General features: G+C 43.8%; 2 protein-coding genes and 1 pseudogene across 4 annotated transcripts in view; 2 read left to right on the forward strand and 1 right to left on the reverse strand.

Moving 5' to 3' along the window:
• ADARB2 (adenosine deaminase, RNA specific B2 (inactive)) overlaps positions 1-9,572 on the forward strand; it is a 168,593-nt gene extending 159,021 nt beyond the window's left edge. The window contains exons 9-10 of the mRNA XM_023753600.1: positions 7,257-7,435; positions 9,396-9,572. Of these exons, the coding sequence (XP_023609368.1) occupies positions 7,257-7,435; positions 9,396-9,572 (356 nt within the window). The remainder of the gene's footprint in view (positions 1-7,256; positions 7,436-9,395) is intronic.
• A 23,668-nt stretch (positions 9,573-33,240) lies between these two features.
• On the reverse strand, positions 33,241-106,832 carry WDR37 (WD repeat domain 37). Of its 3 annotated transcripts, none has more exons than XM_006088436.3 (14): positions 106,075-106,832; positions 89,108-89,285; positions 84,212-84,308; positions 77,584-77,679; positions 77,209-77,273; positions 72,012-72,147; positions 70,639-70,710; positions 69,046-69,090; positions 67,171-67,247; positions 59,464-59,698; positions 57,955-58,096; positions 40,206-40,340; positions 39,689-39,803; positions 33,241-36,247 (listed from the first exon to the last, which is right to left on the reverse strand). In XM_006088436.3, the coding sequence occupies exons 2-14, from the start codon at positions 89,243-89,245 to the stop codon at positions 36,116-36,118; spliced, it is 1,485 nt and encodes a 494-aa protein (XP_006088498.1). In that variant the 5' UTR covers positions 89,246-89,285; positions 106,075-106,832; the 3' UTR covers positions 33,241-36,115. The 3 variants fall into 3 exon arrangements, with proteins under 3 accessions (XP_006088498.1, XP_006088499.1, XP_023609358.1); XM_006088437.3 differs by having other exon boundaries at positions 105,502-106,832; XM_023753590.1 differs by lacking the exons at positions 84,212-84,308; positions 106,075-106,832.
• On the forward strand, positions 81,490-82,341 carry LOC102424597 (annotated as a pseudogene).
• Positions 106,833-115,214: the final 8,382 nt, after the last annotated feature.

The following is a 115,214-nucleotide window of genomic DNA, read 5'->3' on the forward strand; positions in this document are numbered from 1 at the left end:
GAGCCAAGTCCTGGAGGATGAGAGAAGGAGCGTTGTGGAGGGACACAAAGGAAGAGGGGTGGAGCGCAGAACTGAAGGGCGTTCTCGGGGCTCAGGAAGCAGGTGGGCTGCAGCTGCGCTTAGAGGAGTCGTCAGCCAGTCTGCACCCTACAGGAGCAGGCCACTGCGGGGCTCACAGGGCAGCTTAAAATCATCTCTATTCTATATATATATAGAACAGTGGTTCCCAAACTTATTTGGCCTACCGCCCCCTTTCCAGAAAAAATATTACTCAGCCCCTGGAAATTAATTTTTTTAAATTTTAATAGCAGTTACTCATCGCCCCCAAATGCACCTGTGGCCATCACCGCCCCCCTGGATCGCTGCAGAGCCCACCGATATAGAATATCTGATATAGAATCACTGATATAGAATATCAATATATTTCTATTGATCTCAGAGAGGAAGGGAGAGGGAAGAGAGAGATAGAAACACCAACGATGAGAGAAAATCACTGATCTGATGCCTCCTGCACGCCCCACACTGGGGATCGAACCCACAATCCAGGCATATGCCCTGACCGGAATTGAACCCGGGACCCTTCAGTCCACACGCAGGCTGACGCTCTATCCACTGAGCCAAACCAGTTAGGGCAAATCATCTCTATTCTTGAATTTAGATTAAGATGGTTCTACTAAGAGTTAGAGCAAAATAACCCCACAGAAAATTTTCAAACACAGCAAAAACAAGCAGGCCTGGGAGGGGCTAAGACCACCTTAACAAAACCCAGCAGACAGCAGAGGATGATGGACACAGACTCACACCTCCGAGAGTGGGGTTCATGGACACAGACTTTCGTAGAACCATACCCAGCAGGGTAAAAGGGGTTTAATAAACAAGATGGAAAACGTAGGGGGAGAGATGGAAGCCAGGAAAAAAAGAACCAAATGGGAATTGCAGAAATAAAGAAAATAAAACAATGTGTGTAACAGAGGGAGGGTTTAATTGCAAATTAAGCACAGCTGAGGAGGAAATTAGTAAACTGGAACATCATTCTGAAGAAGACACAGAATGCAGCACAGAGACCGAGAGAGGATGTGGCTGTCAGGGCTCTCCAGAGAACAGAACCAATGGGAGGTGCTCATTTTCCTACTAGAAAGGAGATGTATTCTAAGGGATTGGCTCCAATGATCGTGAGGGCTGGCAAGTCTGAAATCTGCAGGGCAAGCTGTACGTCTAGAAATTCCAGCTGGAGTTGACGTTTCAGTCAATGCAGAGGTAGTCTGTAGGCAGGATTCCTTCCTCTTCAGGGGACCTCAGGCTTGGCTTCTAGGGCCATCGCCTGCTTAGCTGAGGCCCACCTGCATAATGCGGGGGGGTGGGGCGGGGGGTGTTCTGCTTGACTCAGCCCACTGCTCTCAATGCCAGCCCCAGCTAACACACTCTCACAGCAAGGCCAGGTTGTGTTTGGCCAAGGATCTGAGCAACTTAGCCCAGCCAAGTTGACAGTAGAATTAACCATCCCAGAGGGAAAATACGAAAAGAAATAAGAGTAAGAGATGGAGTGAGAACATATAATCTACATGTAACAAGAGTTCTAGGAGAGAGAGAGAAAAATGGAGTGGGAGTGATATTTAAAGACAAAATAACAACTAAGGACTTTGCAGGACAGATGGAAAGCATCCAGCTACAGATCTAAGAAGCACATTATATCCCAAGAAGAATTTTGTTTAAATCCTCCCTCAGCAATAAAATTACTTTTAAAAAAGAAAATCTAAAAAGCAGTCAGAAAATGAAAGACAGACCAACTTCAAAGAAGCTAAATAAGACTGAGAGTTGATTCTTGAAAGACAAAAAAAAAAGGAAGGAAGGAAGGAAGGAAGGAAGGAAGGAAGGAAGGAAGGAAGGAAGGAAGGAAGAAAGAAAGAAAGAAAGAAAGAAAGAAAGAAAGAAAGAAAGAAAGAAAGAAAGAAAATGATACCTGTAAAAACTGATAGAAAACTAATCTCAACCTAAAAATCTAGACCCAGTAAAAGACTCCCTTAAAGACAAAGGTGAGAACATTCCAGGCAGACAGGCACAGCACTGATTCAGCTCTAGCAAAGCTCTCACCAAAGGAGACACTAAATGCGTTATTTGGACATAAGAGAAATGATCCCACGTGGATAATGCAGCATAGACAGAGATGAAAATCACCCACATTTTTATGAAATTTCATAAAACTTGGCTTATTACTACATTTTGGATACTCTAGTCATGAAAAATATATAATTTGAGGCAAAATCAATCATATTCTGCCAAAGTCCCTTTATCCATATCTTTTGAAATAATGATAATCATTACAGAAACCAAGAACCATGTCATTATGAAGTTATAAATGATATATTCAAATTTCCCCCCACCATGGAGGAAAGGTCCCATTTTTCAGAGCTCCCGTGAGCCCGTGTTCCTTACACTATGAGGAATACAAACCACTGACATGTATGCCCACAGATAAGGTCACGTTCCTATTGACTCTGGGAAGTCCCTGACAGTCCGTGTGGCAACTCTCATTAGAGCAGACGCCCCAGCCTCCCGCGTGGGCGACTTAGCTGCTACTCTCTCCAGAACCTTCTCAGGTATATGTGTGCTGTGTGTGCTGTGTGTGTATGTGTGTGCATGGTGTGTGCATGTGTATGCATGGTGTGTTTGTGTGTGCATGTACTTGTATGTGTGCTTGTGTGTGGTATGTGCATGTGAGATGTGTGGTGTATGTGGTGTGTATGTGTGGTGTGTGTGAATGTGTGTATGTGTGACATGTGTGTGTGCGTGTGGTGTGAGAGGTATGTGCATTGTATGTGATGTGTGAGTGTGCATGCATGTGTATGTGTGCATGTGTGTCCATGAGCTCCCACAGGTGTCTGGTCATATATAAAGCTCAAGTGGCCCCTTCTATCCGGCACTTTTGTGATTCTGTGCACGCCTGGAAGCGGCTTCATTCATTTCACAAATTAAACATAGTGCTGCCCTGTAATACAGACTTGCCTCACTTCGTGTAAAAATTATAGCCCTGAGTGTCTTGTGCAAATTTAATTTGGGGAAAGTGAATTACATTTTAAATATAGTAGGTCCACTAGCTATTTAAAGAATTCCATAATGTCTCTCTCTTACACACTGCTTTTAAAAAGGTATATAGGATTTTCTCAAGGTAAAGCATCTAATAGCTACATGAGCAGTGATAGGATTCATTTGCACGGCTGAGCGTGGATTCACGCTCATCGCTCTAACACACTGGTGGGAGCAGGAGCAGGCTTGGTGGCCGTGGTGGTAAGTGAGGTCGTGGGGGTGGTAGTCACAGTAGTTAGTGGTTAATTGACTAACCAGAGGCCACACTGCTAGTAAGTCACAGAAGAGTTCTCTGAACATGAACCATTTCCAGAGTCCACCCTATTGACACAGTCATGTGCACTGAAGTGAAGCGTCAGACCATCTTCATGAATTAGTCCACCTCACAGGGTATTTGTGTCGAAGGCTGATGGAGACCTGACCATCCTCCTACAGATATGCTTTAGCATGAAATGCTTCTCTATAATGTTCACGCATGTGGGTAGCCCACGCGTGTACGTACAAATGAGCAGCGGTCTGCATGTCTCTGAGTCTGCATCAGGTATCACAGATTCTTATCAGCATCGTCTCCATGAGCGGTTGCTCTGATAGAGACACTGTGTCAGGGGTAGTCTTCATTTCCAGGACCCTAAGAAATGGCTAAAGGAAAGACTGGTTGTCTGTCCTTCACCAGGTTACACCACCTTTAGGGACACCTCTATTCTCTCACTCTTTTGTGAGCTTCTCACCAGGTTTCCAAACCGAAGTACTAGCTGACTGAGGCCAACCCCATGTGCCCGGCTGGGGCTCTACATCCCTCCATTCTCACCAGCCATTCGTCCCCAAGAGGAGCCTCACTGAGCTCCCCACCACAGTCCCAACTGAGAGCAGCAGAGCCCTCTCACCACCACACCCAGCCCTCTTGCAGAAGTGGTACCAAAGGGCCGGATTGCTCCTTCCCCAGAAAAGTTCTCACTCGGTTCAGAGACCAGTTCCAAAGTCAGAATTAGCGCTGGTGATAGGCTGAATAATGGCCACCCAACCTATCTGGAAAGAGGGTCTTTGCAAATGGGACGAAGTTAAAGATTTTGAGGTGAGATTATCCTGGGTTATGTCAGTGGGTCCTACATGCCATCACAAGTGTCCTTATAAGAGAGAGGCTAAGGGAGATAGAGAGAGAGAGAGAGAGAGAGAGAGAGAGAGTCAAAGAGAGACCGAGAAAGAGAGAGTGGTGCTGGAGAGGGTTTGGATGATAAAGAACTCTCCTGTTGTCACAATGATGGCAAGACCACCTCTGGCTACACATGGTCTAGCCACTCGGGCTTCCCTAAGAAAGAGAACGCATCATTTAGATTGACACGGACCTTCTGAGATCATTATGTTTCCTGTGTGTTGGCCCATTTGCACGTTAGAGTCAGCTGAGTCTGGCACACCGAGTCAGTCTCCTCGGGTGTAGTCAGCGATAGTCACTCATGACAGGGACATCAGAAAAGTGCCCCCGGCAGGAATATTTAGCAAGCGTTCAAGGTGCTGTCTATACAGGGTTGAGTGGGGAGAGTAGGAAGGGAGGGAGGAAGCACTGCCATTCTGCTTTTGAATTTCTCCTTGCAAGCAAAAGACAAGAAAGGAGAGATCATCCTTAAACCAGAAACTCAAAGTGTAAGACAGACAATAACATCTCCAAAGAGGAATCCGCTGAAGAACAGACAAATGAAACAAAACGCTTCCTGTGAAGGCCCTCTGGCCCCGGTTTGCGGGTAGTCACTCCACTCCCTGAGCACGTCCAGGTGAGCAGGTCTCCCGCTACAGCGACACTGGGAACATCCCTGTGGTCTCACGGGAACAGTTCTGATGTACAATGTGGAGATCATTCAACAAACCAAAGTTGACCTTCATCCCTTCAAATGAAAACAACAATAACCACAGCACTGGACACTGTTACAAGTTCTCCTATGTGGCCCATTTGCCCTTCAACAAGAAGTTATCTTTGTTGGTGAAGACCCAGAGAAAATTAGGAGCAAAGTCGGGACTAGAACTAAGTTTCTGGATTCCTACAACCCCACATTTCCCCCCTCTGGTCATGGAGACTTCTGTAGAGAAGGAAGAGGAGGAGATTGAGGAGGTGGAGGAGGAGGAGAAGGAAGAGAAAAAGGAGGAAGTGGAGGAGGAGAGTGGGGAGGCAGTGCGGGTCCTGGAGGGGCCGTGCCTGGGGGCATGCATGCAGCTCTGGAACAGTGCTGACCACCTTGTAGCTGGTCACCCCTGACCTCAGCCGCTGCCTTCTGCTGCCCTGTAGAATGGCCTCTGCAGCCAACATGCCAGATTGTCCCCCTTCCCAGCTCCCTGCATGGGTAGCTGCCACAGAGAACCACTTCAAGGGAAAGAAAGAAGTTGACATGGATGGAATTAGCCTGGATGCCCAGCACAGCCCACCTGTGACCAGGAGAATGTCACTGGGTGATTTTGGTCTGTGCAGGCAGCAGATGGCAAACTCCAATAGCGCCTGGGCAGAGGGTGGGCATTGATTTACCCAAGAAGCCCCTGGACAGTGGGGGCAGTGGGAGGGCCCTGGAGTCCATAGCTTTGCCTTTGGCAGCTGCACAGAAGGCCCTGCACATGCACTGGCTGTCTCTGGATGCAAAGGTTGCTTCCCCATGGGGTGCCTGCTGTAGGCCCCCTAAGGGCCACCAGACCTTGCTCCCCAACACCATGGCAGTATAGGGCCTGTCCCAACACTGTGGCAACTCTGCCATGACCCTGAGCTGTCGCCTGGTGGCTTAAGTGCAATGCGCTAAAGCAGCAGGCTCTGCCCCACAGGCACCCACTCTCCAAGGACACATGCCCCATTGGGGAGAGGACGCTGGGTGGGGAGAGGGGGGCGAGCAGCACCAGAATTGAGCATGTTTCAGAATCCTCAGGGCATTGCAGGGGAGGCTGACGAGGTGCCATTAGGGCTCATGTGGGTCCAGGCATCTCACTGCCAGCATCTCTGAATGGGCGTGGGGAGCCTGTGGAGCGGATGGGACGGAGGCTGAGCTGAGGTTAGACGCTACCAAGTGTGGCAACCAAGTGTGGTAAAAGGAATGTGTCAACCCAATTAGAAATCAGTGTGCAATCTGACCAGGGGGGTTGTAAGAAGGACTTCCTGCCAATTCCAGAGGCTTTCTGGACAGGACCAGCCTCAGCGTGTGGGACTCGCGCAGTCACACGGGGACCACGATCAGAAGGACCGCAGTTGCTTTTACGCTCTCGTCGTCCTGGAACACGGGCCCATGTTTTCCTGCGCACTGGGTCTCCCAGATGCTGGCGCTGGCACTGTCTCTGGGTGATACACTGATGGACAAGGCTGCACTCTTAGGGCATTTGGTCTTCATTAGCTTCTCTCTCTCCTGACCCAACTGGGACCCGCTGGGCCCACCTGGTACTGAGCAGTATAGGGCCTGTACCAGGTCCCAATGAACCCACGTGCTCAGGCAACGTCCGCTTGGCTCCATGGTTCATTAATCCATCAACAAGTCTTCATAGGCAGGAGGAAATGGGCAGAGCTGCTTTATTACTAGGCTGCCTTGCAATAATAATCTCTTAAAAGTAAAAAGTGAGCCCTAGCTGGTTTGGCTCAGTGGTTGCCGGCTCAATCCCCAGTAAGGGGCATGAAGAAGGCAGCCAATCAATAATTCTCTCTCATCATAGATGTTTCTATCTTTCTCTCCCACTCCCTTCCTCTCTGAAATCAATAAAAATATTTTTAAATATATTTTATTGATTTTTTTTTTTTTTTTACTGAGAGGAAGGGAGAGGGATAGAAACATCGATGAGAGAGAAACATCGATTCAGCTGCCTCCTGCACACCCCCTACTGGGGATGTGCCCGCAACCAAAGTACGTACCCTTGACCGGAATCGAACCTGGGACCCTTCAGTCCGCAGGCCGACGCTCTATCCACTGAGCCAAACCGGTTAGGGCTCAATAAAAATATTTTTAAGTAAAAAGTGAAAAATTAGTTCCAGCAATAACTGTCTCTGCGAGGCCTCCATTAGGGTCAAGCTGAAGGGAAGCCATAACCTGGCCAAGGGTTAAAGGTGAGAACAGTGCACACAGCTGCGCCATCCTGGGCAGACGTCTCCCACGGCCGGTCTGGCCCTGGCAGCGTAGGGTTGGAGCATTCATGCCGCTCCTTCCACTCTCTCCCGACAGGCGTGAGCAGCGCCGAGGCTCGCCAGCCCGGGAAGTCTTCCCACTTCAGTGTGAACTGGGTCGTGGGCAGCGCGGACGTGGAGGTCCTGGACGCCACCACGGGGAGGCGGAGCTGCGGGGGCTCCTCCCGGCTCTGCAAGCACGTGCTCTCTGCCCGGTGGGCGCGGCTGTACGGAAAGGTGGGTAACACAGCCCAGCCCAGGGCTCCCACCTGGACACAGGCCAGGGGCCCGAAGAATGCCATGGGGCCTGCAGCCAGTGGGACGCGTGGGACGCGTGGCATAAGAACTGGCCCCAGGTCTGCCTCCTTTTCCCCGACTCGCCACAGACTTCCGCCAGGCCGGGCCAGGCCAGCGGCTTGAGAAGTCAGGTGGAAAAGGGGCTTGTTCGGGACCCCTGGGGTGGCCAGCACAGGGCAACATAGAAAAGTCCATAGAAGGCTTTTCAGTTTCGATATAAGGAAACTGGCGCTCAGGAAAGGGGGGCGATTTGCCCAAATGATGCCGGTAGTGAGGGCCAGAGAGGGGTTGCCTCTCCTCGCCAACCCTGGAGGCTGTGCATTGCTACGGCACCAAATCTGGGCTTGCTTTCTCCTCTGTGAATCGGGTAATGATGACATTTCTGGGTTCTAAATTGTGATATGCATTTCCATGTGCTTCCAAAGCATAGCAGATTGTAACCAAAAAAAAAAAGAAAAGAAAAGAAACACATTAAAACTGCTGTGCTGGTCGTCCCACTTTCTTACCCGGGGAAAATGAGAGCTGTGGCTGACTTAGCCAGCAGAAGAACAGGACAGACCTGCTGAGGCTTCACATAAACACTGTGTCCACTCAGGACCCTGAAACTGCACATCTCAGCTCCTAGCCTGGCAGTGACCCTGGCGGCACGTGGGCCCTGGGAACCTGGCCTGCTCTGACCCTGCAGCCTGCCTCCTTTCCCGCCTGCTCTAGGCACTTTGCACGTGTCCCTTCTACCCCCTGGTGGGGACTGGAAGGTAGGAGCAGGCCGTCGGTGCTGTCTTGCTGCCTCTTCTCCTGCCCTGGCTCCAGGTGACGGTGGCAGCAAGTGGGTGGGCTGGTCTCTACTCACCGAGCACCCTGCAGGGGGATTGGGAGACTTTGATCTCTTGCCCTCCCTGCGCACCCTGACCTCCCCGCTGGGTGGGTAGTCGGGCTCCGCTTGGTCCCACCCTGTGCGGGCTGCACGGCTGTGCCTGTCATGGCTCAGGAGAGGGAACATCCCGGTCTCATCGTCCTCCTGCCGGTTAGACTATAACTCAAAACCTCCTGGCCCTGCCTCCACCCTACTGCTTTAGTTCCCACAGTCATCCCCGCACCACCATCCCCACCCCAGTCTGAGCCCTGATCCTCCTCCAAGGAGAAAAACTACACACAGCGCGTGTGGCTGATAGCAGGCAAGTTACCTGTTCATTTTATTCCTTGATCATTCACACTCTGAGGGAAGCAGTTTCCCTAATTGTGGGGTTTTCCATGGAATTCTAGACTTTCCTCATAATTCTAATAGTTATTTTTAGAATTAATAATTAACTGTAACTAATACAGGGAATGTTTTTTGGAATTTTATGTGATATTTTACTTTATCAGTGGGTCAATTTAGGGAGAATGGGTATTCTGTTTTTAACAGCTTTCTTGAGGTATATCTGACAGAAACATTGCATACAGGGTGGGGCAAGAGTAGGTTTATGGTTGTGAGTACGTGAAACACAGTTTGTTCTTGCATTATTATTTATTATTGTATTCTTTCCATACAAACAACTGTAAACCTACTTTTGCCCCATCCTGTATATTTAAGGTGTACAATTTGATATTGTGATGTAGATGCTAGTATATGTGAAATGACCACCACAATGGAGCTGGCACATGTATCAGCTCCACACCCTTACTATTTGTGAGTGTATGTGTGTGTGTACAGGCAGTGAGAAAACTTCATCTCAGATCATCCCTCTCACAAATTTCAAGTATATTGAAACAGATTGTAACCAAAAAAATTTAAAAATAAAAACAGAAGATGGAACCAGGAGCTAACGTTTGCTTGTCACGCTCATGCGGCTGTGCCGTTCGCCTTGGGGCTCCGCCTCCGCTCTCGGCTCACTTGTCCTTTCTCACTCCTGTCCCACAGCTGAGCACGCGGATACCGAGCCACGGAGACACGCCGTCCATGTACTGTGAGGCCAAGCTGGGGGCGCGCACCTACCAGTCAGTTAAGCAGCAGCTGTTCAAAGCGTTTCAAAAGGCAGGCCTGGGCACCTGGGTGCGGAAGCCGCCTGAGCAGGACCAGTTCCTACTCACCCTCTGAGCGGCTGCCCCGGGCTCGCGGACAGAGTGAGATGCCTGAGGAGGCCGGGCGGGCGTGAGGAGCAACGAGCCTGTGCTGACCGGGTCTGTGCGTCCCTTGTCCTTTGGTGTGCCAGAAACACGCGAGCGTGCCATGTTCGGATGAGCAACTAGACTTGAAGTGCTGCTTCTCGATGGCTGCTCCCAGGCTGCTGGAACCACGCCTGCCCGCCACACCTACAGGCACGAGTGTGGTGGCTCCCTCTTCTCGGTGTGCCAGAGGGGACATGACTACTCAGGCTGCAGGGTCTGAGTTGCAGCCTCGAAAGGTGGCACCGGGGCATTGCCAGTTAGAAATGAACCTCAGGCACCGTTCATTCCCTGTTCCCCTCCCCGACGCGCCGCTCGAGCGTTGCACTTGGTTCTCACTAGCACAAGGTTATAGACACTTCGAGATAAGCCACAAGTGAAGAGAAAAGCCATGGGCTCCTCCCCAAAGAAGCCAGTAAGAAGTCCTCTCGTTGTCATCATTCGTTTAGTGTTTTACTCTGTCTCCTTTCGAAAAGCATTTGGGATGCATGATCTTAGCTCCTAAAACAGGGCCAGAGAAATGAGACCCCTGCTGCAGAGCAGAGGCACTAGATGTGACAACACTGTCCCTGAACGTCCCAGGCCCCGACTGTCCCAGGCGGTCCCGGCCCGTTGTGCCCTTCACTGCCCGGCATCGCTGGCAGATAATGAGGCTTGAGCTGTATAAGGGCAGCTACCACCTCACAGCCTCCCGCCAGGTAATGAGGAAACCCCATCCTAGACCAAATTCTGACTTGGGAACTAAATTGTTCTTAGAAAGCAAGCACCAGAAGCTTCCAAACAACCTTGACTCTGAGCTTGAGCACCCACCAGCTCTCGGTTCCTTTAGGTTCCCCCTCAACATCTTGCATGACAGAAAGAACTCATTGAAAGCAGCTGTACAAATGCAGGAGGCAGGATCCTGTCCCCTCCAGAGCGGGCATCAGATGGCAGAGTCCTCCTGCACACGCTGGACGAGGCTAGGGCACCGTCCTGAGAGTGAGAGGCAGGACCGTACCCCTGGTCGTGCAAAGCGAGGTGTCCCCCCCCCTAGTGTACTGTAGTCAGTCCGTACACCTTGACCTGTTACTGTGATCACTTGAGAGCTTATTTCTAACACTCTTCATGCTAGTTGACAGGTCTCTAGTTGCTCCAGTTACAAGCCCCATATCTGAACTCATTGTGCTAAGTAGGAAAGCTTAGTAGTAGCCACAGCTATGGTATCTGGGCTGCCCATCAGGATCCCAGCTGCACCCCTAGGGGAACACCTTGAGAACACAGGCTCCCATTTAACCCAGGAAACACGAGCATAACATCAGACTCTATATATTCTGGTACAAATTACAGATATCATACCAGTGAGTCAAAAATGAAACAAATCGAATTGTAGGTAGTTGTTAAACGATAATAAGTAGAGACATTAGTCTGGAAATAGAAGCTTTTCCTGGGATTTCATATAACATCAAATTTATCCCTCGTGTTTTTTGGAAAGGAAAAGGGCACTGCAGTAGACGACTTCTTCAAGATAAAGTTTCAAAAGATATGAAAATGTTTTGCAAATATGGCTCACATTAGTCATTCATAAAAATTTAAATCTTAAGTTAGTACAAAAGCCGTGATAAAACGGCCAGTTTATATTATTAGTTTCTGATAATCTGATGTGTCATTAGGATGGGGGTTAAAAAACCAAAAGCCTTGAGAGCTGATTGATGATTTAGACTCTCAGCCGCAATATCTGGAGCCCCTCCGACAGCAGCAGGCGTGGGCGATCCCGGCTGGCGTCTGTGGCCTGAACCTGAGCTGCCAGCATCCTCACCTGCTGCCTGGAGAAGGGTGCATCCGCTTTACACCAACTGCTCCAAATAGCACTCCCTCTCCCGTGAGGAGCGAGGACGGGCGGCGGCAGTCCTAATGCCGGCGGGACCGCCTGCAAATCGCACAGTGGGCCATTCGCATGGTCCATCCCAGGCCCCTGGATGGCATTCTCCTGCCCCACAAAGACCATGCCCACAGCTCCTGAACTGCACCAGTTTGGTCACAAGTCATTTTGCCTAAGGCTCCGGCTCTCTGGAAACAGCCCAAACTTGACTAAACTAGAAACATCTTCTTCCGGAGAAAGCCACCCACAAATGCCGCTACACCCATTAGCACCACCATGCAGAGTCGTCTGCTGGGTCCGCAGGGACGCTTCGGAGGCAGAGATGAGGCTCTGCAGAGGTTTACAGAGAGAAGGTTCCAGTGTAGCGGAAAGTCTGTCCAATAGCCTGACACACTGCCGCAGAGGCGCCTGTCGGTGAGTGGGAAGTGAAGGAGCCCAGGGAGGAGGAGACACTAGCAGGCTGTGGGCACAGAAGGGGCAGCCAAGGGAGGCGCACTGAGCTGCCCGGAAGCACCTGCCAAGAGCCCGGGCTCAGGGTGCTGCCCGGGAGGCACCTGGTGCAGCTGGAGGGGCGGTCGTCAGCCCAGAGACAGAAGGTCTTGCAGGGGAGCCGAGGATTCCACTCTCTCTCTTTGAAGTTCCAAAGGACATCCCAGCACTGTGTTAGGCCAGGTCTCCCCTGCATTTACTAAATAGAAAATCTGAGGAATCCGAGTCCTGAGAGGAGCCCACATCCACCTGACCACCTGAGGTTTCCGTAAGGAGGACGAAACAGGAGCAGGTGGCGTGTAACGTTTAGTCACCCTGAAAATGTGACAAGCAAAACAGGGAAGATGGACAGACATAAAGTCAGGGTCTCCCCAGGTTACCTTGACCGCCCCCACCACCCATCTGAATTTGCCTCAGCATTACCATCCTGCATCACCGGTGACTCCGTCCCTTGCTCACAACCTTCCCACGTTCTGTATGTATCGCTCTTTAGCGCTGATACTGAACTCCAAGTGCAAGCCACAGCCCCACCACCCTTATCTGCCTCCAGAGCGCGTGTTGCTCTCCTGCTGGGGAGATAAACCCTGGGAGCTCCCCTGCCTGGCTCTCAGCCAAAGGGCTCGCCGGGGAGAAGGCCACAGGTCGCATGGGCTCGGCCTGCCCCGCTCCAGGGCAGTGTCACCGCAACCTGTGACAGCACGTTATGGGATTTAGGATTTCTTTGGTTTTGGTTTTTGCCAAGGAAAGGATTTGTGGGTCTGTAACTATGATTTGTTTTTATTCCCTATGGTTCTCTTTTAGGATTTCTTTGGTTTTGGTTTTTGCCAAGGAAAGGATTTGTGGGTCTGTAGCTATGATTTGTTTTTATTCCCCGTGGTTCTCTTTGAGTCTGTATATAGTTTTCTTGCCACCACTGGTTTTGTCTTGCTCCTCAGACACATCCAGTTGTGTTACTTGTCAAGCAAGCACAGCTCATGGTTTTCCTACATAATTTCCTTTTCAGAAGAAGCTGTTCTTATCAATAAAGTTAAATGTGTGTTTTTTCCTTTAGTTTACTGTTTACCACACCTGGAGAGCCATAAATAGTAAATACATGGTATAGCAATGCCCAGAGTAGAAGAGATAGAGTATTTTGATGAAATCCTATTTTTAGATCATAAATTTTAAAATGTGTCTATATATCTTGTTTAAAGAATTTAAAAAGACATTTAAAACGTAGACATTTTTAATTTGGGGAAACTTCTACACCCATTTTTTTTAAAAGCCATTCTAATGACATCGTCTGTGCAGTTGGCCCAAAATACAATAAATTTCACTTTCTAGTAGAGACCAATGGGAGTTCGGGGCCGTCTCTCTGTGCCCCAGCACTGACTGCTAACTCAGCAAACCAGGTGGACCTGTGCTAGCTTCTCCACTGCCCTCCTGAGCAGAGTTCGCAGAGCCAGTCACTCTACCCAGGATCAGGACAGGCCACACCGCTCACGTTCCCAGCTCTGAGTTCATGTGGAGTTCGGGGTAGAGTGGGAAATTAGAAGCTGTGTTTCAGGAAGGGCTGTAACACCATCAGGCAGCATTTAGCTGGGACAAGACCCCTCTGCGGTCTTGCTGGCAGTTTATGCTCAGGCACAGTGATGAGACATGTGGGGTGCCCTAGGGACAGGGCAGAGCGGGGGACTGACAGCCTACAGAGCAAGGGACCACTTGCCGCTGTCCGTGGTTCTGACCTGGTTGCTGCCTGGAGCACTGCGTGTCTGGGGCCACTGGGATACTGTTGGCTCCTGTCAGATGCTCCCACAAATTCCAAATTGGGTGAAGGAGAGCAGACCGAAGGAGAGCAAGGATGCCGGCTGCAGAGTGATGGCACTGGAAAACAAATGCAGCACCCGCGATTCTGGGAATCCGAACAGATAGTTGACCATCATCCCCCCTGTGCACTTTTCCTCTCACCAATGCTGCTTCTCTGATTTCCTTTCTCATATTTCCTCTCCCTCCCCTTTCTGTTCCCTTTCTTATTGCCTGTCCTTCCCTATCCAAACACCTCTGACTCCTGAGATTCAAGTCTCAGGCAGATGTCTGCCTTGAGCTCCACTCAGCTGATATATGAATCAGCTGGGTGCCCAGGACGAGGCAGGAGCCCCATGTGACTTCTTGTCCAGAGGGATTTATGAGAGTTCTTTTCTGGGCTCCTGGACCATGTCCACTCGGTCTGACCTTCCACCAAAGGGGACACTGATGGCCACATCCCTAGAATTTTAGACCAGAGGACACCACTCCTGCAGGGAACTGCAGACAGTATCGAACCCTGGAGAAAGAAATACCTTACTTCCCAACTCAGCATTTCAAAGTCAAGTTGGAGGGACCCAATATCCTCTAAGATACAGATAAAAGACCTGGGTTCTAGGGCCTCTTTTCACACAGGCACTAGATTTCTATCACTCTGCAGTGTGTGCATCAGTAAAAACAGAAGAAAAACACTAACCCAGCAGTGCCCAGTGAACTTTCTGCTAATTTTCAGCATTTTTTAAGCAAAATGAACTTAATGAATAGTATTCTTAAGAGAAGGTTTGTACATAAAAAGCATGACTGAATGGCAATATTGTACCAATGGATGTACATTTGTAATATTTGTAAAAAAAAATCCAAAATCTTAAAATATGAATTTAGATATGTTAATTTTCCTCTAAGTTCTGTACATTGCACTTCAGTGATATCTGATAAGTGAATGTTTCTGTTAAGTGAATAAAAATATCAAGTAAAATAGTGTGCTTCCGTAGGTTGTTGAGCCTTTTTCATCCATCAGCATTCGGGGAAACTCTGTAGAATACACTGTGTAGGTTTAGAATCCATGAAGGGTCCACCCATTCCAAAGAAATGGCACACTCCACCCTAAAACCCTTTTCTTTTCATAATGATTGTGTCTGTTAGTGGATCCTGCCTGATGTTACCCTTATAGATTTTATGTAAATGAACTACAAAAAATATCACAGGGCTGGGAATAAAAGACCCGCCAAGCCCTGACTCAACTTCTATTAATTGCATAAAATGCAACAAATCTCTCAGCAGGTGACTTGGCCCCCAATTTCTTCACTGTTAAGTGTGGGGAACAGCCAGCCCGCTGCATCACGGGTGCATAGAGGAATGGGCGGTGTTGGGATGTTCCCAGGCTTTGAGATGTTGAAGAGAACATTGAGATGTTCTGAGTCTTCCGCCCAAACGTGCCCTCACACAGAAAGCACAGGTGTGGCTTGGTGGCTTCCTGTAGGAGACAAGGCCAGATGGGCATCGGGCCATAAGAAACACCTAAAACCTCACTCAGAGTCCTCAGCTCCACTCTACAGCATGATGCAGGGAACTTCCCAACAACACGTTTGGTCCCTTTCCTGGATCGGCTGAGGGACTTTGAAATTTCACCGATCCCAGGAGCAGAGTGAAGTCACAGACACACTGCGCACAGGGCTGATGCTCCCAGTCAGGTTTCTTGTTGCGAGCACTCCTCTGGCACGTCACGGCTCCTGCAATTCCCCTCACAGGCCTCTCGGGCCGGGGTGGAGGTTCTTACATTTTGTTCAGTCTGCACTGGTTTGCCATTAACCACAGTGACACTCAGCTCAGGTGTGAACATGAATCTCGGGGTGGGCGCACGCTGGAGTGTAGGGAGATCTTAAAATCAACGCCCCGGGGACATTCTGACACGTCCTGTCACCCTCAGGTCTGGTGGGGAGCCCTGGGCAGCATCTCCTGTTTCAAGCCATACAGTAAGTCACCCCAGATGGAGAGGACACTTAAGGCCACAGTCACTGGTAGGGAACAGAGGGGATCTGAAAGCATAAATAAGGTTCAAGACAAAACCCAGGCATCTGAGTGCCGCGCCTCAGGAGTCAGGGGTGGGATCACCGAGCCCGAGAATTGGGTCGTCGGGTGGTAGCATTGCTTATGGCAGGAGAGTGAAAGCTCCCAGACATCTCTTCACTGTCCTCAGAAGGGACTCTGGCCAGCACCCAGACCCGCTCTCACTCAGAGGCCCCCCTCCTACGAGAGAAGACCCCTCATTCCTGGAAATGAGCAGTCTGGTTCCTGGTCACCTCCTTGAGCTTAATGCGCCTGCATATTCACCCAGATCATTCTTCATGCCCGTCGAGTCCCCGCCTGCCCTTGCTGGGAGCACGGCGGCCTCATTTCTTGTGGCATTTTTCTTGCTTGTTGGGAATTTTTTGGGTGAAACATGAAGTGTATGATATATTGGCTCAGTAAAAGGTTTCGGTGAAGTGCACATTTCCCAAGGAGAGTAACAAGAGTCTACTCCGACTCTTGAAGCTGGGAAGGCGAGTGTGAAGCATGAAGGACACCCGGCCAGGCCAGCGCAGTGATGCACGGCGCCGGGCCCACTCCGCAGCTGTTCAGTCGGGTTGCCTGGACGGCAGAAATGCACTCTGTCTGCCAAGTGAGTTTCACAAACCAGCGCCCTTACAGAGCCAGCCTTCTGGAAAAGTCTATCAACAAAGACGGAGAGTGGACAGGCCCCAGGGTAACAGCGATGGACTCGATGACCTGCTCCAAAGTGGTCACAACCGTGCCCTCGCCTTTCAGAATTACAAGTTACTGGGCTAAGCCTGGGACTGAGCTCACAAAGAAGGTCAGTACTTAACGTAGGTCCCCCAGCCGCTCAGAGCTCGAGCTCCCTACAGGGTGTTCTGAACAGCCTCTCTCCCAACCCTGGGAAACAACGTCCCTGAGCAGTTCAGAGCCTGGGAGGGGATGCTTCTGGAGTCAGGGAACCCGACGCTTCGTCCGCTCTGTGTCGGTGAGTGCTGAGGCCCAAGCAAACCGCAGCCCTGAGCATAAAATGGCTAATAGTTACCCCAGAGCAAAGAGCAATGCAGACACAGTGAACTCTCTCAAACCAAAGGGTGCTGTGCAAACATCAGTGGCTTTTCTTCATAGACGTTGAGTGCACAGGGCAGGTGGCCCCAGTGAGCTTCTGGCAAACCAGGTCCACTCGGAGATTTCAGTAGCAAGAGCAACACAGCTCTCCAGGGTTGCAAACTACTGGAGAATGGAAGAAGGAATTGGATCCATGGGGGGGGGGGGGTAACTTGTCACAGAGACAAGAATGAGGGGATGCCACTTTCATAGAGCCCGAGAGAAATGAAAACATCAGGAAGATGATCAAGCATGTAAATATATTATATGTATACACAATACATAAAACAGTCTGAATGCTTCTGTCCCCAAAATTCGTGGTGAAACTTAACCCCCAAGGTATGGTGTTAGGAGGTGGGCCTTTGGGAGCTGATGAGGTCAGGAGGGTGGCGCCCCCTGATGGGATTAGTGCCCTTATAAAGAGCGCCAGGGAACTCCCTCGCCCTCCACCATGTAAGGACCCGGCAAGAAGACGCCTTCTGTGAACCAGAAAGAGGCTCTCAGCAGGCACTGAATCTGCCAGTGCCTTGATCTTGAACTTCCAGCCTGCAGACTGTGAGAAATGAATGTCTGCTGCTTACGCCTCCATCTGTGATGTTTATTATGCAGCCCAAACAGACTGAGACAGAAAACAAGGGGAAGTAGGACTCAGAAAAGACCTGACGACCAGAAGTCTGTGGGCTTTGAGGAAGAAATTTCGTGACCAGTCCGGGGTGGACGTGGCACAGTGAAGTGAGTGGGGCAGGGATAGGGCAGGAGGAAGGCAAATGCCGGTGGGGGTGTGGGAGAAAGGGAGGGAAATAGAGGTGTTCGTAGGAGAGCCCCGCAGGGTGCTCAGCACAGGGGAAGTCGGAGGGTAGATCCTACAAGGACCAGGACCACCAAGGGGCCTCCTGGAACTGGCCTGGCACACAAGGATGGGCAGAGGCCGCTGTGTTCCACAGCCTTCAGAAGAGGCCACCAGTATATGGGCCCCACCGGGACAGCAATCCGGGGCTGCTTTTCAAAAAAACTAGTGTGTCCCCAGTGGCTAGTGTATGGTAGGTGTTCCATAAAGATTTGCTAACAAACGAATGAGTCAGCATTTCTCTGGGTAAGGAGGGAAGGAAGAGGGACCAGGACTGAGGAAGAGAAAGCACTGAGCACTTTACATCCAGTTACACGGTGAGGAGAGAGTCGGAGACCCCGCAGCACACAGCGTGTCCTCACCTGCAGGACTCCCCACACCTGCACACCATCTCCCTTCTCTCTCACACACACACATTTGACAGGTGCACAAAATACAAAGGCAGTGCTCTGGAGCCTCCTCCTTAGAAAACCGCCCGCTCGCCCCTGTTCTACTTGAGGAACCATCATCCTGCTCAGCAAATGTCACTTCCACTTTGCTTCCCCCTCAATTAGGCTAAGTGAGTAACTGTCCCTGCGCCCAGAGCCCTGCCATCTGCCGGCACTGCCCTGGATGCGAGTGACACCTCCGCAGGAGTCACCGGGTCTCTCAGGCCTGAGATCGCGACCATCAGTTCCCATTTGTGTGAAACACCTTTACGGCCTCACTGGGAGGCTCACACAGGCTCCAGGACACACGGCTAATGGTGGGCCCTGGAGAGAGCCGCACAAACACAGGCACAGGCGCAGGCGCAGGCTGTGGGCCTCACACACTGGGGTGGGGAAATGAGGGGGTAGAACAAGGACCTACAGGTCAAACCTTGGGGGTGGGGGTGTCACACTGGGGCTTGGGCCACTGTCAGCGTAGGATAACTGGCTCCTTTCCCAGCAGCTCTGGCTGCAGTCCGGACGCAGCACTTCCCTGCTCTGCACATAGTCTTTGACAAAAGAGGCTTCATTACTCTCCATTTTGGTTACCTGAAATGGCTCATTTAAGAATAAATGGTAATGTACTCTCCAATATCAAAGGAGGTCAGCCAGAGAGCCCAGGAGGGTCTGGAGGCAGAGGGGTGTGGGGCCGTCCTGGAGGTGGGGAGGATAATCCTGCTCACAGGATAGGCCCCTCCTCACCTCCCCAAGTGTGTTAAACATGGAGACACGTGTCATTTCTTAGAATGCCAAGTGCAGACCCCAAGGAGAACAGAACCCGAGTGTCACAGGCTTCATGCCTGATTCTGGAATCCTGCCGACGGCTTCACACACTCGATGTGCAGTGAACACTCCTGTGTGTGCTCTCAGGCTGTGCAGACTCACACAGAGTGACCTCCCCAGTGTTTGTAGAGCTAGTTTTCAGTGAGTCAAGGCAATTTTCCCACAGAGATCTACGTTCACTAGCTCTGAGTCACCTTATGCCACTGAACCCCAACTCTTCATCTTTTAGTAACAGAATAATACCTAAATTGAAGAATTATTATGAGGAGTCAACGAGATAACATGTGTAAAAAAATGGGTGTTCAAAATTGGTGCAGCCAATTTAAAATTGGAAACAGTATGGAAGTTCCTCAAAAAAATAAAAATAGCCGAAACCGGTTTGGCTCAGTGGATAGAGCGTCGGCCTGCGGACTGAAAGGTCCCAGGTTCGATTCCGGTCAAGGGCATGTACCTGGGTTGTGGGCACATCCCCAGTAGGAGATGTGCAGGAGGCAGCTGAATCGATGTTTCTCTCTCATCGATGTTTCTATCCCTCTCCCTTCCTCTCAGTAAAAAAAAAAAAAAATCAATAAAATATATTTAAAAAAATAAAATAAAATAAAATAAAATAAAATAAAATAAAAATAGAACGACCATATAACCCAGTGATTCCACTTTGGGGTATTTATCCAAAGAAATCCAAGACACTCAAATAGATATATGCATCCCTTTGTTCGTTGCAGCATTATTTACAACTAGAGGCCCAGTGCACAAAGTTCATGCATGGGGATAAGGTGCCTGGCCTGCACCCTCTCGCAATCCGGAACCCCTTGGGGGATGTCTGACTGAGGGATTGGGCCTAAAGTGGCAGTGGGACATCCCTCTCACAATCCAGGACCACTGGCTCCTAACCACTCACCTGCCTGCCTGGTGCCCCTAACTGCTCTCCTGCCTGCCTGATCACTTCTAACCACTCGCCTGCCTACCTGATCACTCCTAACTGTTTACCTCCTGCCTGATCAACCCTAACTATTATGCCTGCCTGCATGATCGCCCCTGACAGCCTCTGCCTCAGCTCCTGCTGACCTGGCTTCATCCAGAAGGACATCCGAAATGACATCCGGACTGTCGTTTGGCTGTCTGATCTAATCAGCATATTACGCTTTTATTATTATAGATAGCCAAGATCCAGAAGCAGCCTAAGTGTCCATCAGTAGATAGATAAAGAAGAGGTGGTACAATGGAATATTACTCAGCCATAAAAAAGAATGAAATCTTGTCATTTTCTACAGCCTGGATGGACCTAGGGGATATTATGCTAAGTGAAATAATTCAGACAGAGAAAGACAAATATTGTATGATTTCACATATTTGTGGTATCTAAAAAACAAAATAAAGGAACAAACAAAACAGAAACAAACTCATAGATACAGAAAACAAACTGTTGGTCACCCGATGGCAATGGGGAGGGGGGGCGGGTAAAAAAGAGGAAGGGATAAATATGTACAAATTGGCAGTTAAAAAACAGTCATCGGAATGTAAGGTACAGCATAGGGAATATAGTCAGAAATATTGTAATAACTATGTGTGGTGGCAGATGGGTACTAGACTTATTGGGGAGATCACTTCATAAGGTATATAGATATCTAATCACTATGTGCTGTTTGCCTGAAACTAATGCAAAATTATGTTGAATGTCAATTGTAATTAAAAAAGAAAAGTAGGGGCTCAATAAAAGGTAATAATGATAATGGTTGTTATTAGCGTCAAGATTTGTCTCATTTTACTACCCAACTAGGAAATCACACTTTTCCCACCATTCCTGGGATTCAGCTGGTCACCGAGAGGGAGATTCAAAGTGACTTCTCTTCTCAAATTCCTTAATAAACAGTATTTACTGAGCCTTGCTATGAGCAGTCACCATGCTCAGGCCGAGATCATAAAAATGTGCCATGATCTCTGGTCCCAAGGAGTTGACAGATTCATTGATGAAACAGGACATAAGAACATAAAGAAATTAAATAGTGAAGACAACAGGAAGAGTTGTCATAAGATAGAACATAATTAGTAGCTAGATGATAGAGTTTTCAACTTAAAGCAAGGGACAGTAGATAATGACCAGGCAAACTCCATGTCTGAGGGAGGGACTGCCAGCAATGAATGGCTGATGGTATTTGAGTCAGCTGGGAGGAAGGTAAGGGCACCTGGTGGGGGCAGGTGCAAGGTCAGAGGCCAGGATCATAGTGAGCAGGGTCCATAAATAAGAAGGATAGAAGGTAAGACCACAGGCCTTTTTATCGAAAGAAAAAGGGAAATGTAAGTTGTCTCGCCTCAAAGAAAGCTATCTGAAATTCTGGATTTATAAATATTTGTAATCTTAGCTAATAAATGTCATCTTAGGGGAACTCTTTAAAGGCAGCCACTGCATGAACTGTCCAGAGATTTGGAGAAAAAATCATAGGAACTCCAGCCCGGCTAGTGTGGCTCAGTGGTTGAGCATTGACCTATGAACCAGGAGATCACGCTTCAATTCCCCGTCAGGGCACATGCCCAGGTTGCAGGCTCCATCCCCAATGTGGGGCGTGCAGGAGGCAGCCGATCAATGATTCTCTCTCATCATTGATGTTTCTATCTCTCTCTCCCTCTCCCTTCCTCTCTAAAATTAATGAGAAAAAAAATTTTTAAATCCTAGGACCTCCTTAAAGAATTCACATCTGATATAGTCACTCAACTTCCTTGATTGGGTTGGAGAACCTACAACTGGATGAAGCAAAAGGTCTGGATGTGGTTATACTTTGGGGAAGATTCCAGCAGATGGACCCTATCACCCATGGACTTCACTGCGGTTGGCAAATCTGAGGTGGAGCTTGTGGTTGGGTTGTGGAGTTGAAGAACAGCCTGTCAACTACACGAGCTGCAGGGAAGCTATCTAGTCGACCTTCGCTGCATCCCACAGCAGTATCAGCAGGACCCAACTGGGTATGTGGTTCTAAGACCAGGGAAAGGTGCTTAATGGTAGTGTGAAGCTCTGGCCCATGGCTCAGATGGTGGGAGAGTCAGCACGTGCACCGAAAGGTCCTTATTCAATTCTTGATCAGGGCACATACTGGGTTGTGGGTTCAATCCCCAGTCAGGATGCATACAAGAGACAACTGATAGATGTTTCTCATATAGTTGATGTTTTTCTCTCTCTTTATAAAAAATCAGTAAAACATATCCTCAGATGAGAATTTTTTTAACATTGGAAAATTGTTGGCAAGTAGGAAAGTACTGAGAAGTAGAGAGAGAGAGCGCGTCTCCGTGTCTGACAGCTTCAAGGAAGGACTCTGTGAAGAGAAAGAGAAAGAGCCAAACAGGCTGAAGGAAGGTGACACTGAGACATCGGAGGTGGGGAACCCCCCAGCTGACACACAAGTAACAGGATGTGTACTCAGAGAGGAACTCATCAAAGAGTGAGGGGCATGACTGCTGACCTTCTGCCTCTGAGAGGGGGGTTATGAACAAAGGGCTGTTAGACACCCTGGCCATGGATGTCCCTGCCACAAGCACAGAACTCTCACCTGGATCCCACAACCCAGGGAGACCAGAAAGCTACACAGGTGGACAGAGACTCACAGTTCCCAGAGTTAGGGACTGTGACAGTGGTCAGTACACCAGCTCCCGAGCTGGGCTGGGTGGCCTAGCATCCCTCCACCTCTTACATTCCAGGACGAGACCATGGGAAAGCACTGGCTCTTTGTGTCTTGGTTTCCTCATCGGTATCCTGTGGATATCCATGGCACTGGACAGTTGTGAGGACTAAATGACATCATCTGATCAAGGGCCCCTTCATGAGGAGACCTTCTGAGCAATGCAGCCGTGGGGTGATTCCGTTGTGCAAACATCACAGAGTGTACTCACACAAAACTAGACGGCACGGCCCGCGGCTGTAATGGTATGTGCTATACTTTTATACGACTGGCAGCATCGTAGGTTTGTTTCCACCAGCATCACCACAAACATGTGTGCAAGGCATGGTGCTATGACATGTTGACAGCTCTGACATCAGTAAGTGACATCATAGCTCCATTAAAACCTATGGGGTCACCGTCACATTTGCTGCCCATCGTTGAGCAAAATGCTGTTGTGCAGCACATGACTGGACACAAAGCCTGAAACATAAATACTGGACGTGCATTGGTCGCTGCTGATGGTGGGAGGGGCTAGTGAAACAGAAACCGCATCACTGGGCGGCCTGCTGATCGACCTCCATTATCAGGCAGTGGGAGGAAAACCCTGCATGTGTCCAGGTTTATATGACTCACCTCGCTGTAGAGACATTATCCTGGGACCCAAATCTAGGAGCATCACTAGAGGACTGAGGACAGCAGAAACCTTAGTAAGTCGGAGTCCTGCATGAGAAGGTGGAGCAGGAGCTAATGAAGGCTCTGGCTGCCATAAAATTCTGGTGGTGCTGCGGGAACAAATCCCTTCCCCAGCAGTCGTCCTGCATTTGTTGAGTGAGCGAGTGAGCAGAGCCAGTTCCAGCAGCTCAGTGCTCAGTGCTCTTCTTCCTCTTGGTAAGATGCGCAGGACTTCCCTCCCCATTGTCATCAAAGAGCTTTCATTGCGCACTGGAGGAGTGCTGTGCTAAAGAACAAGTGCAGTTCCTATCAGCCTGGACACTGACATTAGACCATCAAGGCTGCCTGGCCTGTAGCTTCAAAAAAAATACAGGCTTTCTCGTGACTCAAGGCAGTTAAATCCAACATAAGCACCAAGAATGCTCAATGAACACCTTCTGGGCATCGCTGGAGATTTAAGAGACAAAACAGATAATAGCACAGGGAAGAAACTCAATACATGTTTTATAGAAAACCCCACATCTCCCTTTGAGGAAGTTCAAACTAGGGAAACGAAATAGCCACTCTATTCCCTCCTCTTCCCAATTCTAGGTCTACAACTTGTCCAACTTTTCCTAAATTAAATCCCCCAAACTCAAGAAATTAGCCAGCACCATGCTTCAAATCCTGGCACAGGAAGGGCGAGGCACAAGATTGTGCAGCCATCACCCATGTCTAATCCAGGACATCTACCCTCCCCCACCCCCACCACCCCTGGATAGAAACGCTGTCCCTCCAGCAATCACTCCCTACTGCCAGCTCTCCCAGATCCTGGAACCACAAATCTGGTTTCCATCTCTACAGATTTGCCTGTTCTGGCCATTGCATATGGAAACCTCCAGCTGGTGGCCTTTGTGTCTGGTTATGTTCCCGTAGCAGGATGTTTTCAAGGTGGTTTCTGAGTCATATCCCACTGTGCGGATATGAGCACACTTCGCTCTCCATTCGTCAGCTGACGGACATTCATGTTGTTCTCACTTTGTGACATCAGGGGCGATGCAGCTTTGAGTGATCACATACAAGTACAAGGTGTGGACAAGCAGAGCCAACTCTTCCTGGGGGTGAAAATTCACCACGAGAGGCCCCTCCCAGGAAGCTCATTTTTCACACTCGACCAACACAAGCAGGATTTTTCACAGGTCATGTGTTCTTTTAAAATTCCTCATGCAGCCCTAGCTGGTTTTGCTCAGTGGATAGAGTGTTGGCCTGTGAACTGAAGGGTCCCAGGTTCGATTCCAGTCAGGGGCACATGCCCGGGTTGCAGGCTCGATCTCCAGTGGGGGGCGTGCAGGAGGCAGCGGATCAGTGATTCTCTCATCGTTGATGTTTCTATCTCTCTCTCCCTTTCCCTTCCTCTCTGAAAGCAATTTAAAAAATTAAAATACAATTCCTCATGCAATGTCCTAAACTTTAGGACCTAAAGCAAAACATGGGCACCTGGTGGAACTTGGGAGAAGTTTCACTGAACGTTTCTGAGGCACCTGCTTCCTGCGAGACCCTGTACCGGGTGCTGTGGGGATAGAGACGAGGTCATCTGTGCCAGGCCAGCTCCCGCTCCAGTGGAAACCAGTGGCGAGTCCTCCACTCCAGGCCTGCAGAACAGGCTCTGTCATGAGCAGTTCTTCATACAGAAAGAAGCAAAGGCAGCTAAGGGCTGTCACCCAGAGGAAAAATCAGATGAGCTGGGGCAGGCGTCCCAGAGAACTGGTGCAGGGTTTGCTCCTGCTATAAAACACCTATGCGAGACCTAAGACTTCACAGAATACCCAAGACCTTCACCTTGCGAGATGTGAGGATGCCTACAATTCAATAGTCTTTCTTTTAATATCAACCTTATAAAAAATCCAATTCCTACATGTTCTTTAGTCTCTTAGTGGACTTTCCCGGCCCCCACTTCTTCATTCTAGTGGTCATACCCTAGTAATATAAAGTCCTAATTATTAAAGATCTAAATGGTTTTTAATTTCTAGTAATCCTCTGAATTCATCTGGCATGTTTTATGCATTGCTTATTTTTGGATTAACCTGTCTCTAATCCTATGGCTGTTTTTATTGGGATTACCTTTAAATTTATGGAATAACTTTAGGATTGATGTCTTTGTGGTGTTGAGTCTTCCTTGCCAAAAACACGGAGTACCTTTCCATATATCCCATATACCCCTCCCAAAAACGTCCACATCTTATTCCCAGGTCCTGTGAATATGTGACATTCCACTCAAAGCAGAATTCATGCTGAAGATGAAGTTGTGGGCGCTGACCATCAGACTTCAAGCAGGGAGCTTAATCTGAGTGTTCTCACCACAAAAAGAAGGGTAACTGCAGGAGGGGATGGAACCTTAGGGTGGTAATCACTTCCGGTGTGTACGAACATCAGATCACCAAGTTGTATGCCTTAAATATGTACCATTTTTAGTTATCAGGTGCACCCAAATAAACTAGGGTAAATAAATTTTTTTAAAAAACAAAAGAAAGGGTATGGGGTAGAGTCATTTGCAGTTGCAGCAGATGGAGCCACAGAGGCTCACATGTGCATGCATTATATGTGTATGTATGTGTATCCATCATGTGTGTGCATGCTTCCATAACATGTGTCTACTTATGTACATGTGTATGCTTGTCATGTGTGCATGAACCTCATTTGTGCATGTGCATGCCTGCACATATGTCTCTATCACATGTGTTCATGCCTGTGTCTCCATCATGTGTGTGCATATTCCTCCATTGTGTGTCTATACATGTGCTCATGCGTGCTTCTATCATGTATGTATGCATGTATATATGTGCATGTCTCCATTGTGATGTGTGCCTGAGCTGTGTGCATGTGTGCTTCCAGGCATGTGCATGTGTCCCTACACATGTGCACATGTGTGCCTCTATCACTTGTGCATGTGCATGTCTAGTTCCATCATATGTGCCTGCCTCCATCATGTGTGCCTGTATGTGTGCATGTGTGTCCCCATCATATGTACAACTATGTACGCCCCATCATGTGTACAGGTTCATGATTTGCATGCATGTGCATTGCTTATATCACATGTGCATCCCCACTCATGTGTGTGCCTCCATCATGTGTACATGTGTGCATGCCCCATCATGTGTAGAGGTTCATACTTGTATATATGTGTGCATTGCTTATATCACATGTGCATACCCATTCATGTGCGTGTGTGCTTCCATCACAAGTGTGCATGCCTCCTTCATGTGTGCAGATGTGCAAGTGTGTGCCTTACATGTGCATACACATGCCTATGCATGTGTGCCTCCATCGCATTGTGTATAGGCCTGCATATGTGTGTACATGCCTCCGTCATGCATTGCATGTGTGTCCATGCATGTGTGTGCATGTGATGGAGGAGGGCACAGGTACCTGTGGTAGATCAGAAAGGGAGAAGCACCGGAAGGAGCTTGAGGACAAAGATGACAACCCTGAGGTGGCCCTGGCAGACTGTGCTGGAAGCTCGACGCCCAGCCTGTCCACTGTGCAGACCAGCTAAATGTCCCTCCTGTCAGTCAGGATCATGGTTTCCAAGTGGCAGAGATTGTGAGAGATATTCCTCTTCCCTTATCTCTCTCCCTTCCACCAAGAGACTGCAGAGCCACTCACTCGAACAACAGCTGAGCTTCGGGGCCAGGCAGCAGCTTGCAGAGGGACTAATGTGCAGATTAAAACCGGACACTGCTGAGTGAGGCGCCTTCCACCCCAGATGTCCAAAAACACTGATAACTGCTATAGCCACCCTCCCGCTGCGCTTCAGCTGCCTCGTGGCGGTCTGCACCGGGGCTTCTCGTGTGGTCAGGAGGGGACAATGACAGCCGCTCTCAGTCCAGGCAGAAATGGGTCTCAAACACGGCACAGGAATTCAGTGCTTCCACATTTAAATTGACTTAGGAGATGGTACTGACTGGTTAGGAGCTAAAAGGTGTGGGTTGCTGTTTTCGTGTATTAACAATAGTTTTCCAAGATTTAGAGGAGTTTACTGCGATATGAAATAGCTCCTGATGCAGTAAGCAGAGGACCACCGCAGTCGGGTCCTTCGGGTTAGGATGGAGGGGAAGGAGCCTCAGGGGGAAGTTGCCAGCGAGTGCATGCTCTAAGGGGCGTGGGCGTGAGGTCTTAGGGTGGGGAGTGGGAGGCGAGGAAGGAGGAGGTGGGGGTGCAATGCAAGCAATCCTTGACATGAGCACGGGGGATGCAGGAGCTGGGGGACACTTCGTCAAGTCCATGTTCACACACTCACCCAGCATCTCCCGAGGGCTGCCATGAGTTAGGCCTCATGTTATGGTTCCTGATAAATCTTACCATCTGTATGACGGTAAAAAAACTAGCCAATGTTACAACAGTACAATGTTACCAATATTATGATAGTGGTTTGGAGGGTGTATCAGTATTATTACCACAGATTCCTCAGATATTAAATGGCAACAAGGGGGAATAATATGAACAACTTTATGCCAATAAGTTCAACAGTTCAGATGAGAAGAACACATTCCTGAGACACATAAACCAACAAGGCTTACTCAAGTATAAATTTAACTTACAGTTTAAAATGCTGTTTCCCCCCAAACACAGACTGTGAGAATAAAAATTCTTATTCTGATATGTGGCCGCTGCTCAGCACAATTTTTGGACTGTCTCCTGGATTTGAAATTATCTTCAGTCCCAGTTTATGAGCAACATAAGAAAACTACTTTTACTGTTTTATGATCGCACCTGGTAAACGAATCCTTATTACATTTCCCACTTTCAAGCTGGAATTTCCCAAACATATTTGAAAACAACCCAATTTAGACACAGTGCAACACTGCTGGTTTGCAATTTCCTCAGTGACTATGTTTTTCAAGAACATTATCCTGGAACAAAATTGGCTTTCATTTCCTCCTATGGACTGTACACACCAACTGAAAATCAGACATTTTAGAATAATACTACTACCTGTTTTTAAGTGGGAAAAGCACTAATATTTGAAGTGAATAAAGTATGGTTATGTACTAAGCTTGAAACTAATGTGGTTAAAAATATTACTGTAAATCTCCCATTTTGTTATCAGCATTCACTTTATCCAACTTTGGAATAATACACATTTTTCTCTTTAGAATTGTTTTTATTACTCTTTTAATGATATTAGATGCATTAAAGGAATATTTGTAAAGATAAAAGTATGAACACTGGAGCAGAGATCTGTGTACTCATCATCTAAATTAAGAATCAAATCAGATATTGCCAATTCTGGGCTCATACGGATCCTGCCCTCTGCCTCCCACCCACACTCCTCTCCTGGCCCAGAGAATGCCATGCTGAATTTTGGGTTTTCATCCCCATGTCCCCATGTACGTGAACATAATCAGACATATGTGGCTGGGCTTGTGTGTACTTTGTAAAAACGGTTTCACACTGCATACTCCAGGCTCATGTCTTCATTCACCACTGTGCTCCTAAGGTCAACACTGGCAAGCTGTGTGTCTCATCCATGTTTACTGGTACGTAATGTTCCACTGTGCAGACGGACCACTGTTTATTTGCCAGTCCCCATCGACGTGCTCAGGTTGTGTCCAGGTTGGCAGCACAACCTTGCCTGTGTCTCCCAGTGCACATGTGCCAAGGTTCCTCAGGACAGCCTCGCTCAGGCTGGACAGCAGATCACACGCAGGAACTTGTCTGCAGCGCAGATTTTGCATCCTACTGAAATGTTCTGGGTTGGCAGCTATGGAGACGGACCCAGGAACCTTCATTTTAAGACTTGCAAGGTCTCTGGATACCACACTTTAATAAACCATGTTCTTAACTGTATCCCTAGTTTTTGCTGGAACGGGAAGCATGCACACATCCAGATTTATATACAGTACTTTCCAATTTCCTGTAGTTTATATACAAACCAGTAAGTGCATATAAAATATTCCAACAATTTATGTGCTTGACAGAGCTTTTATCAAGCTAACATTTCTGAGATGGTACTTTGTTTTGGTCTTAATTTTCATTTTTTAAATTTCTATATGTATTTATTGGCTATTTAGCTTTCTCTTTTGTGACATACTTATGTCTGTCCCATTCTCCTGGAAACATGTAGACTTTTGTTTATTATCCTGAATATTCATCTTTTGTAGATTATATATGCTACAACTATAATTTGTGATTTATCATTTTACTCTAAGGTGTCCTATAATCTTTTACTTTTAATATGCTTAAATGTGTCAATCTTTTCTAATATGGCTAATGCATTTTTAGATAGTTACTTAATAAAGTCAAAGTCACAAGAATATTATTTTTTTTTAAATATTGTTTTTCCTTTAACATATAATGTGAAATTTTCTTTTGGTGTGAGGTAGGGATCCAAGTTCCTTGTTTTCCCCCAGCCCCTCAATATGGATAACCAGTACCATTAGAACCATTATTAAAATAGGCCACTTTCTTCCAGTGATCTGTGATTACATAAGCGGAAATATTTCAAGTTTACACATTTGCAAGAATCAATTTGGCATTCTATTCCACTGGTCAGTTCTTCCATTTCCTGTGCCAATATCACACTTTATGGGCCACAGCTCTGCCAGGTCTAAGGTAAATCTACTGTTCTCCTTTCTTCCTCCTCCTTTCTCTACTTGGGCATCTCATTAACCATGGCCTTTTCTCTTTCTAATACATTTAAGAATCAGATTGTCAAACCACTAGGGTGAGCTGGATTGGAATTGCACTGAATCTACTTGCCAACATGGGAGAGCTGACATTTTTACAATATTGACTCTTCCTATTAATGCACACGATAGTCTCTCATTTTGTCTTTTTCAATGTCTTTGCAACACTTTATGTTACTAATATTCCTATGGATCATTTCAAGCCTCTTTTCTCTTTGTCAGTTGTTCCCCCACAGGTACCCATGTTTTTGTCGTTAGCATAAAATGTGACCTTTTCAGATACTGAGTGATACATTTCAATGGTTCTAAAATTTAAAAACTGGGATACACCAAAAGTCACTTCCACCCCAGTTCTTACTTACATTTCACAACCGCCCTTACAATACCACTTTTATCATTTTTTCTTTCCAATGTATTTTTCTTCTTTGTAGTGACCTTTGATATTTTGCGATATATATATATATATATATATATATATATATATGATAAAGACTAAAATGAATCATTATTTCACAGAAATTTAAGCCAGTAACTCCAAGCACGTACAAGTAAAGAGAACTTTGACCTATCCAGAACCAAAGTATCAGACACACACACACACACACACACACACACACACACACGCCAATACATACACCCAAAGGACCAGGACATAACCAAAACTTGAACACCAGAACCCTTTCTTCAGAAGCCCTGTTGTCCAGGAAAATCTGGTGTTGATGCCCCTTAACATAAATGGCCAAGTTCCAGGGTCCTCCAATTAAAACTTCCCCACCAGCACTTCTGCATATGTGTTCCCACTCAACCCTTAAAAACCTTCATCCTAACCCAGTGTGGCTCAGGGGTTGAGTGCAGTCCTATGAACCATGTCACGGTTCAATTCCCAGTCAGGGCACATGCCTAGGGTTGCAGGCTTAATCCCCAGTAGGGGGCATGCAGGAGGAAGTCAATCAATGATTCTCATCATTGATGTTTCTCTCTCTCTCCTTCTCCCTTCCTCTCTGAAATCAATAAAAATATAAAGAAAAGAAACCCTCAACCAATTTAACAAGCAAGATGGATTTGAGAGGCACAATTAGTCTCCCATCTTGTTTGGTGCCTTCTCAGGCAAGAAACTTTTCCTTACCCCCAAAAATAAAATAAAATAAACCACTAACTCCAATCAGACACTATTTTATATGGCTGTCTGCTGGGGATGTTTGTCTGTTTTGAAACCATTCCTTCGTGACTTGTTCTCCCTACATTATCTCAAAAAACTCCGTCAGAAAAGGCGATCTAGTGAAAACTGTTTATCCCCACATTGTCTGCATTTCACACATTCTTCAGAGGCAGTTTGCTGAGCACACAATTCTAGTTATTTTCTCTTAGCACATTTGTATTATTTTCACTCAGGTGAAGCTATTGAAGACTGAGTTTCTCAGTTCTAGTTCCAAAAATTTCAGGGGAGATCTTGAAGGCCCAGTTTGGATTGGACGGAGCATAAAATAACCACTCATTCAGAACCTGTGAAGATGAAGGGCAGACGTGGCACCCAGAATGTGAGAGGAAGTGTTTGTGTCATGGTGGTGACAAAATGCCCAGCAGTCAGAAGTAAACAAATTTAGCTGAGGTAACTGAAACCCAATGTTTCTAAATAGTGATTAAAATTTCCTAACACATCCCATTACCATTTTCTTTAGGGAAAACTCCTTCTCAGACATTCTAGGTTGTGCTCGAATCATCCTTTGGGTAACTAAGGAACGCCCGAGGTCAAAGCTGTACGCTCCCGGTAACAGCATTTTCTGTCACACACATAAATTGTGGAATAAACAGCCCTGCCTTCGGGCAAGACCTGCCTGGTCTCCTTCCAAGTCAGACCTCAAGGCCATGCTCTTCCTCCACCGCACTGTGACCATGTCTTCTACCTGCACGGCTCCTGGTGACCCCTCAGTCTGTCCCAAGTCAGTGAGCGCACGACGTGGAGCAAACCACTCTCCCCAAAGCTGCTTGCAGGACTCAGGGTCCGTCCCTCCCCCCACCTCACCTGGTGTCCTCCCTTGGTTCTGTGTGCGACTTCCCTTGCTCCTTGGTCACCCTTCAGTTCCTGACCCCCTCACCAACCTTCAGGCTCAAGATTAAACCTCAGCTCTTTGGAGATATCTGGACCAAACTATCTAAAGCAGCTCCCTTTGTTGCTCTCTACCCGAGCCCACAAATCACAAATGGACATCACTTGTCAATCACACAGACTTTTAAGATCCAAAGATACGCTTAGTCTTTTATTTTTTACCAAAAGCTACTTAAAGATATTTCATTAGAATTAATTTTAAATTACACAACACTTTTATCTGACTTCTGATTTCATTTGTAACTTCTTCCTTCCATAATATGGACTATATATGTTGTACATAATAACTGAGGTGTTCTCAATTTTTGGAATAATTTAATTTCTAATTTATTAAGAGAAAACAAAACTTATGAATAGTAGAGGAGACACACATCTTGGTGGCATTTTGATGACATCATAGTAATACAAGTCTTGCCTTCTTGATTCTTTATACTAATATGTGAAGTTTTAAATGTAACTGAAGATGTAATTTCACCAATAATCACGTTTTTGAAGAGTAACGTAGAGGGTTAAGCAAGCAGTGGAGAGTTTCTGAATGTACACTCAATGCCTGTGCAACGAGCCTTCACACCTGAAAAAGGGGCCGCTGGCAGGCAGGACACACCAGGGAGTGTGTTAACACCTCCTGAGGTTCCTGTGGCCAGCACAAGGCTTCACTCACGTGGGTCAGAACAGAAGGGAGGACCGGCAGCCGCCACAGATCCTGACTTGCACTCTCCTGCAGAAAATGCGGTCGACTTTCTAAAGCTGCAATTTTTAAAACTTTCGAACAAGCTTACCTGTCTGTCACAAGAACCAGACAAGCATCTTATGAGATGCTGAGGAACTTTGAGAAATACCTGTATTAGGTCCAATTGTTAATGCCCTTCAGAAAAATTTGAGATGGAAATAAAGGAATGGAAAAGCATAATTATGTATCGCTTAATATTAGCCTCTAACAAACAGATAAAAAATATAACACAATTGCTCCTTTACGTCTAGAATTTATATTTTCAAATGTGCAATCCTATAATTAGAAATTTGTTCAATTTCTACATCGTTGTGATATCCAGTAGCTATTAACAAAATTGCACCAAAATAAAACATAAAAAAGGTAAAATAATAAAAAGAGACTCCTAATAACAAAACTTTTACAATAGTAATTATGGAACATGGATTTTTAATGAATTTCATTTTGCAATGAAGACACTGAACACTTAAAAACAATTACATCAATACAATAAAAACACTTGCTTCTACACAACACTTACAAATGTGTACTTTCTCCAAAGAAACTTGTTTTTCACAGATTTAAGCAACAAATAATTTTACAAAGGATTCTTCTGATGGCAAAATATGTACAGAATCTTTGACTCTACAGAAACCAATGTGCAGTGGTTGAAAAGGAGTGTTGCTTTGTCCAATGCATCTTGTACAAAATTCTCTATCAATGCATATTTTTCAGTAACCACATTCTCTTTGCATTATTAAATGAAATTCTGGACATCATATAGGAGAAAACAATTCCCATTTCAAAACACTATTTCAGATGAGATTACTTGTGGCTGATGACATGACAATTTCAGCCACACAAACATTCATACACTCACACATATTCAAGGATACACATGCACACACTATCACTAATCTCCTTCATGACTCCTGAAATCACCAGCACTATGACCAGAGCAGCTGGAGGGATGCCCTCAGAGGACACACAGCAGCTAGCAGAAGCGTGTCCTGCTCCTGGGAACAGCCCCAGCTCCCTGAGGCCTTTTGCACTCAAGGAGACAAGGGAGGCTGGCCCCTCCACTTAGCAACGTGAGCAGCTGTCGGCCATGAAGGGCATTGGTCTGCACAGAATTAAATGGCCATCACAACATATATTTTAAAACTTCAAAAATTTTTTAATCTTTTTATTGATTTTTTTCAGAGAGCGAGGAAGGGAGAGGGATAGAGAGATGGAAACATCAATGAGAAACATTGCTTGGCTACCTCCTGCACCCACCCCCTTACTGGGGATCGAGCCAGCAACCAAGGGCATATGCCCTGACCAGGAATTGAACCAGGAACTTCTTGTTTCATGGGTTGACACCAGGCATGCTAAAAGTTTCAAATTTTTTAATCTGGAAGAGATCTGGTTCTTAAGTTTGATTTACCTATTTGTATACATTTTTCAATGTTCCCAATGGTGATTCTAAGACAGCCAGACATTCAAATTAAAACACAAGAGGAACCCAAGAGTGTGGTTACACAACTTATCATTAAGAACTCACTGTGCTCATGTCTTTGGAGGTGAGGTGCGGTAGAGAAGGTGTGACCATCGGCCATCTCAGCACGAGACCACTCAGGAGAGCAGTGCCTGAACCTGGTGCTCAGACCCATAGTGACCAGCTGACTTGGTTCTCAAACTGTGTGCTTAGAGCAAATGTCACACTTTAAAAATACAACCAATTCTTTAGCTTTAAAAATAAAGTCGCTCTAAAGCATTGCTTGTCTGTCCTTTCTTAGCAACCTCAACTCTACTATTATTACTGGCTTTTCCTGGTCTCTCTCCCTTCCAGGCTCTGTAAATCAAATTACCAATGACTCAGGACTGAAGTTTCAAAAATTAGCTACTGTAGGACCGAGCCCAGGCGCTCCAACCCCGGGCAGCCTGCAGCAAACAGTGCCCAGCTGTGTCACTACAAAATAGGAGACACAGGAATGGGTCGTTTTCAACGTTACCCTCTTGTATCTCTCCAAGGGGCCAGTTTCCGACATATTCGAAGGATTAAAAATATGAGGAGCAGTACACTGAGATGTCTTCTTTATCAAAACTGTAACTCAACAATAACACGAACTCACAAACATCAAACACAGTAACTGCTAAGAAGGCAAGGGTGACAGGCCCACTCCAGCAGTGGGAGGGTTGGCACTGAGAGGTGTCCTGGGGGCTGAGACAGGAGCATCTTGTCACCTGTGAACTATGGCTGCGGCTGCCACCCTGGTAGCTAGCTAATGCAAGTGCCTTTCCATTACATTTGCTGATTGTCTTTCTTGCCTTCTGAACTGAACTCAGTATTCCAGCTAAAAGCCTAAGTGCTTAGTTAGCTAGGCACAGTAAGACTCCCAAGTTTTCCAAACATTTATTTTTGAGGTAGTACTCATTTATTTGCATTGTTGGCTCTCAAACACCACCAAAGAAGTGAACCATGTAGAAATATGCAAACCAAAGGTGTAGAAAATAAATAAGGTTTTGTCTTCAGGTAGCACAGCCTTCTTAAAAAGGTCAAGTCACATTCAATGGATAAGTTATTTGAAACTTCTAAAAATTGTTTATAACCACAGCTATAAACTAAAGTGCTTTAAATTTTGCTTACGATCTGAAATTGGTGATTAGAATCATCATATTTTAGAATTTGCTAATATGAGACCTCAGGGTATTGAAATGATTTTCTATAAAAAGAACAAACTTTTTCTTAAAAAAAAAAAAAAAGAATGAATCCTGCAAACTCAACATTTGATGCTATTTTTTTAACTTCTAAGATCCAGGTTAATTTCACAGAACTGTAAGAGGATGAAGAGCTGAAGCTGAATTACAGCAACAGCACGTGCTACAACTTCACATGGAAGTAAACATAAAATTTTTTGCCAATCCCGCCATTCATTAGCCAACGCAAACACAGCTCTGCAGTCTCCCAGGACAAGGTAGATATGTAGGATTATTCCAGAAATGCCACAGACTTACACTCACAGTAAGTACACAGGTTCACATTGAACTCACACAAGTGTGATGCCCTCCTGTCATATGTCAAATGCCACGTGCTAAGGGAGCGGCTTTGTTCCCACTGACCAGAGGATGCCAGCACAGACAAGACGGAATAAAAACATAACCACAGTTCTGTACATCATGCAAGCTGGGTACAATGGGAAAAGGACATATACAAATCACCCTTCTCAGGGTCCAGCTCTCACAAAAATGGCTGATCGGTATGAGAAAAGCCTGCTCCAGTCACAGGTCCATGGCAAACTATGAAACTAAGGAATGCCGGCACCTTATTTTTCCTGTAACAATGCAGGGATGTTGATGTTCCAGCCTATGGCTTGCCTGTCAAACCCGCAGGTGAACAGATTGCAGGTGGGGTGGTCCTCGCTCCACGCCGAGCAGCACACCATTCTTCTGTGGCCCTATTACCAAGCACACAAACCAGAATTAGTGTATTATTCCTCAAACATAAGGGCTATAAAACCTCAACCAAATTAACAACTACACCACTCAAAGCAACCAAATTGAGAGAGAAAAAATTAACGCTCAGGATTAATCAGAGTGAGACAAAAATACTGAGTTGGCAGCAGGTTCTCAGGGATGGGCTGGTGGAAAGGCCGTGATGAATGAATGAGGTCAGACACAACATGAATCTAGTGAGACACACCAAAAGCACTCATGATTCTTTAAGAAAATGAGTAAGATTACAGTCTGAAAGAAAAAATAATCAATTTTTAAAATTTTAATGAATGAATCTAGGTAAATTTGGGAATAAACTCAATAAAATTCACCCAAAGACCTCAAATGTCATTTTAACAAATAATTGGTTCAGATGTTCAAGCAGTTAAAAAACACATTCGGTGTCAAATGAAAAAAAGGAAAAATGAATAGCCTTTCAAGTAGATTCCTAATATCTTTAGAAATTCCGGTTCAATACCACAATGTTGGGAAAAATTATTGCAAAACGTACAAAGTTTACAGTGTGATGTTTGGTATATACAGGCAGAGATGCAAGCAATGCCTTAGGACACAGTCATTGTTACAGTAATACTTGGCTGGTGCTATATCATACAAGAAGGATTAGAAACAGCTAACAGAAATTTAGTAAAAGAAACCCTCAAAAAAATGGCACAACAGCTCCCTCTGGAAAACATTCGCATTTGAATACTGCTGGTTTTAGAGAGAATCAGGCCACAAAGGGAAAGCACTGCAAGAAAGGAGCCCCAGAATGAAGGGTTAAGGGCGCTCTCCTACATCTCTTTGTTAGGAACTTGAGAAGAGAGAATGCATAAGCATCCACTAGCTGGCAGTAAAAATCAAGCCTCTAGAAAGAACTAGTTCAAGATGATAAACTCAAGACACTCACTGGACCAACACTGAGATCACATCCTACTACCTAGTGAGGGAAAGGACCAGGCGGCACCTGCAAATGTGGGTCCAATCCAGGATCTCAGTCCTGCCTGAGCTGGGAGCCCGCACTAGGTGAGTCACCCTTTCATCTCATGTACATCCCCCGCCAGAGTGCACACAGACATGACCCAAAAAAGGCTCAGGGCACATGCAGACTTTGAAACCACTCTGTGCCCTCCTAGTCACAGAGCCACGCTAAAACTTCTCCGCTCCTGCAGCACAGATCCTGTGCGCCGTCTGTAGATCACCTTTCACTGCACACTGCACCACCCCCTCCCTGAGCTCCTGATCACAGTCCACACTCTGGGAAATGGCACTTACACTTTCCCCAAAGTAAAACAATTCCATATCCTAAGCCCCTGACCCTCTAGTGACCAAGTTGAACTGAGTTTTGTTGTCTCCTTATAAAGCTGTCAGCTGAAAGAAGCTGGGACAACATGAACTGGGGATTTCTAGCTGTGGTTCTGTGAGACTGAAGTGAAAAGTATACTGATTCATCTGAAATGTTACAGGTTCAGAATGAAATGAAATGTTATTCATTAACCTTAAAGATACGTATTTTCACAAACTACTTTAGGAGGAAATACAGCCAAGCACAGCGGAATTCTACAATTCCAACAGGGTTGAATGTTAACAGATAATTAAATATAAAGTTGTGCCCACAGAATTAGCCCCACCAACAACTGCTGAAATCTCCCTATTTTTTGAGAGGAAACATTCTCAAAGTAATGAAGTCATACACACTCATACATTTGTTTGAAAATGCTGGCTTTCCATGTTGCACAGCAATTTTATGTACTACACAGGCACAGCTATGAAAAAATAAAATAAAAGAGTAAAGAGAGAGAGCCCTTCTATGTGAGAGAGACGTTTAGGATACATCAGTGATGCTCAGCAGTTACCAAAACACAAAAATCCCAGACAAGCAACTCTAGCTTTGTGTAGTTAATTTCATGAGTAGTTTTTCTGTGACCTGCACTCATAATTAAGCAGCTCAGTCACTAACTTCAAACAGCACATGTAAGGAGCTACACAGAGAAGAACCAACCGTGTCTTGAATACACAGGGCTTTTGGAAACTTGGCGCCATTGCATTTGCTGCTCTGTTGGTAGCAAATGCCACTTGACCACCTACCTCCGGAATCGCCTGGGTCTGCGGTTCCTGAGCCCTACCTCCCACGGGGACAGCCTGCAGCTCATACCTGCACTTGGAGGCTCTGCCCTGAAGGGGACAGGAGCAGCCACCGAGTTGCAGCCATGGTGGGAGAGCAAGGTATCACAGTGACACACAGAAAAGGCCGAAAGAAGCAAAGGAGAGTGTGAGCCGAAACCGGTTTGGCTCAGTGGATAGAGCGTCAGCCTGCGGACTCAAGGGTCCCGGGTTCGATTCCGGTCAAGGGCATGTACCTGGGTTGCGGGCACATCCCCAGCGGGAGATGTGCAGGAGGCAGCTGATCGATGTTTCTCTCTCATAGATGTTTCTAACTCTCTATCTCTCTCCCTTCCTCTCTGTAAAAAATCAATAAAATATAAAAAAAAAAAAAAAAAAGGAGAGTGTGACTGTGGTGGGGCTTGGCTAGGCACAAAGGCTGCAGAGAGGCTGCCTTCATAAGTGGGAAGGGGAGGGAAGGACATTTCCCCCACAAAAGGAGCCAGTATGTCACTCACTCTGGGACTCACCCTCAAATGTGGAACCACCCACAGGTTCCCAGGCTTCCCTCAGAGACTGAGTCAGCAGGTCTGAGCTGGTACCACAGCCCAGGTAGCTGTGACAGGTGGGGCAAACACCTCAGCATACACCGACCCAACACTCCTGCACGGCACCATCTGGGCCAAATGCAAGTCCTAGCGCCCAGGAAAGTCTCTTCTACAATGGAGTTTGTCTTGGCAACCCACCATGGAAAGGGGTTCCTGGTTAGGAGTTAGAAGCTCCCACAATCCACGACACCGCTCCTGCGTGGCCACGCATTGTCCTTTAATATATTTCCAATTTGCACAAGTTCAACTGAAAATATCTAAAACTGTGCTTTCCAGTACGGCGGCCACTAACCCATGCAAAACTGAGCTCCTGAGACGTGGCTACTGACACTGAGGAACTAAACATTGGATTTCATTCAGATTAACCTTAAAAACTAATATTCAGTTCAGGTACTGGGAAACATTTTAACATTTTCAATGATAAATTTTAGGAACTCTAAATACAGATCAAATACATCCAATATATAGTAAGAAAGTAAGAGTACAAATTTGCTAACATTTTTATATTGATGGCATGTTCAAATGTTATTGTTTTGGGTTTATCTAGTTAAGTATACTGTTAAAATAACTTCTCGCTTTTTTTAAGTGGCTATTAGGAAACTAAAATCACACGTGTGGCTCCCAGTGTGCGTCCAGGAGTCACTGATGACGGAGAAGACCTGAGATTCTGTGAACATGCAACAGCAGCACAGTTACCTGCCGGCTGCTGCGGGGGAGCCGCGCCAGCCGCACGCCGGACATATCGAACAATCTGACTTGTCGGTTGTCATGGGGGAGGGCGATGATTTTTTGGCCAACGCATACATTGATCCTGCAAAGAGACAAGAAGGTTCCATATAAAACAGTGACAGCACCAGGGTAGGGTATTCCATACTATGCACACTTCATGGCAAACACAACAGTGAGTATTACGTGTCTGCAGGTTTAGGATACAGAGACCAAGCTGCTTATATGCAACTCAAATGTACAGCATGTCACTAAAACAGAGGGGCTCATTCTTATTCTCAAAGCCCATTACACCAACCTGATTCTATACTTAAGTTTCAGTGTTTACAGATACTGAATTTGCATTAGAGGATCAATGACAAATATTTTCCCAGGAGTCTAAACCACTTTCCCAAGGTTCATTTAATTGTCACATGTACAAGACATTGTACTACAATCAACCTTATCAAGTCAAATAAACATCTAAGCAATGAGCAGCTTCCCTCACCTGTTGATGGCAGAATCCGTACGAATGGTTGCAATGGGGGATCTCATGTTCTTTAAATCCCAGACCTTCACAGTGCGGTCGTCACTGCCTGAAACGACGTTATCTCCCACGGTGAACACGGCAGAGGTCACGGTGCTACAAGTAAAGGGCACAGGGTCAGAACTCATCTAGTGTTCGGCATGGTGACAATAGTTGGTACCATAACATGTACTTGAAATTTGCTGGGGGAATGGATCTGAAATGACCTCACCACACATGGGAGATGATAGATGTGCTAATTAACTTGACTGTGATCATTTCAGTGGAAACATATATAGAACATCACATTGTATATCTTAAATATACTCAATTTTTACTTGTCAATTATACCTCAATAAGAAGGAAAAAACTTTAAAGATAACAAGGAAGGGTCAAGAAAACAATCTCACCATTCCAGACAACTTTGGCCCTAAATAACAGCCTCCCAGAATATTGAAGAGCCCTATTTTTTCAGAGGCAAAAAAATTAACTACGAATAAATAATATCTTACATATACAACCTTATCATTTCTCACAATAATTTCAAACTACTTTTATTTCTCTTAGAGCTTAAAACAGGAGATAAACTCGAATTCAGAAAACCCAGGTGCTACCCAGACCTTAGACCTAAAACTGCACCACCAGCGTCAAATCCATACTGAGTCCGTCAGGTGGGTTTCAACCCGGTACTGTCAACGTTCAGGTGACCACTGCTTATGGGGTGCCCTGTGCACCTGAGCTGAGCAGCCTCTACCTCTGCCTACCCAACACCAGTCACATCCCCTCCCTAGGTGCTAAATCGCCCAACATCAGCTGCTGTGCTACACCTAAGGACACTGTGTGTGACACTGGCAGAAAGGGGGAAAGGGGAACCTGGAGCACCGGCCCAGTGACCCGCTGGAACTCCCTATTTAAAAAACAATGCCAGAGCTTGACTAGAATTGACTAGAATGAGGTGCTGCTCCTCTTCCATGCAGAGGTCACAGCAAGGTGTAAAGAAACTGCTGGCAGAGCTCTGGGAACAGCTCACGACTAGGGGCTGTTCTGAAGATTCTAGTCTTTAGGAGATTTGGGCCAAGTTAAACTTCAGTTAACATTCTGCTAAATTAATGGGAAAAGTCTCCACAAAAGACCATCGAACCCTATGTTAATGAAACGCTGAAAGACATTAGGTTTTTAATAAATCACAGCCCTGACAGGTATTGTGGGCCATCAAAGGGAAAAGCTGGCACAGAGACAGCACCCTCAACTCAGGTCCCATGGGGAGTGGGCCACCACGGCCGCACACTGGAAAAGCTCAGACTCTGCCAGACTCCAGTAGACTCATTTATCTTGTCGCCGCGAGCAGCCGACCATGTGCTTCCAGCTGACAGTGCGGTACCTCCTCACCGCACACCACTGCCCGATCTGGAACATTCCGCTCCCTCTGAGGGTCTCAATCAACGGAAAGACTGTAATGCTAGCACTCCTCATTAGGACTAACAGCTGTCTTCCCAGTCACACAGAGACACAAAACTGTTTTGCATAACAATCTGCTGGAATTTCATGGCTAAGGAAAAAAATATATGATGTGGAAAATGCTGGCCCGTGAAATGCTGAAGCAGGGTGCTTTCCTGGCTCTGAGTCAGGGCCTGACTGCAGAGCACCCATTTCTTACTGTAAGGTGTATTCCCTACAAAACAGTCATCCTTCTGCATCTGAGGAACAGACTAGAGCAGCGGCGGACCACTAGTGGTCCGTGAGGTCCAAAAGGTTGGCGACTGCTGGACTAGACAGCGGGCACTCCATCCGGGAACAGAAAGGGCAGGGACCCTTCCCTGGAACACAGGCTGCATCTCTCCAGTCCACAGAGCCATCTGTGAAAAGCATATCAAGCAGCAACCAGTGTGGCCTTCTCAATGGCCATCCACCTGTTCAGGTGCGCTGCAGTGTTCACGTGAACGTGCAGGTCCAACACTTGTGTGTCCAGCAGAGGCTGATGTGACAAATGGACCCCAGCACTTTTCCACCAGCCAAGGTAGAGCTCACACGCCTACACTGGAAACCTGCACATGTCACTTGACCCTGTCGTGGCCTCTGTGTACAAAGCCAGCAGATCACCACATTCCTTTCCAGGTCATCACCACTTTACAAGCTGTTTGAGAAATTAAGCATCTAACAGATGACACCAGTCAGGAGACATGGCAGGATCCTGGAGAGTATGCCCTGACCAGGGCCTTTCCTAGTGTGGCTTGGCAGAGTTTAAGGAGCTCATGTCAGCCTGTCCTGTACAAGCCCAGATACCTCAAAGAGAAACAGGAAACTTCTTCAAATAAACACACTTCTGAATATTCCTTGATGGCTAAGTCCCCAAAAAACAGACCCGAAGATAAAAAAAACATTCAAAGGAAGAGTCAAATTGTATCACACGTGATTCTTTTCCAGGACTGAAAATTCCACTCTTGAAAAATGATGTTCAGGTACCTACCACACCAGCCACTAAATATTCTCACTTGGTTGCTCTCCTCTCTACACCTCCCTCTTCAGGACAACCGGGAGATTTCCTTTCTAATTACTGAAAGAACTGTCCATCCGAGGAGGATTCAGAGCACTACGGTGTGCCAGGCCTGCTTTCTGTGAGAGAAACCCCAACAGAGAGGGGTGAAACCACTCCTGGTGATGCTGACACTCTAGTGGAGAAGATGGCAGTGGTCCTGGCTTTAAAGAAACACGCTGCAGTTTTAGGGCCTGCAGTCTAATTCTAGTGGCTGAAATGTGCTGCTGATTAAAAAAACAAAAACCCTGCAATGACCAGCTTTACTACCGACCAGAGAGAAGGGCTCTAAAAGTAGCTTTAAGAGTGTGTCAAGCCCTAGCTGGTTTGACTCAGTGAATAAAGCGTCGGCCTGTGGACTGAAGGGTCCTGGGTTCGATGCCAGTCAAGGGCACATGCCTGGGTTGCAGGCTCAAACCCCAATAGGGGGCGTGCAGGAGGCAGCCGATCCATGATTCTCTCTCATCACTGATGTTTCTCTCTCTCTCTCTCTCTCTCTCTCTCTCTCTCTCTCTCTCTCTCTCTTCCTTTCTCTCTCTTTCTCCATTCCTCTCTGTGTGAAATCAATAAAAATACACTTAAAAAAAGTGTGTCAAGCCCTAGCTGGTTTTGCTCAGTGGGTAGAGCATCAACCTGAGAACTGAAAGGCCCCAGGTTCAATTCTAATCAAAGGCACATGCCCGGGTTGCGGGCTCGACCCCCAGTAGGGGGCATGCAGGAGACAGCTGATCAATGATTCTCTCTTATCGATGTTTCTATCTCTCTCTCTCCCTTCGTCTCTGAAATCAATCCTATATAATAAAACGGTAATATGCAAATTGACCAAATGGTGGATTCACTGGTCGCTATGATGAGCACTGACCACCAGGGGGCAGATGCTCAATGCAGGAGCTGCCCCCTAGTGGTCAGCACACTCCCACAGGGGGAGTGCCACTCAGCCAGAAGCTGGCTCGAGGCTGGCGAGTGCAGTGACAGTGGCAGGAGCCTCTCCCGCCTTGTCAGCAGCACTAAGGATGTCCACTGCCGGCACAGGGCCTAAGCCGTCAGTCAGACATCCCCCAATGACTCCTGGGCTGCGAAAGGGCGCAGGCCAGGCTGAGGGAACCCCACCCCGCCCCTCGATTGCACACACACACATACACACACACATACATACACACACACATACACACACACATACTAGTGGCCTGCTGCACGAAATTCGTGCACATTAAAAGGGAATTAATTAGAGGAAAGAAAATTAGTAAAATGTATATAAAAATCTTCCTCCTGTCAGAGTCTGGAATACACCACGGGACCCAGAGTCAAGTCCCCTCCCACGCACGTGCACCTCGAAATCACGCGAGACCCAGAACAGCCGGCCCCAACCCCATTGGGCAAGATCCAGACCCGGCGGGCCCCACCCCCGTCAAGCCCCGCTGTGCGGGGGGCACAGCCTCAGGTCTGTGTCTCCTTCGTTTTCGAAGCGTGTACGGGGGGATGGGCAGCAATTTGACTCTAGGTCCCGCGGCGTGCCCCAGACTCTGACAGAAGGGATATTTTCATACACATTTTACTAATTTCCTTTCATCTCTGACACTTCTATTATAGAGAAAGGGCAAATAGCAATATTAAAATATTTCCTCTAATTAATTCTCTTTTAATGTGCACAAATTTTGTGCACCAGGCCACTAGTGTGTGTGTGTGTGTGTGTGTGTGTGTGTGTATACATATACATGTGTGTGTATATATATATGTATCTCTCTCTCTCTCTCTCTCTCTCTATATATATATATATATATATATCTATGTGAGTGTGTGTGTGTATGTGTGTGTGTGTGTATGCCTAAGTGACAGTTACGACCACTCAACCGGTTGCTATGACAATGCACTGACCACCAGGGGGCAGACGTTCAACATAGGAGCTGCCCCATGGTGGTCAGTGCACTCCCACAGCCAACCTCCTGCAGTCGGTCAACCTCCTGTGCTCCCTCCCCCCAGCAATTGGGGCGGGCTGGTCAACCTCCCACGGTCCCTCTCTCTGGCCATCTAGCCCCAATCAGCCCAGATCGCCGGCCAGGCCAAGGGACCCTATCCGTGCATGAATTCGTGCACCAGGCCTCTAGTAAAAATATATTTTCTTAAAAAAAGTGTGTGTCAAAACAGTACATTCAGTTAACTTGGCTAAATTCTCTTCCTTAGTGTCCTATTAATTAAGAACCTTTTGCCCTAACCGGTTTGGCTCAGTGGATAGAGCGTCAGTCTGCAGACTGAGGGGTTCCGGGTTCGATTCCGGTCAAGGGCAGGTACCTTGGTTGCGGGCACACCCCCAGTGGGAGATGTGCAGGAGGCAGCTGATGGATGTTTCTCTCTCATTGATGTTTCTAACTCTCTATCCCTCTCCCTTCCTCTCTGTAAAAAAATCAATAAAATATATTTTTTTAAAAAGAACCTTTTTCCACAGATTTATTCAAAGATGATAGTTCCACAGAACCTGATTTAAAATGATTACAGAGAAGATAAAATGAATAAGGTTTATATGCTGATTTCCTGCTTGTGATACCAAGGTCAAGACTCACTTCCTTTCTGGGAAAACTGACCCTTGTTTCATTTTTACTGAATAATATAACAGAGAACCATAAGTTCTGAATAGCTGCAATGGCTTCAGTAATTTTACAGAAATCTGAGAGAAATGCATTCCATTTAAATTAGGTAAGGAATGATTCTCTCTGGTTTTAATCACCTGACTTTCCATTCCCTTATTTTCTGAATCCAAGACTTTGCCTATTATATACTCACCAACTAACAACAGCCAATATTTCGACATCACTATGATAAAAATTGGGAAGAAAGAAATTTCAAAGGTTTTTCTTAAATCTTCAAAAGGAAAAAACTTTATCAACTTTGAAGGTAATATGATACAGACAAACCCTGTTCATCAGAAAAGTTAGAAAAATAAAAGTCAGAAATATATCAAGAACTGCAAGTGTTTTACTCTGAAATATACTAGATTAGCCAAAAATTGCCAAGTTGAAGGAAAGTCACTGTTGCTTTAATTGTTAAGACATCACATGGAACCGCATTCCCAGTCCTGGGTGTTTAGTGACACCCCACCCCCGACCCCAGGAGACTCTTTACTTCACTGGTAACAGAGGAAGCTTGACCTGAAGTGTTGCTCAGACTAGAAAATGGGGTGACCACCAAACACAGCCTGAGATTGTGTGCAAATAGATGCATGTATGCCCACAAGAAGTGGCACAGGCTACAAAGAATGTGACATGTGCAGAGAGGTATAACCGTGTGCAGGGTACCAACCAGAAGTGACACGGGTTACACAAATTGTGATGTATGTGCAGATGTGCACATATGTGTGAACATGTTCATCAGAAGTGACACCAGCTACATGGAACATGACATGTGTGCAGATAGGTATATACATATACATATAAAATAAGCCATAACTAATGTTTTTCAAATCAAGTATTTGAGTTGATCTCTGAAAGACTGAAAGGAGCAGAATCATGTGGCCCCAGGAAGCATCCTTGGGTTCCACATGTGGCAGGGAAGATGACTGAAAGTAAAATTTTACTTTAAAAACTTCAGAATTAGTTATTATCACAGCTCTTCAACACCTTGTGTTTCCTTATTCATTTAGAGGAGCCACTCAAGTTGTAGCTGCCTGGTTCTTTCCTAGGTCATGTGTAACTCACACATTTTACATGTTGGTTGTCTGAGGAATGACTTCGAAGGGCCCAGTGTGGTGTTAGGGTCAGAACCCTGCAGCTCCCACACACAGCTGAATGGGAGAAAGCATAGATGTCGACTGGGTGATGATGTAAGCCCACCTAGACTCCGAGTGCAGGGCCTGAGCGCACAGACCAGAACCACCATCATCTTTCCAAAGATAAGCCCCACCTCTTGCAGCAGCTCCCTTCCCTACTCTGCTAACTGTGCATCACTGCTCAGTGGTTTCTGCCAACACATGGAACCTGGTCCAGACACAGTTCATGTCTGTCTTCATGAGTCTGTAACAATGCAGTTGGCATGTTTTTAGTTTGTTAATAACCTGACAATTCTTTTCTAGGTCATCTCAATAAAAGAGAAGCAACCTGAATAGCTCCTAACAAAGCCGAGAAGTAGGGTGATTTAATCGCACTAATTTCCTTAAAGTCCTTATTTTATTATGTACTGATCAGCCCTTTTTTAAATGAGAAATTTTAAAAGGGTAAATGGAGAAGTATTAAACCTCCTCTTCAACTATAAGCTATACTTTGAGTTGGAAACAATCTTTAAAAGTATCAACCAGAGGATTAAGTAAATTACTGCATCCAAACTATAGGCCTCTTAGAAGCAGAGGTGGAGGGAAGAAGGCAACTACAAGGTGCCGACGCGGAAGAACCTTAAGCCTCTCTCAGTGAAATACAATGAGACTTGCAAAATGATCTCACTTACAGAAAGTCACCACTATGACCACGTATGGAGGTGCAAATGCACACTCCGGCAGCTGTGGCTGCACACTATACTGACCAATGTCTCCTTACTCATCTCCATGATGATAAGACAAAGCAGTTAATGCAAAGTAAACTTCCCAATACAGCCTTTACCACACCACTGCAGTTAAGTCACATTTCCGCCAACATTGCTGCCACTCCTTTCCTCTATGAACTGGGTGGGTAGGTATACGCTAATGAAGCTGGGAAAACCTTAAATGGGGCCGCACATTGGAATTGCACTGTCCATCTGAGTTTTTGCTTTTATGATAACCTTAGATACCAACAAATTATTGCCAGGAATTACATGTCTCTAACCTTTCTCAAATAAAATTATTCCAATCTAATTAAGAAGATAAAACCAGACTTCCAGATATATGGGTTAAGGGGACACGAAGCTGAGAGGGGCTTTAGGTTCTGTTTAGTTTTGAGGCCTCTGCAATCCTGCAGGTCCTTTTCTTTCTTGGGCAGTAATTCCAGTTCTGGGGCACTTCTGAGGCCGTCCTACAGCCCCTATAAGAAACCTCGAAGTACAGTACCTCCTGTTCCCACAGGCAAGGGCTTAAAAACTATCTCCAAGAGTAATGAGCTTACAAACCAAGTGCAGTCTACCAAAATTTTTAAAAAGCACTTAGAAATTATGACTGCTTTAAAGTTATGACATTTTCATATGTTTTATGCCAAATACCCAGGGGAGATATTTAGTACAAATACAAAACCTCCAAGGCAGTGTGCCAACAGACGGCTGCCCGTCCCCACCACAGGCCTGCACACACCAGACTCACTGACCAAGCACAGAACTCAACGCAGTGAAAAATCAACCACCACCTGGTTATAAATGTCATGCTATCAAAACACATTTTCTCTTTAAAAGCATTTTCTCTTAACAGCACAACACAAAATTCAAAGCACATAATCTAGACCTTAGTATTTAGTACTACATATCTCCTCTGGGTATTTGAGAATAAAAGCATATGAAAATGTCATAACTTTAGAGCAAACATTATAATTTTTTTAACTAATATTTTTAACGTCTTATTAGATGTGGTGTTTTTCTTTCTTTAGAAGTGCTGAAGTTCACGTGGGGAAGTAAAGTTGCAAGCATATGGAAAGAAAGCAAAAAAGAAAAAACTTGGTGTTTCAAATATTTTATCCATGTTGAGCTAATTTCAGATTTTTTTCAATGCCAGAGTATATTCACACTTGTAAATACCATCAGTTGGGTATAGACTAGAGTCATCGGCCACCCATGGGGGAAGCTTAATGGCCCTGTGACAGCCTCAACTGTCAGTTCCTTTTTATAGTAATGGAAACAAAACGAAACGAAACTAAAAAAAGGGGGTGAGGGGGCCTTCTACCAAGCTCCACAAGGAAGGCACTGGTGCTCGAAGGCAAGAATCTGGGTCCTCCTATTAGAAAACAATTTAAATGGGAATGTCTCACACTCCTTTCAAAGGGCAGTTAACTGGATTTAACCTAAATATCAGTTTTATCATAGCAAGAGGTTCTTGCAAAAATGTCTGTGCATCCACAGCCCTCAGGGCGATAGTCCTGGAATGACCTTTGTGTGGAGTCCCACCCCGGAAGACCGTGTACCAACACACAGCAAAGGGGCAGGCAGGCTACCCAACTAGACTCCTTCAAATAGCTCACTTACTAAAGAATGGCATCAGGTGAAAATAATGACTATATAAGGGTTTGGCTTATTTCAGATGAAACCACAGGATTTTATCCCTAGTTTTTGAGGATGAGGACAGAAATATATGAGAAATAAACTGCCAACAGCTGGAGAATTCCAGGAACCTAGGACAGTCCCAAATTTCCCCATTAAACATTTCTATTATTTCCAAGCCCTATTCTTGCAGGAATCTTCCTGCAAACAGTACACACTACAGTTTCTCATTCCTGCTACTAGGGAAACAGTTATATAAAGTATCTATAGTTACTTTTCATATAAATTGGTACACCTTGGGTCACTAACAGCTAAGCCAGTCAAATAATAACAGCCACAGTTACACAAGTAAATCCTGTTATGGTAAAATTCCCTTTATAATAAAGAGATTTCATAATACAGAGTAAAAGTAAATGTAACACATCAAAAACGAAAGAGACATGTGCATGTTTGTCCTTTCTAACAATCCTCGATGAAAGCCTAAACAGAGCTTACATCAAGGAGCTCCGACCCTGTCCAGCAAAAACGATGCAGCACAGAGTTCAAGGGGACCCACTTGGTAACAGATTTTCATCTTATTAGCGAAGTGTTAAGTCTCAAAATCTATTTATTCAGAAAAAATCTCGAATCTATGTAAAAGTACAGAGAGAACAGAGAAAATGAAACGACAAAAATCATCTCCCTCCCAGCTCCTAGAGAAACTAGTTATAAAACTAGCCCAGTAATGTTGAAGCCTGTCTGGCTACATCTTTCCTTAAGACAACACAAGACAACACACAGAAATTCAAATTAACTGGATGGTTAAGTGAATTACATCATGAAAGACATGAGATTCTAATATACGTCACTAAGAAACTTGTGTTGAGTTCCTAGAAATGACAATATGCTGAGATATAGTTTTCCAAAGTGTATTCTATAACAAGTTAACATGAAATATACTAGTGACCCGGTGCACAGATTTGTGCACATTGAAAGGAAATTAATAAGAAGGTGGCTGGCAGGGTGGGACTGGGCAAGACAGACAGAACACGCCCCGGAGCCAACCTCCAATGGTCCCTCCCCAGTGTCTTCGGAGTGAGCGGGGTCCCTCCAGCAGGTGGGGTCCCTCGGCCTGACCTGCGGGGATCGGGCTGAAACCAGCTCTCCAATATCCCTCCAGGGGTCCCAGAGTGCAAGAGGGCTCTGCAAAGTTGCTGTCGTACAGGGTGTGGAATGCAAACACAAGTATGCCGTAAACCAGATTCAGGGACGACAGTGCCCCAGCAACAACATAACCCACGGCCAAAGGTGGAATCGCACAGCCCCACAAGGAATCAGGCTCCCTCCTCTGTTTTCGGGGTGTATCACCTGAGAACCGCCACTGCCAAGGCAATGGAGCTCGGAAGTTCCTGCATTGAGCATCTGCCCCCTGGAGGTCAGTGCACTTCATAGCAGCCAGTCGAACAGTCGGACACTTAGCATATTAGCCTTATCCTATCTAATAACAGACAAAGATGCAAATTGACTGTACCTTCACTACGCCCACCATGGGCTAATCAGAGCGATATGCAAATTAACCACCAACAAAGATGGCGGCTAATTTACATATACCAGCTGGGAGCGAAGACTGAAGACACCGTAGAAGGAAGCCAAGCAACGGAGCTGAGGTAGCAGAGACGGGCGGGAGAGAAGCGGCAGAAACGGGCGGGGTAGGAGCGCAAGAGAAGGGCGGGGTAGGAACGGCAGAGACGGGAACGAAGCCCTATTCTTGCAGGAATCTTCCTGCAAACAGGCCTCTAGTCCTATATAATAAAGAGGGAATATGCAAACTGACCATCACTCCACCACAAAGGTGGCTGCGCCCACAGCGGAGGTAGGGTTTCCGTAACACAAGATGGCTGCACCCACAGCAGAGGCCAAGTTCCTGTAACAAGCCTTAACAAGCAATCAGCAGGGACCTGAGGCTGCAACCCCCATCTCACCCCCGTGGGGCTTGACAGGGGACCTCAGGCCACGCCCCCCACCCCGGCGCCAGGACAGGGGACCGTAGGCCATGCCCCCCGCCCGGCACCAGGCCAGGGGACCTGAGGCCACGCCCCCGCCTGGCAGGGCTTGACAGGGGACCTCAAGGTGCATCCCCCCACCCCAGAGACATGACTCTGGGTCCCATGGTGCACCCCAGACTCTGACAGGAGGAAGATTTTCATATACATTTTACTAATTTTCTTTCATCTCTGACACTTCTATTATAGAGAAAGGGCAAATAGCAATATTAAAATATTTCCTCTAATTAATCCCCTTTTAATGTGCATGAGTTTCATGCACCGGGCCACTACACACACACACACACACACACACACACACACACACTCTCTCTCTCTCTCTCTCTCTCTCTCTCCCTCTCTCTCTCTCTATATATATATATATGGTCATGTAGTTTTAAGAAATACTGATCCACTAAAACAATACTCCACATGAGACTTTTCAGGGCAACACCAACAAGTAAAGAATAGCAAAGCCAGAAGAACTACACACCTGAGTTTATCCTATATATAAAAGCCCAGCGACTGAATGGTGGAACGACCAGAACGATTGCGACCTCTCCCCTGATCAGGGGCGGGGCCAGCTGGCAAGCAGCCCCTCACCCCATCCAGTCTCGCCCCCAAGCAGCCCCCAACACCCCTAAATCATAGCCTGGCTCCCTAGTGCAAGTACATTTAGTGAAAGCACAAGAAAATAATTAACAGTCCCTTCTGTCCCCAACCAGAGTCTCCAGGGGGCCCAAGGTGTGGAATTCTCCCTCCAGAGAAGGCAGCCCCAGGAGACCTTCCAAGTTAGCCAAAAAGGCAACCTAAGCATTAACGGGATGGCAGCCTTTGCTGAGGAATGTAGAGAGGCTGGGTGGGGATTTTGTGAAATTACGGTGCCTTGCAGATGAGGTGAGTTTTCAATCTCTCTTTAAAAGGCGAAGAGGACCCACAGGCTGCCAGGAGCAACAGCAAAGGGTAGGCACATTCAAAAACAGAAAAACTTTTAAACAAACAAGATCATATTGGGAAACTGAGGGCAGAGCCCCGAGAAGAACGCAAAAATCATTAAAGGGCCATCGTCCATCTTGATATACCTTTGCAAACAACACATAAACAACTTCACCTAATGGCACGTGAAATGCTAAACAGTTCTGTTGTGGGTTTTCTTTTGGCCATCCTTAAAGTATAATTAGATCCAGCTGGGGGAAATCCAGCATTAGACCCCACAGCCGACCCCGCCCAATGGGCCCCCATCAGGATGGGCCCCCATCGGGATGGGCCCATCGGACCCCATCCATGCACGAATTCGTACACCGGACCTCTAGTGTTTAATATTTAGCAAAGGATCGGGTAGAAGGAATCAAAAAATCAGCTAGGAATGCAGAGGTCCACCTAGACTAGGAGGATGAACCTGACTTGCTCCCTGCGGTGGCAGACACTGTGCTTGATGCTGGAAATGCCAACAGCACAGCTCACCCCAACCCTGGGGGGGAGAGGGTGCAAAGGGGGGCTGGTAGTGCAGTGGCCCGGCTGGTGGGCATCCTCTAGGACAGAAATCTATTGGTCTGAGGGGAAGCAAGAGATCCCGGAAGGGCTGGCTGGAGAAGCCACACTCAGACCATCAGAGATGAGCGATGAAGCTAAATACACACTCAAGATCAGCCACTCTTATGCTCTTCTGTGAGAATGAGGGTCTCATGTTTGGTTGTAAGAGAAGCATGCCTTTGCGTGGGGACACAGGTCTACTTGCAAAGGTAATGAATTCTAAAGGTTTTATTGGTCATATGGGTGCAAACCCACAGAACCCATGCCAGAGATTTTAAAAAAAAAGCAACAGTTATGGAATAAGAGTCCTCAGCAGAAGACTGTAAAATGTCTCACTTCCTGCCCTGGCACCAAAAGGTTGTAAGTACGATTCCCAGTCAGGGCGTATCCAGGTTGCGGGTTCCATCCCTGGTAGAGGGCATGCAGTAGGCAGCTGATCAATGTTTTGCTCTCGCTCTCTCTACCTCTCCCTTCCTTTTCTCTCTAAAAATCAATAAAAATATTTTTAAAAAAAATAAAATGTCTCAATTCCTGCTTTTCCAAACTGCAATTATTTCTAGAGGCTTCCTGCTAACAACACAGGAAAGTACTGTAGTGTAGGATAAAGAGCCTGCAGCCTTTACGTGCTGACCACGCACTGTGGGGTCTCACGAGGCAGGGGCCTCTCTGGGCAGAGATGGCAGAGGCCCCGGCATGTCTTCCTGGTGCAGCTGTGACAGGGTGAGCAGAGGGGACACAGCAAACCAGCCCCTGCAGATTCTCAAAAACTTAACAAAAGATAAAACATCCCCCTGACACTTTCTACAGTAAACTAGTGCCAATGAGAGAAATTTTTTAAACTTATTTATCTACATATCAACAAAGTATGCTAGTTCACCCTAACACGAGTAAAAGAGAAAATGTAAATAATCTGAATGACAGTGCTACTTGTACATATATCTTATTTTTATTCAAAAGCTTATATGCCCTCAGAGTTATGGTTACTGCAGCATCAACTTATGTCTTGGGAGATCTGGATAGAAGAGGCCCCCGGGACAGACACAACTTATCTATAAGCAACTCCTGATCCCATCAGAGAAACAAATCTAAGAAACTGTGTCAAAGGTCCACACTAGGAATAAGAATTCCTTTGTAGCTACTTACATTCCTCATAGTCTTATCACTCCAAAAACAGCCATTATTTCCTATATCCACCAGCTTCAAAAACGTGTCACAAATTAAAGAGATATTTTAAACCTGACATCAATATCTCCTATACTCCATAATCAGAGGGAGACAGATGAGAACAGACTTTGTTAAACCTCCTAAAGCTAAAACTGGCTCTTTCATCAACTACCTGTAATATACTAGTACATACAGTCCTGGCTCTTTTAGCACAAAAGTTACATAAAATCTTTCAGACAAATAAAGCAAGTGAAAATATAATGTTATTAAAAAGTGTTAGAAAAGGCCCTAGCCAGTTTGGCTCAGTGTATAGAGCGATGGTCTGCGGACTCAAGAGTCCCAGGTTCGATTCCGGTCAGGGGCATATGCCCAGGTTGCGGGCTCCATCCCCAGTGGGGGGCGCGCAGGAGGCAGCCAATCGGTGATTCTCTCTCATCATTGATGTTTCTCTCTCTCTCTTCCTCTCCCTTCCTCTCTGAAATCAATAAAAATATATTTTTAAAAGTGTTAGAAAGACTCTCTGGAGTCACAGGAGTCAAGGCCCACCTAGGACCCAGGCAATCTTCAAGAAATTACCTCATCTCCCTGTGCCTCAGTTTACCTCCACAGAACAGAGATAGACTCACTGTGAAGATTAAACAAATAGGACCAAATTTTCACTGTGCCTGGTGACAACAAGGACTCAATAAAAGCAACTGCCACCATTCTCTCTTCATTTCTGGCGCCCTTCCCAGACATGACCCCAGTCCTCCCTGGTTCTCCACCCACAGGTCTTTGTGTGCATCCATGCTGCACAGGACAGTGAGTCGGTGTAGCAAAGGTCACTTACATTCTGTCTCCTAGAGACACAGCACAAGTACTGACTGCCCTTTCTCTACACCAAAACTCCCTTCTTCACGCAGTCCTCAAATCCCTGACCACATGTAACTCGGTGCAGTAGCGGTGAGCAGAGTCAGTTTAGTGGGAAAACTGCTGGCACTTTCCACTGCTGGGTAGGGAAGTGCAGGGTGAGGCTAGGACAGACTCCTACTGTGCCAAAGGCAGTATGTACTCAAAGACGAGAGGGTGCTGTCGAAAGAAACAGAGAAGCCACAAGAGGGTGCACTGAACCTGGAACAACTTAAGCATCAAAATTATAACAACAAAGACTTTATAACCATCAAAAAGAAAAAAGTCCTTGAGTCTATACTAATCCTCAACTACACTAATGAAGAGTGCCAGCTAATGAGTGTAGAAGAATGACAGAATTAGCACGATCACCCTTTGCAACACTCAGTGTAATAACTGATTCAGGCAAGGATCACTGATGATGTCAGACCTTCTACAAGACGGGCTTGGTTTCATCACACAAAAATTCAATGTCATAAATATCAATGAAATGGTGGAGAATTGTCTTAAATTAAAAAAGACCAAAGAACTTTTCAACAAGTCTGTAATATGTATGTCTTAATATTAGTTTTATAATTTAAACTACTAAAAAAATCAGTAGTTAAATTTAAAAATATAAAAAAAGAGAGAGAGAGAGATAAGGGGGGTGGGGAGAGAGAGAGGCCAAAGAACACAGTACCTAAATGTAATTAATGAATCCTGATTAAATCCTTTAAAAAGTTTCAAAGATATTTGGGGACCACAAGAATAAATCTGAATATGGGCTGGACATCAGGTGATATTAGAGAATTTTTTTTACTTTTCTTAAGTGGATAACGCATGGTTATTTAGCAGAATGTCCTTATACTGAAAAGATGCATCTGAGGTATCAGGGCAAAGTGTGATAACATGGACATTTCCTTTCCAAAAGCTCAGCCAGAGAAAGTACATATTTTCATATAATAGCATGTGTACATGTATAGAGACAGAAGTGGATGTATGTGCTATATATTCATATACGTATACACAATCTAAAGAGACAGAAGTGCACATGTGCTATGTATTCATAGGATACATTTGTACAGGTATCTATAGAGAGAAGTGCATATGTGTGTGTGTGCTATATATTCATTCGATATGTGTTCATGAATCTAGAGACAGAAGTGTGGGTGTGTGCTGTATATCCTATAATACATATGTGTATACATATCTATAACGAGGCAGACAGCCCTGGCTGAAATGGCTCTGTGGATAGAGCAACAGCCTGTGGACTGAAGGGTCCCATATTCAATTCCAGTCAAGGGCACATGCCCGGGTTGTGGGCTTGATCCCCAGTAGGAGGCGTGCAGTCCTCATTTATGTTTCTATCTCTCTCTCCCTCTCCCTCCCTCCCTGAAATCAATAAAAACATATTTTTTTAAAAAAGAGACAGACAAATGTGGTGAAATAAAAACAATTGTGCTTCTAAAAGGATTAGTGGGTTTGCTTCATTTTTTTCAACTTTTACTTAAGCTTGAAACTTTTCACAATAAAAACTTGGGAGAGCCCTAGCCAGTTTAGCTCAGTGTATAGAGCGTCAGCCTGCGGACTCAAGGGTCCTGGGTTCGATTCCAGTCAAGGACACATGCCCGGGTTGCGGGTTCCGTCCCCAGTAAGGGGTGTGCAGGAGGCAGCCAATCAATGATTCCCTCTCATCATTGATGTTTCTATCTGTCCCTTCTTCTCCCTTCCTCTCTGAAATTAATAAAAATATATTTAAAAAAAAAAAAAACTTGGGAGAAGCCCTAACCGGTTTGGCTCAGTGGATAGAGCATCGGCCTGCAGACTGAAGGGTCCCAAGTTCGATTCCGGTCAAGGGCATGTACCTTGGTTGCGGGCACATCCCCAGTAGGGAGTGTGCAGGAGGCAGCTGAATCGATGTTTCTCTCTTATCAATGTTTCTGTCTATCCTTCCTCACTGTAAAAAATCAATAAAATATATTTAAAAAAAAAAAACTTGGGAGAAGAGATGTGCAAGCTGCAGGGTAAGGATGTATGGGGGGTCCCATTTGCCTTGCATATGGTCTATAAGGAAACCACAGACAGTTCCTTCTGCTCTCTGGGCCCACAGTGACCCCACCCTAAAAGCAGATGAAGAAGAGCTGCTGGTCCACCCTTAGCCCCACTCTTTTCAGTTCAGTGTTCTCATCTGGGCTGTGCTGGGCCAGTTAGAAGTTGTCCCCTCCATGACCTCCAGAGCAACCAGGACTGGACCATGGGGACACAGGGAAAGCACGTGGGCCCTGCTCAGTCCCCAGCACTGTATGAACCCCTGAGAATCCGGCATTTTCTATTTCGGGGCTATGGCTACCCTGGCTGGTGAAGAAATGCCTCCCTTGTCAGAATGAAATAATTTCTCATATGGAAGCTCTCACAACAGAGCCAGTGGTACACTAAGATTTCAGTATGTGCTCGCTGCTGCTTACTCCTAACATTTTTGCACACCTTAGGTGCAAGATGCCAAATTGTTTTCCAATCTCAAACTCCTTAAAAAATTCTGTCCTAGCGTTTCCTTTTGTATACTTTATGACTTTTGAACATCAAATCTAAAACTTGGTATCTAACATTCAACACATAAAACAGACTCGTTTGCTACATCACATGATAAAATTAATAAAATCCATATTTTGGAGAAACCAAATGAGCAAAAATTCATACATGAAAAAGTGTTTACTGAGCACTAATGTGTGTAGGACCTTTTCTGGATGTGCAAGGGCTCAAGCAGAACAACACTGCCATCTAGGAGAGAGATAGGGATGGTTTGGTGGGGACAGTGGTGGCCTGAGGAGCAGGTGAAGGACACATCAGGAGGTATAACTGGACAGGAGTCCTACTCCTGGTCTGGATAGGGCATAGCTGGGGAAGTGGAGAGGTTTGTGGGATGAGTAACTAGAAAGATAGTCACTTCCTGTATTGGGAAAAGTCAGACTAGGAGAAGAACAAGTTTGTGGAAAGAACAAAGTTCTGTTAAGATATGGGTACGCCTGAGCTGCCCAATAGACAACCAGACCGAGAAAGGTGAGAGTCAGTGTGTCTTCTCCTGGAACAAAACAGACCCTGCAAATATATGGAATATCAAAACTAGATGAAAACGACCCCAGGGCAGGGATTTGGGAGCGGCTGTTAACAGTTGATCACCTCACACCGCCAATGCTGGAGTACTTCCTGCTTCCTCTCTGATCCCCTCTCCCAATGTCCCATTCTGTCTCCATCCAATTTCTTGAGAGAACTTCGGTGACTTCTCTTATTCTCCTAACTTCTTTGAAATCTCCAAAATGGAGTTAAACATTTAGGAAAACAGTAGCCATTTTGAAAGACAGTGGAGTTGGAAATTAATATTGAAAATTAAGACAAGTATGAAGTTTTCATATCCACCCATAAAACCTTTTTCATGAACAATTAAAAAGAGACATATTGAATGACTGTGACTCACTCTGTATGGCCCTGGAAAACATTCACAGAGTGGATGGACGGGTCCCTAAAATCCCACAGACGGAAGGTCGTGTCACGGGAGGAGGTTACCACAAGCCGCTGGGTGGGGTGTGTACAACAGTGTGTGAGTTCTTGGTCATGCCCTACAATACAACCAAAGACGACAAAAGTGCAAGGTCACCCATCTGCAGATACAGTTAGAGTAAAGCTTTCTTAAAAAATACTGGAATCAAAAAACAGTCTTTATGGTCTCTATTGCTAGTATTCATTCACCGTAAACACAAGGAATCATTTAATGACAGCATGTGTGGTCACAGTGGGACCAGTTTTCCCTCAGGAGCTGGAAGTCCTTTCACTTGTACATTTAAAAGGATCCTGACACTGAGTGAGTGTAACCCAGTTCCTGATCCAAACAGTTAAGAGGTCTGGCAAATCTCTGTTAAAGGTTCAGCGTGCAAACTAATTAATTGTTAGTTCTTCACTTCCCAAATGACCTCTAATAATATTTGTGGAGCCTTCTGTGAAATACAGTCTTTCACAATCAATCAGAAAATGCACCTACTGACAAATTTGAAAAATACTTGTGATGGGCAGAATTCTAAGATGGCCTGGTATACACACCCTGTCTGATACCTTCCCTTGAGTTTGGGCAGAACCTGCAAATGTGATGAGCTACCATTCTGGTAATCTCAGTACGTTATAAGGCAAAATAGACTTTGCAGCCATAACTAAGGCCTCCAAACGATGTAGTTTTGAGTTCATCGAATTCGAAAGATGTCCTGGTGGGCCTGACCTGATCAAATGCGCCCTTTAAAGGGTCCAAGGCAGCCCTGGCTGGTGTGGCTCAGTTGGCTGGACCATCGTCCCATAGACCAAAAAGTTGTAGGTTCAATTCCTGATCAGGGTTGCAGATTTGATCCCCGGTCTGGGAGTGTATGGGAGGCAACCAATTGATGTTTCTCACATCTGTGTTTCTCTCTTTCCCTTCCTCTCTCTAAAACCAATAAAAAAAATTTAAAAAAAAAACATATCCTCAGGTGAGGATTAAAAATAATAAGAATAAAAGTGTCCAGCAGAGATGCTCTCTTGCTGGTGTTGGTCTGGAAGAAATCAAATGGCCATGGTTAATATACTAGTAGTACCTCTCAATGGGGACCATGCTAGATGCTAAAAGTAGTCCCCAGCCCAAAATTCCTGACCAGGGGAACTATAAGGTTATAAATTCATGTTATTTTAAGACACCACCTTTGTGGAAATCTGTTATAAAGCTACAGAAAATGAATACTCCAGCATATTTCAAATTTCTAGATACTACACGCTACAATAAAATCCCCTAAAGATACAATTAGCTACCAACAGTTCTACTAGAAAGGATTTCTGAAAAATCACAACCTGAGCATCCAGAGAACTAAAACTAATTCTGGACAGAGAGGAATTTGCAAGGTAAGATATAAATAAACACATGCACATAAATCACAAACACACTGCTGGCAGGCCAGGGCTGAAGTACCTGTCAGAGAGTGAACGAGCTCTGCCGTCTCCACGTCATACAGGTTTGCTGTTCGGTCCCAGGAGGCCGTCACCACCTGCTTCCCCCCAACCAGCCAGTCAGCAGCTATGACTACTCCCTGGTGACTCTTAAGGGAAGTCAATGGCACCCGGACGGTAGGACAGTCGCTAGACACGTCTCCGTCCACATCAGGCTCATCCTTATCAGAGCACTCAACTTCGTCCTCGCCACATATCTGCAGATAAAGGTGAGAGCAGAGAACTCCTGAGAATTGTGGGTCTTTCCTGGCACGGCTACACAATCAGACTGTGTCACTTGTCTTTCTAGGACTTGATCATCATTATCACAATACTGGCACAGTACATGGTACATAATTGGTGCTCAATAAATGTTTATCACCTTTATGATTATGTGCTTGGCTAAAACCAGGGCCAAATATAAGGAAAGAAAAAAGTCAGGGGTACTATAACATCATGTCCATTTCCACTAATCAATAAAATGGCAAATAAAATGATTCTCAACATTTTAAGTTTTTGTCATGTATTAGATATGTAATAAAACTAAACAAATACAACTGAAAGTTAATAATTCATAATAAAAAGAAATATTACAATTCTCAAGTGTCTGCCTAAGATATACTTAGAATTCTATTGCTATAACAATAGATATGAAAGTTCACTTTATTGTCATACAAACCAACCAAGTCTTTTGTCAAAAGCTAAAGATAAAATAAAAACATAATAATCACCATAGGCTTCAGCTCTTTAAGAAAACATGTTTATCTATTCATTTAACAAATATTTATCAGGTGCTTACACAGTGCTATACAAAAGACTGGGCACAGAGCAGAGAAGGAGACAAACTCTGCTAACATGTATAAGGAACAATGAACAGCAAGGTGCACACCCCCTACTGCAATGAAGCCAGAGAATGGCAAAGTCCCCGCCTCAGGGAGCTAACATGCTACCAAAAGAACAAGCCACACATGTGAGGGTGCATGCACACATGCACACACACACTAGTATAGACATATGTGTTGTATATATACACACACTAGTGTGGGAATACACACCATGTGTACACACAGGGATAAGTGTGACATGTACACACACATAGTATAGTGATATTTGTAATACACACACAGTCCTAGTAAAGGGATATGTGTCACATGCACATACACAGATTCAGGCAATAATAAGTGCTAAGAAGGAAAATAAAGCAAGATGAGGGGATGGACAGTCATAAGGGCTACACTTTTATTCAAAATGATCAGGGAAAGAATCTCTGCTAAAGTAATATTTGACTTGGGATGTGACGAAACAAGAGCGTATTTAGGCGAACAGTGTTCCCCGCCAAGGGAACAGAAGATGCAAAAGACAAGAAGGGAGCAGATGAGCTGCAGGGTAAGAGATTACAGAGATGTTACCAGTGTAAATCAGGTAAAACTTGGAGAAACAGAAAGGACTTTGGATTTTATTGTGTGTGTGCTGGAAAATCACTAGATGGTTTTGAGTAAGGAAGAGAGATAGTCTGACTCATGCTTTAAAGAACCAATGTTCTGTGTGAACATTCCGGATGGTTGAACTGTGTCTCCCAAAATTCATGTTGAATTCTCAACCCCCAGTACTTCAGAATGAGACAGTACATGAAAATGGGGTCTTTAAAAAAAAAGTTTTTATTGATTTTTAAAGTGAGAGGAAGTGAGAGGGATAGAGAGATAGAAATACCGATGACAGAGAATCACCGATGGCTACGTCCTGCACAACCCCTACTGGGGATCAAACCTGCAACCCAGGTATGTGCCTTAACCAGGAATTAAACCCTGGACATCCTGGTTCCTGGGTCGCCGCTCAACCACTGAGCCACACCAGCTGGGCAAAATGGGGTCTTTAGAGAGGTAATTAGGGCCTGGCCGAGTGGCTCAGTTGGTTACACATCATCCTACGCACCCAAAGGTTGCCGGTTCGATTCCTGGTCAGGGCATATACCTGGGTTGTGGGTTCTATCCTGGTCAGGACATGTACGGAAGGAAGGCAACCAATCAATGTTTCTCTCTCGGATCGATGTTTCTCTCTCTCTCTCTCTCTCTCTCTCTCTCTCTCTCCCCCCCCCCCTTCCTCTCTCTAAGTAGTGAGGATTTAAAAAAAAAAAAAAAGGTAATTAGGGTTAAAATGGGGTCATCTGGGTAGGCCCTAATCTAGCATGACTGGTGTCCCTAAAAGAGGAGAGGAGGACAGACACACAGAGATGGCCACATTAGGACATAGGAAGATGGCTGCCTACACGCCCAAAGTCCTAGGCCTCAGGATGCCAGTAAGAAAAATTATGGATGATTTACCAGTGTTTAGTCTAAACAATAAGATGAAAGATAATGGCTGAAACAGGGAACAAAACAGAAGGAGCGGTTGTGGGAACATGCAGAGCTCAATTTCATACACATTAGTTTTGCAATGTCTGTAAGACACCAAGTAGAAATTGAGTAAGTAGTTAGATGTCATAGAAGTCTAGAGTTAAAGAGTCGAGGACAGTATGCAAACCTGGGGGTCAGCAGCAAGGCATGCTCCTTAAAATCACAGGTCTAAGATCAACTAAAGCAGTGATGGCGAACCTATGACACGCGTGTCAGAGGTGACACGCGAACTCATTTTTTTGGTTGATTTTTCTTTGTTAAATGGCATTTAAATATATAAAATAAGTATCAAAAATATAAGTGTTTTACTACGGTTGCAAATATCAAAAAATTTCTATATGTGACACGGCACCAGAGTTAAGTTAGGGTTTTTCAAAATGCTGACATGCCGAGCTCAAAAGGTTCGCCACCACTAAACTAGAGAGTAGTGTGGGAGGAAAACAGGAGAGAGGGTAGCAATAACCTACAAGCAAGTGAGAGGGCAAGGAGGCGATCCACACACAGGTGAGAGGGCTGGGAGGTGACCCACAGGCAGGTGAGAGGGTAAAGTGTCAGAGACCCAGGAGTCATTGGTAAGAGCAGGTGACCCAGCCAATGAGACTCAAGAGGAAGAAAAAAAATGAAACACACAAGATGTGAGATGGAGAGAGGGTCACACTGTGATAGTGATTTAGGAGGAGCCCGAGGAGTGACTGCAAGTGTCTGCTGGGTGGGCAACATGGATGGGATGCTGAGGAGAGAAGCCCAGCAGGGACACAGCATATCCTAGAGAAGTGTGAGGGAGAGGAAAAGGAGTGCAAGGACAAGTCTGAGGTCTGCATAGGAAAACCAACACCCCACGGCTCCTGGTGGAATAGAAGGCTCAGGTGGATTACGAGATGGCTACTACGCCCTGTCTGTGTGCTGCTGGGAACAACACAAGAAAATAAGGAGGCAGGTGAAAATCTGCAGAAGGGAAAGTGAGGAAGTCACCCAGGAATGTGGCAGAAACGTGGCCTGGAGGAGTGTCACAGCCCAGAGTTGCCTGGTGGTGGGGCTGGTCACAGGGTGCTCATTGATCAATGCAGGAGGGACAGAGGAAATGCCAGATTTAACACGGGTGGATCTGTCCAGGAGAGAATGCACAATCTAGTGGCAAAGTTAAACATAAATGATTACACAAAATTATCTATTCCATATGAATGTTAAATGCTACAAAGGATGCTTCGAGAGTAAGGCAGGCAGTCTGCAACACTGAGAGGTACCTGCAGGATGAGGAGTGGGGTGAGGGGAGAGTTCTAGGAAAAGAACCAGGAGGGAGAGAGAAGGTGGGGAGTCAGGGCAGTAAGCCCATCCAGGGGTTGGAGCAGGAAGGGGACGCAAACAGAAACTAAGGGTCTACAAGGGCTCACTGAGGTGACTCACTGAGATTCGATGCTACAAAGACCATGCCTGATTTCATAGAGAATAGGCTGGACATGAGCAGTCAGATCTGAGACAGGGAGACTAGTTAGAAGACTAGTTAGTGATCTGGACTAGGGACGGTGACAGCAAATAAGAAAGGTGTGTTCCTGTGGAGTGTAGCCTGCTCAAGGTAAACCATTCCCTGCCTGGTAAACAGCATCTAGAAGGGAAAAACAACAGTCACTATACGTCCTGATGGAGACACTGTGGCCCAAACTCTCCTTCAGGGGACACTGGTTCCTGGGCAATGGGGCTTTCAGCCCTCACAGCCACTCCTAAGGAGCTTTGCTATCTCCTGGGCTGACAGGTGTGGGTGTGTGGAAGGGGGGTGGTGTCTGGATGGCTCTGTGGGAAATGCAGAACAGGGGTGCCAGGTAAAGGAAACTCAACAGAGACCTCAGGGTGGATGTCACAAAAGGAGTGTCACAGGGAGACAGAAGTAGATCCAAGAATTATTTAGGAACCAGAACCAGAAAGACATCAAGTATTAGGCAGAAATGGAGGTGGGGAGGTGACAGCAGGGAAGAGTCAAAGACAAGTGACAGTTCTGTCATCTAGACCTTCATCAGTTAGCCTAACAGGCTCTTCACTAACTATTCTAATGGAAGGAGTGACAAGTGGGCACACAAAGGAGTAACTTCTGCCAGGGGAATGGGGAGGTCTACGGCAGGCCCTGTGCGCAATGTGGCCTTGGAACAGTGCAGTGGAGACCCTGATGTGGAAAGGGTGCAGGAGTGCAGAAGAACAGCCTAGAGCTCCCATGTAAAAAGCCCTAGTTATCAGGATCCACGTTTGAGAGCTCAAACAGAGTCACAACATTTACAGAAGTCATTTTAGCAAACTACATTAGGAATTAAAATATATTTAAAACACAAATGTAATAAGTCATATTAAAAAATAATTGTAAAACCTTTAACCCTAAACTGGCAAAGGGCAAGAGGTGAAAGGATGAGAATTGTTTGCTTTTTGCCACTGTCTTGGAGACAATCTATTTAACTTTAGTCATTTTTACTGCCAATGACGTATGAACAGAAATGTCCAAGAACTGTCAATTTCATACTAAGAACCTACTGAGAACCAGCTGTCCACCGAACTACAAGTCCCTAAATCACATGTTCTCATGTAGGAAGGACCAATGGGAGCCCATATGTAACTCATATCAATTTTCACTTTCAAATGGAGAAAATTCACCTAAGTTAAATTAATTACTTAACATTATACAACTAGCATGATACAGTGATCAAACAGGCAATCTAAAACTGTTTACATGAGCCCTAAGCTGATTTGGCTCAGTGGATACAGCATTGATCTGCGATTTGAAGGGTCCTGGGTTCAATTCTAGTCAAGGGCACAGGCCTGGGTTGCAGGCTCAATCCCCATTAGGGGGCATACAGGAGGCAACCAATCAATGATTCTTTCTCATCATTGATGTTTCTCTCTCTCCCTTCCTCTCTAAAATCAAAATTATATTTTAAAAAAAGAAAAAGAAAAATGGAAAGGAATAACTTAAAAAAGAAAAAAATTTTAAAACTGTTCACAGGATATCATCCAAGTATTTCTCTATCAACATGGTGTATGCCAAATTAAAAGGAGAAAATGTCTGTCCAAAAACTGTACTGATTCAAAATGATCAAGATCTTAAACAGACTACAGTTTATTTCAGAATCTAGAACTGCTAAAAAATCCAGCAGAAGCTTAAGAACACAAGGGGCCCTCACTTAAAGAGACTTGTATGCACTGGGTGGCATCTGCAGAGGGGAGTAATCGAGTCCTCACTAGGGAAGGCCACACAGAACCTTGGCAGCCGCTGGAGCGGTTCCAGTTATGCACTATGATGAAGGATCCTCTCTAATTCAGCCTAGGCTTTCCCCAGGTGCCCCAACTCCTGAGGCAGCAACTCCAAGCATGAAAAATCCCTGTGTCTAATACAAGCAAAATCATAAAGGAGAAAAGTCAATTTAATATTCTACGTAAACTATTAAGTTTTTTAAATGTAATTACTCCTCAACACAAGGGTTTGAAAAACAATAAATAAAAAATAAAATAGAAAGTAATTACTATATATAATTTTCCCCTTTAACAAGACTGGTGCTTTATTTATTTTGGGGGGAGGGGGAACAACTTCACACAATGTTAACTCACTTTCTCAACTTTCTGAGCATTCATCCCACCCTTTTCTCTGCCCTGTCCTCCATCATAACCCAATACTTGTCTCTTGAATGAATCAATCTGTTAAGTATGACATATAATCAATAGTTCGGTAATTTCACATGGGAAAAACCTGTGTTAAAATAAAATACAAGGGGGGTAGGGGAGGCCAGGGGAAGGTCAAGGGGGGAAAAAAAGGAGACATATGTACTACTCTTTGTGATACTTTAAGCAATAAAACAAAATTTAAAAAATAAATAAATAAAATATAAAATATGCTCAATCAAAACTGAGCTGTTAATAAAAGCTCTTAACTAAAGAAAACTCAACACTGTAGTTACTAATTATTTAACCCACCTCTAAATAGAACAATGTTTAAAATGTTTTAGAAAGAAAAAATAAAGGAGTATTCAGAGGCAGAAACATCAAAACTAGATGATGAATCATCCACCAACAATTATGACCAAAAGTAAACTGAAACTTCATGTTTACATTAACTGCATGACATCACTGAATTCCCTCTGCCTGGTACCACTTCCACCTGTGTCAGCAGGGCAGGGAAAGGGTTCACCACATGTAAGGACGAGACAGCAAAAAACTAGATCATTTCACTCAAAAGAACAATTAAGATCTCTGCATGATTATAAATAGTATCCAATATTACAAGAGTAACTAAAGGATTTATGGTTTAAATCTATTGATTCACTCTTCTTCTCAATATGCAAACTCTTTTATTACCTACATTAAAACTTTATCCACATAAAAATGATGTTATACATGCCACTGATTTTAGAAAGTTGTCTAAAATCAAATATGTGCCCAGCCAGCATGGCTCAGTGGTTGAGCATCGACCTGTGAACCAGAGGTCAAGGTTCGATTCCTGATCAGAGCACATGCCTGGGTTGCAGGTTCAATCCGCAATGGAGGGGCGATCAAGCAGGCAGGCAGAGGGGTTAGGGGTGATCAGGTAGGCAGGCGAGTAGTTAGGGGCATCAGGCAGGCAGGCAGAGGGGTTAGGAGCAATCAGGAGGCAGGCGAGTAGTTAGGGGCGATGAGGCAGGCAGGGAGAGTAGTTAGGGGCAATCAGGGAGACAGGGAGGCGAGTGGTTAAGAGCCAGCAGTCCCGGATTGTGAGAGGGATGTCCGACTGCCTGTAAGTCGGACATCCCCTGAGGGGTCCCGGATTGCGAGAGGGTGCAGGCTGGGCTGAGGGACCACTCCCCACCCCATGCACAAATTTCATGCACCAGACCTCTAGTATATAAATAAAGGTACTTCTTAGAGCCTTGGTCTGCACAGGTTGCCAGAATGAAGCACCAAGACTGGGTGGCCAAGATCAAAGGATGGCCAATATGTGTTCTGGAAAGAACTTTCTTCCTGGCGTGCAGATGGCCACCTTCTCATTATGTCCTCACATGGCCTCTCCCAGGTGTATACAGGGAGAGATCTTTGGTGTCTCTTCTTGTAAGGGCACTAATCCTTTAGGATCAGGACCTTGCTCTATGACCCCATGTAACCTTCATTTCTTCCTCAGAGGCCCTATCTCCAAATGCAGCCATAGTGGGGTTACAACTCCAACCTCTGAATGTTGGGGAGACACAAATATTCAGTCCATAAGATATTACAAAGTTATCCTAATATTTGCAGACATCCAGAACCCCACCAACATACCCCAGGTCACGTTTTCAAGTAAATGTGCTGCTTACACTAGTGTCGGCCACAGGCTGGGGTGTCGGCAGCTGAACCGCGTATCTCCAAATGTGAGCAGTCTGGTCTCCAGAAGCTGAGGAGAGAAATGGGGAAGTCATCCAAGTGCACACCAGATGTAAGAAGTGCCTCTGTAAGGCTCAGAGCATCCTCAGAAGTGTGTAACTTAGTGATCGTTACTGAGATGAATATACTTCACTCAAGTAGCTATTTCTGAGACCGCATAATGCTATTGAGAATAGAGCAAATGCACAAAATTAAGGTAATTACTTATAAAAATGTTCCCCTTTTAATTTTAGGGTGGAAAGCTATGAGAATTCAGAGTAAATTTACAAATAGATTTTATTCTCCAACTACCGTCCTAACCTAAATAAACTGAAACTGAATTATACTCTAACTGGTGCCTATAATAGGTTCTGAGGTATTTCAGAAAAGTGAGTAACACACAAATGCACAGTCCCATCCACTCAACACTCATGGACCTCACGATCTGCCAGGCACTACATAAGTACTAACATCTCACTTTCACCAGCCAACTCTGCAAAGTGATGCTTGGATTTGGGACTGGAAAGAGAGGGCAGCTGAAGGCCCAGAAAGGCAGCAGATGTGCCAAACAGTCGTCTCCACTGACCTTCACAAGAGCACCTGCTGAATCCCATCTTGTCTTCTGGCTGCAGAGCTTACCCAAAGAATTGGCCACACACAGAGGGTGGTACCTTTCTCAGGTGTCAAATGCATTTACTGCCTGACTTGCCAATCTCTCTTCAAATGAGCACCAGCCCACTACTTTGTCTGTTTCAGTTTCCATCAGTTCCCTTCTGAGTTGTCTCTTGATTTCACCCCCTCCTTTCCAACCTCTTGTTGTTGCTGGTCTCCCTCCATCTTTCCTCTTCCCAATTACATAACAAACAGTTGATTTAATAAAGTTTAAAGTCCCTCATCTACCTTATTCCACAAATGTTTTTTCAGGTATCAACTAGCTACCGTGGTCAGGCCTGTGACTCTCACAATGACCTTCCCACTGTATTCCACTCACATGTAACAGCACCCAATTAGAACTACTTTTGTCCTTTATCCCAGGGATCAGCAAAATCATGCCCAAGGGCCAAATCCAGGCAGCCACCCCTTTTGCAAATAACATTTACTGCACTCAGCCACATCCACTACTTTCCCACTAACACAGAGCTGAGTAATTATGACACCGACCCTGTGGCCCTCAAAGATGAAAACATTTACTTCTGGTCCTTTATAGACAAAGCACTCTGACCTCTGGTCCATCCAAACACTTATACCTCAAGATTACTGTCAGTGTCCCCAAAACACCATAGGGGTTGGACATTTTATAGGAAAACTTCTCAGTATAATAATGAAGGCGTTTTTAAAATCACTATGTAAAATACGATAAACCCAAGCTACCACAGCTTAGGAGAACTACCTAGAAAAGAATAAGAATGCAGATTGCTGTGACTTGGAACTACTATTTTTCTCATTTTTGTATCTGAAGTGCTGAATTAGGAACTCGGCAGGAATAATGGGCCTTAGAGAACTGAGTTACAGTCTGCTGAGAATCATCATGGCACAAGCAGGGAAAGTGGGCAACTATGATGTCCTTCATAAAAAGACACCAAGAACATGGATCCATGTTAATCTCACAATAAAGTCAAGCTCATGTAATTCGCAATCCACTACTGATTAAAAGAAAGTACTACTTAATGTATTTTTCTTATTTCTCACATAATTCATAAACGTCTACTAACACACATCTAACTTTTGTACAAGACATGGATAATCCTGATGCTACTGATAAGAGAATGATTATAGCTGTTTTAAGATTATCAACAACTTTGTTCAATAAAGAAATTAAATCAACATACCAGTGAGAGCCAACTGCTCTGATGGGTGGAATTTTATAGAATTTACTGCAAAACAAAAATATTACATAAACAGGTTTAAAATAAAACATCATCAGTATCTATTACAGCTACAGAATGTATTACAAAGTTAAATTTAAAAAGTAAAAGAACTATGGTAGTTCAAAGTTAGATCCTCCCATTCAGTTAACCTGTGATTAAATGTGTAAGTTACAGAGAACTGAGATACAATAAAAATACCCAATATCAGCTGTCAAACTGCCAAAGTGCAACACACAGAGAAAAAAAAATATTAATAATCCATTTATTTTTATCCATAGAAAAGGCATCTAGAGTTAAAGATAATCTGCAGAGTCCAGTGGGGGACACTGTACTGCCCACCCAGCTGGCCCTAGGCCATGCCCTCCTCCCAGCTCTCAGCACCCGATAGTCCGGTCACCCACGGAAGCCAGCCTTCACACCCACACCTGAAAGGAGATGCGGGTCCCCTATATGGAATATAAGGAAGTTTTGCCAGCCTTCAACAAATTCTCTCCTTCAGTGAGATTCAGTTAGCTACACCATTAAATTTATATTTTTCTAAGGACTGAAAAATTCAGAAGATACTGTTCTACTGTTAACACCAAACAGGTAGCTGCAGGAGGAGCTGGTCAAACAAAGAACTGTGATGCTTAGGCCATCACCACACTCCTAACAGATGAACAATATAAATACTCCCAATTTCAGTAAGACTCACTGCTAGAGAGGAGGAGGAGCAGCCGGAATTTGCCTGCACTGCTGATGGAGCAGAAGCAAAGGGTGGAAGCACACGCTCTGAGACTGTTTGGGAGTACCTGCTCATGCTGACCACCACGAACTGGCCCACCTGGAGACACTCACCACACAGAATGACCACACATGCGAGCATCCTGGGCAGGATTGAACAGGAGCTCATTGCATGTCAGCCCCCTCCCGCTCTCACCTTCACCTCCTCACTCCAGCAGAAGACAGACAGACTCACTTCTCGATGGGTTGGTAGGTGGGAACACCTTTAACTCTACAAGCGAAAGGCAGATGCCACCTAGAAATTTATCTACAAGAGTTCAGAGGGTGGTGGTGGCTGGTGAGGGGCAGTGAGCCATGGGGCCACCTGACAGAACATTGAAGATGATGCATTCCATATGGAAGGACCCACAAAGGAAGTGGAACAAGAGTGGGTGAAATTTGGTCAGAACACTTGGACACACAGGGTATACACAGAAAGGGCAGGGAAGAGCTGCTGTGTTAACTACAGCATCAATGGCAGGCAAGGGTCTGGGGCAGACAGCAGCCTGCATTGGGTCCGATTATGGGAAAGTGAATCTAGAGTGACTACGCAGTTTTTGATAAATAACACACATATTTCAGTTTCAAAACTATCTACCTGTGCCTGTCTGTGCAACATTAAATAAAACACAGACAACTCCTATATGACGTTGTTTAGGGAGCTGAGCTTTCCCTTTGTGAAGCCCACACTTAGGGGAATGGCATCTGTCTGTCTATGAGAATGGCCCCACTGTCCCGACACCAACTCAGCAAGCCTCCCATCTGGAGACCTGTTTATGTAATAGCACTCACCTGACCCCACATGGCCAGTGTACTTGATGAGGCACCTCCCCGTCTCGATGCTCCACAGCAATGCTGTGTGATCTGCAAATTGAAACAAATAAGAGGAACTGAGCTACATGGTCTTTTTAATAAAAGAGTAAGACAAATATTCTAAAAATGAGAAGTTACATTACCACTACTATCTCTTGCAACTCTGAGTATAACTAGTTTGTAATTCAACTGATCAGTTTTAAAACTGTAAAACTTACAAACACTTCCAAAAAGATGGGAGAAGCTGGTGACTTGTCTGGGGTCATTTACAGGCAAGGGGAAAAACCAGGGTCCTGAGTACCTGGTTCACTGTTACAGACAGCACCCCACTGGAGACTTAAATACAGAGGTCATTTACATCTCAGGTTCATTTTTTTAGTGAAATATTAAAACTTTTCAGAACACCATGTGATATTCAAATGTAAATAGCATCTAAATACAGTTCTAAATTATTTGATATTTAATAAATATTTCTTTAGACCTTTCCATTTATGGGCATAAGAAAAAGATAAAAAGTAGACTTAATAGGAAAATCTGAAAAATAAATGCCAATTACCCAAGTGAGATTTCAGAGACATCAGAAAAGGACCTTTTTATTCTTCTTTATTAGTTGTAAATTCCATAAATAATCTGAGATGCTCGTGTGCAGTTTTAAACAAGAGAAAAAAAATTTTTCATCATTCTAACTAGTTTTACATTTTCTATTTCCACTTGAAAAGGCAGATTCTAGTGAGTAACTTGTCACAGCTGGAAAATTCATTTCCAACAAGTGGGCACCATTTTAATTTTAGCAATTTTTAACTGAAGGAGCATTAATTAGACAGCTTTCAAAAAATGCCTTTTCTTTGGTGAAAAGATAGGAGTCTCAATAAGGCTCACCCTGTGATTCCCACAGGCAAACTCAGGGCAGCGGTAGCCCCACTTCCCTAAATCCTGGGACAGCAGTCCCCTTCAGAGACCACAGAGCACTTCCCTCAGCCACACCTTACAAATGGGAAAAATGGGAAATGTACTTTCAAAAGCAGATATACAGTTAGCATAAATAACAAGAAAGCTAATCAAAAAAATACCTAATATGTTTAAAAGACATCCCACCTTCTGCTGCCTCGAATAGTGATTCCTTAACAGAGTTGGCTATATACCCTGGAGAAACATGGCATCATACCCACAGACTAAGACAGGCCCGACAGGGGCATCAGAACTAAGCACTAAGTCAAGGCTTTGTATGAATGACTGCTCGGCCACATGTCTGCTCCCAGGGTCACTCTGCTACCAACACCCAAAGGTCATTCAATCACACCAGCTGTTGTGCAATCATGCGTGACAAGCAGCGGGACTAGCTCTGGACTCACCAGCAGATGCGGTCCCCAGGACCACAGGCTGTGTTCTCGCCACACTGACATCCCAGATGCCATCCCTGTGGCCGATGTACTCCTTCACAAGCTGGCACACAGCTCTTGATGTGGTGGCCTTGAAGCTGGAGACAATCTAAAATTGTGACAGGAAAGAATATTGTAGATGATTTACTGAGCAAATGTTTTTCAAGTTAAAAAAGGATATTTTGAAAATGCATAAATCACTGAACAGAATATTAAAAACACTAAAGGAACACAACATAAATGCAAGCAGTGGAACTCATCCAGCTGGATATCTCAAAGCAGGAATGAAGTCCTTACAAAGGCCCCAAAGAGCCCCAAGTCCCCCATTTCCCATAAGCATGTCCTACTATGAAAAGCCTATTAATGTGTTGCAAGTCACTCTTCCAAAATCCAAATCATCAAAAAATTTCCAAATTCTGAAAGATATACCCCAAACCCTTAACACTAATTACTTTTATTATTGGGGACTTTCGTTGTGTTTCTTTTTGTTTTGGGTGACTGATACAAACGTTATTTTTGGGAAACACCAAAAGATGGCCCTTCTAAACAGCGTTTTTCCAGCATTGTTTGGTGACCACACCACACTAGGAGGAGGCACAGGGCAGTGATAGCAGCCAGGGTGCAAGCAGCTCACAGTCTAATGGGGACAGACCCGAGCACCACACAGGCCACAAGATGGTGCGGCATCATCTAACATGACACAAACAATTCTCCCTTTCCTTTTAGGAAAAGTGGAAAGCATGTGAGGAAGACACTAATTCAACACAAAGAACTCTTCAGAATTTCACTTGTAAAACTGTAAAATCAAGTGAAAAAGAAAAATTGGTGGCATTATACAGCTGCTTGAAACTCTGAGTTAGCAAAGCCCTAAAAAGATGTCTCAGTCCATTCTCAGTGAAAACACAACCCACTGTTGCATCAACTCGGGTGTGAGTACCAAGTTATTTCTAACACAGAGGGTAACAGAACAAATGTGTTAGGAGACCCATTCTCACCAGCACCATAAACAGGTTCTGTCTGACTTGACTTAAATATACATGGAATTACAAAAGGACCAGGTCAACCTCAAACCTTCTTCTTTTTGAAAGCTCATATCCTACTCAACCTAGTAAGATTGTCCCTCCACGTGGAAATGCTGCTGTCTAGGTGCCATTCATGTGTTAAATAATGTAACATTTAGAAAGGGGTGAGTTGAAAAACATGCAGAGCCTACCCCCACTATAAGTGGTAGCAAGTTTAATTTTCCAAATGTGCCATTTCTCACACAGACTGTATAAATATGAGAAATGAACAACTGAAGCCACATCCATCACCGGCCCCACGGGAACAGTAAAGACCTAAGGGCACTGACTCACAAAAACATTTCTGGTGGATTTCTGGAAGAGGTAATAGGCAGTCCATGAACATTAACACATCGCTCCATGTGCTGCTTCCTAATGCCATTACATGGTGACCAACTCTTAGCTCTGTTCTTAAAAGTGTTAACTGCTTAGCCACAATTGCAAGGAGGCCCCACCAAAGACTGAACTACTCAGAGAAAACATTCATGACAGAAAAGCAACATGATGAAGCAACAAATGGACACTCACACATCCTAACTATCATTTTAACTGAGATATAATCTATACTACTTTAACAAAATCCGATGTGTGAATGTTTTCGCAAGTTTCTTTCAAGTGGTTTGCGGATTAAACTGTCGTGCCTGCCTACCTCCTTCCTAGTTTGCTCAGTGAACTTTGGTTTTCTACTGTCACCAACCACGTGACCTACCTACCTGCTGAGTCAGGAGGAGAAAAGTAATAAACCCAGAACACAGTGCCTACCTGCTGCATGTACAAGCTCTACTACCCAGAATATGCATGGCACCAATCAGAATACATTCTGATATCAGATCGTTTCTCTCATTTTTAAATAATATCATATATGTTTACTGTTATTCTTTAAGATGGGTACACTCACACTGTGCACAATGCTAGAAAGATCATTACCCACATGCTTCTCATAAATTCAGATCAATTTCTAGTATCCAAAATGATTGGGCTTTAAATACATTTTTTAAAGCAAATTGTTATTGTACACACCCTTACCTTTGCCCCAATCTTATTTTTCACTACTCATAGTAAGGAATAATTTTATATAACCCTTTATTCCTCTACTTCAAAAATTATCAGAGCCCTAGCCCATTTGGCTCAGTGGATAGAACGACGGCCTGCAGGATGAAGGGTCCTAGGTTTGATTCCGGTCAAGGGCACATGCCCAGGTTGATCCCCAGTAGGGGACATGCAGGAGGCAGCCAATCAATGATTCCTTCTCATCACTGATGTTTCTATCTCTCTCTCTCTTCCTCTCTGAAATCAACAAAAAACAAAAAACAAAATTATCAGAAAGTTTTGGCATTCTAAGACCTTATATTATATACATAAGCTAAAATCACTAAATAAACAATATAATCTCTCTATATATAAAAGCCTAAACGAAGGTTAAGACTGAATGACCAGAATGACCATTCGCTATGATGCAGTGTGGGATCACACTGACCACCAGGAGGCAGATGCTCAATGCAGGAGCTGTTCCCTGGTGGTCAGTGTGATCCCACAGCCAACCTCTCCCAGTCCCTCCCTGCAGCCGGCCGATCAACCTCCCACGGCCCCCTCCCTCGCACCCTCTCCCCTGCTGGCCCAGGCCCACTGCCGATGAGCCCCAATCGAGGACGGGGCCGGCCAGCCAACCTCCCACAGCCCCACCCCTGGCCAGCCAGCCCCAATCACTGGCCAAGTTGAGGGACCCCACCTGTGCATGAATTCGTGCACTGAGCCTCTAGTACTATAATAAGAAGTTAAATGAGGAAGAACATAACCTCACTGCATTTGAAAAAAGTTTAACAATGATTTATTAAAAATTTAAAGTCTGGTTAAGTTTAAGCTAAATATATCAAAAAAATTTAACCATTTACATTCCAAAGTTATTTTAAAAAAAAAAAAAACAGCCCTAGCCAGTTTGGCTCAGTGGACAGAGTGTAGGTCTACAAACCAAAGGGTCCCGGGTTCAATTCTAGTCAAGGGCATGTACTTGGTTGCAGGCTCCTCCCCAGCCTGGGCCCTGGTCAAGGCTTGTGCAGGAGGCAACCAATCAATGTGTTTCTCTCACATCAATGTTTCTCTCTGTCTTTCCCTCTCTCTTCTACTCTCCCTGGAAATCAATGGAAAAATATCCTTGAGTGAGGATTAACAACAACAACAAAACACACACACACACACACGAAAATGTCAGCAATACTCAGATTTTTAACTAAGAATTTCCAAAGACTTCCAAGTGAGCAGAAAGACCAAGTCTGCAACATTAATTGCAGTTAATCTCACTTTGGATGTTAAGGGAAGTAACTTTAAGCTCAGGGAGCAAACTGGAAAAACAATAGCTAACAATAACTATTTATGTCTTTACTAGGGGCCCGGTGGACGAAGATTCATGCACTGGGGGAGGGTCCCTCAGCCCGACCTGTACCCTCTCCAATCCGGGAGCCCTCAGGAGAGCCCTTTCCAATCTAGGAGTTTCTGTCTTTGCAATCATATGAGTGAATTGTCTGAGACCCCCCCCAACCCAGTTTGGTTTGTTGCTCACAGAATAATAGAGGCATTTTTTTTCTTTGCTTCATTGGTGGAGATTTCTTGGAAGTTTTAGGATCTCTTCCCTTTAATTTTTCCTAGACACTCTGATTTTACTTATGTCTCGCACCTTTGCTTTCCCTCCATCCCCCACCGCAACAGTAACTTGCTCCAGGCTCACTTTGCTCTAGTGTCTAGGACAGCCGTGGGCAAACTACGGCCCGCGGGCCGGATCCGGCCCATTTGAAATGAATAAAACTAAAAAAAAAAACCGTACCCTTTTATGTAATGATGTTTACTTTGAATTTATATTAGTTCACACAAACACTCCATCCATGCTTTTGTTCCGGCCCTCCGGTCCAGTTTAAGAACCCATTGTGGCCCTCGAGTCAAAAAGTTTGCCCACCCCTGGTCTAGGAGATCCGTCTGCCACCAGAACTACGATTCCCAGCATTCCTGGTGCTCCCCACACTCTGGGCTTCCACTTCCGGTCCTGGGGCTGCCACCAGAACTACTATTCTCAGAATTCCTGGTGCTCCCCGTGCTCTTGGTTTTCCCTTCCTGCTCTGTCTCCGTCCCACGGCCTCCCACTCTGCCAAGTCCTCCAAGCCGCCAGCTCTCCCTCTCTGCTCTCCATCTGGCAGCTTGGGGAGCCAAGTTCCCCAAGCTGCTCCACTCTCTGCAGGCTCTCCTGCTCTGCTCTCCGCCCGGTGGCTTGGGGGAGCGACCGAGGGAGCCACGTCCCCCCAAGCTACCAGGTCTCCCACTCTGCTCTCTGCCCGGCACCTGTGTATGCAAATTAACCCACCATCTTTGTCGGGTTGATTTGCATACTCACTCCTGATTGGCTGGTGAGCATAGCGGAAGGACAGTCAATTTACACATTTCTCTTTTATTATACAGGATAGCAGACTCACCCCAAATTTAAATTTTCCCTCGGGTTTAGAAAAGGAGTGTACATTTGTTAAGATTAGGTAATTATTTTATATTTTGTATACTCAAAATACTCCGAAGTAGAGATGCATACAAAATTACCTCAAAATATTACTTCATAATAGTAATTCCTCATAGATATTTCCAAGCAATTAAATCCTGCCACTTTAAGAAGATTAGAACAAGATAATTTAAGAAAAAGCAAAACACCACACCAAAAAAAAAAATTGCCTTGGAGACAGACCTTCACTTCCTGATCATACTTGGAAAATTAGAGAAATTTAACTAAAACTTAACTATAGTTCAGAATGTAATTTTCATTGCTTTATACCCATATATTAGTTTTCTCCAAATTCAAAGTCTCTGTATCAAGCCAAATAATAATACAAAATATGTTTTTCCTCAAAAAAAACACAAATTTACTGATGCATAATATATTCACCTCAACAAGTATTAGTATCTAGGTGTCAATACACTGTGGCCATTTAACAAATCTATCCTTCTAAAAACTGATTTAACACCAGAAGTTTATCTTTTCCTATCAGACATATCTAATTAAAAATATGCAACTTAGAGTATACATATGCCCACCTTAAGTACCACATGGCTGGCCCACGAGCCAGAGCCTTGCATACCTTACTGGTGGAGGCCTTGTAAGTGGTCTTCAGCTTCTGAGAAAGCTGGCTGGTACTGTGACTGGCTGCAGAGACAGAGAATCGACAATCAATACAGCCATACAACTAAGGAGCCACCAACTTTCAGGGCCGGGATATTACTGCAGTCATTAATGGGATCGTCCATTTCACATGGGAAGACAGTGCAATTGGGAGGGTTTGTCTGTCCATGTGGACATGGGGGGCAACGGGCAATTCCTTCTTCACTCTGTGCCTACACCTGTATTATAGACTCAAGTACTGCTGATCACAAAAATCAATGAATCAGGTCTACATTAAATTCCAAATTCCCCCCCATATAATCTGCAGGGCACCATTCACAAATACTCCCCTTACCTTTAGTTTTCAGTTGGCCCTTACTCAGTTCTGCCCCATCGATTACTTGTCCTTCAGCAGCTAAACGCTCATTAAGAGTCTCAATTTCTCTACGCACTGGAAATAAAAAAAAATTTTTTTGAAGTTAAAATGTGTTCCTAGCTGGTTTGGTTCACTGGATAGAGCCATCAGCCTGCAGACTGAAGGGTCCTGGGTTCAATTCTGGCCAAGGGCACATGCCCATGTTGTGGGATCTATCCTCAGTGGGGGGGGGGGGGGCATGCAGGAGGCAGCTGATGATCAATGATTCACTCTCTCTCTCTCCTTTCCTCTCTGAAATCAATTTTTTAAAAATGTTGTTTAAAAAAAGTTAAAAATGTGTACTTTTTGTTGAAATATATTGACTATTTCCAAACCTTGAGCATATAAAAATGTTATATATTGGTATTGTCTAAACAAAGACCAGAATAATATCCTGTAAACAAAATCACAATTTATAGAGTTCTTAAAAAATTTAAGACATGATTCCAAAAATAGAAACTCCTATGCTCTTCCTACTCAGGTAAGACATGATGCTATCAGGGTTCTCATCAAGCAGAGCTCTTGGATATCAATATAATCTTTTCCTTTGTATTTTATGCTATATATTTAAAAACATTATCCTGATATTGTCCAAAACTAAATGTAATATTACAGTCTAGCTGAGCACTGAAATCAAGGGGAAAAAACATTAAAAAAAAAAAAAAACATAATCATTGTTGCATGGCACTATAGAGTACCAAATGAGGATTATATATAAGGAAGATTAAAAACTGAAGTTATGAAAAATAAATAGAAGTAGAGGTGTATGGGAACAGAAGAGGAGAGTAAAGAGGAAGGATATCAGCTCTGAAGAAGAGAATGAGCAGAGACACTGCAGGGAGGAAGCAGACAGGCTGTGCTATGGACAGATGCTATTATCCCGGTTTCCACACTATGCAGATGAGAAAAGAGACCAGTGGGAGAAGGGACTTATCCAAGGACACAACCTACTATAGCCTTGCAGCTGGTCCCTGTCTGGCCACAAATCCACCCAGCACTAAGGCTATGAGCCTGCCATGCTGCCTCCCAGGCCTGGACAAGATCAGTTCAGACTAGCGTGAGGCCAAGTGTCTGGGTGAAAGTGCAAATGAGATCAACTAGAAACAAGGCCAAGCGCAAAAGGCTCTGAACAAATCCAGTTTGAGCAATTTCAACTCTATCTCACAGGCAAGAGGAAGCCACTAACCCTCCAAAATTAGTCATCTGTAAATCCTACAGTTTTTCTTGAAAGACTGTACAAATTCATAACACACAAGGCCTTAAATCACAATGGAAATTCAACAATACCTGGGTCCATACAACTGTGATACTTAAAAAAATACTTAAAATCAGATGCAGTCCACAGTACCTAATTTTATTTTATAAAATGTTGGAATAATTTCTTCCTCTGTAAATTTTCAAGATGGCCTTACAAGGAAAATCCATATCAAAACATTAAATTTTCTAATAGCAAAGTTTAAATGACATAGGATTATACTCTCTTCACTATTGGCCCAACCACACCACTTAGTTCTAGAGCAGGGGTGGGCAAACTTTTTGACTCGAGGGCCACAATGGGTTCTTAAACTGGACCGGAGGGCCGGAACAAAAGCATGGATGGAGTGTTTGTGTGAACTAATATAAATTCAAAGTAAACATCATTACATAAAAGGGTACGGTCTTTTTTTTTTTTTAGTTTTATTCATTTCAAACGGGCCAGATCGTGGCCCCGTAGTTTGCCCACGGCTGTTCTAGAGTAAACATACTCTAGTAATACAAAAGCTGTTTATTAGTATTAAATTTCTAGAATCAATTTATAAGGGACGAAAGACCTGATTATGGTTAAAAATTTTATAAACACAAACCCTGGAAAATAACAAAACTGGAAAGTAATAGAGCAGTGAGAGGTAAAAGACAAATCATTTCCTAACATTTTACAAAGTATGACTTCATGTGAACTAAAGTTGACAGAGCAAAAACAGATAAAGTTTATAAAATAATTACTAGAAGAACTAAAAGCGAAAAATGCAGCAAATGTTTTCCTTTGCACAGTGGGATGGGTCAACAGGAGGAATAATTACAGATATGTTTCCTTTTTACACTAATTGATTCTTCAAGGCAGCAATTTTCAACTGGTATGTCACATCAGGCACACTGGTGTGCCACAAGAATTTTTAAAATATGCAATACCTGACTATTTAGTCAGGGGCACTGACCTCTTTTCCCTTAAATTGTCACATAAAAAAAATAACAGCCAACACAACAATAGCCATCTGGTGTGAATGAATCAAAATTGTACCTATTTATTTGATCAGATTGGCAAAAAATATATTTTTTGGGTGTGCCACAGCATTTAGTAATTAGTTTATGTGTGCTATGAGATGAAAATGATTGAAAATCACTACTTTAAGGAAATAAAGAAATTGCTTCTAAAATAAAATTTTTTAGTGTTTTTTTCAATTAGTTTACATACAATATTTTATATTAGTTTCAGATAAATAAAAATTGTTTAAAAAAACTAAAGACAAGAGAAAGAATATATGCATCCCTATGTTCATAGCAGCACAATTTACAATAGCTAAGATTTGGAAACAGCCTAAATGCCCATCAGCAGATGAGTGTATTAAAAACCTGTGGTACATACACACACACACACACACACACACACACACACACACACACAATGGAATACTACGCTGCTGTAAAAAATAAAGAACTCTTACCATTTGCAACAGCATGGATGGACCTGGAGAGCATCATGCTAAGTGAAATAAGCCAGTCCAAGAAAGCTAAATATCACATTATCTCACTCATTTGTGGAATATAATAAATAAACTGATGAACAAAAATAGATCCAGAGACACAGAAGCATCGAACAGATCATCAAACCTCAGAGGGAGGGCAGGGAATGGGGGTGGAGGGGGAGAGATCAACCAAAGGACTTGTATGCATGCATATAAGCATAACCAATGGACACAGACAGTAGGGCGGTGAGGGTCTGTGATGGGGGGGCGAGTGGGTGAGAAGAAATCAATGGGGGGAAAGAGAATCACGTAAAACTTTCAACAAGGAAGAGTTTTAAAAGAAAAAACTAAAGACAAGCCCTGGCTGACTTGATTCAGTGGTTAGAACGTCAGCCTGCTCTAACCATGAGATCTTGGGTTCGATTCTGGTCAAAGGCACATACCTGGGTTGCAGGTTCGTTCCCAACCCCAGACAGGGCATGTGCAGGAAGCAACCAAATCAATCAATGTATCACTCTCACATCAATGTTTCTCTCTTTCTCCCCCCTCTTCTTCCCCCGCTTCCTCCCTCCCCTTCCTCTCTCTCTAAAATAAATAAATAAATAAATAAAATCAAAGACTGCCCTTGGGTGAGGATTTTTTAAAAAAACACCTTGCCAAAACCGGTTTGGCTCAGTGGATAGAGCGTCGGCCTGCGGACTGAAAGGTCCCAGGTTCGATTCCGGTCAAGGGCATGTACCTGGGTTGCGGGCACATCCCCAGTGGGAGATGTGCAGGAGGCAGCTGATCGGTGTTTCTCTCTCATGGTGTTTCTAACTCTCTATCTCTCTCCCTTCCTCTCTGTAAAAAATCAATAAAATATATTTAAAACAAAAACAAAAAAAACACCTAGCCCTGACCAGTTTGTCTCAGTGGATAGAGTGTTGGCCTGCGGACTGAAGGGTCCCAGGTTCGATTCCGGTCAAGGGCATGTACCTTGGTTGCAGGCACATCCCCATTAGGGGGTGTGCAGGAAGCAGCTGATCGATGTTTCTCTCTCATATTTCTAGCTCTCTATCCCTCTCCCTTCCACTCTGTAAAAATCAATAAAATATATTTTTTTAAAAACACACCTAAAGACAAGATGGCCGACTTCGAGGATCAGGTGTCAAATGAGAAGGCACATATAGCTGCTAAATTCATCACTCATATACCCCCCAGAGGAATTAATGAAGCATTCAATAATGCCCAGCTACTCCTTAATAATGAATGACAATTTCCTTGAGGAAGGGGCAGCACAAGCATTTGCTCAGTATAATATGGATCAGTTCACACCTATAAAGATAGAAGGATATGAAGATCAAGTCTCAATTACAAAACACAGTGACCTGGATAATAGCAGATTTTTCGATCCAAGAAACAAAATTTCCTTTAAGTTTAATCAATTACAGAAAAAAGCAAGTTACTCCCAGCCAGAGGAAGTAGATGGAGGTCTGAAGTCTTGGAGAGAATCCTGTGACAGCACTTGAAGGGCCTATGTGAAAGATCACTATTTCAATGGCTTCTGTGCTGTTTATGTTAAAACTATAGATGGGCAAGAGACCATTACTGCATGTATTGAAAGCCACCAGTTTCAGCCTAAAAACTTCTGGAATGGTCATTGAATATCACAATGAATATCACAATATCACTACCTAAAGCCCAGGAGGTTGGAGTACTTAAGATTTAGGTTCATTATTATGAAGATGGCAGTGTTCAATTGATTAGTCATAAAGATGTACAGGATTCACTAACTGCTTCGAATGAAGTCCAAACTACCAAGGAGTTTATTAAAATCACAGAGCATGCAGAAAACGAGTATCAGACAGCAATTAGTGAAAACCATCAAACAATGCCAGACACCACATTCAAGGCCTTGTGCCGGCAGCTTCCAGTTACCCACACCAAAACTGACTGGAACAAGATACTCAGCTATAAGACTGGCAAAGAGCCCTAGCCGGTTTTGCTCAATGGATAGAGCATCGGCCTGCAAACTGAAGGGTCCCAGGTTCAATTCTGGTCAAGGGCACATGTCCAGGTTGTGGGCTCGATCCCCAGTAGGGGGCGTGCAGGAGGCAGCTAGTCAATGGTTCTCTCTCATCATTGATATTTCTATCTCTCTCTCCCTCTTCCTTCCTCTCTGAAATCAATAAACATATATATTTTTAAAAATATATAAATCACAAATAAAACCTAAAAATGAACCAAAGTGAAAAAGATAACTTCCAGGAAGTATCTTTCTATTGTAACCTATTGTTTAAGGAAATACTAGTGATTTCTTCTAAGTAGGATACTTGTTCCAAATTACTTTTCCGCAGTCCTGCCTGCCAAGAACTTAAATGTAACTGTGTTATAGCAACCCTTCCATGTATATTGACAGGTATATGTGAGATCTCAGAATACACAAGTGACACAGATATGACAACTGAAATGGTAGATTCGTTTACATTGTTTATACTTCTATGACCAAGCCTTAAGCGAAGGTCAGGTTTTTAAAAACCAAATATTGTCTTCCCACCTATCACCATATACATGTAAAAAAGAAGGGTGTTTGTGTCCTGGCAGGGATGGCTCAGTTGGTTGGGCATCTTCCCCTACACCAGGAGGCTGCCAGTTGGATTCCTGGTCAAGGGCACATGCCTAGGGTTGTGGGCTTGATCCCCAGTAAGGGGCTTGTAGGAGGCAGCCTATAGATGTCCACTCTCACTTCAATATTTTTCTCTCCCTTCCTCTCTTAAAAAAAAAAAAAAATCAATAAACTATCCTTTTTTTAAAAAGGGTGTCTGTGCTTCAGCTTTGTTTATGCTCAGTAATAGAGTCGAGCAAGAGTCTGTTTCCAACTGATCCATTGAACTGTGTAAGCATTTTTTAAAATATATTTTTATTGATTTCAGAGAGGAAGGAAGAGGAAGAGAGAAACAGCAATGATGAGAGAGATTGGCTGCCTCCTACACATCCCCTACTGGGGATCGAGCTCCACAGAGTATGTGCCATGACCGTGAATCAAACTGTAACCTCCTGGTTCATAGGTCGATGCTCAACCACTGAACCATGACAGCTGGACAGCATTTTTATTTCAAATGAAATATATTTGTATTGTTAAAAAAAAAAAACAACTAAAGACAAACTAATTAAAAATTATTTTGATTTACCTTTAATAAGTCAAACAGATAATACATTTTAGGAAATCCTCAAAATAAAGTATATTTTAAATTTAAAAAGAAAACCATGAATCAACGTTTTCATAATTTACAGTATACTTTATGTAAGATGCATTTATTTTTTATAAAATCGTAATTTGGATCAGTAGGTGTGATCAGCATAACACTGCCCATCCCAAAGATAACCTGTGAACATGTGACCTCATGGCAAAAGGGCCCTGCAGGTGTGACTAAGGTGAAGAACCACTGATGGGGAGATCAACTTGCATAACTCAGGCGACCCATCCTTCCCACATGCCCTTAGGAGTGGGTCACAGATGACAGAGAAGGGATGAGCCACAGAGTGTGGCAGGCTCTACACGCTGGGAACACCAGCAAGAAGGTGGGGACACTGTCCTCACTCCAAGTAAATGAAATCTGCCACAAGCCAAACAAACAGGAGGAGAAGATTCCTTCTCATGCCTCCAGAAGGAACACAGCTCTGCCCACACCTGATTTTAGTCTGCAGAGTTTTAATATAATAAATTGTGTTATTCAAAGCTACTAATCTTACTATGGCAGCAGAAAAGAAAACAAATGCAGTGGTGAATGTCCACCCACAAATTTGACTCTCAAAGATTTTTAAGTGAAAAGTTATAAAAGTATATTAAGACAGGAAATACTCACATTCTAAATTTTCAATATAAAGGTTTTCAAATTCTCTTTCTATTTGACCAAACAGTTCCAAAAGTGTACTGCGAACTGAGGAAGGCAGTTTAGAATCCTGTAGAAAAAGAAGATTTTGTTTAAAATGCATAATGAATGAGAAACTCTGATACCAAGTACCAATATATTTTTTCCAAAGTGAATTATCTTGTATCTTAAGCTTTTATATCTTTAGATGTTTTATTTCTTATACATAAAATGTTTACAGAACTTAAAGTCTCAAATTTCTATAGATAAAACTAAAATCAATATGGGATTCAAGAATAAGCACTTCTTTGAAACAACACAATTGTTTTTTTACAAGAGAGGAAATAAGCCTACCTTATTTTAAAAATTCCAAATTTGTAGACAAGGCATGCAGTTCTCACAAATAAAATTATATTATGTCCTGGCCAGTTTGGCTCAGTTGGTTGGAGCACTGTCCAGTACACCAAAAGGTCATGGGTTTGCTTCCCAGTCAGGGCACATTCCTAGGTTACAGGGAGCATATGGAAGGTAACTGACCCATGTTTCTCTCTCTCTTCCTGTCTCTATAAAATCAATGACTATATCTTTGGGTGAGGATTTTTTAAATTACATTATAAATAGCCTTTAAATTCTATCATGTGGTATTATAAATTAATTTTAATAAGTTACATATTAATAAAAATTGTGCCTTATAGAATCCTCATGTCCACTGTAACTCTATGTAATACCTAAAAGATTATCATGAGGAGAGAAAAAAGAAAAATTTCACCTGTAAAAGCAAAACTTGTATCAGTTAAATGAAAACATTACCATGTAAGTTCCCAGTTAGCTCCTGGTGCCTGCGTGCCTCAGCACGTGCTCTGCACACCTTCAGTTCTGTCTAAACCTCATGGGAAGTCAGTGGGAAGAAGCAACAGCTCAGCTAAATTTTTAGGTATGGTCAAATGAGTAAGCAGTGCCTTAGGCACCAACTGTGTTCACAAGCCTTTACCTTCCAGACACTGTTAATAACAGGGAGAATGACACAGTCTACATTCTCTTCTAATTTCCTAAGGACATGGCCTATATTGTAGAGTATCTTCTGAGTGACCCCCTCTCCCAGCACTTAAAAGAGTATTCTTAAACAAAATTCTTAATAAGTATTTCTTAAAAAATGTCTTAATACTTTAACTGCTGACACAGTAATTTTCTAAGTGGCTTTTCAAATTTATATGTAGAACAAACTTTTTGATGTTTAGTGAGTTGCAAATATATATAACATTTATTAAATTCCTTCAGATTAACTTCTTAGGAAGACAAGAATTTTGGGCAAAATGATCTCTAATGACATAAGCATTTTAGCAGTATGTTTTTAAGTAAACACAGAATGCTCAAATAAATTTTACAAGTTACCTGAAAATATATGTGAAGCCTTGTTTACAAACTGAATCTGATAGAACTGGTTCATGCAGCCTCTCTCAATACCCCTCTAAAATTCCAATTAAAGCCCTAACCGGTTTGGCTCAGTGGATAGAGCATTGGCCTGCAGACTCAAGGGTCCCAGGTTCGATTCCGGTCAAGGGCATGTACCTTGGTTGCAAGTACCTACCCAGTAGGGAGTGTGCAGGAGGCAGCTGATCAATGTTTCTCTCTCATTGATGTTTCTAACTCTCTAACCCTCTCCCTTCCTCTCTGTAAAAAATCAATAAAATATATATTTTTAAAAATAATAAAATACCAATTTAAAAAACATGAAAAAAAAGAAATAAAACTTAAAGTAACAATGAAAAATAAACTAAACTAAACCAGCATAATTAATGTTTAACACACTGTCTGCCCCACCTCATGGCCCTTGCCTAGTCTCTCCGTGGCATGTTCCCGCAGAACCCCTCATTCAGTTAGCCCTCCTCAGAGTGTCACTTGGAAGCTTTTCTGACTCCCAAGGCCCAATCTCCTCTCATGTCTATCAATTCCAACTCACCTACACCCATAATGTTTAAGATCTGATTCAGCCAATGAAATGTTACATTTACTTAAATAGTAAACGCCTCTTAAAATGTAATTGTAATGGAGATAAAATAAGATGTCAGTGTTAATGTCACTTGATAAAATAAAGACAATCAAGAAGCAACGTGCAGTGAAATGAGAACTTTTCCAGTGGAGGGCAAGTGGCCTGACAGAGCTCCTCCTGACCTTTCCTAACAGCTCTCCTAGTGCCACTTGACTTCACAGACCCTGAACTGAGGAATGTAACTTATGGTATCACTTGAGAAAACTCTAACAGAAAAACTACTATGGATTCAGTAAAGCTTGTAAAGGGAATTACATTTTACCACAGCAGCATGTACCTGGATAAAAGATGACCCTCAATGCTCCATGTGCACAGAGATTCAGTAGCCCTGTGCAACTACAGACTTCCCATCCCTGAGCTAAGCACTGCTTCCTAAACTACTTCCGACTCATGAACCTAAGAGGTAATTTACTATAGCTTCTTCACACTAATCTTCACTATTGATAGTGCTCCCCAACAAACTCAAAGAGCATGACTGTAACCTCCTCCAGAGAGTGATGACCTACTGTTCAACTCAAACCCACTGGTAAAATTAACCGCCTGTGCTCTCAGACCCCTCTGCTTACACCCACTACGACAACTGCTTGCCCCCACACCACTGCTACCATCCTCCCGCTGCTGAACCAGGCAAAGCACCTCACACCAGCCTTTCAGGACACTGGACTCATTGACAAGTAGGCACCATCCATGGAACACTGGAGACACCACGATGAGGGCCGAGGAGCAGTGATAGGCTGTGCAGCTTGGAGGGCTCTGAATGGCCTTCACAAAAGGTTACCCTGAGATGCAATTAATTACCCATGGTACTACATCACAATGGAGGGCAGGCCCTCAGAAGGCCAAGAGAACACACGTACCTCATATGGCAGTTCATGCTAGGAAATGCTAGCAAAGGTTACAGAATTTTTCACTGCTAGAAATGTAAATAAATCTAACAATTAAAAAGATATATCTTAGTCATGGCCAACGTGGCTCAGTTAGTTGGAGTATCGTCCCATATACTGAAAGGTCAAAGGTTTGATTCCCGGTCAGGGCACATATTTAAGTTTACGGGTTTGATCCCCAGTTGCTCCATTTGACTATTTAAATGTAAGTTAATTAAAATTTTTAAATTCCTCAGTCACAGGAGACACCTGAGGCTTGTGGCTCCCATATCTGATAGCAAAGATCTAAACATTCCATCATAGAAGGTCCACTGCACACCTCTGGTTCAAATTCTTTCCTAAGAGTTATGGGCTGTGTTTCCCCCCAAACTCATATGTGGAAGTACTGACCCTCCCGCATCTCAGAATATGACTTTATTCAGAGCTACAGTGATTGAGGCAAAATGGGGTCACTGGGGTGGCCCTAATCCAATCTGACTGGTGCCCTTATCAGAAGGGGAGATGAAAACACAGACACACACAGATGGACAACCATGTGAAGACTCAAGTAGGAAACAACCATCTATAAGCCAAGGAGAGAGGCTTCAGGAGAAACTGCCCACACCTTGATCTCCAACTTTTAGCCTCCTTATTAGAATAAAGTTCTAATAAGTCCCCTCAGTCTGTGTGGTACTTTGTTACGGCCACCCAAACTCACTAACACACTAAGAATATCAAACCTATTTTGGAGGCTCCTTAAAGTCTAAGGTTTTTATTTCCAATACTGTTAAAATATAGTTTCTTTTAGAAAGCAGAACCAGGTATTTGTTCATTTATTCATCCATTCAATACGTATTAACAGGGTTCTAACTGAATATTTACTACATGCCAAGCAATTGCACTAGGTTCTGAGTATGTACTGCTGCCCTCCTAGAAGCTGCATCCTGGAGGCCCAGAAATCAGAGTCCCAGGCACGGTTCTAATAAGATCCAACATTCCAATGAGCCAATTTCTCAGATTTCAGCCTTATTTTCCTGTTATATTATGGCCGTTGAATTAGTTATAATTGTGAAGGGACAGTCATAAAACTATATGTATGTATGCTTCTATACATGTTTATATATACTATTATGAATATGTAGTATATATAGTTAGAATCTATTTTATTATCAAATATACTTTTAGGTTTCACAATGTCCTTTAAAAACTAACAAATTTTCATAATAAAGGAACTAGAAAAAGTGTAAGAAAACTTAGCCTTATCAATAAAATATTAGTTCGTCTGATCAAAAGGGACATCAAATAGATATACTCACTACAGAAAACTCAGGATAAAGCCAAGAAAACATACTGAAAAACCTGATTCCAGAAACTCTCCAGAGAACAGAAAGATCACTGAAATAATACCTGATTCTCCTTTTCTTGAGACTATTAGACAGACAATTAAAACTGCACTGTAGAATAAAAACTGTACTGTAGAATAGCACAAAGAAGAAAAACTGATCCAAACTGTCACACCACTTTTTTTTAATACTATATATTGTAAAAACATTAACCTGGGGCCCTTGCTCGTTTGGGTCAGTGGATAGAGAGCATCAGCCTGCGGACTGAAGGGTCCTGGGTTCAATTCCGGTCAGGGCACATGCCCAGGTTGCAGGCTCGATCCCCAGTAGGGAGTGTGCAGAAGGCAGTCAATCAATGATTCTCCCTTATCATTGATGTTTCTATCTCTCTCCCTCTCCCTTCCTCTCTGAAATCAATAAAAATATATTAAAAAAAAAAAAAAAAAAAAAACATTAACCTTGGAATTGAATCCTGTCACTGTGTAGGCTATTGTATTTGACAGTAGTTTTATTTAAGGGAGGGGAAGTTAGGTTTGTTTTGTTTTTTGGTAACCCACACTTTTTCTCTACTTTAGAGACCTGTGTATATTTGGCTATTTCTGGAACATTACAAACATGCTCAGCACTAACTTACTTGTCCTTCTAACATTTCTCTTGGCAAACCCGTCCTCTCCTGTTCAGAGCTGTTAGTTCTTCGTATAGAAAGGCTATGAGATTTGCGTTTCTGTTTTGCTTGGCGAGCAGTTGAACAGCTCCCGCTTTCTGTGGGCATTACTTCTATAAGGTGGTATCTTGGTCAATCCTGCAATAAGCTAGACAAAAGCAGGAAAAACAAGTACTTTATTTCTGATCACAGCAAATTGAAATGAAGGAAAAACAGTGGACAAGACAATGACTACTTTTCATTCCAAACTTCCTTACTATGGTTAACATTGACTATGTAATTTAGAATATGACAAATTAACATTTTAAGGTAGAGACCACACACAACCTTTGTTAAAAAGGTAATTTTTTATCAAATTTCATTAACATGTTTTAAAAATCCAATAGCAACAAAGACTTTAAAATACAGAACAACTCTCCCTTAACCAGCTTTCCCCAGACTCAGCCTACTCCCCAGGGGAACCAATTCTAACTGCATGTCCTAGACAAGGGGTGGGGAACCTTTTTTCTGCCGAGGGCCACTTGGATATTTATAACTCATTCAAGGGCCATACAAAATTATCAACTTAAAATTAGCCTTCTATATTTGGTCAAACATTTAATTAACCAACCCCTAATACCTTGGCAGGGCCAGACCAAATGATTTCTCGGGCCTCACATGGCCTGAGGGTCAGATGATCCCCATCCATCCTAGACTATAGATTCTAGAGCAGCGATTTTCAACACATGTGCCGCAAGAAGTTTTAAAAGATGCAGTACTAGACTATTTAGTCAGGAGCACTGGCCTCTTTTTCCTTAGATTGTCAAATTTAAAAAATGACAATAGCCAACACAATAGCCATCCGGTGTGAATGAATCAAAATTATACCTACATTTTGTCAGATCGGCAAGAAACATTTTTTTTTTTTGGTGTGCCACAGGATTGTAATAATTAGTTTGTGTGTGCCATGAGATGAAAAAGGTTGAAAATCGCTGGTCTAGAGGAATACAATGCAAGCCACCCATGTAACTGCAAATTTTCTAGTGGCCACATTAAAAAAAAGTAAAAACAGGTGAAATTACTTTCAATTATTTGTTTAACCCAATATGTCTAAAATAGTATCATTTTCATAAGTGCAAAAAATACCAATGGTGGAGGGGAGCTATGGGGGAAAAAAGAGGAACAACTGTAATAATCTGAACAATAAAGATTTATTTTAAAAATGTAAAAAATAAATAAATAAATAAAAAATAATAAAAGATAAAAAAAAAATACCAATGGGATATTTCTAGTTTGTAAGCTTCAACTTCAATGTATATTTCATATTCACAGCATGCCTCAAATGGAACCAGCCATGTTACAAGTACTTGCACGTGGTCAGGGCTGCCATGAGACAGCAGATTTTCAGTTACCCGTTTTGAATACTACCTACTCATTTCATGCTACTATCAATTCTTCCTTCTAATATAACCATAAACATATATTATGTTAATATAATTTTAATTAACATACATATGACATTTCCTTCCTCAATTGCAGTTTCACATCTTGGGCATTTTTTACTCTTATTGACCCTTCCTTCTCCCAATGTATCTATGTTAGTTCATGTAATTTTAAGTAATACATGTATGTATCTTCCTTCTTCAACTACTGACAGTATATTTTGATCCTCTCCATTCCCCACTTCACTTTATTTTTTTTATTTTTTTAAAGTAAACACATTATGTTTGACACCATCAATCACCTTTAGTTAAAATGTAAGCCTTGGAGACATGAAACATCAATAAACAAACTACATGCAAATGAGAGTCCCACTTCACTTTAAGACTGTAGTATCCCACCTTTTCTTGAGCTCTCCCCCACAGCCACCCATCTCCCAACTTTTGTTCTATCATTTGAGATTATATAAATGTGAGAACAGAGTATGTGCCCTTTTGAGATTTTGAGCTTAATGCCCTTGAGATCCACCGAAGTTGCTGCACACACCAATAATTACTGCCATTTTTGATGGCTGGGTAGTATTCCATGGTATGGATGTACTACAATTTAACCTTTCACCTATTGCCAAAAAATGTGGTTCTTTCCAGATTTTTACTATTACAAGCAAAGCACTATGAACAATAATACACCAGTTTTTGTGTGAACTCCAGTTTCCATTTGTTTTGAATGAATGCCCAAATGTGAGATTGCTGGGGTATAGAGAAAATGCATATTTAGTTTTAAAAAAGCATTATTGAGCCCTGGCCAGGATAGTGTGGCTCAGTTGGTTGGGCATCATCCTGTGCACAGAAAGATTACTAGTTCAATTCCCAGTCAGGGGGTGTGCAGGAGGCAGCTGAATATTACCTACTCATTTCATGCTACTATCAATTCTCTCACATGGATGTTTCTCTATCTTCCCCTCTCTCTAAAACATCAATAAAAATAAAAAAAATTATTGAGATAAAATTCAGATACCATATAATAGTCGCTCCCACAACCACTAAAATACTTTCTCTACATTTAAATTTTCTAAAACTGGCCATTTAATATAAATAGATCTATACAATTTAAAGCTTGATCTATTGTGACTGGCTTTTTGCACTTAGCATGTTTTCAAGGCTCATCCACATCACAGCATTGCATTAGCAATTTCTTCCTTTTTATTGAAAAATATACCACATTTTACTTACCAATTCATCAGCTGATGGAAAGTTGGTTATTTCCATTTTTAGATTATGAATAATGCCACTGTGAACATTAGCATGCAAGTTTTTATATGCATTTATGTTTTCTTTTTTCCAACATACATACCTAGGAATGGAATTGCTGGATCATAAGGTAACTCTACGTTTAACCATGTTGTTGTTTTTACAAACCACCAAGTTATTTTCCAAGGTGGAAAATATTCCCATCAGCAATGTATGAAAGATTCTGTCTTCCACATCCTCACCAGCATTTGGTTATCTCACTATTTTTAATTTTAGCTGTTCTGATAGGTGTGCAATATCTTGTCATGGTCTTAATTTGCATTTCCCTGGTGGTTGGTGATACTGAACATCTTTTTGTGTGCGTATTTTTTTTAAAACATATTTTTAATGATTTCAGAGAGGAAGGGAAAGGGAGAGAGAGGTAGAAACATCAATGAAGAGAGAGAATCATTGATCGACTGCCTCCTGCACACCCCACACTGGGGATGGAGCCTGCAACTCAGACATATGCCCTGACGGGGAATTGAATCATGACCTCCTGGTTCATAGATCTACACTCAACCACTGAGCCACGCCAGACAGGCTGTGTGCTTATTTTTGACGTTCGTATATCCTCTTCAATAAAATGCCTCTTCGTGTCTTTTGCCCATTTTCCTAATGATTGTTTGAATCTTTACTGTTAAGATTTTAGAACTGTTTATATTTTCTCCATATAAGTTATGTGTCAAATACGTGGACTGAAAATAGTTTCTCCCCGTCTGTAACCTGTCTTTTCATTCTAATATGATTTTTCACAAAGCAAAACATTTTAATTTGATGAAATCCAACTGACCAATTATTCTTCTATAAATCATACTTTGAAAGTCAGAGCTAAGAACTTTTCACCAACCCTAAATCCCCAAAATTTTCTCATTTAAAAAAAATATATACACACACACACACACACACACACACACACACACACACACACTGAGTGGCCAGATTATTATGACCACCTGACATTTGTAGGCAAATTAGCTATAATTTCGCGCTAAAGTTGCTAGAGGACCAGACCGTTATAAATAGGGAAGCAGGTTGTTTACCATGACAGTAGAAGTGATTTTTTTCTGAAGATATGGGTAAACAACTCAATTTAACAGCCTTTGAACATGGGATATATATTATTATGAGTGGACAGATTATTATGACCACCTGACGTTTGTAGGCAAATTAGCTGTACACTGCATCATATGGGATATGGAAGCCGAAGGCCTGTTTGAACACCTTTGCTGTCTGCAGTTACCAAGATAAAATGTCTCCAATTCGCACAGGAACACAAGGATTGGACAGTCGAGCATTGGAAAAAAGTCATGTGGTCCGATGAATCACGTTTCCAGTTGCATCATGCAGCTGGCAGAGTGAGAATTTGGTGGAAACAGCATGAAAGCATGCACCCCACATGCATGAATACAACCCTTCAAGCTGGTGGGGGCAGTGTTATGGTTTGGGGCATGTTTTCCTGGCATGATTTTTGCCCTTTAATTCGTGTGGAATAATGTCTGAATAGCACAACATACCTAAGTATCATTGCTGATCAGGTTCATCCTATCATGTTGATGGCGTATCCCAATGGAAATGGCTTCTTCCAACAAGACAATGAGCCATGCCACGGTGCTCATATTGTGCAGGAGTGGTTTCAAGAACATGAGGGAGACTTCACCTTGCTTAGGTGGCCCCCACAATCACCAGATCTCAACCCAATTGAGCATTTGTGGGACGAAGTTAAAAGAGCCATCAGGCAAACTGATTCCACAAGCATCAAATCTCACAGAACTGGACAGTGCTATTCATCAGGCATGGTGTCAGATTCCTCGAATCACCTTTCAACATCTCGTGGAGTCAATGCCAAGAAGAATCGCCGTAGTATTGAAGGCAAAAGGTGGCCCAACGGAGTACTGATGGGATGGTCATAATAATCTGGCCACTCATAATAATATATATCCCACGTTCAAAGGCTGTTAAATCGCGTTGTTTACCCATATCTTCAGGAAAAAAATCACTTCTACTGTCGTGGTAAACAACCTGCTTCCCTATTTATAACGGTCTGGCCCTCTAGCAACTTCAGCGTGAAATTATAGCTAATTTGCCTACAAATGTCAGGTGGTCATAATAATCTGGCCACTGTGTGTGTGTATATATATATAATTGATTTCAGAGAGGAAGGGAGGAGAGAAACATCAGTGATGAGAATCACTGATCAGCTGCCTCCTGCATGCCCCCTACTGGGGATCGAGCCCAAAACCTGGGCATATGCCCTTGACCGGAATTGAAGCCAGGACCCTTTAGTCTGCAGGCCAACGCTCTATCCACTAAGCCAAACCAGCTAGGGCTCATTTTCTTCTTAAAAATTTTTTTTAATTTATGTGTATCATAAGATGTAAAGTTTAGATCAAGGTTTTTGGTTTTTTCTCATTTGGGTTTTTTGTTTGTTTCTGCTGATATTACCCAATTATTGCAGCACTATAAGTTTTGATCTACCCATTCTACACTGAACTGAGAAAGTTTGGCATACTAGTCAAAAATCAATTAGATATACTTATGTGGGATTACTTTTTGGTCCTCTATTTTGTTCCAGTGATCTATGTATCCATCCCTCTGCCAATACCATTCTTGATTACTGTGCTATCTCAAAATTAGTTATTCCTAAGTTGTCTTAGCTATTCTAGTTCCTTTGCCTTCCCATATAAATTTCGAACAAACTTTTCCATAGCTACAAAATCCTGATGAAGTTTCTACAGGAATTGTGTTTAATCTGTTCGACTTAGAGATAATTGGCATCTTATGTTGAGCCTTCTAAACTATGAACACAGTTTATTTAGATATTTTTTTCCTGTTTTGTAGTTTTCTGCATAAAAGTTCTCCATGTCGTCTCAGATTTACACTTAAGTTTATATTTTTGAGAAATTTTAAATATATTTTTATTTCCACTTACACATGTTAATTGCTGGTATATAGTTTTCTTAATATATTGAGCTTATATCCTATAATCCTGTTGAACTCATTAGTTCTAAATTATTTTTGTGTGTAGGTTATTTGGCGTTTTCTATGTAGACTATTCTGTCATCTAAAAACAGCTTTATTGCCCTGGCTGGTTTGGCTCAGTGCATAGAGCATGCCAACTAAAGGGTCCCGGATTCGATTACAGTCAAGGGCACATGCCCAGGTTGCAGGCTCGATCTCCAGTAGGAGCGTGCAGAAGGCAGCCAATCAATGATTCTCTCTCTTCATTGATGTTTTCTCTCTCTCTCTCTCTCTCTCTCTCTCTCTCCTCCCTTCCTCTCTGAAATCAATAAAAATATATTTTTTAAAAAATAAAAACAGCTTTATATCTTCCTTTCTGATCTGTATGCCTTTAGTATTTCCTTTTATCTTATTGATCTGGCTAGAAATTCCAGTACTTAAAATAGTGACAACAGCCCAACCGGCGTGGCTCAGTGGTTGAGCACTAATCTGTGAACCAGGAGGTCACAGTTCAATTCTATGGTCAGATTATGAGGTCACGGCTCAATTCCATGGTCAGAGTACGTGCCCAGCTTGTGGGCTTGATCCCCAATGGGAAGCATGCAGGAGGTAGACAATCAATGATTCTCTCATCATTGATGTTTCCATCTCTCCCTTTCCCTTCCTCTCTGAAATCAATAAGAACGTATTTTTTTTTAAATACTGACAACAAACATCCTTGCTTTGTTCTGATCTCAAGGTAAAAATATTCAGGCCCTAACTGGTTTGGCTCAGTGGATAGAGCATTGGCCTGTGGACTGAAAGGTCCCAGGTTTGATTCCAGTCAAGGGCATGTACCTTGATTGCGGGCACATCCCCAGTAGGAGGTGTGCAGGAGGCAGCTGATCGATGTTTCTCTCTTATCGATGTTTCTAACTCTCTATCCCTCTCCCTTCCTCTCTGTAAAAAAACAATAAAATATATATTTTTTTAAATATTCAGTATTTCACCATTAGATATGATGCTAGCTGTAGGTTATTTTGTAAATATTGTTACCAAGTTGAGAAAGTTCTCTATTGTTTTCTGAGCATTTCAGGAATGAGTGTTGAATTTTGTCATGTATCTTTCTGCATCACTTAATATGATTGTGGGGTTTTTGTCATTTTAGCCTGCTAACAAGTCAATTATACTGATATCATGTAATATAACATGAATGTAACATCAGTTTATTCAATGAATAAACCCCACTTGATCACGATGCACAAGTCATTGTTCTCTCATTTTGTTTTATTTTTTTCCTACCTTCTTGGGTTACCTGAATATTTTTTTCTGTTTGGGTTTGTTGTTGTTTTTAATTTCAGAGAGGAAGGGAGAGAGATAGAAACATCAATGATGAGAATCATTGATTGGCTGCCTCCTGCACGCCCCCCACTGGGGGTATCGAGCCCGCAACCCAGTCATGTGCCCCTAGCCAGAATTGAACCTGGGACCCTTTAGTCCGCAGGCCAACACTCTACCCACTGAGCCAAACCGGCTAGGGCTTACCTGAATATTTTTTAAATTTAATTTTGATTTATCTATAGTATAGTTTCAATATATCTCACTGTTATAACTTTTTCTAGTGACTGTTGTAGGCATTACATTATATTTTCATAACATATCCCAGGCTATTGATTATCAACATTTTACCAGTTCATAGTTAAGTGTAGAAACCTTACCTTCCTCCTCTATGTCCTCTGCCCACCCCTCTAACATCATCATCTTAAAGATTTCCTCTACAAACAAAGAGAACCACGTCAGACAGTTATGCTTCAACTGCAAAAGGGTGTCTATTGAATTTACCAATGTTTGTTCTTTCTATTGTTAATTCTTCCTTCCTGGTGTTCCCACATCCCTTATGTCATTTTTCCGTTTAAAGAACTTCCGCTATCTTTTATTTTAGGGTAGGCCTGCTGGGCACAAATCATGTGAAGGATGTTTTCCCTTAATATATTATTCTGAGTTGACAGTTATTTTCCTTAAGCACTTCCTTCTGTCATCCATAGTTTCTAATGAGAAACCACTGTAATTCAAATTGTTTTTCTACTATAGGTAAAGTGACATATTTCCCTCTCACTGCTTTTTTTGTCTTTAATTTTTAGAAGTTTGACTATGACTGTCTTAGCATGGATTTCTTTTAGGTGATTCTGCCTGGGTACCACTAAGCTTCTTGAAACTGTGTTTATGGCTCGACAAAGTAGGCAACATTCAGCCGGTATTTCTTCAACTATATTTTGAGCCCCACTGTCTCCTCTTTCTGGGATTCTGATAACAAGAATGACAGATAGGTCTTTTGTTAAAGCCCTACAGGTCCTGAAGTTATTTTTTCCAGCCTATTTTCTCTCTGTTATTCAGCTTGGGTAATTTCTATTGTCTTCAAGTTCACTGAATCTTTCCTCTGCCTTTTCCATTCTGTTACTGAGCCATCCACTGGTTTCATTTATCTATTTCTCAGTTCTGAAATTTCCATGTTTTTTCTTTATATCCTGTATTTTCTTCCTGAGATTTTCTATTTTTGCTTCAAGTGCTTGTAATTAATCATTAAAATATTTTTATGACTGCTTTAATATCCTTGTCAAATAATTCTAACATCTGTCATCACTGTCATGCTGTCAGGTGACCTCTCATTCTCAAGTGAGGATTTTCCTGATTCTTCGTGTGACATGCGATTTTTTTAAAAATATATTTTATTGAATTTTTACAGAGAGGAAGGGAGAGTGATAGTTAGAAACATCAATGAGAGAAACATCGATCAACTGCCTCGTGCACACTCCCTACTGGGTATGTGCCCGCAACCAAGGTACATGCCCTTGGCCGGAATCGAACCTGGGACCCCTAAGACTGAAGGCCGATGCTCTATCCACTGAGCCAACCCGGTTAGGGCTGACATGTGATTTTTAATTGAAACCCAACATTTTGGGTATTATGTTATCAGACTTCAGATCTGACTTAAGTCTTATGGCAGGTCTCTCTGCTGGCACTGCAAGAAGCAAGATGGGCACTACCTTGTTTCCGCCAGGTGCATATTGAAGGTGGAAGGAAACTGGGGCTCCCCACTCAGACTCCATTGACCCTACTGGGTAAGAGTTCAGCCTCTCTGGTGGCCTTTGCTCATACCACCCTGGCTAGACAAGGGGTTCCTAGTCACTGCATCTTATATGGCCTCATTACCACTGAGTGTGGTGAAATACCGACTCTACGAAGATTCCTCTGACGCCACCCCAGCAGGAAGAGGGGTGGATGTGCTTTGTTACCACCCTGCAGATGAGACTCCCAGCCCACTCACCTGGCCTTCTCTGATACCACCCAGCAGAGTGTCACCTCAATATAATTGTTGAGGGTAAAAATCTAGTTTCCCCATCTGGCTTTTGCCAGCCAAGAGTGAGGGGTAGAGGTTCCAGTTCTCTTAAAGTGTTCTGTCTGGCCCTGACTGGTTTGGCTCAGTGGATGGAGCGTCAGCCTGCGGACTGAAGGGTCCCAGTTTCGATTACAGTCAAGGGCATGTGCCTTGGTTGCGGGCACATCCCCAGTGGGGTGAGTGCAAGAGGCAGCTGATCGATGTTTCTCTCTCATCGATGTTTCTAACTATCCCTCTCCCTTCCTCTCTGTAAAAAAATCAATAAAATATATTTTTTTAAAAAGTGTTCTGTCTGGTGGGCTCTCCCTCTCCTGGTCTCTTAGCTAGAAAGCAGACTTTTTCTGGGGGCTTTGAACCCTTTGGTGTTGCTAGGTTGTTGGCTTTTCCAGCCTCAGTCTGGGACATGCAGGCAAAAAAAAGAAAAAGAAAAATCCAGGGAACTAAGTTCTGTGTCACTTCTCAGGTCCAAATACACCCAGTCAGTCTACTTCCTTATCTCCACCTTTTAGTCTTATATTTGTTTTATCTCTAATGTTCAGTGTTTTTAGCTTAGGGGGAGGAACAGGAACAGTACATATGCTCCATCCTTCCATTAGTTCAAAGCCAAATCACCTTTTGTGTCTCACATTGTATGTATAGGCCTTGTAAAATGGCAACAAGTCTCACTTCACAACACAGGCAGACATTCAAATTGATCAATTCTGAATGTTTAGGTTTAATATTTTGAAAGTCATTAATTTGTTAAAATTTTCTGTAGCATTATGTAGACAAAATGTAACTCAGCCCTGGTCCGTGTGGCTCAGTTGAGCATCATCCTGTACACCAAAAGGTCACCAGTTTGATTCCCAGCCAAGGCATATAACCCAGGTTTTGGGTTTAATCCCAAGGCAGGGTTCATGCAGGAGGCAACCAATCGATGTTTCTCTCTCACATCGATGTTTCTCTCTCTCCCTCTCACTTCCTCTCTCTCTAAAAGTCAATAAAAATATTTTTTTTTAATGTAGCAATCTTTAATATATTTTATTGATTTTTTGCAGAGAGGAAGGGAGAGGGATAGAGAGTTAGAAACATGGATGAGAAACATCGATCAGCTGCCTCCTGCACATCTCCTACTGGGGATGTGCCCGCAACCAAGGTACATGCCCTTGACCGGAATCAAACGTGGGACCTTTCAGTACGAAGGCCGACGCTCTATCCACTGAGCCGAACTGGTTAGGACTAATGTAGCAATCTTTAATACATCACATCTTATTTCACCGTGAATTTTGGCTCTTCATTGAATAGCATTCTGCTTCCCTTAGAAGTATCAGTCAATGTGTTATCAGCATAATTAGCTATTTATTAATAAAGGACCTATTATCGGTGGAACTAGTGTTCTTAGGGTGCTGCGAGGAAAAGAATTTCCTGAGGCTCCCATGAAAGGATGGGGTTTCGTGGAAAGCTTTATTTTTTTTTAAAATATATATTTTATTGATTTTTTACAGAGAGGAAGGAAGAGGGATAGAGAGTTAGAAACATCGATGAGAGAGAAACATTTATCAGCTGCCTCCTGCACGCCCCCTACTGGGAATGTGCCCGCAACCAAGGTACATGCCCTTGACCGGAAACGAACCCAGGACCCTTCAGTCCGCAGGCCGACACTCTATCCACTGAGCCAAACCGTTACGGCGAAAGCTTTATTGATGATGTAAAATTACAGGAGTTCCTCTTCAAGGTCCCATCTCTGTCTACCCTGCCATGGAAAAGTCCAATCTTGTCTTCAGCAGGGCCAGAATAGGCCACTGCCCAGCATTTCTGCTCCATATTCAAGTCCGGTCCAGTTCAGCATCTGGCTAGCTTAGCCTGTGTTCCCAGCTGCAGTCCATCACGTGTGGTATCTGCATGGCCCATGGCCATGCGGTTGCTTAAGGTCACATGGAGAGAGAACAGGCCAGCGCATAGGTAAGTGTGGGTCACAAAGCAAGTAGGAATAAGAGAATAAGAGCCAGGGAACAAGAACAAACAAGAGGGAACTCTTTGGGGATTTTAACTTTCCAAGATTTCATGCACTTCTGATGGGGTCCACCCACTAGTTAATCCACTGTTCCCCAAGCCAGACTGAGAGGACAGCACCTTCCCTATGTCACCTGGACTTCACTGCGCATGCACCCATCTTGCTTTTCCCACCAACAATCCAGTAGTGGATGGGGGAAGGGAGAGATGTTAATTCCCTTGGAGGGACAATGCTCTGATTCCTTGGGGTGTAAAGCTGTTAGCTTCCTGGTAGCACAAACAGGCCTCTGCTTCCCAGCTAAATATGCTCAACAATGTCTGACTCTCCCTTTGCTCACTTATTTTATTAATATTAACTAATTATACCAATAACAAATTGAAGTATACATTTTGTCACTTCAAATATTTAATGGAATGCATGTAAATAATTCAGTTAAGTTAAACACTTCACTCAGAATGAAATCCATAAAGCCCCAGCTTAAATATTAACTCCTCGAAAAGGTTTCCTTTAACCACCACTAGTCTTAGTGCTTCATGACCCTTACCCACATTTGTACTAAAATCTTATTTGTGGTTTTTTTAGTCAATGAATGCTTCCCCCCTACACCTTCAACACCATGAGGTCTGGAGTGTGGCTATTTGGGTTCACTACTGTATTTGTAGAGCCTACCATGTTGCCTGACAAAAACATCCTCAAACAATTGATGAATGTACAAGTGAATGAATGAATGAATGAATGAATGAATCTACCACTGATTAGCTGTGTAGTAACCTTTGTCAAGTAACTTGACCACCTTCCTAAGGCTTAGTTTTGTCATCTTTAAAGCAGGGATAATAACAGCACTTATTTCATTAAAGTCATTCATCAAATATTTGTTGTATATCATCTAGGTACTAGAATACAGTAGTGAACAAAACAAACTTGGTTCCTACCTTCAGGATGCATAGAGTTGGATTTTAAGCCAGATATTAAACATAAGATCTCATAATTTATTACAGCAATTATAAATCATGATGCATACTATGAAAGAAATATATAGATATTATGAGACCAGATATTAGCTAAAGTTAGGAAGATCATTCTAAGAAACTCATTTAAATTGAGACTGAAGAATTAGTAAAAATTAACCATGTGGAAAATAGAGAGGGACAGGAACAGTGCATGCAAATGCCCTGAGCTGGGAATAAGATTGGTTTATCAGAGATACTAAAAATAGGTAATGTGGCTACAACATAGTGAAAAAAGGAGAGAATGGTGGTGCAAGATAGGCTGGAGATACAGGCTTAGATTGTCCTTTACATCAAAATTTTATCCTAAAATAAAAAGGACGGCACTTAAAGATTTGCATTAAAAATCAGTCTGGCCCTGACCAGTTTGGCTCAGTGGATATAGCGTCAGCCTGCGGACTGAAGGGTCCCAGGTTCGAGTCTGATCAAGGGCGTGTACCTTGGCTGCGGGCACGTCCCCAGTGAGGGGCGTGCAGGAGGCAGCTGATCAATGTTTCTCTCTCATCAATGTTTCTAGCTCTCTATCCCTCTCCCTTCCTCTCTGTAAAAAATCAATAAAATATATTTTTTTAAAAATCAGTCTGGCTGCTGTGTGAAAAATACACGAAAATAACAGATGACTAGGAATGGGGAAGCTAGTCAGGAAGTTACTGAAGTAGTCTAGGCGATAAAATAATGACAGTTAAGATTAGAGAGTAGATAAACAGATTTGGGGAGTGGAGGAGCAAGTGAGGAAGGAAAGAGGTTATCAAAGAGTTTCCTAGTTTCAGAGGAAAGAGGTAGGTGAAATGGAGGCCAGAACACTGATATGAGACAGCAGATTTGGAGAAGTAATAAAGAACTAATTATTGAACGTATTATATTTGCAATGCCGTTGAATATCTAAAATACAAAGAGGCATGTGTAACTAGACTGTATTTATAAAATCTGGCAGATGTCTGGGCATTTTGACCCCATCATGACTCTAGATCAGGGGTGGGCAAACTTTTTGACTCGAGGGCCACAATGGGTTCTTAAACTGGACCGGAGGGCCGGAACAAAAGCATGGATGGAGTGTTTGTGTGAACTAATATAAATTCAAAGTAAACATCATTACATAAAAGGGTACGGTCTTTTTTTTTGTTTAGTTTTATTCATTTCAAACGGGCCGGATCCGGCCCGTGGGCCGTAGTTTGCCAACGGCTGCTCTAGATCCAATGCTTTGCCATATTACTTTCCTTGCAAGAAGGAAAGCTTATAATTCAGATTACTGGTGAAATAAGCATCACAAAATAAAACTGATGATCCCTTAAATGACATATGGAAACATTATTTTTGACTGAAATATGACAGGACAAATCTTTTGATGTAATTTAGATATGAAAATTTTGAGCTATAGAAATTAGAGATGGTTGAAATAAAAGGATAAAGAAAAACTCATGCCTGGCTGGTGTCACTCAGTGGTTGAGCATTGACCTATGAACCAGGAGGTCACGATTCAATTCACAATCACAGCATATGCCCTGGTTGCAGGCTCAATCCCCAGTAAGGGGTGTGCAGGAGGCACCCAATCGATGATTCTCTCTCATCATTGATATTTCTCTCTCTCTCCCCCTCTCCCTCTGAAACCAATAAAAATATACTTTAAAAAAAGAAAAAATCACAATGGCAGAATCTTTAATTGGTGGGATTTTATTTAGAAAACAAAGGTTCTATTGATATTAAATTCAACAAATTTGAATATAATCTATATATATAAAAGGCTAATATGCTAAGTGTCCGACCATCCAAACAGTCACTATGATGCGTACTAACCACCTGGGGGCAGACACTCAAAGAAGGAGCTGCTGAGCTGCAAGTGACTTGGCAGTGGCGGTTCTCGGATGACACGCCCCAAAACCAGAGAGGAGGGAGCCCGATTCCTCACAGGGCTGTGCGATTCCACCTTCAGCCTTCGGTTATTTGTTGCTGGGACACTGTTGGCCCTGAATCTGGTTTACAGCCCACTTGTGTTTGTGTTCTACACACTGTACAACAGCAACTTTGCAGAGTGCCCTCTTGCACTCTGGGACCCCTGGGGGAATATTGGAGAGCCTTTCACCCGATCCCCGCAGGCCAGGCTGAGGGACCCCACCTGCCAGAGGGACCCCACCCACTCCGCAGACGCTTGAGAGAGACCACAGGAGGTTGGCTCCAGGGGATGTCTAGCCCGTTTTGCCCAGTCCTGCTCCGTCAGCCACCTTCTTATTAATTTCCTTTCAATATGCACTAATCTGTGCACCGGATCACTTCTAAATCTGTTATGAAATAATTCACATGATCCCCCCATTGAACTATAGCTTAGTGTTTTTTAATGGAAACATTTAGAAACTATTTAACTGTGCCATATACAAGAAGTGGCCAAGAAACCAAACTAATTTAATGAAATCTTCTCCAGAAATTATGTTCTTCATGAAAATATAGGAAGGTGAATAGAATTCTCTTTACCAGTGTTACACATATTAATAACTTCATAAAGCATATCAGTTTCCAAAATCATTAACAGCAATTTACCAGTTACCTTGCAGTTTATAAGGTGTTTTGTAAAGAAATAAAAAAATCAAAACCCTGTGGAAGCTATCCTGGCTTAGACCTCAGAGAAAAAAAGGAGACTTTATCTTTGGACATTTAAATCAAAAAAATAAAACAGTAAAGGGTTTCTCCTTCCTCTCTCAAGAACAATAACTGAAGCATTCTGTTAAGTATAAACTGTGAGGTTAATGCACTACCAAGTGTCTATCACTGGTTATACAATGTGCAAAAATTTCAGTAATAACCTTCTTTTCACTTCACAGTGCTTTTCTCCTCAGCCACTGTACGTTCAGTAGGAAATTAGCATTCTTCTTCACAATTAATTTTAAAACCTTCACCTTCTGTCTTTCACTGAGAGCTTTTAACCCCTCACTCATCTCCATGAGCCACATTGTGTTCTGCGCTTTGCCTACTTTTATTTGTCACTTCACTAAACAGCCCATACATTGGCAATCTTTCCCCACTGATCAACTTCCAACCATACATTCAAACTATTGTAAATTATAAATCTGGAAGAAGTTCGGTTCTCTGAAATCTGGCATCAAATGGAGCTTTTCCATACTAAGTGATTTTATTTTTCTGTAACTTTCTAAAGTCTGTGCAGTCATATCTCAGATGTGAGTTCATGTGCCTATGCTGTACATTGAATATTAACACTAAATTCTCCAGAAAATTCAGGTTCTGCCTCTTCCTCGAATTTCTTCAGCTATAGTTAACCATCCTTCCAAAACTAAGTCTGTAGGTTCCTCTCGTTTTAACCTCTTTTAAATTTTTTTTTATGCCAGAACCGGTTTAGCTCAGTGGATAGAGCGTCGGCCTGTGGACTCAAGGGTCCCAGGTTCGATTCCGGTCAAGGGCATGTACCTTGGTTGCGGGCACATCCCCAGTGGGGGGCGTGCAGGAGGCAGCTGATCGATGTTTCTCTCTCATCGATGTTTCTAACTCTCTATCCCTCTCCCTTCCTCTCTGTAGAAAATCAATAAAACATATTTTAAAAAAAAATTTTTTTTCTGTTGTTAATCTGTGACATTTTTTTCCCTGAAACTTTTTTTTTTTTTTTTTTACTCATCTCCTCATTCACATCCCACCTTTTCCCAGCAGGCATCACTGGTGCCAGTCACTGCGTTACTCCACCTCCGTCGGAATTCCCAAGGGATGGGCTCACCAGCCGTTGACCCGGGGGTGCCCTCGCCTCGACAGCGAAGGGAGCGTGCAGAAGGTGCCCAGAGGTGATTTGGGGTGCGCGGCTACCTGGGGAATTTGCTTATTCGCAAGTGGGTTATTTCGGGGGCACCTGTAAGGTCAAACGTGCAGACCAGCACACTGGACTTAAAATTTTGACAGCCGTTTAAAACTAAATTACGGAAACTTCCAAACCAGCAGCGCTCTCTCACGTCGGCACAGCTTCCCAGGGCAGGGCCGAGGGGCGCTATGGGGGAGCCGGCTCTCCAGGCCTCAACGCACCTGCCCGTGCCACACGTGCAGCGGGGAGCGGTCTCCCCGGGAAAGGCAACCGTAACCGACGCCCACGGCGACGCCAGGCACCGCTGCGGGGCTCAACGCATCCTCCCCGACCCTCACCAGCGGCAGGGGTGGTGCACGAAGTGGCGGACGCGCGGGAACGGATGGGGGCAATGAAGTCCGAGGGAGGACTTCGAGAGCGCCGAGTGACCGGGCCCCCAGAAGCATGCCTCTACCCCAGGGCGAAGCCGCAGACTGCTTCACCTGGGCAGCCCGTCCCGGAAGAAAAATGGCGGCCCGGCACTCACCAATCACGCCGCCGCCGAGCCCGCCGCCCTGCCTGCCGGGCCGTGCACTGCCACCGTCGCTTCCCAGCCACACGGCGCCAGGGACCGACGCGGAGACACAGGATACGGACTCTGCCCTGACGCGTCCTCCACCCCCCGGCAACCTGATGATCCGCACTTCCGGCGCCGTCGGAAGTCCTGGCCTCGCCCCGCGCAGAGCACGCCAGCAATCCGGCCCATAACGCCGGAAACCACGCCCACTTCTGGGTCACAGGAAGTCCCGCCCAGCCCCAATAAATTCCGCCGGGTCTCTCGTGCCCGTGCCGCCGGAAGTCTCGCCTGGCGTCGCCCCGCGCTCCCACCGCCGGAAATCGCGCTCGGACTCCGCCCCTCATCGGAACTCCCGCCTCCGCCTCGCCGGAAATCCCGTTCCACAGCCCGCGCCCACGGGGTCGATAGTTGGGGGAGCCGGGGGTCGTTTGCGACGTGGGCGGCGGCGTGATGGCGTTCCTTGTCCGCGGTGATCACCCGGTCCTCGCTCCCACGTCGGCGTTGGTCTGGGGAGGCCCTGGGTGTGGGGCCGCAGATACTCACCGCGGCCGGGTTCCTCGGCGCCCCGGCATCGCTTGCTCTTGTGCATCGTCCCGCAGGCCCCTGGAGTTGGGGCCGGGGCCGCTCTTGCGGCCCGGCTGCGGGCAGACGTTGCGAGTGAGGCTGGTTGCTGCTCGGAGCCCGGCGGAGATGCTATTAATATTTCAGCTTATCTGCAGAAGGTGACTCAGCCAGCGTCCTTTCTGAAGTATCCGTTCACCATTGGCTCGCTGGAGAAACGAAATCAGCTGCTCACTGCGAAAGGCTTTCTGGCTTTGAGCCAGCCTGGGAAATCTGCATAGCAGATGAGTTCAGCTCCCACTGGGCGTGAAAAGCTTGCCGCAGTGAATCAAAAGCATGAAAGCATTGCTCTCCTATCTGGGTCACCTTTCTTTTAAAAACTAAAGCTCAGCATTCGAATTCAAGAAGCACTAATATGATTGCTAGACAAGAAACAAATTTAACATATTTGGTGATCCAAATAACCAAAAAGTATGTAGAATTAAACCCTTAAGTGATGTCTGCATTAAGTATAATAAAAGCTTATCGCTGGAAACAGTTATGGGAGATGAACCAAGGCCTTCACACTCTTGGAGGTTGTAGAAAACATTCAAGTAACAGTTTTGTCACCTAATGTGCACAAGGACTTCTGCTGGGCATGGTCACTGATGAAAAGCTTTATGAACCACAGTATCTTCAGCTAATTCACATGCTAATGTGTGGGTTTATTTTGCAACACAGCAACCACAGTTTGGATGAAACAGGATATTGTTAATTGAAGTAACTCTTCTCTGATATAATTAAGGTTCCCTAAAAGTCACTGTAAATAATGAGGTATCACAAATCTAAGAAGGGAAAGTAATCACTTTGAGGGTCTACTGTGTGTCAGGCACTCATTTGGTAACTTGTTTAATCCTCAAAACAAAAAATAGAAAGGATTCTAATTAAAATTCATAATGGTACTATGCAATGGCACAAAGATTAGATCAAAATCCAGGTCCATGTTCTTTCCACCATGTGTTCCTGTGAGAGCTGCAGAAACAAAATACCACAAACGAGGTGGCTTAAGCAATAGAAATATATTAGAGCCCTGGCCTGTGTCATTCAGTGGAGCTTCATCCCATGCACTGAGAGGTCATGGGTTTGAGTCCCAGTCAGGGCACATGTCTGGTTGTGGGTTTGATCCTCATTAGGAGGCGTGCAGGAGGCATCAGATCCCTTTCATCAATGGTTCTATCTCTCTCCCCTTCTCCCTTCCTCTCTCTAAAATCAATAAAAGCATATATATTAGAAGTCCAGGATCAAGGTGTCAGAGAGTTGGTTCCTCTGGCAGCTATGAGGGAGACTATTCCATGCCTCTCATAGCTGCTACTTAGAGATCTGGCATTACTTGGCTTGTGGCAGCAATAACTCCAGTCTTCAGGTGGCATCTCTGTGCAGGTCCCTTCTCTTGGCATCTATAATAATAAAAGCATAATATGCAAATCAACTGAACAGCAGAATGGCCATCCAGATGACCACACTATGACACGCACTGGCACCAGGCCAGCCAAGGCGGCTGCGATGCGATTGTTTGGGGGTGCCCACCCCCACCCCACCCTTACCCCCTTCACCCCCTGCCATTGCCCCACAGAGGGAAGCCCAGGCTAGCCAAGCAGTCACGCCTGTCCCCCGCAGAGGGAGGCAACCAGTGGGTGAGGGAGGCGGGGAGGGGTTAGTGTGGCACAGATGGCAAGCAGTGGCAGCAGCGGGGGTGGGGCCAGGCCTAGGGACCCTACCCGAGGGGTCCTGGATTGCCAGAGGGCACAGGCAGGGCTGAGGGACACCTACACACACTCCCATGCACAAATTTTGGGCACCGGCCTCTAGTTCTTTTTTTTTTAATATATATTTTTTTTATTTTTTTTTTTTTTACAGAGAGGAAGGGAGAGGGATAGAATTAGAAGCATTGATCAGCTGCCTCCTGAACACCCCCCACTGGGGATGTGCCCACAACCAAGGTACATGCCCTTGACCGGAATCGAACCTTATCCACTGAGCCCTATCCACCGACGCCCTATCCACTGAGCCAAACTGGTTAGGGCTCTAGTTCTTTTTATAAGATCATATTGGAAGATCATACTGGATTAGGGGCCCATCCTACTCCACTGTGACTTCATTCTAACTAATCTACAACAACCCTATTTCCAAATAAGGTTACATTCTGAGGTTCTGGGGGTTATAATTTCAACATATGAATTGGGAGGAGGGTACAATTCAACCCATAACATGCTGTATCCTGAAATAACTATGTAGTTGGAAAAAAAAAAGCTGGCCTCCATTTTTAAAAAAAAATTGTGATTGTCATCTGGTATTTATTTACTCTTGCAGAAACTGTATGGAGTACCCTTCCCATAAAATAAATTCCTATTTTGTCACATGCCCATCAATGCAAAGGCATATAATTTATCCCCACCAAGAAGGAAATAAAGCTGAATTTAGTAACATTCAATTATGAGCATGGTTGATAGATAGATGAGGTTTGCTGGGTATTCAATCATGGGCTTCATCACTGATTATTTGATCTGTGCCTCAAATACCTAGGTATACTATAGGGTTGAGCTGGTTAATATGTTACTTCATGATCAGTCTCAAGTCATTTTGTATGTAGGGTGTCCCAAAAAAATGTGTACACACACTTTAAATAATTATAAAGGCAGTGTTTATTAAAATACATTTCATTTTCAAAATTGAGCTACCTGCTATTAAAGTGTGTATACATTTTTTGGGATACCCTGTATGTGCATTATAATATATATGCACATAATTAAACATTTTTTTCTTGAACTCCATGTATAGCACTTCATTCAGATCTCTGCTCAAATATCACCACTTCAGAAATGTTCTCCTTATCACTTATCTTTACTTATTTATTTTAATATATTTTTATTGATTTCAGAGAGAAAGGGAGAGATAGAAACATCAATGATGAGAGAGAATCATTGATTGTTTGTTCCTGCACACCCCCTACTGGGGAGGAGCCTGCAATCCAGGCACGTGCCCTTGACTGGAATCAAACCCGGGACCCTTCAGTCCCCAGGCAGAAGCTCTGTCCACTTAGCCAAACCCACTAGGGCCTTATAACTTATCTTTAAATGGCATAATCCCTCATTATCCCTTACCTGTATTTTTCTTCATAGTACTTATAACCTCTTATGACATTATTTGAGTATTTGTTACTGTTTCCCCCATTAGCATGTATTGTAAACTCTATAAAAACTTTTTCTAATTTGTTCACTGCTTTATTCCCAAGACCTAGAAAAGTGCCTGGCACAGTATACACCTAAAAATGTTTACTAAAGGGTAAATATTTGTACTTCTCAAGAGTATATAGACTCCTGAATGGCATAGGTCAAGTTTTCTAGTTCTTTTTATGTACAAAATTTATCTAGCTCTATGCAATAGGAGTGTTGTGGACCAACATTCAGGAGAGTAAGACCACCGACTCCAATTAGGTCTAAAACAGCAAGTGAGGATTTATTGAAACTGGTCGGTGACTGCCTCGGACTTCTCCACGCAGGGAGCAAGCCCAAACAGCAGCAGCAGCCTTGGGGTCAAGCAAGCTTTTATTTGCACAAACCACAAATATCCATCGTAACTGTTACAATGCTCTACAAGCCACAAACATCCTTTTACAATACTCTATTCAGGGTTCTCATGCACAGGTGTGTTGACCAGGAACTTCCAGGGCCATGCATGGCCACCCATCCTTAGCCATATCCTTGGTCTTGTCAATTCTCAGAACTCGGAACAGGTCACCTCAACCTTTGCTAAGTCTAAAATTTTCCCACTGCTACTTTGTTTGCTTTAAGCCTAGTGCACTACAGGAGAACTAAGAAAAATACAATCACGGCATGTGAATACAACACCTGAACAACTACTCAGTTTCTCCTATTCAAAAGTGCTCTCACTAGGAAAGTTAATTCATAATTTTGTGGACCAAAGAGTCCAGTCCATACAATGAAACTTCACCAGAACTGAGTTGCTAACCCATGTCACCTGTGCCTCATTCATGACACTGGAACAGGTACTGACTTTCTTGCCTCAAAAAAAATTTCAGTCTGTATTGTTTCACCCAGTACATATTTGTCACCTTGATGTGCTGTCCACGTGCCGAATGAAAAGGAACAACTAATCTCACAGTGGGTGTATGTTTAGTCTTCAAGCTGTCTTTAGGAATATGTTTCAGTTCCAGAACAGCAGTTTTGATGTTTTTGAATAAAGAAACAAATCTGTGTTGTTCTCATTATGACACCTATATTCTTACAAAGTAAGGTAATTATTTGGGGGGGGGGGCGGTAAGTGTTGGGAAACTCTAAAGAACAACCAAACATTTACTGCAAATCTGTTCCAGATGACAGTAGAAGACTATATCTCTATTGATCGCAAATACAAATGAATGAAAACTAAAATACTGTAAGGAGCTTTGTATTGTTCTCTAAGCCACACAGTTGATATCCTTTTATTTCTTTATCAATACTGTATGACTTGTAACCCAACAACTATTTATATTCATAACAATAACAGTGCCTAGTTAATGTTAGGCATATTTTAGAAGAGGTGCTCCAATATATGTAGTAACTAGCCCAAGGTTACAAAATAAGAGACTGAACTAGAACTAACTTCTCTCTTCTCTTTTTGTTAATATTAACAATACTAGTGACCCAGTGCATGAAATTCGTGCACATTAAAAGGGGATTAATTAGAGGAAATATTTTAATATTGCTATTTGCCCTTTCTCTATAATAGAAGTGTCAGAGATGAAAGAAAATTAGTAAAATGTATATGAAAATCTTCCTCCTGTCAGAGTCTGGGGTGCACCACGGGACCCAGAGTCAAGTCCCCACCCACCCATGTGCGCCTCAAAATCGCGCAAGACCCAGACCCAGCCAGCCCCCCTCATTGGGCTAGATACAGAACCGGCCGGTCCCACCCTTGTCAAGCCCTGCTGGGTGGTAGGCGTGGCCTGAGGTCCCCTGGCCTGGCACCAGGGTGGGAGGGCACAGCCTGAGGTCCCCCAGCCCGGGCCAGGCGGGGGGAGCGGCCTGTGGTCCCCCAACCTGGCACCAGGGCAGGGGGCATGGCCTGAGGTCCCCCGGCCTGGCGCCAGGGTGGGGGCGCAGCCTGAGGTCCCCTGTCAAGCCCCACGGGGCGGGGGGAGGGCGCAGCCTCAGGTCCCTGCTGATTGCTCCTTAAGGCTCGTTATGGGAACTTGGCCTCAGCTGTGGGTGCAGCCATCTTTGTGGTGGAGTGACAGTCAATTTGCATATTCCCTCTTTATTATATAGGATGAAAACCAAATACTCAAACAGCTCTGGAGTGTACTTAAAAGTTAAAACCAAACAACTACTAGTCTATGAATCTGAATCTTGTAAATAGGCTTACACATACACAACGAACTCCCATTGCTGGGCATTCTGAATTTCTCCATATGTATCAGAATTATATACAAAGATTTCTTGATAGGAATATCACTGTCCTCAATCTGATGTCAGTAATTTCCATAACTTGGAAGTTTCAAAGTAAAGTATTGAAATGTGAATGCTGTGCCCTAGCTGGCCTGGCTCAGTGGATGGAGCGTCAGCCTGCGGACTGAAGGGTCCCAGGTTTGATTCCGGCCAAGGGCACATGCCCACATGCCTGGGCTGGGGGCTCGTTCCCCAGTAGGGGGTGTGCAGGAGGCAGCCAATCAATGATTCTCTCTCATCATTGATGTTTCTACCTCTCTCTCCTTCTCCCTTCCTCTCTGAAATCAATAAAGAAATATATTAAAATTAAAAAAAATTAAAAAAAAAGAAATGTGAATGCTGTGCCATGTTAGTTAAGTCTAGAACTTTGGTCTCATGAGCCTACTTATGTTATAAAGGGGAACATAAAAAAAAATAAGTCATCTCTGAACTTCAGTTCCTTCATATCAATAAGGATACCATTTACATGTAAGGATAAAGTGAAAAAAAATATACGTAAAATGCTCCTAGCATAGTAAATACTGTAGGCAGGTTTAAACTAGAAGGGAACTTCAAGACCATCTAAACTTTCTCCTATTACAGATGAGGGTGATGAGGTGAATAATATTTAGCACCATATTATTCAATAACAGGTAGCAAAGCCCTGATAAAAACTAATTAAGGTCTTCTACATTCAGTAGACTTCCCACTACCCCAGCAGTTCTCAAGAGTAGTCCAGGGACCACTGGCATTTCCCAGACCCTGCCAGGGACTCCATGAGGTCAAAATTAATGCCATAATAATACTGTCCACCAATACACATCTGAGGTTATAAAACAATTTAAAAGTTTATTTGGACCTGTGGACCAAATCCAGCCCCACTGTTATGTCCTGTGAGCTAAGAATGGTTTTTCAATTTAGTTGCTTGTGGGGCGAAGCAGGGAGAGATATTTTGTATTTGTGAAAATGGAGCAAAATTCCAGTTTCACTGTCCCTCGGTGAAGTTTCCTTGGAACAGTTCACACGTGGCCCACAACTGCGTTTGCACTGCCAGGGAGGGGTGACTCTCACTGCAGACAGTGAACTGTCTACATTAGCGGCTCCCCTAAGCAATTCTTTATTTTCTTTCCCTAATAGCTCCCTTGCCCCACCCTTCTTCCTATAAAATCCTTCCATTTTGTACAACTCTTGGGCCCTCCCTTCTAGGTGCTAGATGGGATGCTGCCAGACTCATAAACTGTTTTAATAAAATCAAGTAGATCTGTTCTCAGGGAAATTGGTGTCCTTTTTCCTGTTGAGTGCTGGGCTGGAGTCTTTATGATATATGGACAAAACAAATTTTCTGAGATTTTCATGAGAGGATGAGTGATTTATATTTGCATGGAATTACATCCCTGGGTTTCCAAAGGCCCATTTCCCTTAGTCCAGCTTTAGAAGTGTAGCTGGGGTTTCAGTAGAGCTAGAAACAAAGCCAGTGTCCAGAGTTTCCAGTCCATATTGCAGCGGGGTCCAGTTCAGCATCAGGCTAGTTGCAGTCCATTAATCCACTGTGTGGGGTCCACATGGTGGTGGGCCATGTGCCAAATGCAGAGAAACCAAGAGAGTGCGCTGCCCCCTGCAACAAGAGTCCCAGGATTAAATATCCCAAATTTCTTGCCCTTGCAGTGGCCACGCCCATTCTGGCCAATGACCTGTTCCCAGGTGTGACTGACAGCCAAGCACTTTTCCAAGGTCACCCCAGCTTTACTTGGTATGCCTCTATCTTCCCTCTGTTCCTTTCCTATTTTTTAAAAATATATTTTATTGATTTTTTACAGAGAGGAAGGGAGAGGGATAGAGAGTTAGAAACATCGATGAGAGAGAAACATCGATCAGCTGCCTCCTGCACACTCCCCACTGGGGATGTGCCCGCAACCAAGGTACATGCCCTTGACCGGAATCGAACCTGGGACCCTTGAGTCCGCAGGCCGATGCTCTATCCACTGAGCCAAACTGGTTAGGGCTGTTCCTTTCCTATTATTAGTAACTAGGTTAATTGCAACAGTATCAGATCTTCACATTTACTACATTGAATTTTTTAAAATATTTTATTGATTTCAAAGAGAGGGAGAGAAAGGGAGAAACAGATAGAAACATCAATGATCAGAGAGAGTCATGATCAGCTGCCTCCTGCACCCCCTGTACTGGGGATAGAGGCAGTATCCCCAGCATGTTCCCTGACTGAGAATTGAGCTCTGACCTCCTGGTTCATGGGTCATGGTTCATGGTTGAGCACTGAGCCACACTGGCCGGGCTGAATTTTGTTTTTGTTTTTTGTTGTTGTTGTTTTGTTTTTTTGGTTTTTTTTGTTTTTTTTTAAATATATTTTATTGATTTTTCACAGAGAGGAAGGGAGAGAGATAGAGAGTCAGAAACATCGATGAGAGAGAAACATCGATCAGCTGCCTCCTGCACACCCCCCACTGGGGATGTGCCCGCAACCCAGGTACATGCCCCTGACCGGAATCGAACCCGGGACCTTTCAGTCCGCAGGCCTACGCTCTATCCACTGAGCCAAACCGGTTTCGGCTTGTTTTTGTTTTTTAAAAATATATTTTTTATTGATTTCAAAGAGGAAGGGAGAGGGAAAAATAGAGACATCAATGATGAGAGAGAATCATTGACTGGCTGCCTCCTGCATGCACCCTGCTGGAGATCAAGCCCGCAATCCGGGCATGTGCTCTTGGCTGGAATTGAACCTGGGACCCTTCATTCCGAAGACTAATGTGCTAGCCACTGAGCCAAACCAGCTAGGGCTGAATTTTGTTTTTTAAGTTCATGTGTCTATACAACGGTTGCTCCAGGATGTTATGTTATGGCTCAGCCTTGAGCTGAGTTTACCAAGTTAATAGCAGCTAAGGGAACTGAGGGCAAGATCTGCATAGGCCCCACTTCCCTAAAAGCCTCCCAACTACATTTTAAGTGACTCTCTTAGCAATGCTTACTCCATTTTATTTTCTCCATTATCAGGTTAAACATCATTTCAATTACTTTATATTGTGGACAAAAAATGGGCCACGTGCTAACCTGACAAGTTCAGGGAAGGCCTGCATGGCAGTCTTGCAAACTCAAAGACCTAAAGTAACCACAAAGGATGATCTGAAATTAAAACTTTATTTTATTTATTTTTTTGTCTTTTCTATATATTTTTTTTTTTGAGACATGTACTACTTTGTTACAGGTCAATGATAAAAGAATCCTAGCAACAAGTTCTAACATACAAATGAAGGGTTCCATACAAATAAAGGTCTAATATCTAAGTGAATGATGTTTTCACAAATAGTGCAAATACAGACAAGTGGTAAAAGAATTATCACCTAGCAAACAATAGTGCAGCCTGTTGTCACATTGAGCAGTTATAGTACATGAATTCCACCCTTATTCATAGCAACAGTTCATGAACAGTAAGTATAGAAGCAAATATGCAGTGAAGACATTTCTGAAGGTTATGTTTTCATTCTTTAAGATTGTTTTGGGGTTTCTTCATGGATCTTTTTTTTAACATTTGAAGACCTTTATTTTGTATTTGTCATCAAAGCCTTTTTAGTGGCATATTTTTTCTTTATTGATTAAGGTATTACATATGTGTACTTATTCCCCCCTTACCCCCCCCCCATG

This window comes from Myotis lucifugus, unplaced genomic scaffold (assembly GCF_000147115.1).
Source record: "Myotis lucifugus unplaced genomic scaffold, Myoluc2.0 scaffold_47, whole genome shotgun sequence".
Lineage (NCBI taxonomy): Eukaryota > Metazoa > Chordata > Mammalia > Chiroptera > Vespertilionidae > Myotis > Myotis lucifugus.

Bases quoted from the DNA above. Each gene is read 5' to 3' on its own strand.
- WDR37 (XM_006088436.3), bottom strand. From the start codon at position 89,245: ATGCCCACAGAAAGCGGGAGCTGTTCAACTGCTCGCCAAGCAAAACAG. The intron at 84,309-89,107 runs GTAAGTTAGTGC...CTTTTTCTACAG, and splicing joins GAGAAATGTTAGAAGGACAA to GATTCTAAACTGCCTTCCTC. The intron at 59,699-67,170 runs GTAAGCAGCACA...CTTTATCTGCAG, and splicing joins AGCCTGTGGCCGACACTAGT to ATATGTGGCGAGGACGAAGT.